Source organism: Liolophura sinensis, chromosome 9 (assembly GCF_032854445.1).
Source record: "Liolophura sinensis isolate JHLJ2023 chromosome 9, CUHK_Ljap_v2, whole genome shotgun sequence".
Lineage (NCBI taxonomy): Eukaryota > Metazoa > Mollusca > Polyplacophora > Chitonida > Chitonidae > Liolophura > Liolophura sinensis.
Genome location: NC_088303.1, coordinates 9,010,443 through 9,132,076, shown reverse-complemented (window position 1 = coordinate 9,132,076; position 121,634 = coordinate 9,010,443). Strand labels below are relative to the sequence as shown.

Here is a 121,634-nt window from a genome sequence, read left to right as displayed (position 1 = left end):
TAGCGTCTTGACTCCTTCATTGAATCCAGTCCCAGTAGCGATTGCCGTATTATTCACATACGCAGTTTCGGCCTATTTCTGTGCTGCTAATATTAACTTGTCATGGCGCATAAAGACTTCAGGTAAATGAAAATTCTCTTATTTTGAAAGGAATGAAAGCAATCGTTAAGTCAGGATTAAATCCGTTTTATTTTTCTTCTTCAGTAATTACACTATTTTAAGGACCCTGGCTTAGCGCTATATGTGGGAATAGGACCTAGAATTATACGGTCAGTATGTAGGTATTAACATTATACATAAGCTGTTTTTACTAGCCGCAACCATTACTATCTAAACAGATATTATTTAAGAACACGAGACTACACCCACTGTTATCTAATGGCCAGTTCCGTTTACATATATAGGACAATGCATCCAGCACCATATAAAGTAGGCTCAGTCAAATTATTTGCCCAAACTACAGGTGTACAAGAGAGCACGTGATGAACCAAGACTAACATCATTCTTAACCACATTTAACTGTCCATCGTCGCTACTTCTTCCATGAGCTACCTGTATTTTACAGCTTTCAAAATGCCGATAAGTTTCTATCCACCTTTACTTGATGGGTTTATGAAAAGTATGTTTTAGTAAAAAAAAAAAAAAAGTTTGTCTACAAAGAACCAAGCTATATAAGCAGAACGTCATCCTGTGACAGGACCTTGTTAGGCGACAAGGCAACGTTCATGAATGCCCATATTAACAGAGAGAACGACACATTAACTTCCCGTTTTTTTTTTCTTCTGGCACACTTGCACATTTTCCGATATTTTTTATCAACAGTCATAGAGAAAAAATAACTAAAAATATTGATCCAAACAGTTGACTAATTTAAATCAAGAGATATACACATCTGTACGTCACTTTGACCCAATTCCTTATCGACATACCGAAGATAAATATTTCTAGAACTCTTCCTAGGAAGGTCCAAGAGACTGAGTCAAACTCTTTTTCGAAATCGATAATTATCAATAAACCAGGAATGTCTTCTTTCGGGATAGACAGCTTTGGCTGTACAATTTATAGCTAGATTCTCTTTGGTTTTAACAAATAACGCGTTGACTTTTTCAGTGGCATTTAGAAGTTGTGTTGGAAAACATAGCAAATATATGAATCACAGCTACTATTTATTCAGTGAGCGACGATTCGGGATACATGTAGGTATTAATACCGTTATCAAGCATAATGATCAATTGGTGACAGAAATGGGTATTTAGAGAGAGTGCAAGATTATATTAGGAATTTTAAAATTTGTCGATCACATAGGCCTATACGGCCTTTTTCGGGGCTCTTTAGCATAGTGAAAAAATTTCGCCAGAGACGCTCATCTGTCACTAACCTAAAAGTGGAAGCCTCAGTGTTACATTTAGAACTGTAGAGGCCTTAATGTTACACTTAGAACCACGACCCTTAAACTCGGTGCACTGACCTCTAATCTTTTCAAGTTTTTGTCAAGTTTTCGGTTCCTTACTCTTTAGACCCCATGTACGTCTCGGGGGGACACATTAACTTTGAATGAGTGGAAACTGAATACGACAATCTAGTATCGCCCTTGGGCTGTCCCCTAATGTGCTTGGTCTGGATGGTACATCCACACAGGTAACATTGCATGGGCTACCGGGTGCAGCCAATCCAGCCCTTGGAGACTTAATGACGTCATATCTTTTAATGATGTCATGTTGTCTTGCTCGCCTGATGCAATTTGTGCAGACAGAGGATAATGATTTAAGTGACCCGTGTTGTTCCACCGAAAATTTGTCCTTCAACATTTTAGCACTTTTTTGTTGAATGCATTATTACTGGTCAACTAACACGGCATTTTTCTTGCCCTTCACACTGTGTGAGAGTTGGTATCGGCCGTGAACGTGCATTAGGTTTGTCTTGAATCAAAGCAGTATTATACATTAGCCTATACTTTTTTTAGACATTTTACTCTTATTTCAGTTTGTTTCTTCAACTTTAATATATCAGCTGTGCATTTGTGTACGTGTCTGTACGCCATCTCTGTAGGCAGACACGTTGTTTGGTACACATAAGTTGAGTGTGGTCATGCTAAACGCCATTGTGTCGTTTTTACTCTAAGGGTACTTCCAAATTACAAATTAATACCATGTACCCAGATATTACTAACAGACAGCAGGTCTAATTAATCCCATTGCTTCTAGGTACAGTAGCCAGTACAAAAGCGTACAATCCCTATTAGTGCTGATTACACACGGTGGTAGAAGATAGAATAGCGTAAGTTACACATGGTGGTAGAACAGACAAAAGCGTAAGTTACACACAATGGTGAACATAGAAAAGCGTAAGTTACACATGGTGGTAGAACAGACAAAAGCGTAAGTTACACATGACGGTAGAACAGAGAAAAGTACGTTACACAAGACGGTAGAACATAGAAATGCGTACGTTACACATTACGGTAGAACATGGAAAAGCACAAGTTAAACATGTTGGTAGAACATAGAAATGCGTACGTTATACATTACGGTAGAACATGGAAAAGCGTAAGTTAAACATGCTGGTAAAACATAGAAAATCATAAGTTAAACATGCTGGTAGAACATAAAAAAGCATCACTTACACAAGGTGGTAGAAAATAGAAAAGCATAAGTTTCACATGGTGGTAGAAAACAGAAAAGCATAAGTTAAACATGCTGATAGAACATAGAAAAGCATAAGTTACACATGGTGGTAGAACATAGAAAAGCATAAGTTTCACATGGTGGTAGAACACAGAAAAGTGTAAGCTACACATGGTGATAGAACGTAGAAAGCATAAGTTAAACATGATGGTAGAACACAGAAAGATGTAAATTACACATGGTGGTAGAATATAGAAAAGTACTAGTTACACATGGTAATAGAGCATGGAGAAGCTAAGTTAAACATTGCGGTAGAACACAGATAAACGTAACTTACTATTGTTGATAGAACATAGAAAATGTTAAGTTACACATGTTGGAAGAACATAGAAAAGGGTAAGTCACACATGTTGGTAGAACACAGAAAACAGTAAGTTACACATGGTGGTAGAACACAGAAAACTGTAAGTTATACATTGCGGTAGAACATAAAAAAGCGCAATTTACATATGGTGGTAGAACATTAAAAATAAGTTATACATGATGATAGATCATAGAAAAGGGTAAATTACACATGATCGTAGAAAATAGAAAAGTTACACATGGTGGTAGAGAATAGAAAAGTGCTGATTACACACGGTGGGAGAACATAGAAAAGCGTAAGTTACACATGATGGTAGAACAGAGAAAAGCGTAAGTTACGCATGGTGGTAGAAACTAGAAAAGTGCTAATTACAAATGGTAGTAGAATATGGAGAAGCGTAAGTTACACAAGGTGGTAGAACATAGACAATCGTAACTTAAACTTGTTTGTAGAACATAGAAAATGTTAAGTTACGCATGGTGGTAGAACATAGAAAACTGTAACTTAACGTGGTAGTAGAAACTGAAAAGCGTGCGGTAAACATGGTGGTAAAACATAGAAAAGCACAAGTTACACATGGTGGTAGAACATAGAAAACTGTACGTTACACATGGTAGTAGGACATGGAAAGTTACTGTAGGTTACACATTTTGATCCAATCTGTTCCAGTGTGTAAACTACACCACAACTGGTGACCATGCTTTATAGCTGAACGCACCTGGCTATTGTTTTCGGAAACAGTTTCCTCATGTATAAATAACCCCATTCAGATGAACACGTTTATCAAACTTATTTACATTACGCATGCCCATAAAAGCGATCCAAGCATGAAACGTATAGTTCATAGTGTTAAGCCCTGTAATAATTTTCCTTTTCATAATTATACGTTCACACTTACAGGGTGGTAATAGCGATAATAAAACATAGCCTTTAGCCTATAACCTATACTCTGAATAAAATTTTATACTTTTGATTCACAGTACTGGTTAAGGACTACAATCGAATTGACGAAGTGTGGGGGGGATACTGATCAGTTTTCTTTCTTAGCAGCCATACAAAACATTCCTTTTGAATCAGAAGTTTGGTTAACAGCCATGTCCGCTTCAGTCATGTCGTATTGCTTCCAAACTTTTATCGTGAACCCGATATCCGTCCAGATTTGCTTTAGATTTGATGACGTCATTGGAATAGCAGGATATCGACAATTACCGAAGCGGTAAAAGTTACAGCCCAATGAGCCAACCAGGACCACCCAACCCCCGGGACGGAGAAGTGACGTTACATTCTTCGCCGCTGCTTGGTAGCCGACCAAGGTACCAGAGGGAACAACGTCGAGGCAAAGACTCGAGCTGATGGCGTCAAATGGGGGAAACATCGATGGAAACAAAGGGTTTGGTTGCGTCATGTCGCAATGTAGAATACCTTTGATCCGGCTGCGTAAGTCGTCTTCCAAGCATGAGGAAGCAGTTCTGAGAACAGATGCACAAGCAGAAGTTACTTTATAACTGCCATCGCGGCAAGGAAAAATCACAACGAAAGTGTAATTAGAACAATTGTAAAATAACAATAGGTGCGAGATCCCTCAATATGTAGAGGCCCATTTCGTGCCGTCTTAATTGCACTCAGGCCCTCCATAAATGAATGATTGATGAAAAGTCATGATGTTAAAATTTGACTGGCCGACCGGCAGACAAAAAGATTGACTTACAGAGCTGCTTATATAGCCGCAGCTAAAGATTTATAGTCGTATATAAAATCGGATGTTGATTGTTACAATTATATCAAATGTCGACTAACAGACAATTACATCAACTGTTTACTGTAACAGACAATTACATCAAAGGTTGACTGTAACAGACAATCACATCAAATGTTTACGGTAACAGACAATTACATCAAATGTATACTATAACAGACAATTACATTAAATATATACCATACCAGACATTACATGAAATGTTTTACGGCAACACACAATTACATCAAATGTTTACTATAACAGACAATTACATCAAATGTTTACTGGAACTCTTGACAGAATGATGTTCTTTTATAGAATTTTCATCCGTTAAACGTCTGAACATTGAGCTCATGATTTGCTGCATGACGACGAAGCACACACCGGATAGTGCCCGGACAGCACAGTTGGTAGAGCGTCCGCTTCGAGACCGGTAGATCCAGGATCAATCCTTGATCGAGTCACACCTAAGACTTTAAAAGAGGAAGTTGTAACTTCCTCGCTTGGCGTTCAGCATAAAGGGGATAGTGCAACGACTGGTTGACCCGTATCAGTATAATGGCTCGGGCGGGGCGGCTTACTTGCCTTCGGTAAGTCGTCTCAGTGAAGCAGCACTAAATAAAAGAGCGGTGGAAATCCGTCCTGCAACAAGGAGGCACATGCACCATAATGATTCCTTCGTCGTCAAATGACTGAAAAATTGTTGAGTACGACGTTTTGGAAGAATGAAGAAGCTCTGCTTAGGTAACAACGAAGGCTCTACACCTGTAAAAATGAAGTTAGAACATTTTTTCTAATTCATAATGTTAAAATTCATAAGCCCCATTTCGATTGCAAAAACCCATTGCATCCAAAAGACGTTATAATTATTCAAAAACCAGTGCCATGCTGGATACTGGGCGGAGTTCAACATGTTTTGACGGAGGGCAACACCAGTTTCCTAAATTGCTATCGATCTTACTGTAAACCCTGTTTCTGCCTCTGCCATATTTGAAATTGTTTACACGTTTTGGTATAATATAACCTTAGTAAATGAATATAATTTTATCTGTTGTAGTATATTATCTCACAGAAGTATGGTTTTAAAGCTGGATGTTAGGACATTTTGTTATAAAAAAACAATGTAGTCTATTAACTGAGGGTGTCGTGTAGGATGTGTTACTGAGTACTGTTTGTTCTTACCGCATGTTGATGTACCTATTGTGAAACAAATTACTCTCCACGCCCATTCCCCAGCATGTCACTGTTTTTTAAATAATTATGACGTCACCCAAGGCAATGAGTTCTTGGTGACGAAACTAATCTTATGAAGTTCAATATTATGAATTAGAAAAAGTGTTTTATTTTGATGTCCATTGCAAGACTATGAACTTCCAACATATCAATGTGTAGAGCTTGCGATGTTTCGTGTCACTAACTAAAGGCAATTTTGGTAGCAAGTATGACTGATTTTACGGGCAGCTGAATATAGGCGATTCTCTAATATAAGAAATAGAATATAACAGATGCTACAAATGACAAGAGCGCCATATGACTTGCGAAACAGCAAACTAATGATGATAATACAGAGAGATGCTACATGTGTTACATGCCTCTCCTAGGCCAAGACTATCGATTTTACAATCTTTATCTATAGGCACTGGAAAAGTTATATACAACTTATATGCAGCTGACATGCAGCAGTTATTGGTCAGTGCAAGTTGTTTTCTGTGAATATTAACGCTCCTTACCCTTTTTTCTGACGACCGCTTACGTATTCAAAGAAGTGAGAAGAGTCATTGGCCTGTGGATCGTTTATCAGCCACCGCCAGACGGCGTTCCGATTGACTTCGCTAAAATCACTGAGGTAGATGTTAGAGAAGTGAGGAGCAGCGCTGGTTAAATTATACACAGTTGGTCCGGTGCCCACGTCCAGAAGCATTTCGCCGGATATTTCACCTAAGATGAAACACATATAACATATATGTAAGATTTATAAATGAGAAGGAATGCTTGGGGTTTTAGGTCGTACTTAACAACTTTTCTCTCAAATGACGAGTAAGTGCTTGGGCTTTAACGTCATATTTAACAATTTTTCAGTAGAGTGTTGTTATGCATTTTATGTACCTCCTTGTTGCAGGAGGGATTTCCACCGCTCTTTTATCTATTGCTGGGGCCTCCGTGGCTCAGTCGGTTAGCACGCTGGCGCGCGCTAGCGCAGCGTAGTGACGCAGGGGCCTCCCACCAATGCGGTCGCTGTGAGTTCAAGACCAGCTCATGCTGGCTTCCTCTCCGGCCGTACGTGGGAAGGTCTGTCAGGAACCTGCGGATGGTCGTTGGTTTCCCCGCGTCCTGTGCCAGGTTTCCACCCACCATAATTCTGGCCGCTGTCGTAGAACTGAAATATTCTTCAGTACGGCGTAAAACACCAGTCAAATAAATAAATTTATCTATTGCTGCTTCACTGAGACGACTTACCGAAGACAAGTGAGTTGCCCCACCCGAGCCATTTTACTGATACGGGCCAACCACTTGTTGCACTATCCCCTTAATGCTGAACGCCAAGCGCGAAAATTACAAATTCCTCTTAGGTGTGACCCTACCTAGGATTGACCCTTCATCTACCGCTCCCGAAGCGGACGCTTTACCAACTGTGCTATCGACCCGGTACCTCAAATGTCGCCGAATGAATGATAATATCGTCAGCTTATATAACAGAGGTCGCGTGTTCAAATCCAAAATCGGCTTTGGGATTATGTGACGAGTTTTATGAGTTACCTAACGAAGGACGGTGATTTTACTCCGGCTTCCTCCATTCTTAAACTTTCCTCATCCTGTTTACATCCCGAGCTACCAAACTTTTTCAGAGTGCCGCCATATGGTTGAAAAAGTCTAGGCTAATCAAATAAATAAATTTAGCTATTGTCCTCCATTGCAATGTATCTGACGTAATGGCTTGATTTCCAGACAAAACACAATATGGCTGGTAAGAGGTTAGTTACGGACACGTGCATGTAGGCTATTATTACTATAGATGACGGAGAGTATACGCAAAATTAAAGACTTACCAGAATTATAGATTTCCTGAAGAGAATCAAAAATGAAAAGTCTCATTTGCTTTTGACCCACCGGTCCTTCAATGGTTCTAAAATTAGTACTGCAGTAGGCCTCTGGGTCAAACTTGCTGTAGTCTGCAGTATACTTTGGGTTCTCCATGATTTACACCAACAAGAGCCTCATCTGAGCTTGCCACAATTCTGCTATAAGGTGTTATATATACATACGCATATATAGGAATGGTTGGGTTAGAAAATATCGGAGTAAGACAGCTCTACTGTTGACTGGACTTTGACCTCCTAAATTTTGGCAATGCTTAACGTGCCATGTATTAATTTGTACACGTGTAACAGAATTACTTGCGGTTCACGATTATGGAATTTTCCACAGCTGTTAAGGTGTCGATGACCAAATATGATATGATGCACTTAATATGACATGTTTCAGTCTGATACTTTATATATGCATATGTATGCACGTAACAGATCTGGGACATACGTGGTATGTCACGTACTATCCCCAATACACTGCTGGACTTTTGCTTAAGGCCGTGCTCATGAATGTGTCAATTGTAGGACGGCGGTTATGGTCACGAGAGCCTGTACTAAACCAGTGCTCCATGATTTATATATTTGATTGGTGTTTTACGCCGTACTCAAGAATATTTCACTTAGACGACGGCGGTCAGCATTATGGTGGGTGGAAACCGGGCACAGCCCGGGGGAAACCCACGACCATCCGCAGGCTGCTGGCAGATCTTCCCACGTACGGCCGGAGAGGAAGACAGCATGAGCTGGACTTGAACTCACAGCGACCGCATTGGTCGAGAAACTCCTGGGTCATTACGCTGCGCTAGCGCGCTAACCAACTGAGCCACGGAGGCCCGCAATGCTCCATGACATACCTCGTGACTTGAAAACCCGTGGCCGAAACAGCGTCGAATATTTCAATACTTGTAAAGGAATATATAACCGATCAGCCAAGAAAACGATTGTGAAAAATCTTACACTTTCATTATTCAGTTCTCGCACCACTGCAAATTTTAGCTATATTAAAACACATATTAGTATGTAGCCGTTTTTTTTTTTTTCGTATTTTTTTGTATTTTTATTTTTGTATTTTTTTTTTTTTTTTTTTTTTTTGACTACGACTATGGACAGAATATCGATCTGCACGAGAGGATTTCAGCTATGATGTTATCATTGGTTGTATCAGTGCATGCCTTTCAGCAAGGATTATATCACTTTTACAGTGATCGTATAAGAAAGACAAGGAACAAATATGTAACTATATAGTCAATTTCCTGAACTGAGACTCGAAAGCTGTAGAGTTCAGGGTAATGTGTAATTTAATTCTGAAACGGACATGACATGAAACCCAACTAAACACCTAGCTAACACCTACTTAGTGTTTAAAGTGTAAACAGTAGCACCTACGATACGAGTTCTAACATGCTTCACAACTCAGGTTTATTTAAGTAATATAGCTCGTTGTTTTGACGCACTTTCGGGAAGAGGTACATGAAGGTAGATTTCGAATTTTATTTTTCGATTTGTGCTCATTTTTTTGTTCATACAACGGTTGTTATTTTTATGGATGAAGGAGACGGAAAAGTAAACCACAGCCGTAAAGTCGCCGTGATGTTAATCTCCATGCATGCTATTTTATGTCGCATAGAAATTCACCAGCAAAGTGACCCTACGTGCGACATCAACCGATTATTTAAACCAAGGTGCCCGAACAGTTGAGGCGGGGATAGGATTTCACCACCATATATAATGCTGGGAGCTGTCGTATAAGTGAAATATTTTTCAGTGCACGGCGTAAAGCACCAATAAAATAAAATAAGTAAATAAATTAAGGACAACATACTTATTTCAAAGATGGCTCTCCCGTATCCCTATCTTTTCTAAATGGTAAGTCTAGAGGAATGTAGCCTGATGTATATTGCTTGTGTGCATGTTTAACATATTCTATTATAGAAAAACAGACAGTAACAATTTAACTCTACCAAAGCATGTTTTAGTAGGGCTTTTTGTATGATGTGAGCTAGAGACCTTGTCATGTATACTAAGCGACAGGGACTTATCTTGCTACGACTTGAATCACACGCTGAATCTCAGTCAAAAATAAGTGGTTTGGTGGTTTACCAGCAACACAGCGATGCTGGCATATTATACGATACAAAAGCCATTCTGGGAAATCGTGGACACTTAACTAGGCGGTTAAAGAGCATAGAACTAATATTGTCTAGTTCGTCTCTGTTTGGGTTAAATGAATGGGCTTAAATTCCTATATCTGAAATAGGGTGATGTCTTTAAATCACTATTGATGGTAGCTTAAAATGGTTCAACCCCTATGAATTTCGTGCAAATTCCAGTGAAACGTTGAACACTTTGACCACTTTGACAAAAATCACCGCAGTTAATTTTTAGAATTTTATACAATGTTATATATTCGACTAGTGACGACCTTCTAAAGTTTTAACAGATTTTCTTTTTCAAAGTGTAAAAGGTATCGCACTAAATGCATATCATATCATATTTTAGAAGGATCCGTTCCATTAGTTCCAATATGGCCGCCAAACTAAGTGACCAAGAGGAACAACCTGAGCAGGTCTTTAGGGCAGTGGACCCCGAACTACAAAACTGTTGCAACACTGCGCCAACAGAAACGTATCCCCTCACTGTATGTTACCGTGGAGTTACACCAGTCGCAGGTTGCGATTGCTTCGTAAAACAGGCCCCAGTTGAATTAGACTGTATGACTAAAACGGTGATTTTCAAAGATTGATGGTACATGTGTAGGGTTCCTATGGATTCGCAGTGCAGGATTTTTCTTATGTTTTTCAAAAGATTGAGATGAGAAAGTGATTCATGTATGTACCTTGTGTCAGCACTGATGGTGCCATACAAGAGGAGTAACTCACAGATCATCGTAGTTTCAGATTTATCCCCCTTGTTTTAAAGGACATTTGAAGTATCGACACTGGTGAAAACTGCGCGCAGAGCGGACGGGTGTATCTGCTGACATATTATATTGTAACGTTAAAGACATAAAGATGAGAAGCAAGAGAAAAGTGCATGCTATTTGCTCCCTGTACGTCACTGTCGCGTTATGTAGTTTAGAATCGTTGTAAACGCCTCCTACATATACATGTACTCCCTACAAAGTGGTTGGCAGCGATACTGAGTAGTCCGTCTATACCCGTCCAAGTAGACATCACTTCAGTATGGCTAACTGGGTATTGTTTTGCTGGCATGAACTCCTCTATAGACAGTTGGTTTCTATGGGTCTGGTTGTTCAAACCTGAATTAAAAGTTACGTCGGCTGTCAAATAGAAATTGTCAAAGCAATGTAAAATTTTTTTATATACTTTAAATTAAATTACATAAAAATATAAATTTTAATAGTAAACAGAGCTATTTTGTTAAAAAAAGAAGTACCAGTAAATAAAATTTGTTCCGATGGGATGAGAGATAAATAAAATACATGAAGATATGATAGATTGTTTGTCACTGTGGAGTCCGAATTACTGTTCGGATTCACAAGCGGCTGTATTTACGGGACTAAAACATTGGTCCCGGATATCTTGCGTAACCAAGGTCTTGTTTCGTTCAATATTATTCCCTGATGTTGGGATTGTTCTTCGTTCTATGACTACAAGTTTTAATAGTAAAACCTACTACTAAGTTGTATTCAAAGTTGACTGCAATCAGATGAACCTGATCAACTAAAAAAAAAGTCAAAACCAATGTGTTTTTAAAACGTATTTGTAATTTTTTTCGTAAAAACACATGCACACAGATACATCAACTTGAAGTTGTTTTTCGAATACGGCAAACATTCGTCACACATGTGTCACACATCCGTCCCATATCTGTCACAAAAAGTTAACGTCTCCAAAATGCGTTATAGGCGAAGCTTTAACCCAGTTTTATTAGACAGTGTTTCAGTTTTAAAATTTGAGCAAGAGGTGTAGAAATGACCAAACGTCATGTTATTTGCACAATCTTTTAACTGATGCTGGTCCTTTCCTGACGCTTGATCAGGGTCTACAGTTTTGTTTCAAACAACGCTGTGACACCATTGACACGTTCCCCTCCACATTTCATGGAAACTGGCAAACTTGGTACCGGTAACTTTTTAGTATAACTCGATAGATAACAATCAGACAGAGAGACAGGAATGTGACCTTATAGCTCCTCAGTTCGGGGACGAAATAAGCTGCAGAACAGACACGGAATGCATTTGATGCACAAACAAATACTGACACATCCAACAGCCTTATACAATCTTCCGTTAACTCTGCTCTCTGAGTCATGACAGATTGCATTTTCATCCATCTATATAACGGATTCATCCGTAATCAGTAATAGATCAATAGGTTACATCGACTTTTTACAAAGGTTTTCTCTGAAGAGGTCTGTTGAATGCCATAACTATAAACAGTGCTGATGGACGTTTGTTCAATGTATAGTCTCAAATAATTATCTGTGGTACTTCTCATGATTTTTCTCATACTTTTGTGGTATTTGTTCTTTGGGGACAGGAACTCACCACAAGTATTAATTAAGCCAGAACAAAAGGTATACGTGGTCATGCATGAACAGTCATGTTCGGTAATCTGATATTTCATACTTTATGGATTTCTTTCTCCAACAAATAGTTTTGTATTGAATTCTCACATTACCTTTTATCGTCACAATTACAGCGTCCTATCTATACAAAGATCAAGTAGAATGCTACCACTTAAAGTCAATTCGATGTACACGCAGGTAATTATAGTCATCTCGCATTTATGACTCGGCACATGTTTAATATTTCTACTAACATCACTTTTATTATTTAATTATTTTGTGTATCAAAATTAGTATATGATATTTAAAAATATTATTTTTCGCATATTTCCGATTAATTATCCAGCTGTCATTCACAGGTTTTTTCTTCCAAGCTAAAGTTAGTCCAGTATTAAATAGAAATTTTATGGGAAGAATATTTGAGAACAATACAAAAGGCGTTATTTTATGTCTTAGTGTGAACACTGATTGTACGATGAAAACCTTACTAAGTGTGCCCATGTACTAGAGTAAACCTGTAAAGTAAGGTTGACAGATATATTATATACATGAATGCATTTGGTATGAAAATGGGAAAAAATGGCACGCATAAGTTATTATTACAAGTGTACTCGTAGCATTAATGCTTTTATAGACATTTCCGTTGCGATCACCATTTGATATGTCTCAAACAATACTGCGGCAAACTGGATATCCATAACATTATATACATATATTAAGAGTTTGACGACTTCTTTGGTGGAAATTCTCCTAAGCGAAAAAGGTTGTTGAACATATAATTGAATATGTAGAAGCCAGCCTATTCCCCGCTGCACCATAACGAATCCCCAAATACTGAAATAATACAACTGTTCATTATAGTTGGCTACCAGCTATCTGCAGCCTGCTACTTTTTGTTGAAAGAAAATGGAACAGGTAGTCTAATATTTTGACCAAAGCTCCTATACGTGTACTGACTTCGTTTATTTCTCTGCCAGGTATACAGCTGGTTACTTGTCCAGGGTAGCCATTTGAAAACCGTACTGAACACCCCACCACGCAACAGGGCCTACCACTTCGTCAGTACGAGTACCACAATGTTTCGCTCATATCGCAGCAGCATCACTGCACCCATGCCCCCGGCGCCAACATCACACCACAGCCAATGTACAAACAAATGACCTGTTAGCAATGTTCCTTCTTTCAGAGAAGCTTAGCGGATGCTGTAGTTCAACTTCATGAGTCAGACCTTGCCCTCGTGCCACTACATCAACGGCCAGCAATGCGAAATAGAACGGATGTCAGCAGGAGGACCGGCAATGAATGGGTGTAGAGGATAGGAGCACTGGAAACTCGGCACTTGAGGTCGTCGTACCTGGAACAACAAGAGAATTAATAATGGACATGTAAACCACCGCTGAAACCATTTTCCCAACACCACAATGACAAGGAAATCCGCGTCAGCTTAAGAACACGCTTGGGTCGCCATGCCCTGATATATAGGCTTTGGGATGCAATATGTTCGCCAGTTACCAAGGCTGTTCTTTTCCGACCCTCGCGTGAAAAACCCGGGTCGGGTCATACTTGCTGCTGCCTCGCGTGGCGCTCGGCACTGAGAGGTCAAAGCATGACAAAAAATGTCTTCGGAAGGATACTTCAGTGACTGCAACACTTTGGCGGCACGGACTCCCCCTGCCACAAGAAGACACAATAAAAGTCCATACACCTAATGATTCCTCGTCGTCATATAACTGAAAAACTGCTAAGTGCGACGTTAAACCCCAAGCATACTGACAGGCATTCACGTGAAGTCTGTACTGTCACTGGTGTCTATAGCATTAGTATACATACTAATGAGATCAGAGAAATATCATGCACACCATGCACAGTTTCAAGTCGAAACTGCAAAACTTTTCTTGGGTTTTCTTATTTGTTGCCAGCATCAAACTGACACTGATCGGCTCCTTACCTGCTAAACAGCCCTTTCTGCTGCTTCTCATACTCGTTTTCAAGCAGCTGGCCCTCTATCCACATCTTCTTATCTCTGTGAGGGTACTCGAACCCCGGTGCGCAGTTACATCGATACCCTCCGCCGATAAACTTCAACCCTTTAATCTGGGCACACTGTAACAAAGGGCATATTGTATCAAAGGGTACACTGTAACAAATGACAATCTGTAGCAATCGGCAGTGCAACAAAGTGCTAAATGTAGCAAAGTACACATTGTATTAAGGGGAGCGCTAATACAAATAGGGCACTGTTGCAATAACTGTAATGAAGGACAGTGATTTGCAAAAAGCACGTATCGTAAAACACGCAAATTAGCAAACTCACACAGCTGAACAGTAACGTAAAACAGGCGAGAAAGACATATCTCAGAAGATACCGTAGTTGTATAACTCATTTACATCCAGTGACTTACCACAGTAGAGAGTCCGTCGCATCGGGCCGTATTTTTGAAAGCGTTGGCCACATAGAAGGGCTGAGGACACTGATATATGTCAAGGTCATCCAGCTTCACGTCCACAGAGATGACCCCTCTGAAAAGTTTAGATATGGAGATTATGCGTAAAGTTCGTTTTTTATCAGCCAGAGTCACAAGGATCCGCATAAGGAGCTCTGTCGGTTTGTCAGTGCGTCTGTCTGTCTGTTGCGTCTGTCTGACTATTGGTCAACCTCGTTTTGTTATTATGGCATATTCATATTAAAGGAAACCTGGGTTCATAAAGACATCTGTTCCTTGTGTTGTCTTGCAGCTATTGTGAATTCCCGCTTCTTCTTCTTTTTTCACGACAGTATAAAGAGTACAAGAGACAGCTCATAATCATAATTTGGCTACCAGGTGAATCAGTCATTAAAACGTTTTTCTCCGTAGCGTGTCAAGAGATTCTACTTTAGTTCCCATTTGTCATCTCAGAGGTCTCAAGAAGCGGAATGGCCGCTTCCTTCGTTGGTTGCTGAACTATTTCTCAGTTGTTCGTTGTGAAAACAATAATCTGCATTCAACTGAATCTGTCATGTGACAGCAAACTCAACAAATCCCCTTATCAATTTTGAACATATCCTTTTTTATATTCACGTTTTCCATGTAGGTTTCCATTTTTAAAAAGTAAATCATCAAAACAGATCTACGGTGGGTTATTAGTGCCATGCAACCAATGCGGTCGCTGTGAGTTCAAGTCCAACTCATCCTGACTTCCTTTCCGGCCGTAAGTGAGAAGGACTCTCAGCAACCTACGGATGGTCGTGGGATTCCCCTGGCTCTGCAAGTTTCCTCCCACCATATTGCTGGCCGCCGTCGGATAAGTGAAATATGCGTAATGAGTATGGCGTAAAACACCGGTCATACCAGTTTCATATAGGAATTGTTTTTCACGAGGAAAATTTTTTTTTCTTTGCGAGGAAATTTTTTTTTACATGAAAAATATTTCCACCGTATTGGAAATATTTTCACCACGGTGTAAATGATTTCTACCACGGTTGAAATATTTCCACCGAGGCATTTTTCATGTGAAAAAATAATTTCCTCGTAATAAACAATTTCCTCGTAAAAAATAATTTCATATGTAAAACATTTTCTTCGCTAAAATGTAAACCGATCAACTAAGATTACTGATAAAACAGCTTGATACGCCGCCTTACTAGCAAAAATTCAGAAAATGCAAAAGTAATTGTATCGCACTGATAAGCCACCTTACAGATCGGTACTGTTACCTGAACTGCAGCCTATCTCTTAACTGCGTTCTCCCGAAAAAAGGCACAGTGAAGGTCATGACCCAGTCATCAGTTATGCCGTCACACTTAAAATACGGCCGGCTCCATCGACCGTGTTTCAGCTCTGGTGCTTTGTACGACATCGGAAAGTACTCAAACCGCTTATGTCCCGTTCCATTCACGTCTGATCTTAAGTAGGGTCTCATTTTGTACTTAACCAAACCCTCAAAGTTTGTCTCCCATCTGTCCTTCATAGACACAAACCAATCCTGCGTTGTGTAAGGTGTCCTAAGCCCAGCCCAGTCGAAAGCGTCGTAAGTTGATTTTACTGTTCGAAAAGCGTAAGGCCCGAAATACTCGCGTGTCGACCCATCCGAATTTTCGAAGGAATTTCTTTCGAAGAAAATCCCACTGGACCACAGGCGGTAATTGGACATGACGTTAGCGATGACTTCTCCAAACATATGATCAACATGAAGATGTCCTCCGCTTCGGATATCGCCAAAGTTCTCGCCATAGTTCACATTTTGAAGATAGTTAGAGAGGAAGTGGGCAAGGCGCAAGGCGGTACGTGCCTCGGCCTCAAACTGCTCGTCGACGCCGTAAGAGACGTCGCCCGGAAGCTGTAACTCTGTTTCACTACGACCGCCACAGTTCGCAGCCGTGACGGATTTCTTCTTGCGAAAGATTCTGTCCATCCGATGGCGTTTAGTTTGATCGAACAGCGATCGTTTCCGTCTCACGCGTCTAGAAACTGACCAAGTCAGATTTCCGCGATCATTTTCTTCGCTGAAGCGATACATCAGCTGGTGGCTGTGGACGATCTCGTAATGAGACACCGCCGTTGTAGTTTCATGAGAGGGACCAACCCGAAAGTGACGTGGCATGTACCGGCGAGAAAACTTCAGCTGAGGTCCGAAAGCCTCTGCGGTCAAGTTGATCGATCTCAGTCCTCGGGTTTTCACGATATCTGTTAAATACGCTTGCTTGATTCTTGATACTCGTCCCATCAGCACATCTCTGTCGTATTCAATATTAGGAAGGACCTGGGCCCCTGTTCAAAACAGAAATGAAGATTTAAAGAAAAGACAAAAATAATATAATCTTACACAAGTTATTTGGGAAGAGAGATGAAATTCACCGACATTTTTCGGAACTGCTTGGTAACGCTGTACAAATCAACTTCTAATAAGGTATTTTTGCGAGACCATTGGATGTGCCATGTTAGAGCGACCGGAAACTCAACGCACATATAGTTAAAAGGATAAACAGGGCTTGGGTGACATATAACCGGAAACAGACGCCTTCTCGGGTTTTAGAAATAACTCCTGATTAGATAACCCTGACAACATGACGGAGCTTTCGATTGTCTCAATATACATGATTCTTATTAGTATGAACTGCGATATCTAGGTTATGCAACATCACAAAAGCAACGTTATGCTGTTTAAAATATGGGACATTTTATTGGTGTATATATACATTTGGCCTCGTGTTGTCTTTTGTTTAAGAGAATTTTTATTCACAGTAATATAAAATATAAAAACTTTACTGTACCATTAAAGGCATACAATTTAAATCGTGGATAATGGAGTTTCTGAAAGTGACACATTAGCTCACTGCATGACATCAACTATATAGTTTCCCTTTAATAATTAAGTGTGCGTTATATTCGTTAACGAAGACCACATTAATTTGTGGAAACCGAGAGGAAACCACCACACCTTGCAGTGTGATACACTGTATATGAAATGATGAGCCCAATTGGTGGTACCACGCGAAATCACGAGTAAACAATCGCATCTGACAAAACTTGGATGTGTATGGATACATGTATATTCCAATAAAACCCAGTGTCCTCAAACCGCAGCCAACTCAGCGGGAAGTGAATTGAAACATTCGGTCTGCATGATCGACCAAGTTCAAGTGTTGCTCTGTATATACCAGGCCGTTTCTTCCTGGATATGAATGGTGAAATAAATCTCAAAAATACACACAATTGTCAGAAGATAACTTTGGCCGTAACTTGACAGTGTATACTACACACATACAATGTGCGCGAGTGAAATACACAACACAAAAAGATAAAGGCTTTAGATATGTGATAAAAACTATCGTTTGCGAGATAACCACTACATGGTCTATAATAGATAGGCAATATTGTACAGGATATAACTATATAAGGCATATCGTTTAAGAGATAATCACTATAAGAGGTCAGCAATATCGTAAAAAAATAATCACTATAAGAGATCAGCAATATCGTAAAAGAAATAATCAGTATATGGTCTACAAAAGATAAGCAATATCACATAAGAGATAACTACTATAAGGAATAAGCAATATTGTATAGGAGATAACTACTATATTGTCTATTAAAGATAAGCAATTTTCTGTAGATGATCTCTAAGCAATATAGTATAAAATATAACCACTGTATGGTCACTAAAAGCAATATCGTATAATAATCTCGAGATGATGTATAAGAGATAACAACTATATGTTCTGTAAGAGATAAGCACAATATGAACTATACGAGAAAAGAAACATGGTGTAAGAAATAACCACATATTAACAGGTCCATAAGAAATATCGTATACGAGATAAGCACTATATGGTCTATAAGAGATAAGAACATCCTATAAGAGATAATCACTAAATGGTCTAGATAAGTAATATTCTATAGTAATATTCTATATCTAGAGATAATCTCTAGATGATCTATAAGAGAGAAGCAATATCGTATAATATATAGCCACTATATGGTCTATCAGATATTTATTTATTTATTTAATTGGTGTTTTACGCCGTACTCAAAAATATTTCACTTATGCCACGAAACCGGGCAAAACCTGGGGGAAACAAACGACCATCCGCAAGTTGCTGAGAGACCTTCCCACGTACGGCCTAAAAGGAAGCCAACATGAGCTGCACTTGAACTCACGGCGACCGCATTGGTGAGAGGCCCCTGGTTTATTACGCTGCGCTAGCGCGCTAACCAACTGAGCCACGGAGGGCCCTGGTCTATAAGAGATGAGCAATATCGTATGTAATATGCAATATGTCCGAAAATAACAGATGCAGTCACCTACATATTTATAGTTGTATTGAAGCGAACTCGACATTGTTCGTTTAATGTGAATTAAGACCGGCTGTACTATATGCAAACAAGCTAAAGTGAAGGGTTTCCTAAAACTGCAGTTTCATTTACCTACATGCACATATAAAGGGAAGACCAGAAATCAAATAAGACTTCATCTCACTCACAGTCGACAGAGTCGCACTGGTAACTGTTGTTGTATTCATACTCCGTGGCTCGTTCCAAATCCACGCCTTGAAACGGTGGGGTGACGTACATCGGGTACCTGTAGCCTGGGCGACATATACACACGTATCCACCCCTCTTAAAGCCGAAGCCCATCTTATGCTTGCACTGCCATCATAACATAGAATCACGAATAACCATCAATACCCGAACTAAAAGTTTAAAGTATGTAATTATATGAAAATTTTATCCTACCCAACATTCTCTTTAAAAGTTGCAATCATTGTAAACAGAATGTTGGGTGGAATAAAATTCTAGCGGCCTTGAGTTGACAAAACAAATTCCAGACATGGCAGAAGTTGATTTGAGAGGTCCGATTCCAAACTTTAAACGGCTGGATTACTGTTGAAAGACGGCTTTGACATACTAGTATTACATTTCGGCCGTTTTAGGGAATCGGTGGATAGCAAAAATTAGGTAGGGTTCGAGCCGGTGTTTTTAGTAAAATTGTCGGTGGAAGCCTATGTGACCGGAGCTGAGCGTTACGGTGGGAACGTTACGATGGGCTATCTGTCACGGTCTAAAAGGAATCATGCGTTTTTGCAGTACCCTTCAAGACCTTTGTCCGCGATAAACCATCGCTCTTTGGCAAGTTACTGACGAACTTTTTCACGTTCATGTGACGTTGAGATATCCACATCATTTTGGTGGAAGCCAAGTGATCTTCAACTAACGTTAGGCTGTGCAAGACCATCTCAAAAGCTGATACAGATTCTAGATACAGTTTCTCGTGTACCTCCTGACGTCCTTAATAAAGGTACTTCATTTTATGTTTTCTCCGCCTTTATTACTCACCATTGTCGTCTTCGTTTTACACCTGTCTATCCCAGACAGGTAACTCGGACCAGGATTACCAACAGCTACTGGGCATGCGTTGAAATCCAGTTTGTTAAAATCAGTGTCTATAACAACCAGAGCAGTGATCCTACAACCATAGAATATAATATACATACAGTAATTAAGTCTTTGATGAACTGGACGAAGCATGGTATAAACCCACATTTATCCTTCTCAGGGCGTCATTGTGTGATACACATACGGTACGTAATATTCAGTGAAACATGAACATTCAGCCAGTACTACGAAATGTTTCGAAATAAAATATATACAATATTTAATTTTGTTCTGAAAACAGCGAGATGCATAGCAACTTATTTGGATGAAATCCTCATTTTCATTATAGAATGGTAACCGTGGCCACAGACCTTTTATCTTGTCTCCATTCTGTTCCGCGGTTAATTTTGTGTATTAGGTTATTAATATTTTCATTATAAATAATAATCCAAATTCTACAGCATATATCTGCAACAGATCTGCTCTCAAGCGTTCAGGGGAAAGAACAGTGCAGTCATCATATTTAGTCGAGCAACCCCCCACAAAAGTTTAGGCTAATACGATCGCATAACATTTTGGACTCTTCCAGTTTCAATCATGTCGAATGAGCTTACTCAAATATACATTTTTGTCACGCCCTCAGAATCTGTTGACTGATATTTACAACAAGTAACTGTACCACTGGCATGATTCGCTCTGAAGGAAATGTAAAGAATCAAATAAAAAAATGTTTATGGCAACATTCTATACCTGTACTTTGTACAGTTTTAATTGCTATTTTTACTCTTTATTCTGCATGCCTTAATTCTGTAGATAGACTTTGATGTTTTCTAAAATAAATAAACTAATCTAAGCTAAGCTAAACAGTGAAATAGTGACAAAATGAGCATAGCTCATTAGCCGAAAATGTAATGTAACACATCTGCCTGAAGATGAGACTTCGCCTTGAAGTTAAAGTTTAAATGTTAAAGAAATGAATACTAAAGGACACAGCAAACAATGAATATCAATGGTTCATTCTATTGTTTCTGAAAATGATTTTTTATCACCATCCAAATGTTCTATATCCCCACATGTTCCTCCGCCAAGAGCATAGAGATCTTTATCACGACAGAGCGCGTTCTTCCATTATGAACATGATAACGACTATACATGATACCAAAGTCATACATGTAGTTGGTATACATTTACTCTGTATTTGCGTGTTGTCAGTGGAGAGATGTAGAAGATATACACAGACACATACAAGGGACTAAATGGGGTGAAATTCAGAGGGAAGAAAATCAGTAAAACGATACCAATAACCTATATATTTTCCTCTATTAGGTAAATAGTGTAAAATATACATTCCAAATCTCCAAAACTAACGACCGAAACCTCGCCCTTGAACAGTATCTTAGCGTGAACAGCACGATATGTAACACAGATTTAGCTGTATTCAAGGTGTCATGCGCTGACTTAGCTTAAAAAAGCCGGAGAGACAAGGAGGTTTTTCTCAGGCACGTCCTAAGGGGTATGTTACCCGCCTAAGGGGTAGTTCAGGGGTTCTACAGAGGTTATTTGTATTATTTTACCAACATATATTCCTTTCTGAAAGCTGTTTTCTTCGGATTTCATGACATTTTACCCCACATGTCTATCAGAGTTTCGACAGAATGGAAGTTTAATGTTGTATTTGTTAATAAAAACACACGCCAGTTCAGATCCATTTGTGTCGAATTTCAGCATGAGATATTGCCTTGACAAATAAATTACAGAACTTGTTCTGTCTAGTTGTGTAATAAAATACCCGTAGAGGATACGCGTCTTTTGTCCTAACAATGTCCTAGAAATAGTGCATCCCTCGTGAACATGACCCCTGGGTAAGGGGCACTTCTTACAGCGATATACTATGTCAGATGGTTACACGGCGGTTGACTCAACAACAGCCCGTGTAAAACTCCGTATGTCGGTTATGGCCACAACGGGGAATATTTTAAAGCGTATGTAAGCTTCCCAGTTTCGTGAAACATCCAAATTTTACGTGTACATCAGTTATATCGCTGTACAATATAATGTATGAATAGTCATTGCCACTAAATGATAACAAACAAATGTCTTGCGGAATAGTAGTCTCAGTTATTTAAGTACATATATATGCTTAAGCTTTTACTCCGTATTCAACAATTTTTCAGTTATATAACGACAAGAAATCATTAGGTGTCCGTACACTGTTTCTTTTTGTGGCAAGTCCATGCCGCTAAGGTGCTGTCGCCACTAAAGTATCATCCGGAAGACATCAGATATCAGATCACACTCAAACACATTTATGCTGACACTAGAAGCACCAGCCTTGTTTCCTTGCTTTATAACCCCAGAGTGCTGAGCGCCAAACGAAGCAGCAATAAGGACAAGTCATTTAAGTATATACATAATCCACAAAACGGTATTTGACAACTTGCAGCGATAAAGATCTACCTACCTACTTACTTATTTTAATAGCGTTTCACACCCAAAAAGTTAATTGTGACTATTTCGCTTATGCTACTGTGATCATCTATTAGGAGGAAACCGTCTCTACTACGGTCTCGCGACAAATTACCAACAAACTTTTAGCGCGCAACAAAGGTAACCCGCAACAAGAGTAACACCCAACAAGATAAACGCGCTACAAAGGTAACCCACAACAAGAGTAACGCGCAGCAAGATTTCATACAGCATGCCCTTCAAACAAAATGCTGGATTTCATCCAAAAAGTACAAATCCGCATTATTACTTTTCACCAAGCTACGTACAACATTTCCTAAATATTTTGAAGGTGTTACCAGTTAAGCGTTAACCTGACACTATAAACGTTTTCCCACCTCCATCCATGTACAACTGCCAGAATGTTGGCCTTAACATTACCAACGTTATTTATAACATTTCAGTATTATGAGAGTAATGAAGCTTTCAACATTGATTTGACAGAAAACATCCTTCTAAATGCAGTCAGTTGTTTCAGGATTGTCTGATGTAAAGAATATGAAACTTAACAAAAATACATTGGATGTATAGGCCAGCTGTTGTCTCGGTTGAATCTTGCGAAATTTCTACTAGTTGCAACTCGACAAAAGCACGTGTCAAGGCTTAGCGGATATGGTTCAAACGGCTATGCAAGATACACTGTTTTGCGTTTCCTGTACATGTAGTAAAAGTGAAAGACAGCACCGACTAATGTTTATGTCCACTGAAAGGCTACCTTTCAAAGTATCTTAAAATTTTTTTCAACTCAATAAAAGTTTGGTGAAACTTTGTGTTGACACAGCTTCAGTGCGCCTCCATTATCGACAGGAAGGTGACGTCAAGTTTACTCTAGCTCTCTAACTTCGAAGGTATTTCAGTATTATAATCAAAGCAGTAGTCTATGGCAGATAAATGTTGTGGACTTCGGCGATGAGGGTCCAATAAATAGCTTCCTCAGAAACTGGACACACTGGAAGGATATTTCTTCCACCGCTTGAACTGTTGATACAAGTAAGCCCGCTTGATGCATGGCCGGGATATTCCTGGTTCAGGTCGTACCGTCCAGAGAGGTTGTGCTGGTTATTTTGACCCATATTAAATGTATATAAATTACGACAGGATTGTCGTACAACTAGATTCATGATCAATTCTGAAACAAATGGAAATATATTTAAGCACCAGTGAGGCTGATCTAGGCAGTCGACTGTCGTTGAATTTTATGCTTCGGTTTTGTGGTGGTGGCGTCTAAGATGAGAGCTCTGTTGACCTGGCTATCGCGGACGTTAGAGAAAGCACCTCCGCTTGAACACGGCGTTTCAATAATTTTAGTATATTTTATAAAACAAAACGGGAAAAACCCATCACTTGTATGCGAGAAAAGACAAAGGAGCAAAATTTAAATTCTTCACTTCTAATAAACTTAGAGAAAAAAACAATATATCATAAGGAATAATTAATTTTAAGCACTGTTCGGTGAGATTCCGTTTTGTCAATCCCAATAACCTCCGGCATCCCTAATGAATTTTTCACTGACCCTGATACTTGTTATTTGGAAACTGCCGACTAAACGCTAAAAAGAACGACAAAAGATGTATTTGTATAATTTAAACAGCGCGTCTAAGTAGGCCTAGGATCTATGGGGACATAAATGCGGTTTTGTAGTCGAGACATTATGCTATGACATAACTTTTGTGATGCAATCGTTGAATATTAGACGGCTTGTAAATAAATTAATTAACGTCTGTGGTGGACCGTAACTGATACACACCTATCCCACAACCCTGTATGAAATGGCCCTTCGGCTACACGTAACTAAATCCTTGTAAACGATTTCAAAATGATATCACATACAGTGGTTCTGTGTTATAATCAAATAATATCATGGAGAGAATGGGTACAGACTATGTCACAGCTTAGGCCGCGCATTCTGATAGCAACGTATTTCATTGGATAAAACTCTCAGGATGTCTGCCTCGATTAACACCAGCGATTTGTGCAATATTGTCATATTGTTCTACATGTTATTCGGTGAAATTTCATTGAAATAATAAAGTATGATACTTTTTAGAAAACTTGAGAATACTGCTTTCGATAGAAATATGTTTTAGCCAGGTGCTGTCTTGTCCTTTAATCTACTTGCTATCAACCAAGATCACATACATTCTACTGATCGATGTGTCAGATCGCCATGATCTTAAAGAATGAACGGATTTCGGCATAATGTTAATAAGAACAGTTGCAATAAATTAGGGTTTATATTTCTTGGCTTTTCTTCCCTGGCAGCTTATAGGTACATGAATACCCGGCTCTTTCTATACCCTCTCATTTAGATAGACGACATGAATTCTACCCTTGATTTTACATTGTCCACACCCACATTTACATACATGCAGGATATATATTACCAAGAATGCTATCCTCCTGATTACCCACCTGAACATAAATTCTAACCTTCAAGTGGGTAAATGACCATCTTGGTTTCGTGACTAACTAAGCACTCCCATGCATGTCATCTCAAACTTATCGTTCACCTCCCGTACACCTTAAAGCCGTATTCCAAGTTAGTAGTCGTAAGATCCAAAACAAAATAAAGCATTCATTACCAAAGGAACGTGTTATATATAATATATTTATTTATTTATTTGATTTGTACTTTACGTCGTACTCAAGGATATTTCACTTCTACGACGGCGGCCAGTATTATAGTGGGAGGAAACCGGGCAGAGCCCGGGGAAAACCCACGACCATCCGCAAGTTGCTGTCAGACCTTCCCACTTACAGCCGGAGAGGAAGCCAGGATGAGCTGGACGAGCTCATAGCGACCGTATTGGTGAGAGGCTCCTGGGCCATTACGCTGCGCTAGCGCACTATCCAACTGAGCCACGGAGGCTCAACCATAATGTATAAATAGTAATTAATAAAGCTGGAAGAGTAGAATATAGAAGCAATAATCACTTTTCAATTACCCATGTTCGGGAGAGGTAGGTGCAGGGTCAATCCTGGGTCGAGTCACAGATAGATTTTAAAAGAGGAAGTTAGAACTTGCTCGCTTGGCGCCCACTATTAAGGGAAAAGTGCAACGACTGGATGACCTGTATCAGTATAATGACTCGGGCGGGGCGCCTTACTTGCCTTCAGTAAGACGTCTCAGTGAGGCAGCACTAGATAAAAGAGCGGTGGAAATCCGTCCTGCAACAAAGAGGCACATTACATGCACTGTAAGGATTCCTTCGTCGTCATATATCTGAAAAATTGTTAAATACGACGTCAAACCTCAAACACTCATTCACTCAATTACGCATGCATGCGGGAGGATTGCAGGCATGACTTCAGATTCAAATTTCAAACTGTTACTCTACGAATAATTCCAATGTCAAATACAAATATAGGTACGTGTATACATCTCTGTCGCGATTTGGTCGCAGCTGTCCTTGAAATCACCATGTTGATTCAATAGACATAAATACTGACAAGTCTCCTATAACACAGCGTATAGCGGAATTTTATATAATAACAACTAAACTTCTGAATGGTCTGTTCCAACAACAGTGCCAATCTCATTGGAGAACGGATTTGAAGAAATTTAAGGGTGTTTGGCGAGATGTTAGAAATGAAAGGTTTCAGAGAAGTCCAAATCACATGTATAACTGGCATAAATGCTAACGGTACAGAATTCGGACAGGGACAGAGCTCTAAATACATTATATTCGGTGAATCCATAGATATATATATATAATTTAGGATCTATTTTACGTTATACATAACGAATGTAACCTTGCTACACTCAAAATATTAATCTGTTATATTTAACACAAAGTTTGTTGTCTGAGTGATAGTAGAATGTCTTCTGTTCTTATAACACAATTTTGTGACATATTCAACACAATATCCTGTTGGTCTAACAGAGTGGTTACGTTGAATTAACAGAATATTTGTGTTATATTTAACAGATTAATCTGCCGCAATAAAAGAATATATTCTAGCATCACTCAGATAGCAGACTTTCTGTTAAATCTAACACATTATATTTGCAGCTGAAAGCAATTATGTACAAAAACTACGCAAGACCTGTTCCACGGACACACGTTAATTGTAAAAAGCTTTAATTGCACATGCAGGAACTTTAACGTGTACCTTGCATACATCATCTTTATGTGCCTACACTTTAAATGTGTGTCACAACGTGCACCTATGTGTATGTAGACTATGTGTGTATGTATGCTTAAGATTTTGTACGTATATGTGATATATACACACACTGTTTACATCGGGAGCCAGGTCGGGCCATATCAAAGACATTAAAAATGGTACTTGTTGCTACCTCGTTTGGTTCTCAGCACTCAGAGGTTAGAGCAAGGAGACAAGACTGGTTGGCCCAGTGTCAGTATAATGTGACTAGGTGGGGTGTCATGTCTGGTGTCTTCGTCATAATACTTTAATGGCGGCAGCACTTTGGAGGCATCGAATCGCCCTGCCACAAGAAGACACATTATATGTACACACACGTAATGGCGCCTCGTCGTCATATGACTGAAAAATTGTTACGTACGACGTTAAACCCCAAGCCTTCATTCATTCATTCTACGCAAACAAGTGTGTGTACAGAACCGTGCATATTTGTTTTACGAGAGTGTTAGCTATACCCGTTTTGAAAACAAACATTACAGTATAACGTAGATCAGATTTTCCAAGTTAGAAACAAGAGAATTGGTTGGATTGATACATTTATGACCACTAACAGTGAACACTCTGGCAACCAAAATAAATTAATTTGCTCAGTTCAAGAATTACTACCTGTGTCTCATTTGCTATTCCCAGTGTTTAAAATAGAAGAGTAAAGCAATCGACAGGATTTCTTGTGAATGAATCTCCTCATACAATTTGGATGGGATTTTCGTAAAACTTGATGACCAAGATGAGGATTATCTGCGGATATGTATGTGTTGTTGGGGTTACACTGCAGCAACTATTTACGGTTACCATCCTTTCAACGTACAATCTGCATGTACGGCGAGGATTTTTGCAAAAAATCCATGCTCGCTAATCAAATCACATTTTCTGCATTAATAAGAATAGTTCCCATTATTTCCTTTTAGCAAATATTAAGCCTCTGTGTGTATTTGTAGTGTTAAAATGATTCTAAAATTTGAAAATGTTATAATGTGACCCGTATTACGAATTTAGGAACTTCCTTACCCAGTTTGAATAGTAACGCGTGAACAGACGAGACGGACATTTTGTGATAGGTAATTTTTGGGGCTATTGGGCTGGATTTGCCCTGATGAAGAGAGTGAAGGTGTGGGGTATCTTCTGTTAATTCTTGTATAATTTGTTAAGAGCTCATTAAGTTTCATCTATATAGATGCTGAATCATACATGTACATATAATGTGTTTAATCATCTGGCTTCATCTTTAAGCCGATTGAGTCATATCATAATGGTGACATTCTCTATACTCGTGATAAATTTGGTGCGTCATAATTTTAAAATAAACTAAGCGAAACGGATACAAAAACATACGTTAAGCTGCTGGAAAAAATGTGTAAAGCTGTGGACCGATAATCTGTGGGCTGTAAATGAGACATATGATACAGAGATTAGGCTAAGTGGTAAATGTGGATGTATTTATACCGTGTCTGGATGTATACACGGTTTAATAAAAGCGCTATTCTCGTATATATTATTCGTGTCTGCTCTACTTTGGATACAAGAAAATGGAAAATGAATAGGAGCGATGTCTCTGTCTCAAAGAAATGTCACATTCAGGAGGTGTTCGTGGCACTGTTGATAGCTCACGACAGCATACCATAAAGTGGTCGTTACTATGTCAACGACACCGTCACGTGAACCAAACAAGCATGTCCATGTACATGTGAACTATATATACCGTATAGATACGAGTGTCAGGGCTCTGCACTATAAGGAAAGAACGGAACAACGGAGTACACGTCACATTTGAGTACAGGTCTCCTTATAGTAATAATATATCAGTATGCTTACGTGGCACGCCTAAGATGTGTCCAATTGCTGTAACGGGGCATGAAGTCAACTATTGGAGAATACGCACTGACGATCCATTTATTAGCCTGGCCACAGTCGTAATAGGGTCTCGTGAAAAGCACGGGCAAGGCTATGTCTTTGTCCAAAGCGCCAGGTGAGGCGGGTCCGAAGAATGCCGTACCTTCATACTCGTCTGCGACGAAAGTTCCTGTGACATCGGAGTATTTTATGCCCACGCTGTATGTAAACTTCGTGACAGTGTCCATTTTCGCATCTTTATCCGGAAGCCACCTAAACCCGGTGGAGGTACCCGTGTACCACGGGTTCATTTTAAACGCGTCATGAGTATAGTTGCTGCCTAGCCCGGCCCCAATGTCCCTGACCATGGCTACCCTTTTGGTCGGTTCTCTAAGCCAGTTATCTTGATCACCGTAGTCATCCCATCGCCAGGATTTAGGTGCAAATAGCTCGAGAGTTGTGTTGAAAGGCAGTGTGACAAACCAGTTGGGATAGGAAGAGTTGAATGCGAAAAACACGGCGCTTCCGTTAATCATGTTAGGGTTAGCGTTGACGTCAGCAGTGGCGCTCATGTAATAGTACTGCCAGTCAGGCTGGTAAGCAAACTGCTCGGTTTTGTTCAACTTTTGGAAAATAAAACTGTAGAAGAAGGCCCTGTTGAGTGCCATATTGTGCATATGGATAAGCGTCGTCCGATTCTGGTACCAAGGTTGGGTCGGCAGTTGGTTGAATTGCGGTTTTTGAGCCACGGTCGAGTCCGGAAACATCAAATCCTCTTTCATCTTCGTCATGCAGTTTTTGGAATTAACAGACGTAAACTTTGTGTCAATTTCGTCGTAACTGTCCCACCGCATCCATCGAAAAGGTCCGTTGGATCTGGTGTCTCTCAGAGAACTCAGCTGGTAAACTAACACAATCACCGTGAACAGCCAGAGTGCGAACCCATCCATTTTGAAACAAACTTTCACTCAATCGTCGACTTGAAAATTCCAATCCTTGTTTCAATTTACCTTCCCGATTGACACCGGCGACAAAGGTGTGTCGTTACATGAAAAGCTTCTGCGCCCAGTGCAGTTCCAGGGGCCCACCCGTCTCCGCTCACGACACATTGAAGCGATCGTGTTCGCTTTTCTCCGCTCTACAAACATAAATGTGATTATGCGAGGTTACAGGCGGTAACAGAGAGGCTGTGTGTATACAGGTATTATAGCACTGGCCTTCCTTCTGTCAATAGCCTAACCCCTTCAGACTTAACCCAGACGCACTGGTCAATTCCGACAGCCTTATACCCAGATGCCGATCGCTCTCCTCGAGCCGGTAGCGGCCACATTCTTCGTCTGCTGCCACGACAGATGGCATTTAAACTGTCGTCGCGGGCTTTTTTCTTTTCGAATTCAGGTACGCTTAGTAAAAATGCGTATCAGCATATGGGCCAAAGGGAAGGACAGCGTTAATACGGGCAGAAATCACCCCGGCGTGAAATTGGGACCGTCTGTACTGGGCTGCTAGTCACATATATATGTGAACTGTACCCGTCAGATAGTGACCGACGACGAATTCCACACTTTTACAGCAATGTATTGCCATAAAAAATTTTAGCGGTAAAGACTGTGTGGACGTGATGGGTTTATGCATACGCCTCTAGAGCTATTTGAAAGAACAATCTGAGCTTTTTATATTTGCTTAAAAAATCTGAAAAATTATCATGCTATGAATACATTATGTGCCGCGTATAATTTTTATAGAGTTGGCAATTCTGGATGCATGTGTTTGCATGCAGTTTTCCCTCGTCTCTCAAGGTCCGGGTTTGTACATATATACCTAGTTGGCTAGAATCCAGAAATGATACATAAGCGAGCTATCGTATGGTAAGCACGCTCATTCGAGAAAGGATGAGCTGCCTTGCATCTGACATGCTGTTCTGTTTACAAATAAGATCAACTATGACTTGATTAAAGAAACAGTTAATTCATGTTTGATAAATGACATATAGCACTTAAAGGTTATATTAATATAATAAAAGAGCATAAAGAGCAGTGACAACAGTGTTATAATTGGCAAATGGTCACACCTGACCAGTGAAATACGGTCTGTTGTCAATTAACCTCAGTTAAAGTTTTATTCTAACTGTTCATGGAAATGCTTAAGTATTAAATTACACGCCCCCGGTGTCCATTAAGGCTTAATGAGAATAAATCAAACAAAAATGCGGTGATGTTAATTGGAATTTATTAGACGTCACTGGTCTAGGATTATTCAAAAATGTGTGTTGTCATCATAGTTAAGATATAATAACATTAAAACAATGCAAATGCATATAGCCGTATGTATTATAAGATACACATATACTTGAATCAAAAGAAAATATTCTGACATGTTTGTTTTTTTTACTTCCAATTTCAAAATATAAATGGTAAAAAACGTGTTGTAAAGTAAATTACCAGTAAGTAATTCTCATAACATGCTAAGATGTTGGCTCCCGTGCATTACAGCTCTTAACCATGTTCATCGTTCTTACACATCCCAAATGTTGACATCTCAGCACCTGCGTTTTAAGAGTGTACATCTACGTGCATGTACATGTATATTCTATGACTGCATTTACCTTTGAATGTTTTGTCAAAGCTGTGACAGGAAGTGGACAGATTTCTGCAATGCACGCGCAGAAAATGTGAATGATTTGGCTGGGGGGTGGGGTGGGGGAGTATTAATGTGGTCACCGTATCTGTACGCATAGTGCACGTATACATGACCTCCCGCGCATTCATCCCTCGTTTTCTTTGCCTTGGCTTCTATTATACCTATTCAGCTCATGCGTATCAGGTATAGAGTTGTATTAACAGACAGTATGGACAAGCTGACAGGTGAACTATATATGAGTAGCATACATATAACAACACAGTAGACCTATAGCAGCCATATAGGGTCATATAGGCCTGCGCGTCCGTGTTCTATACTGCTTGCACCAATTATGGTCGAGACGTTAAAATTGACGATATGCTTCCTCGCATTGCAGTTATATAGAATAAGGGCATAGATAAAGTATATCTTCCATTGACCACACTGCCTTAGTTGTGACCGCACATAATCGTCTTGTTACCCTATATAAGGTGTCACGGTGAAAGATCGAGCCACGTCCCATGCTCACTCCTTTGCACTTTGAATCGCACTATCATATACCTGAATGGTCAAGCCAGAGACGTATGTACAGACAGTTTATCCAATGAAATTGACGCTCTGATTCTCTATCTCAGACGTTATCTCATATTTCTTTTATTCTACATCATGCCCAAACTAAATACTTGTGAATTTGTGGCGTACATCTCAAAATAAATCTCTCTGTATACTTGCAAGAGCTTAACTGAAAGCTCTTACCACCATAAGGTAAATAAAATATCACTAGCAAGAAGGCTAGTGAAACAGCACAGTCCTGGTACAAACTTGTTTAATAGTTCACTGTAACTTTTACCGAACTTTTTTACAGTAGGCTACACACTAATACTATCAATTTACTGGCGGCACAACAATATCACCGGTTAGCTTTATTCTTGGGTGTACATATTTTAAAACTTCTAATTTGTTAAGATTTTCGGTGGACGTCGTCTGGAAAGCTTTATTTATTTATTTTATTCGTGTTTTACGCCGTACTCAAGAATATTTACCGCGGCGACCAGCATTATATGCATCTGGAAAGGTGTATGAGAATGAGTAAGTGCTTGGGGTTTAACGTTGTACTTAACAATTATTCAGTCATATGACGACGAAATAGTAATTTGAGTGCATGTAATGTGCCTCCTTGGGACGGGACGGATTTCCACCCCTCTTTTATCTATTGCTGTTTCACTGACACAGCTTACCGAAAGCAAGTAACCATTAGGCTACCGAAGCGGTCTATTCAGTGTTGAAGAACAGCAGCTACTCCATGTTGTACCAACAGAATACTGTTGAGTGAATATACAATGGGTTGCATGCCTGGAACTTGCCTGAGGAGGCTATTTCAGTGTTATATTGGTAGAAGGTAGTAGTCTTAAATGAACTTGATGTAAGACCACCAAAGCCGCCATTCGAGTGTTGTCAGCCGCTGATTGTCGCCAAGACTTGAGAGCAGTCTGGATGAAGGAATATGAGGCGTTTCTTGTCCGGTACGTGACTGAGACAGAATCAACATATCAGGAGGTATTCGTTTGTGAATGATATGCAAACTTTCATTTGCCCGTGGTTAATTTTAATGGTAGGCATGCTGGATCAGGAGTTTAAACTTAACAATGGTTAAATATGAATTGTTATTGGTCTCATATAGCTAGTTTTTCGCATTTTTTACAACAAACTTCAGCGAAGTAAAAACGTCGATCGACTGAAGTAGACCTGTATATCATATGAAAACCATTTAAACACTGTCCAGAAAAGTGTTTGTTTTTAATATTTTTTTCCACTGGATAAAATACTTTTAAAACATCGAATTCTACGGTAATTGTTGAGAATCAATGACGTCATATCCATATTTTTGCTTGAAAATAGTTCGTTTCAAGGTCCATTCTGTGAATACTTTCATACATATGAATATGTACACGCATATGCATTAAGTCTGTGTATTACAAGGGGCAAAGACCTCATGTGATGTTACTGTTTTCAATATCACGCGAATATGATCAGAAAAGATCACCGTAGAATCCAAAGTTTCAAATGCAACTTACTTTGTGGGGAAAATTCTAAAAATAAAATCTGACTTCGAATCGACCCTGTTTAATGGCCTTCCATCTGACATATACTTGGTTGGGTTTTTTTAAGCTGTACTCAACAATATTTCATTTATTGCAGCCATGTAGCATTACATATAATGCGAGGAAACATTACATATAATGCGCGGAGAACCCGGGGAAAACCCATGACCCATGGTATGAAGGATGCTACCAGGCCTTTCAATGTACAACCGGAGAGGAAGCCTGCATGGGTTGGACTCAGTGAAGCTCCTGGGTTATTGTGCTGCGCTATCACGCTAACCACCAGGCCACCCTAGATATGAGTTCACACAATTTCGCATCCACGCTTATTGTCAAATGAGGAAAATAGAAGCACAAGCACTCATATTAACGCTAATGTGTGTACAAGCCACGGAAAATTCTTGTCATACGTAGATTTACACGCGAGTGGCAAACCATATATATTTGTCCTTGAGTTTATTTTATTCCGATTATAAAACATTTTAAGTTCATTTGACATGGTCACCCCTTATATATGTTTGTTTGCCTTAATGTAAGTCTGTTATAGACTATATTTCAGTGATCTTCATTCGCCACGATATGGCTGGGAAATTGCCCATGTGGCGTTAAGCCATAATCATTCATTCAGTGATCTTCATCATGTCATCATAACGATTAACTAGAACTGTATGCAGTTTCGCGGTTTCCAAGCACTCTACACGAACGGTTTTCAGCTTCTGTGTCATACAGTGCAGACATAGCGACATGACAATGTTTTCAAACGGTCATTCAGGAACAATGATTCTGGTATATTATGATCCACAGCCCGCCTTTTGAAATCATGGACAGTTCAGCCGAGTTCAAGGGCATCTAAATGTCTAGTTACCCTTATGAATGGGCTTAAATTTAAACCCTAAAATTAATTTCTTGACTGTATATCAAAAAGTTACAAACATAGACAAAAAAAGAAAGAGAAAGTAGTACATACATCATTGGAGCACCCGAAATACACTGTATATCAAGTCATATACCCGACCATTGGGGAGCTTCTAAAATTTTCACACACCGAGCAGGAACAACAGGCTTCAGCTAGGAAGAATAATAATTATTGCAGTTGTCCCAAAATGATGTAAGAAATAGCCAGATATCATATATGCAAAGTTAATTTTAAACCAAGCTCCCTACAGATGAGAAATTTAGCACAGGTTATTGTGACCTATAAGCACACGTGCGTGACGAAAACAAGCTAGGACATCGTAGCCACTTTCGTCAAAATGGGTTCTGACTACACGTCAGAACAAGGGCTCATTTCCACATTCGGAATGGCTTTTACTTCGACAAATCCTTAACAAATATATCCCGCCAAAGGGTGAATCCTCGTGACGGCGTCTGAAAAAGGTTCGAGCATATATTAAAGCCAGGATGCTCATCAACAACTGACGTCATAAATAGATACGTTTGTAAGTATAGAAAGCTCCGGTCATTTGTTGGGGCTAGTGTGTTTATAGTGCTTAATTACGAGCGGAGAAACGCGTTATCACTCTTACAGAATTAAGAACCCCAAAGTCGGCCAAAACACTTGAACTATACGTACAGTGTCTCCACTGAATCTGCGCAGAAGCTGGCCATACATGCTTGCTGGATTAAAGTGGAGTATATATGTTTTCTGATTGGACCAGATTTGCTGAGGGTTGTATTCTGGGCATTTCATCCTCGTGGTCGAGTGGATAAGACACTTTTCTTAAAAAAAACCGTTATGACTTACCAGGAGCAGATTCAAACCCGGTCTGGGGCGAGGAATTTGTAAAGAATGCGTGGATTCCTGTATGACAATGGACACTAAGCCTTGGTCAAAGGGATTTTATAGAATCATAACAGCATCATAACAAGTCATTTCAGAGTATCAGGCTGAACTGGCTGTATACAGGGGTGGTAATTTAAATATGAACCGGTTATGGAAAGGATAAGAAATATGTGAATAAAAACGCAAGTACCGGTACTGTAAGTAATGTAACTGTAGATCAACACGTGGCTCTAATTTTCCCGTATGACAAACCCAGTCAACACATGCTTTTAAATTTGATTTTTTTTTTAATTCTGTTAACTGAGAATATTCAGGTAAACTAAATTTCTTCACACTAAAAGTTTCTCTCTTTCACTTCTCACACAACCTGGAAAGAACGCTGCTGTTTCCAGATACAAGAATGGAAACAGTGCAGCTGTTGTATCCATGTATTCTTCAACATGGGCGAAGGGGAGGCAAGTCATTTACAGAGTTATAGACCTTGATGGAATCTGCACATGCGCGTTAGAACACTACCGCGAAAATGGCGACCACGTTACGAGCGGCATGATGTTGTGAAATTTAATAGATTCCGTCATGGAGTTTGGATCACAGGTATTGTCATAGAGTGAGAATACAAGAAATGGCTTTGATTCATCATTGATTAACCCCGTATCTTTAAATAAAGACGCATATTTGACTAGAATTTAAGATTTTCGTTACAACATGGAGGTCGCCGGGTCTTGCCTCATCGTTGCACGCAGATCACTGGGCGTGTTATCACCCACGTTTCTTTCATTCTTTAAAACTCCTTTCATTGAACAACTTATCTGCAGTTGTTGAACATGGATTATAGAATAGATGCAGTGTTTTATGTTGGAAACGGTCCTAATTCTAGTCGACGGCTTTCACATATAAATCGTGACACCACATAGCCTAAGCTAGTTGGTAATGTAGTTTGCTCATGCGAGTCATGGCAGTGATGAAGGTATGGGCGTACATAGGAAATCGGAAAATACAGATCTAAACAATCACATGGCAGACGTCTGTTTGTGTATGAATCGAAAGGGTCGGACAGACCTGGCCTCATTGCTGCATTCTTCCAAGAAGGGGAATGGTTAGCCTTATAATCCGTTATAAGGATGGCTTATATAAGCCAAGTCATCTTTTCAGGAGTCTAACAAGTTTATGCAGATATGGACGAAACAGGATGGGAACTTTCACATACTAACGCAGATAAAAGGCGAGATTTTACAGTACTTGTTAGACTGAATATACATCTCGCATAGCCAGGTCTGTCTGCCCATCGGCGCAGTTAGCAACTGCCATAAAACCCTACCTTTTAGCGGTATTCGTTCGCGAGAGACCCACCCTGTCTAGTCTCAACCTGTGTGAACTCACCAGATTCCTGAAATAGGCTTATTTACTGACATGCAGAGATCACTGCCATCCTTAGCCCAGATCATGCGTGCACGAAGTTATCACATTGTATCTATTTAGCTACCCAGTCGGCAAAGCTTGCTGCATATGTGATAATAGTTCAATTAAATATAGTTCAATTTTCAACAATTTCTGATGTTTACGTACCTCAGCGCTTAATCATTCAATTTTTAAAAATCCAGTTAGTGTATTCCGCAAGGCTAGGTCATGGTGACATTGTATGAACTTACAGCTAATATTGTGATAAGCCTTACAGGATGCAGCAGTTCTATTGTAGCTGTGACAGTATTCTGTTTAACTGTGACAGTATTCTGTGTAGTCTGAATATTCTGACTAAAACTAGCAGCAGATATTGTGGTAGGCGTGACGGCTGCTGCAGCGTCAGTTAGAATTCACTCCAAAAATTAAGTTTCCATTCTGTGTGGCATTATTCTGTGTAGATGTGCCAGTATTCTGTGTAGCACTCTTCGAAGAAAGCTTATGTATAATTGTTTTGCTCTTCACTGAGTACACACTACTGTGTGAAGAACAGAAGGATTTTTGAAGCCATTTTCTCTTTTGTTTGTTTTGGAAACTGCACTGTCTGTGTTTAAACAGCCTAACACATTAGGCCATTTTCTATGTTAAAATGGCCCAAGGATTTATTAGAAACATTACAAAAGATTATTATGAAGATTTTGTCAAAATGTTGCTTTCATTGGTAATTAATATTTGATTGTAGTTTTTATTACCATTGTGCCATGAGTCACTTGTATTTGTCGTAAGCTTTAACAGGCCATCCTAAAGATGGATAAGTGTGAAGACCAGGCCAGAGACTAAATGGGCTGCATATAAGTGAAAGTGGCCATTTGTTAGTTTGATTGGGGTTTAACGTTGCTCTTATCAACATTTTGGGCAGCAGGCTGTAACCAATGTCGACATATTTATAGTCCTTCCTGGCTTGAAGGTCATGGAAAACACCTAGTCAAGACTCTCATGACTTTCATACAATCATCCAGTCTGTCATTCCAGTCTTATTTCTGCAGACCAAGTTTCAGCACATACATGTACAGGTGCCTTGATATGTCGGGTGCTCCTTCTCCTTGTATGGTGATCTGACTTTTATTACCAGGCTTCTCAAAATTGAAGTAATTTTGAAAGGCCTGTGTGATTTGCCATCAGGTTCCTTATCCAATACATGTAATTCAGAAATTGTGTTGGAAAATGGTCATTAGGTTTTACTTATGCTCTTTTATATACAGAATTTATCCTTTGGGGACTTTAGCAACCTGAGTGATGAGGAGCATGATAAAGTGTTTGCAATCCTTCATCGCTCTCGAGGAGCTAGGGATAGAAAAGTTGAGGTAAGATTGAGTTTAGATGTATCAGAACAGTTTAGACCACTGCTATAATTTTATGTGCACATATACAGGTGTCTTGCTACATGTAACTCAAATGGTTAAAACTCTGGCTCGCTGCAGCCCGCACGCAATTTACCTGTGAAGTTGTGTGTTTAAATTCAACTGTCGCTCTGACATATACATTGGCATTTGCCACTTGAAGGCAGGAAGTTTATCCAGCACCTTGTGAAAGCTAGCAGGGTTTACAATGCGCACTTAGGATTCCTCCACCCATAAACATGATTGTCATGAAAAATTCTTGAGCACACCAATCAAATAAATAAACATAAAACCTAGTACTGTAATTCTTCTTTTTGCATGTTTGCAAGGTGTTTACTCTAGAATTTTCTGAAGGCATTATTCTGTAGACTGATTAAATTATACTTATTGTGAAGTCCTTAATTGGCCAACCCAACCAATTTAGATTTGTCTCCAAAGTTAAAGTTTAAATGAGCATAAATTGCACTGAAAGGTGCTCTTTCACATGCAAAACTGTTGAGGAATTAGAGTATTAACTTTATTGTAACACACTAATACAGGCTAATACATACATGTATGAGGCAGTGAAAATGGAAAAAGAAAGCAAACCAACCCGTTTGGAGGCGAGCATATAGATCTCCATAATCAAATTACAAGTATTAAGACTCATAAATTTCTCAGTTGCTCTAAATTACATGTGAAACAGTTTTGCCATATAAGATAGCACGCAACAGACAGGGTAGTGTGCTCAGACTGTTCATGTATAATGAAAAACTTTGTGACAAAGCTCAGCCATTCAATGTTATTCTATCAGAACTAGATACAAGCGTGATTTTGTGACTTTTTTTTTTCTTGCAGTATTCTTTCACTATTGGTTGTATGTGACGGATCTGTTCAAGGATGTTTCAGTTTAGGCAAATCCAAATATAAGAGATTTAACCAAAAGTAAACAAGCACCCAGAAGTACAGGCTTAAACGTAATGATATTAGAGGATTCCTGTGATGTAACAGTTAAATGATGATTGTAAATGTCCATTTTTTAAGCTAATATTTAATAATGCAAAAATGCACCAAAAAAAAAAAACGCAACCTTTTCTTGCTCCACATAGATTTTTTGACACCGTTCAGGATGTACACCACTGATCAGGGTGCTGCTGAAAACTGATAACTGATTTTTAGGGCAGTTTTACCGTATAATATGAGGACTGAAAAGCTTATTTTGTACTCAATAGAATATGTCACAAACTAAAAATGGAATAAGAAAGGCATTAATACATTTTATAAATTCAGTAAACCTTTTCAAAGACCCTTGTATAAACCTTTATGCATGCAGCCTATTCTTGATCACTGGTGTAAACATCTAATCATTTGGCCATATAAGGAATCAAAAAATAAATAAAACAGATTATTTTTCAGTTAATGACAACTTGCCTGCTAAGAAGATTGGTTTTAAAATGTTCAATAACACATGCTTTATTCTCTTCTTTTCAGTTCCCTTGGGATAATGTTGATGTGCAGATGAGAGAGCTGGTCAAACAGGCTGACCATGAGCATCTCAGTGGTCCAACACTCGCTGAAAGACACGAACAAAGCTTTACAGTCACAGGCTCTATACAGAACTCTGGCCCTGATACAGCCACTACTGTGGAGGGCTTCACTATACCCAGTCAGATTAATGAACAGGTGGTTCTTCAGGGTAAACCAGCGACCGATGTTCACCCAAACAGTGATACCCGCGTGGACTTGACAAGGTACGGTCCAGCAGTGTCCAACCAGGCGGGTGGTGTCACGAGGACCTTTCAACACAGTTCCTCCCCTTCAGGTTACAGTGTGGCCCATCATGACAGATCGGACGATTCCTCATCGGGGAGTGCTCGTGGTTCTACAGACCGCAGCCGGGAAGTTACGCCCACAGACGGTAACGAGCTCTACTCTGAGAACGGAGGCAGTTTTGATGGGAAACAGCGCGGGACTGGCAGGCTGTTAGCAAGTATGAAGACTTATGAGAGACGCAATAAAAAGAAACGTACTCCTGGATACTATGAAAAGATTGCCGCACAAGAGGAAGCATTCACTGGAAGCCCAGTCAGCTACAGGCCAGAAGAATTAAATTACATGCTACACAACAAAGACAATTCTGGCTACCATAAGGCACTGCCTCCAATGGTGGCGCCGCCTACATCACATCAACCACAAGTGCTTTCCTCCCCTGTGATGCTGCCAGCGGGTGGATTCACTGGACTCCGAGGGGGTATGGTACCAATGTTTTCTGTGCCTCCAGGTTATCCCATGTCACCATTTCAAGGGGGTGTATCTATGCCGATGCATCCTCCAGGTGTTCCCCTGCTGGCCAGCCATATGCAACAACAACATGGATTGTTGACAATGCCACCCCCACCAGCCCACATGACTTCGCCCGTCAACCAGCACCAACATGGCATTCCTATGGAAATGACCCCTACATACCAGAGGAACCCGGTGGACACCCGGCCTCCTCCCATAGTCAGTCAGGATGTGCGGCAACATCCTCCGGGGTTCGGAATGCCTGAGCGGTCTCCCCAGCGGCAGATCATGCCGCAGGTTGCGAAAACTGAAACGCATTACATGAGGCGGCCGTCCCCAACTGAAAAGATTCAGCCCAAACCTCAAGATTCAAGTCAGCATAGGCATGTAGAGTCCAGCCAACGGCGGCCACGTAACTCTCCTCCCATTCAGTTTGGAGAGGTTATATACGAGGACAGCTCTCTTACGGGATGTGCTAAAGACAATAATATTGTAAAAGTGAATAAAGATGTGAAATATGTGCATGTACTAGACGGTAAGACAGAACCTAGTGTGTCACAGGATTCAAGGATTACCTCCCCTTGTAGGACTTCAGAACCCTCTGGTCAAAATGAATTTATCAGTGGCAAACAAGTTACTGTGACAAACTCTTGTAGTACTGAACCAAATGATATCAGTGCTAATAAGAAAGTGGCCAAAGCTGCAGATTCTCCTTCAAAAAAAGACCCACAGGAAGCTGCATGTATATCAGAGCCAGGCGTGCATATATCTAAGCCAGAAGGCCATGTTAAGTCCGTAGAAGCTGAGGCTTCTGACAAGTCCAAACCTCTAGATAAAGTAGAGAATCTTACAATATCAGATGATATCAAAAAGCCTGACAATACAGAGACGATTGACAAATCAGTTGACTGTCGGTCTGATGAGGTTATAAATGATAAGAGAAAAGACTCTGATGCCAGTTCCGATGCCTTGACTGTTTCGTCTGCGGCTAGTGTCCCTGCACAAGCCCCTAAGCCACAGGTGTCCTGGGCAGGGCTGTTTAAGGGCACATCAAACCAAGCTGCTGCTGCAAGCCCTGCTGCTACTGGTGCTATCAACAATAGTCCTGTGGTGGTCAACCACACCCCCAGTCCCCAGGAGGATGTTAAAACTCCTGTTCCTGCCTCCGAGGACAGTGCTGCCAAACAGTTGGGGGGTAAGTCAAATTCCTAGATATAATATAGGGCCATTGAAGTTCATATTTTCTTGTGAGAAATAGTAAAGATTTTTGTTTATGTATCTCGGACATGTACACATCAGGGCTTCATAGAAGTCTTCGGGACAGACTGGTATTTAGTCTGTTGATTGAATGAAAAAGTCAGTAACTGGTTATATTTATTCAGTTTGAGGTTGCTTTTTGAAAGAAATATTTAAAATTTAAATATAAACTCCATTTAAACATATATCCAAAGTTTTGCGAAGAAACTTGTTCGCAAGAGTTATCACCCTTTTACAGAAATCTTCATAACCCTCTGCGTGGATTATATTTAAAGGATTAGTGTCCAGTGTCATTATTCATTCATAATTACATGTAGCTACTCGTGTATGTATTAAGTTGACTGGGAAAAAATAATGAAAAAGGGTACATTATTCTGAGTAATATGGCAATTAAAGATAATGAGGCTGGTTTTATGCATTTTTTCCACCAACACTGGGTAATCCCGGCTGATTTACATCATACAAATCCAACTTTCAGGAGCTGTCAGAGCTTCGCCATTTAGTCTAGTGTTGAAAAAGCTACAAGAGTGACAACAAGCATATCAAATTTCTCCACGAAACGGTTTGCTGTTGAGCGTACGTTTGTAAAAACAGGTCATCAGAGAACCATGGAGTTTGTTTTCAGATGACTTGGCCTTAAGGAAGGCATGGATTTACAGCACAAGAACGAAGGATTTTGTACCCACCGATATATGCATATTTTATATATGCTCTCGCCATTTTACACCTGAAAACTGTGATAGGAATACAGCGAAATTTCCACAATGACACCTGCACACAGTACTTTTAACTGAACCGAAAATACTATTACCTGAGCCAAAATCTGATAGATAGGAAATCTCTGTACACCGTGATGCCAATGTCCACATCCTACCTGTATTTATATTGTGAAGGTAAAGCTGTAGCTTACCAGCCCGTATATGTTGCCAATGTGGTTGGAAACACCTGGACAAAGATCATTCAAAGTGTGAAAACTCAGAATCTGGCCAGCGATGTCAGTGTCATAAATCAGAACTTCGGTGTCGTCCACTATGGGTTCAAATTGATGTGGCGGTATATTTGCTTCTGAGTAGCTAAAATTCATCTCAAAAATGACACCAGTTTGACATGAATCCCCAGGTTATTTAGGCCAGCTAGGCTTGAGTTGGCCATCTATGACGTCACCCACTGAGTAAATCTGGACACTAATCTTTTAAGGAGGCAATTTTTTGGAAGCTGAGAGGCGTATGGAATCAAACATGACAGATAATAAGCTTCTTTGATCTCTGCCAAACCAGACCTTACAAATAATTTGACCTACTTCCGCTTCAGATCGTTCTTTGTTTGACATAAGGGTGGCGTGAGTGACTCGTTTTCGGAAGTCTAAAGTTTGATAAATGGCTTATAGTAGCAACATTAAAACCTTCTTTGCCAGATCTGAACATTAACTATATTCGCTATAAAATTTTGTTTTTTCTTCAAAGGCATTTTCTCATTACCGATGGCTGATTTTCCCCATAAATTTCATGTGACTAGTACAATGGCAGTAAGTTAAATCAGACTTCGCTTTGAACTGCTTTTGTTGATTGAATCATTTTGATGAGTAAGGGTAATATTTCAACAGAGTGCAGATAATGCACAGAACATTCATCTGGGTGCACTATTCAGATTAGTTTCTAGTATACATGTACAATTGTTGCATGATTTTTGATTTTCTCAAATGTTTTTTTTTTTCTCTTCACATCATTTTTGAAATGTCCTTTTACAGACTAAGAGTCACAACCACATATTCCATAAGCCATTAATGCATGACCATTCTATCTTGATTCATGACTTGAATATGTTTTTGCAAGGGTTGCGAGTTTGAGTCAGTCTATACTGATGCTCTAGCTAGGTTGTAAGCTGTCTGGGCAGGTCTTCAAGCTTCACTGGACTATCCTGAAATACATGTAAAATACATACAGTGTGCGCTGATTATCATTTTACATTATCAACAAGGAGGCCAGTGTGTGTGTATATATATATATATATATATATATGCAGTGATAATTAATTTAATCAATGAAGGATCTCAAGTTCGCCCAGAAAATGATGGTTGGTGCATGGAAAAATGACTTCTGTTAATCCATGACGTGTACATGTTTGAATTGCTGTTGTGCTATAACCTGGGATGGCTGTCACTTTTTCATCTCTCCATGACTTGTCGACGTAGGGAACATGATACACTGAAATAAAATCAAGAAATTGCCATTAATCTTGAGTAATTCCTGGTGATAAATAAAGTTGATGGTTGGAATTGCGTTTTGTTAGTGTACATCATCCAAGATGGTTGATACATGTATGGCTCATCCAAATTTCCATTTATCATATCTCAAAATTGATCCTAGTCTGCTTTTCGGAGGCAAGTGGAATTTTATTTTTTTTATTTATTTTTTTCTGCATATAGATAAAAATAAATCTTAACAATTTCATGATGTTTTCCTTTGTTAGTCTTCTACCTATGCCTGTGATGAATTGGTTTTCAGGGTTTGAAATCAATTTGCAGGGTTTGAAATTAGTTTTGAGGGTTTGAAATGAGCAAGTGCTTTCAAGAGCCTTTACATGTGTTGCCAGTTTGTATATCTGGGTTCATGAGCGCACCCACATTTTTTCTGCTTTGATGTAAATAACAAGAATTATTGACGAACAGTTCAGTAACACATTCCAATGCTGTAAATGTAAATGTCAAATTGCATATACATGTAATAATATGCCTGGTCACTTGGTGTCATGTTCTGACATTTTCATATCATAGACGTATGTCATAGATGTATGTCGGGATGTACATGTAATGTATCATAGATGTATGTCAGGGGGTGTACATGTAATATCATATCATAGATGTATGTCAGGGGGTGTACATGTAATATCATATCATAGATGTATGTCGGGGTGTACATGTAATATCATATCATAGATGTATATCGGGGGTGTACATGTAATATCATATCATAGATGTATGTCAGGGGGTGTACATGTAATATCATATCATATATGTATGTCAGGGGGTGTACATGTAATATCATATCATAGATGTATATTGGGGGTGTACATGTAATATCATATCATAGATGTATGTCAGGGGGTGTACATGTAATGTATCATAGATGTATGTCCGGGTGTACATGTAAAATCATATCATAGATGTATGTCGGGGTGTACATGTAATATATCATAGATGTACGTCGGGGGTGTACATGTAATATCATATCATAGATGTATGTCAGGGGGTGTACATGTAATGTATCATAGATGTATGTCGGGGTGTACATGTAATATCATATCATAGATGTATGTCAGGGGATGTACATGTAATGTATCAGATGTATGTCGGGGTGTACATGTAATATCATATCATAGATGTATATTGGGGGTGTACATGTAATATCATATCATAGATGTATGTCAGGACGGGTACATGTAAAGTTTCATTTTGCAGAACTCCTGGATAAGTATCAGACATCGTTTGAAGCAAGTCCTCTCCAGCCCCGTGGCTTGACAAATCGGGGCAACTGGTGCTATGTCAATGCTGTATCCTTTGTCATAAAATAGAGGTGAACAAGTGGTATTAGCAAGGGCTGTTGCTTTTATAGGGTGTGAAGAATGTGATATAATGATGATTGGGTTCAGATTTCTCTGGCCAAGTGGCAGTTGCTGCTGGTTTGGTGGCCAAGGTGGTTAGCGTCCCAGTACAGAACAGGAGCCACTCACCAATATGGTCCCTGTGGGTTGAAGTCCAGTTCAATCTGATTTCCTGTCTGGCTGTTGGGATACGTGTGGGTTTCCCAAGCCTGGTTTTCTTCCACCATGCCCACTGCAATGCTGGCTGCCATCATATATAAAGTGGACTATTCTTGAATATAGCATAAAACACCAATCAAATAAATAAATAAGTTGCTGGTTTGAATCTGTTGTCTCTAACTTCTCCTGACTGAAGTGCACCTTTGTCAGAATATTGCCAGGTACATGTACCACAGTGTAGCTTACAACTTGTGTATTGTTATGCGCATACTGTGTCACGGCTGTCACTGTAGTGTCACTTCCAGGTTACTTCAGGGTTACTCAGTTAGGGATTGTCTCAATTTATGGAGAAGGTACAATATGAAAATTATTGAAAACAGCATGAAACATATTTTCTTGTAATAAAAACTCAACGACTTAGTCTCATTGAGTTCATGTATCTCATGTTATAGAATTATTTATCAATAATTCTGATGAGACGATGAGTTGTGTAAGAGTAATGTCATAGTGTCCAGCAGGGTTGTTCCAACCGCAGGGAGGATAGGTTGGTGCGGCATACAGTATAAACGTATGAAAACAAACTATATCATGTCATGGACATGAAGCTGTGCAATCTATATGTAGGTCAACTTGAGGGCAGATTACTTACTCTTCACTCGGTGACAGATCTATGTACACAAAAATCAACAGCAATTCAGCATACACATGTTGATTAATTTAATTTAATTTTCCATCAAAAATTTGATGTGCAGCTGGCCGAGAGTCCTTAGCTGAACTATGGTTAACATCCTGCGTACCTGTAGACAGTTGACCAAGTGCATTCACTGCTACTGAATGCCATAGTTTCATGTGTAGCACTTGTTACCTTGTTAGCTTAATATCCGGTTCATCATTGCCGTCTGTCAATCGTTTCTTAGTTTTATTTCCACATCTCAACACTCCTGACTGAAATATTCGTGAGGACGCACTTTAGGGAATGTCTGAAGCTCATCCAGCAACCAGCGAGGACATATCACGTGCGATCTGCTGTGTTTTCTACCGTATAAACACGTCCACAAAGTAGATTTTCTCAGGTCTAAAGGAAAATGTTGATCTAGATTCTAATGCATCTATTACCTTAACTGATGTTGAGATTCTTCAAGCCCTGCTGGCCTGCCCTGCTTTAAACCATTTGCTTCAGAAGCTGCCAAACTTCCCTGCCCTGACGCGTGGACCCAGCTCTACCCCCATCTTGGATAGCCTGTGAGTAGAGTCTGAAGACTTCACCAGCTGGCTGGACTTTGTAGATATATAAAATGTATTGATAGTTATGCTTCTGATATGTTATCAGGTGAGGTACATTCAGCTGGGCTTTTACAACTGTATTCTCCCATGTATGTCTGATAGCTTTCAGATCATTGAAATATTGTGGGAAATGGCTATTTGGAAAAAAAATAAAGGAATGAAAAGTTACTCAGGTTAATATTTCAATTTAAGATGGGTAGAGCATGACAGTGATAATATTCCTTCGAATGTGCTTTCAGCGTGTAAATGTGTGCACGGCTATAGTGTATCCAAATGTGGTAATACATGAGATACATGTACTGAATTGTTAATGATCCATTTCAGTGTCGAGTTTGTGAATGAGTTCTACCCAATGCAGTTAAAGCCAGTGGAGAAAATTGAGAAAGGTGGGTGATTGTGTTACAAACACAGTAAATAAATAAATAAATTTCAGTTTAACTGCAGACAGTTAACCTGGTGCTCAGGAATCGCTTACATGGTTAAAGACGGCAGCAGTCTGGCAGTTAGACGCATATGTATTCACTTTTACCTGAGCAAAACATTTCCATGACGACAACCTACAGAGAAGGAAGGCAATTGTAACAAAAAGTGATCATGTGCTGATTACGTGGCGAAATGAAACGGAGAAATCTGTGTATTTGAGTCAATCAGGATCCAAATTTGTGCAGTGTGTTTTTTTTAATTTCCTGTGATCAAGATTCAAAACCATGCAGTGTAGTGTATGAAGTGTATATGGATGTGTTAATATGAACAAGATCTTCACGGTGCACTGAGTTTTTTTTTTTATGTGCAGTACCTATGAAACATAATATGATATAACATTCAATGTTGCAGGTAAAAAGAAGGTTATTGTACAAGAGCTTATTCCTGGCCCAGCATTTGAACCAGCCAATGTGTACAAGATGCTGCAAGTTATGGAGTCCAGCTCCTCATTCAAGGTCAGTTGTGTCCCTTGAACAATATTGCTCCAAACTAGCAGAAAAGTGAAAGTCTTGCGAGGCTTGACTGCACCGTCCTGAAAATAATTTTTAAGGTGGCGCAGGAAATCTTCCAGTTATTCACATTATTAGAAAAGTTCCTTTGTTACTTATCTGGCTGTTTTGTCCTGTGCCTCTGAGTTGGTCCTGACAAAATACTATTTGGTGTGGGACAATGTCCTGCCACTTGTTTGCAGCTTTGTACACGGTACTGTACAGTTCTGAACTGTAAAAACTGCAAATATGTATGAATTTCCCAGAAGACTGTAATATTGAATTGTGTGTTGTCCTTCATTCGCTCAGCGTCTGCTTTTAATGAAGTTTTTGTCCTCAGACTTCAGGATAACTTTACACTGCATGTGCGTACATTTTTTAGGTGAATGTCAAACACATTTTGTACAAGAGCAAGCCAACTATCTTTGGTGCAGTGTCTGAAATTTCAGTTTTGCCAATTATTGTCATTTCAGAAGCTTGTTGTTGGGGCTTTTTTTATGAAAGAAGTCATCTTACATACTTTTCCATTAGTATTCAGGATTTTAACTGTGTTTTTTGTTTTGTGTATATCAGGGAGGTAAACAAGAAGATGCCGAGGAATTCCTCAGCTTTGTCCTAAATGGACTTCATGAAGAGATGGCTGCTGCCATCAAACAGGTGGCTCAAGTCAACAGTGTCAATGATCTTCATCAAGGTATGGCAGAACTTGTACATGTATATCCAGGGTACAACAGAAAGCTCATTCAAGCTGTTAACATCACTTCATTTAGAGGTCTGTATGTAGAAACGTCACTTAGATAATGATCACAAAAGTTTCACCTGTAAGTGAACAGTGTCTAAAACAAGTACACTGCCATTTGCAGTATGTTCCATAAAGGCCACCATAGAATTCAAACATTAAAATGCATTTAATTCGTTTCCAAAGGTTTAAAGATATAAGTAAAAGTATTTGGAATAGTTTTTAGAAGTCTGTCTGACAAGTGCAATATCATGTTATTTTTGCCTGACAACAGAGGCAGAGCCTGAGGTTGCTAATGGTTACCTGGAGACTGATGGTCAGAGCGCTGATGGTGAGGAGGAAGATCAGTGGGAACAAGTCGGCCCACGGAATAAAAGCGTTTTTACTCGTAAGGTGTGTTGTGCGTAAACATTCAATTGTATGCATTGCGCTTTCTGATGACTGTCCTGAAGCAGAGCTGTCTAACATGCTCTTTACAACTTCTCCTTTGTTCCATCCATCACAGTTATATACATGTAGATCAGCCAGGTGTTTTGTTTTAGCATGGAGATTTTTGCCTGTGCTTTGTCCAGCTGTAAACCTGATTGCTGTGGTATAAATGAAATATTCTTAGTGTGGCATACACATACGTTTAAACACCATCAATCAATTATATCAGTATAATGGTTTACGTACAAGCCAAATTGCATTAAAGTGAAAGACGGCACCTGACTAATAGTGATGTCCACTGAAAGACTACCATTCAAAGCATCTTAAACCAGTATCGAATATTTCTTTAGATTTTTTTAGTCAAGTAAAAGCGTAGTGAAACTTCATCTTGTCATGGCTTCATTGCGTCTCCATTATTGACAGCAAGGTGACATCATGTTTACTCTCACTGTCCAATAGTCTGAGCAGTAACCTATGGCAGATTAAAGTTGTGGACTTGGGCAATGAAGAACCAAGTGATAAATAGCTTTTTCAGAAATTTGACATGCTGGAAGGATATTTCTCCCACTGCTTGAACTCTTCATACAGTAGGCCTTCTATATCATTTATGTTCTTTACGAGCCGCCTGCAGAAGCATGCCCTGCGTATTCCTGGTTCTGGTGGTAGCCTCCTTAGGGGTTGTGCTGGTAATTTTGACCCCTGTTCAATGTTTACAAAATTACAGTAGGATTGTTGTTCAGCTATATTCATGCTCGATTAGGACACAAATGGAAATGAATCTCAGCACCATTGGGCTGATCAAAATGGTGAAAATGAAGAATGTGGAAGTCCTCAGATGGCGGGTATGGCATTTGACCTTGACTCCAGTGCTACAGATAAGGGGCGTGCAGGCGTAAATGCACTTAAAAATTAGATGATACGCTTCTAAAATTAAAAGAGAGTGAACTGAATTTCCATGACAATTTGTGTATACGCCTAAATTCCTGAAAACTACAGCGTACACGCGAGATTTAAAGCAAACAGTCCTGTAGTAGTCCCAGAGTAGTTTGTGTGTGCGATGCTCTCCACCTGTTAGTTTTCAGAAACTGAAGGTGACAGCAAAGGCTCATGTACCACTACCAGCAGCCGCGGAGAGTAACTACTGTGATATTTCCATTGTGACATTCTCTGGTGTTTGCCATGAGGAAGATGTAGCAAGGGCTAAAAATAAAAAATTGTCATTTGGGTTACTATACAGCAAGTTCTGCTATTGTACTGCATTAAATAAATGACTTAGTTGCCAAAAAAAAGTTAAGGGAAAATGTCTACAATCTGACAGTATGTCTTAATTCGACGTTCTGGTACAATGTATTCTGTTTAAAGTCATGTCATGATAAGGTGGGGCCGGGTCCTACATTACAGACAGAATAACTGATAGGCATTTTGTGGGCGGAGAAGACCCTATCATTTGTAGTAGAAGCCAATTGGTCATTAGCTACAAGAAAAATTAAAATAGAAGAAAACAACAGACCCATTTCACATCCCTTGGGCTCCGGTTTTTACCCACTTATATGTCGTTTCTTGCTTTATCAGGCTAACTTTGCCAAGACTCCCGTTTCTGACATTTTTGCCGGCCAGATCCGCTCGGCCGTCTTCCAGGCAGGATCGCGGGAGTCAGCCATGTTGGAACCCTTCTTCACTCTTCAGCTGGATATCCAGGTAATACAGTCTTAATTTGAAGTAATTGTAATGTGAGATTTCATAATTCAAATTCATTTAGTGTTTGTCCACAAATAGCAGGAGTCCTGTCGTAGAATTTCGTGTCATGCAATATGCACACCTGTTATCTGAGAGATTGAGCGTGGCAATTCCCTGGTCAAACTCAGAGCTTTCGCATAGGAAAGTTTCAAATTCAAATTACTTCTTGGTTAAAGGTAGTAATAGTCCTACTGTGCTATGTGACCCGTCGAAAATGATAGGCAGCTATTTTTGATTGCCATTACTATAACATGAACCTGACATAACCTGAAAAGTTGCACAAAAACTTTAGATTAGAGCTGAGAGGAGCTCTGAACATTTGTGAACCTATGAAGAAATTCCTGAAGGAGAGAGGGGTCGTTCGTACCTCCAGTAAAGACTCGTGAGTATTTCCAGGTAGTATTCATTGAAATTCAAGGAGATACTGGCTTGCTGCAGTGTAATGTAGGATTGTGCCTTTGGAAATGACTTTCACTTTTGCACGTGAACAGTTTACAATGGCTTTGTGTTTCAGTCGGAGAAAGTGTACACAGTGAAGGAGGCTCTTGAGGGTTTGGTCAGTAAGGAGTCTGTACAGGGATTTACCTGCTCCAAAACAAAGACACAGGTGAGATATCCACTTCACTGTCATGAACTCATGACTGTTGTCTGCTGGGGAAATTTTATGGTATTTAATGAGAGTTTGTTAAAAAGTTGATTTATAGTGAGAATTTCAAGTTGTCTTATAAAAACAATGTGTCAGTCTTTTTGTCTCAAATAACATGAGTGCCATTAAACGACAATCAGAGGAGGAATTTTTTGTCTAAAATTGATTTTAAGGATTTTCTTTTGGGTGTGTATTAAAAGTTTAATTTATTCTATCAACATATTAATGGTCTAATGGTTCACATGATCACAAATGAAATCAGTTGTACGTTGTCATTCTTGCATATATCGGTTTAAACATTAATATATGAAGTAAATACCTGTGTGTTGACAGGTGGAAGTGACTCGCAGAACTACCCTTGAGGAACTACCCCCTGTTCTTATTCTACATCTCAAGTTCTTTATTTACGACAAAAGCGGAGGCTGTCAGAAACTTCTGAAGAAGATAGACTATGCAACTGACCTTGAAATCAACAGAGGTCAGTGTACACAGTTCTCAAAGCCAAATAAACTTGGAGGGAAGGCTACCGTTTTGTGTGAGAATGATGGGGGGGGAGGGGGGGGAGGAGGAGGAGAACAAACCACTGAACACATCCCCAAATGACCAAAATGTGATCTGCAGCTCTCATTCTTGTGACACTCAAAATGTTCCCTTAAAATGCTAAAATGGTCTAGTTTAAACGTTAGCTTACCTCGTCTACCATGATCTAGTCTTCAGAAAGTACAGTATTTAGGATCTTTCAAGCCACATTTTGTTTGATGCTGATCATGCTCAGCCACTTTTATGATATAGAGCCATGTGACAGCAACCTGCGGATGGTCGTGGGTTTCCCTCGAGTTTTGCTCGGTTTCCCTCCACCATAATGCTGGCCCTCGTCGTATAAGTGAAATATTCTTGAGTACGGCGTAAAACACCAATCAAGTAAATAAATAAATAGAGCCATGTGTTTGGTGTGAAATTTAATTATTTGCTTATCAGAAACTTAAGTGTTGGTATCATATCAAAATTATGTGTAGTTTTATATACCAAGCTTATATGTTACACTGTGCTCTACGAAATGCTCAGTGCATGTTTAAAGACATTTGCATATAATGTAAAATTCATTTCAACTCCCTATTCAATTGCCAATAACTCATTTATCAGCGTACTGTATTGTCATTTGGCTATTGCAATTTACTACACATCTACCTGCAAATGCTCTACGGATTTTAGCAGTCATTGAGTGAGGAGCATGTATGTCTCTGACCTGTGGAAAATAGTAGTTTTGGTATTCAGACATAGCTGTCCAATAATCCTGCAAAGTTATCAAACCTGCCAGCCTTTCAGTTGGTAGCTTGCACAAAGTGCAGGAAATTTGCAGACTCCCCTGCTCTCACTTGGTAACAGTAATCGGTCAACAGCACTCATGTGGCCATTTCCGCAGCCGTTTAAGTCCACTTGTCTTCCACCAAAATGATGTGCAAGTCAATGGAACCTGAGAAAGTTTGTCAGTAATACCAAAGGTTGGTTGATTACCCCTGCCTCTTCGCTTCCCCCAACTTCGGGTTCCATGACATCAGTGAAAAATTCTGCAGTATGACTATAAAGAATTGAATACAGACAGCAATATATATGAATGTGAAATAAGGTCTGGGTTAAAGGCTAGTGTGGTCTGCAGTGTAATAACACATTGCTGTAGGAAATATTTCAACATTTGTCCAAAGGCAATACTGATGTTTCAGCTCAAGATTAAAAATAAACTTCCCCTGTATGAACTCAATATGTTTTCTATGCCAGTGAAGACATCCTGTTAGGCTATAGCCCAAACATATCCCTTATAAAACTTAATGAGTCATGTTACTGTGGTGGCTTTAAATTCATTGTCAGATGAAGTAACTAGAACAAAGACAGAATTTCTGAAAGCGAAGGTGAGAGCTGATTGTTATTGCGAAAGTAAACGTTGACATCTGTGGGTTATAGATGTGTGTACAAAGAGTCATTTTGTTAATATCAGAATGTTAATATGTCTGTTTTTTACATTATTCAGATTTACTGTCCCCCAACGTGCGTTCAAAGCTGCCGGCAAGTCAAAGAAATTACAAACTGTTTGCAGGTAAATTACTTGTACATGAATAATCATGCTTTGGCAATAAATTAACTGCACAAAAATAAAATTCTGATTCACATTGCAAGGTCAAGGTAGTAAGACCTGTTGTCATGATATGGGTGAAATACTGCCAGAGCGGTGTTCAGTCGTCCAGTCATTCAATACACCTTGGCACAAGGTGAAAGATAACATGGCAAATGATGAATAATAGTGATAATCTGACAAGTATGGTTGACAATAAAGGAAAAAAAATTATATTGTAAACAACAGAATAATCTGCACAGCACATGTGATTTGTGAATGTCAACAGAGCTTGGTTTTGGATTCATGTCACCATAAAGTGGAGTTTTGTATGACATCCCATGTTATCCAGACAATATTTGTACCACTTCATGTAGTAAAAACGGCCAGTGGCCATGTGTGGATGGTTAGAGGGTTTGTGTGGAAGTCGGGAAACCTGGGATCAGTACGGGTCAGGTCTTACCAAAGACTTTAAAATGGTACCTAATGCTGCCTCGCGTGGTGCTCAGCACTGATAGGCTAGAACAAGGAAACCGGACTGGTTGTCCCAGTGTCAGGGTAATGTGACTGGATGGGGTGTTATGCCTGGTGTCTTTAGCATGATATTTCAGTGGTGTCAGGGCTTTGACAGCATGGACTTGATCTGCCACAAGAAGACACCATGTTTGTACACATATCTAGTGACTCCTCATCTTATGACTGAAAAATTGAAAGCTATATGTATTTATTTATTTGATTGGTGTTTTAGGCCATACTGATGAATATGTCAGTTATTATTATTATTATCATTATGGTGAGAGGAAAACCGGGCACAGCCCGACAGAAACCCTTGACAGTTGTACATGTACATTTTTAGGCCGTAAATAAGGTCAAATTCTGTTTGGCCATGCCTCAGACTCTTTCTTCTTGAGTTTTCAGTGTAAGCAGATTGTCAAAATTAGAAGTATAACAGTTGTACTGTAGAAACTATGACTTAATGAAAAAAGTTGCCTTAAATGACAGCCATAGAGTTATTCCTTTTCTGTTTGCCCACAGTTGTTTATCATCATGGGAAGAACGTTACAGGTGGCCATTACACAACAGATGTCTACCATACTGGGATCAACAGCTGGATTCACATGGATGATAGTAATGTTAAACAAGTCAATCTACAACAAGTGCTCAAGTTTGTTTCTCCTCGCGTTCCTTATCTGTTGTACTATCGGCGTATGGATCTTGTGTAAGGCTACCTTGCCTACCCTGCTTTCAAAGGGGAATAACCCTAATGACAAGAGCAGACAACTCTAAGACTTTGTGATTGGGCATAGAGTGTGGCTGTGTGATATGCAAAATTGACATCGTAGTGAAAGAGTTAGTTTTTTTTTTTTCACTATATTTATATGTATGTACATAGTGTTGTACATGTAAAAATATTATTTGGTGACGAGTTGTGCTTAAAGAAACCTGTGTAAATAATTGCCCAAAATCAAGCCATGCAAATTAAAGGTTTTGGGTGATCGAATTTAGAAAATTGTTTCTACCAAACAGTTTTCATTTGACGTTAAATCATTCAGCGTGAAAACACGCCAAATGTGAAAGAAAAACTCGTGAAAGAAAAAAACTGGGCAGTGTTCATAACAAACAGCTGTTTTTCTTGACAATGTGTGTAAACCAAAATGTACATATTTGGTTTTCATGTACAAATTGCCTCTGAGTGAATCTGCCATGTACCATTGCAAGATGTTGTATAAACACGGTGTGTTTTTCCATTTTTGATGTTATGTAGCCTCGTCACATCTTCATTTGAAATTGATAGCCATTTTATACTTTTACATCTCATCCTTTGGCATATGAGGTGACTGGTGACTGGTTCAAATCTATTTCCCCCCACATTGTTAAGAAACCTTAAACATAGAACCCATAAACCTGACTGTTGTTAAGTAAATGAAAGATTCTTGAGTATGGCGTTTGAAACAAATCCGACAAATATTATTGGATGTAATAATATTCCCATTGGACGTTGAATCGTATTCATCAGATTGTTGTCAAACAATACAGCTGATGATTTGATTATACAACATAGCTGCTTTCATACATGTACAAATGCCATCTCATTCATTGCTTAGCGATTAGTGAAATATGTGGACTAATATATGAACTTGGAGCAGAGGTATGTAATGTGCATTGTATTAACAGCATTACCCAACCAAGAAGACCCAATTCTAAAGGCATTCAAAAGGAGCAGGGTGCTATTGTATGTATGTATGTGTGTATGTGTGTATATATATAATATATATATATATAGATAGATATATATATATAGATATATATATATATATATAGGTGTAAAAGTAAGATTTTTCTGATGTGGAGAAATGATAGAATAAAAAAACGAATAAACCTTGTCAACATCTGTATTCCGACTGCAGGATTCGAACGTCAAGTTCTTATCAAGAAATGAAGTATAACCGTTCTACATACAGGCTTTGTACACGGGCATGTGTCCAGGGAGTAAATGGTCACTAGGACAACCAATATTCAAGTGCGGACATGCAAAAGCATTGTGAACAGCTATACACAGAGAGAGATCAAAAAGGGTAATAATACTAATCTTTAGAAATTAGGGTAAAATCAAACAAAACAGTTCATTATATACATTAAACATGGCATTCTTAAATAATGTACAACAATGCATGCTTAATTAAGTGTGATCAAGTATGGCTTCCATTCAGGACGGGTTGATAGTTATTAATAAACAAAGTTTCTTTAACACACTCACATATATATATATACACACACACATTTATATATGTATGTGTGTGGCCTATCTTTTTATGGCTAGGAGTTATTTCCAAGCAAAGACTTTTGGTCAGATCTATTTGTATATACATGTATAAACACCAGATGTGCTTAAACAAAGAACATGTACAAGCCACATACCCTCTGCACATGCTACATGGCTCCTACACATGCTACATGGCTCCTACACATGCTACATGCCCCCAACACCTGCCTCATACCTCTGTACATGCTACATGCCCCCTGCACATACCACATACCTCTGCACTTGTTAAATTCTACTTACCCCGCTACATAATACATGCTCCCTATATATGCTACATAACCCCTACACATGTTACATAACCCCTACACATGCTACATATAATGGTTGATTTTACTGTTATACATAATCAGTGTACTATGAATGACTAACTCCAGAATTGCTAATCTGATCAAACAGAGTCTAATTGCATTATGAGGTCTTGATGGGTGTGAGCTATGCCCTTCATGGGATTTCAAGTGTAGCAGGCTTTATTAGAACATTGGGATGCTGTAGGTAAGTCAAACATGCTAGGGCCACAAAATCACAAGATGTCACTCAACAATCAGTCAGCAGTGTTTCTTGTTCTCTTATCAGCTAATAGTTGTCTTTGAATATTGACAATGTGGTAAACATCTTACTGAGACAGTATGTAGAACTGCAATTGCTTTGAAGGTAATCACTGGCCATACTGTACATGTGGGCAGTTTCGCTCTTGTGTCACCTTGAAAAATGAAATCTCTCAACACATTTTATTATTTAGGTATTGCCACCAGACAGTGACCATTAAGTTACAGGCTTACTTCAGGGCCCACAATGTAGGCTAATTTCATAGTAATTACACATGTATTACCATTGTGGTTACAATGATCTTAGCCTATGATCATTGTGGAATGGTTTATAGAAATCTGGATTTGACTAGACCATTATATAGGCTTTTATTTTGGGAATGCCTCGTTCACACATTTGGATTTGTATTACCGACTCTTGGTACGCGCTTTTTGTTATACCAGTTCTGTCAGCAGCCTGCAGATGGTTGTGGGTTGCCCCCAGGGCCCTGCCGGGTTCCCTCCCACCATAGTGCTGGCCACGGCTGCATAGGTGAAATATTATTTAGTACGATGCAAAACATCAATCAAACAAATGAACTTGTTATGCCAGACTTGATGTATACGCATCAGGAAAATCTAAAATTAGCGTTTCTTCGTTGTAGTAAGTAGCCATTTTGTTTCTTTATTTAATGACTCTCACAAGAATATGTGGTTCCAGTAAATTATTTGATTTTATTGATACAAGAAGTTGAATTTGAGAAGTTGATAGTACAAGTCAGACCGTGTGAACGTGGCTGAAAGTAAAACCATAAAGACAGCCAGATAGCTTGCCAATGGAGTGGAATATGTTTAGATGCTGTAGTTTAAGCAGAGCCATCTGTTGTGGTACACAATCCCTGAATGAGCCTCTACAAAGGCCTTTCATTACGCAGTATTACATTGTAAAGAAGTACATGTACCCCAAGTCTACAACAAATTCAACCAGAAAGGATGACTTAAGATGTTGTTTAAAACAAAATTTCATATAAACTCTGTCCAATGGCAAGACGCTTTATGTACTGGTGAATGTTCAAGGCTTTTTCGAAAGCAGGTAAGGAATAGCTTCAGGTCTTGTCATTTTATATTAAGGTGCATTTCTTGAACAGAGTTTGGAAGTTTGCATTTTGTGGATGCATGTAGATTAATAAAATGCTCGAGATCGATATGTGCATGTACACGTCATTAGTCTGGCTAAATTTCACAAATTCATCAGAATGTACAAAGTATGATAGTGTGCCAAATGAACATACAGTCATTTATGTTGACAAATTGGCTATTGATACATTACTGGAAATATGTACATGAAGTGACCTGTATTTTGTGTATCAGAGACTGTTATTGACTTTGTTTATCCCAAACTTGTTACCAATGTACCGTTTTGGTACATGTGACAGCACGAAGTCAAGCTGTGAAGTATATTACGATAAAACTCGTGTAAAAGATCAAGGGCAAACCTGTATGAAGTACAAATCTGGGAATTGAAATAACCAAATAATGGCATAATGTAACTGAGAACACTACCAGTATCTGTGAGGGAGATGAAGTCTTATGTGGCCAGTAGTATGTGGCAGCTGTTAGCTTTCCAGGTGAATCTGCCTTTGATACAGTTTTGTCATACCTGTATGTGTAATTGCACAAAGAGAACTTCCATTATTTTGTATGCTCCTACCACGTAGATGTGGTATTGTTGATTATTGTTAAAAAACAAAAAAAAAAAAAAAAAAACATAATAATTCACGGCTTACTCCATTCTGATGTGTTTTAGCTTACGTGTATGTAATATATAGTCTGCAATTCGGTTAGGCCTGCTGTTTAATTTAAATTATTTGGCAATCCATTACTTCACAATTAAAGAGCGAAAAATTAGTTAACCATGGAAGTACCTCTGACCAGGTCTGATTGAAATGTACTAGTATGTGCATTTATATAGACAGATGTGAGTAGTGGAATTTTATTTCCATGTCATCCAACTAATTTTTTTTTTCTTTTCTTTTTTGTGGTCGATACATTGTATGTTTTTGGGGATGTTTTTTCCTTAAGAGTTTTGTAATTAATAATATGACAGACGATTTTGTGTACACATTTTTGTTGGTTCTATTTTTTTTTCTATATATTTTATGCATTTAATTAGCTTGTTGATCAATAATTAAGAAACAGATCCTGAGATTATTCTGCGATGAGAATGAAAAAAACAAAAGATATCAAGCAAATGTGTTTTTCTGTTACGGGATCTTGTCAGTACCCTGATGGCATTGATTGTTGAGTGCATTTAGATTGGGATCTTTGGCCGCTAGTGTACATAGCAGGTAACATTTCCAGCTGTCACTAAGTCAGAAGTACTCCTGCTTGCATAGTGATATATTAAAAGATGCTTTTGGCATGTACAATCAAGGCCATGTTTTTAACGCCCTGGCTATTTGTACAATTGTTGCAAGAATAAAGGCCCTTGAGGCCTTGCATTTCATGACTTCTTGTCATATATATACCTCAAAGTAATTAACCTGTGGATGGTCCCCAGGCTCTGCCCGGTTTCCACCCACCATAATGCTGGTTGCCGTCATATAAGTAAAATATTCTTGAGTACGGCAGAAAACACTAATCAAATAAAAAAATAAATCAAAACAATTATTTTGATTTGCTTGTTTTAACGCCATGGTGAAGAATTTTTCACTTATACAATGGTCAGTCTTATGGGCAGAGAAAACTGGATTGCCCAGGATAAACCACCAACCATTGGCAATTTACTAACTTCTGGAGTTCACCAGATTGGTGGAAGATAAGTGATCTTCCATGACTGCTCAACTGTTTGTCATCAAAGCCCCACAGACAGTGACAAAATAAATTCACTGTGAAATAATCTTGTCTTGAGTAAAGGTTATCCCTACATTTATAGATGTCATTCAATTCCCAATAACACAAGAGCTAGAACACTACCCATACATCCATGCATAATGTTTAGTATCTCGACTAACGGTTGAGAAAGGGGTTTTTGAACAGCCAGTTAATTCAGTTTCTGGCTTGGAACTGTGTTAGCCCTGCACTATTCTCAGAGCGGTGGTGACTCAAAAAGTGTTTGATAGTGGTCCTCTTTCTAAGGTGATCTTACAAAAAGTTCTGGGGACATCTGCATTGTGGAGTTCTGGGGACAACTGTGTTGTGAAATTCTGGGGACATCTGCGTTGTGGAGTTCTGGGGACATCTGCGTTGTGGAGTTCTGGGGACATCTGCGTTGTGGAGTTCTGGGGACATCTGCATTGTGGAGTTCTAGGGACATCTGCGTTGTGGAGTTCTAGGGACATCTACATTGTGAAGTTCTGGGGACATCTGCGTTACGGTTAATGTTCTGGTGCAACACAATGATCCACAAGCCTCTAGCATCGCTGTAATCTCCGTCCAGCTCGTGCTGGCCTTCCCTTCGTGGGAAGATCTGTCAGCAATTCCCATACAGACGGTCATGAGTTTCCGAGGGCTCTGCTCGGTTTCCTCACACCATAATACTGGCCATAAATTCTGCAGTACAGTAGTAAAACTCCAATCAAAAAAATAAATCAACTACAATTTTTTTTTTTTTTTTTGTAATTAATTGCCTTTCACCAATAAGGTATACACATTAAGCCCTCTGGACAGGGGAAACAATGTCAAATGATGGTGATTTAATTTGGGCACTCCTGTTCATTTTTCACCAACAAAAATGACCGTAATTTATGGCATCAAAATATGCATCAGCTGAATTGAGGGAGCAGGCCAAGGTAATTAAGGTTTTTGCCTATCAATGGCTAGAACAGATGAGGTCAAGGTTCAAACCTGGCCATGGACTAGGAATTCATGGCTATTCAGTCTTTAGTATTCAGTGAAGCCCACTTATCTACTGTGTATGTCTACATCTGACATGGGGAGTTTGATAGTTACTTGCCAAAGGTTGGTGGTTTACCCTAGGTACGCTGGTTACCACCAACTATAAAACTAGCCTCTATTGCCTAAGCCAAAAATTCTTGAACATGACATTAAGCAACAACCACATCAACTGTAACATATTGATAATAAAATCTAAACTAAAGCAAATCCAAAACAAGCTGGTTTGATTTTTTTTTTTTTTTTTTTGATTGGTGTTTTACGCCGTACTCAAGAATATTTCACTTATACGACGGCGGCCAGCATTATGGTGGGTGGAAACCGGGCACAGCCCGGGGGAAACCCACGACCATCCGCAGGTTGCTGACAGACCTTCCCACTTACGGCCGGAGAGGAAGCCAGCATGAGCTGGACTTGAACTCACAGCGACCGCATTGGTGAGAGGCTCCTGGGTCATCACGCTGCGCTAGCGCGCTAACCGACTGAGCCACGGAGGCCCCCAAGCTGGTTTGAGCTTTTGACAACATAGGTGTAGGGCCTAATATTCAAATGTGTGTACGGTATCTAAAAACATCATTCAAATACATTGGCAACAATTTAGTACTTCAAAAAGAAATTAAACGTAGTGTACAATGATGAACAAATTTTTGAGTGTATCGTGGTTCTTACTTGGATTACAATAGGGCATACACATGTTTATACAGTAGACTCTCAGTAAACCGACCGTACTCGGGACCGAACAAAAATCTAGGTTGAGACAAGATGTCGGTGTATTAAATATGGGCAAGTAGCCTACAACAACAACAACAGCAACATGTGAAGGCCTATTGTACATACATATACGTTTAATTAAATTGTTAAAGAGCACAGTGATTCATAGCCACAAACTATGGAAAGAAGCTGATCTGTACTTTACTTTAGTACCTACGCATAATTACATTTCAAAAAATAGAATTTATCACAAGTTTATTTCCACACGGCGACGCTTTAAAATGGCAGGGAAAATTGTGACGGCAACTGTTGTTTGAGGCATTCGTATTCAGTCACTGAGCTACTAAGTGTAAGACTCATCTTTCACTCACAGAGTGACTAAACTCTGATCTCCGCGGGAGGTATGGTACAGTATCGAGACCGGTTGAAGTTGGCAAGAGTTCACATAAGCATATGATCTCCCTTCCCACTGATCTTCCGTCACCTGGAGAGCAGGCAAGTTGAAGCCAAACTCGGATTCCGTCGGACGTCGTGCAACACGCTGCGTCCGATTTGACATGACAGATTAACACTCACTGCAAATGTTTGTACTACAAACCACAGTAGGTATTGAGAATAGACAAGAATCGGTTTACTGAAGGCAATTAACATTAGTCAAATGGAGCAGAAAACGGACCATGAAATGTTGTCGGTTTTGACAAGACGTCGGGTATATAAGGTGTCGGTGTTGAGAAAGTCCACTGTATATATATATATTTGTAAATAAGTACATAAACCTGTATCAAAGTTACAATCTGCAGTGTAAAAAGGCTTAATGTGCAGACATACACTGCAGATATTCATGTACGTGCAACTTAAAATTCAACTCAGCTAAACAAAGGTCACAGTTACTGATTTTCCCACCCAGACATAAATATCACCTGTACAAGTATCAAACTGCATCCCTGTTGTCAGGTGAGATATTCCTCATGAAGCCTCACATCTTTTGACAAGGATGCTATTTCTGACAATTGTTTTTATTCTCCTTGAACATGATGAATAATTTTTATTTATTACCCAAAAATAGTAAAAAAAAAAATCCTCTATAGCAAAACATTCTGTTAATGGTCGTATTTAATAAAACAGTTAACAAGCATGTAATATCTTGTTAACTCATGTACATACATATAACTATCACAGTCTACATCACAAGATTTTGTGGGTTAGCATTTACGGGCGAGTCTTGAGGTCGTTATTTCAAACCTGTACAATGGTCTCGCCCAATTTCCAGCACTAAATAGAGAGTTATACTCACAAAGTGTAATCCCAAATAACCATCATAGTTTAACTACCGGTATCACAGTTATGAAAACATGTTAAGCAAAATACAATAACGTCTATAATAACATTAAATTAAACTCTCTTTAACACACAGATGAATGTAGTGTAAATCATTAATATTTCAACCATATCACTGTACAGTGGGAATGAGCTTAACTCACTCCTGTAAATGTGAAATATCCAAACTTCATTCACAACTACAAGTGACATATCACATGACCACATCTGTTATTATACTTCTCTTATGACAGATCTGGCAACAAGGACGCTATACGTCGCATTATTTACACAAATGTGTTGACAAACTACTACTACTAATAATGACATAAATAATAATAAAATAAACAACTGTGAGAACAGTAAGTTATAAACGACTTAACAATTTACTTCTCATAGGTTATCACGACTCCAACCTCTATAGCCCCTGGGATTAAGATAGATGGAGGGATATGAAGCTCCGCAGTTAGAGCCCACGGTCTTGTACTCGCAATTGCTTTACCCCTGTCTTTGGCTTCACAAAGTCTATCTTCATCCCAGATAGCCCTAACAAGATTTGTGGTACCGGTATTCAGTCTTCATGGTGTGAAATCCTCTACGTCTACCGGGTCTCATTAGACAACTGAAGGTACAGGGCTCAGTTGTTCAAAGTCCATCAAGATGAACTTAATGGGCTATTTTAATATCCTGACATTCCTCGTAACACTGATTCCATCGCCACCTCTTAAACAAACCACCACACAGCTGCGCACTTCAACTCCATGGGGCCGATTTCAATGAAGTCTGGGCTAACAGCACCCAAACTGACCAGCTCTAAAATGCATGTTCTTTTTTTATGCTTTTTTGGTTTGGATTATGACAATTGAAGTTGTTCTTGCAAACAGCAATGGAAATGTAATAGTTTTCTTGAGCATTTCAGTGCTGAAACTCAGTTAAATTTTAAACCCAAAAGTAGGTCTCGCGACACTTCAAAATGGTTGTCTACGGCAAGGTACTCGGTACCCCCAAAGTTCTAGCAGTCAGTGTGACCACAAGGCAGTGAGTGAATTAGTTCCAGTGGTGTGGATAGTAAATTATGAGATTTCACCGGAAAATTACATATAAATCCATGGAGGAAGTGATTTGGACTGCCATGGGTTGGAAGGAGATGGGTGTTTAATATCCGCATCATGTTTTTGAGAGGCGTTGATGGACTCAGTGTTACGATGAATGTCAGAACTTAAAATAGAACACTTAGTCCATCTAGAGGGACTAGGTTGTTCAAAACTGTTTTGAAGGCAAAGAACACACTAAAATGAAGCATAAGTAAGATAACAAACCATAAAAAAAACCATCCTGCAAAATAGTTTGACTAATTTTTTAAACTTCTTCCAACTGAGTAAAATGGTTTTAAAACATCAGATTCTACAGTGGGCCATAGTGAGCCAGAGGGTATCAGTGACATCACATCCACATTTTTGACTTGAAATAGCTCATTTCAAAGTCCATTCGGTGAAGGTTATTGAAGGTTGCTGGAAGACCTTCCCACGTAAGGCCGGAGAGGAAGGCAGAATGAGTTTGATGCAATCAAGGTAGAGGCATACAGAAAAATTCATATATAAAATAACCTGTCTGGACGAGACACTATTCATCCAATACGCCAAAACATATGTACTATGGTGGAATTTGTTGAAAATCTTACCAAATATACACAATAACAAACATACAGTTTACTGAAGAAGTTTTCTATGTTAACTTGGAGCTGTTACAAGACCATATAACTCTTCATTAAGAGTGCACAGCTGAAGGAGAAAACCATCGTTTGGAAATATGGCTCGTTTGCTGCGAATCTGCATAATGCTGTCGGTCACAGTCATCTGCTTCTTCATCATGAGGTAGGCTATAATGAGGGTCGCTGAACGGCTCACTCCCATCATGCAGTGCACAAACACTTTCCCTGAAACACACAACACACACACAGGTATCGGCTGCCTGTCGGTCATCTTCACATCCAGCCTTTGACAAATAAAGTCACAATCCAACAAAAGCTTGTTACTCCAGCAAAACTCTAGTGCTCAGCTAAGTTACTGTATTTTATTTAATTTTTGTTTAACACCATAATTAACAATTTTTCACTTATAAGATGGTGGTAAATTTTATATTATTGTGGCGGAAATGAAATGAATCAATGCTTAGGGTTTAACGCAGAACTTTTTTTCAGTCATACGATTTATTTATTTGATTGGTGTTTTACGACATGCTCAAGAATATTTCACTTACATGACCATGACCAGCATTATGCATGGTGGGAGGAAACCGGGCAGAGCCCAGTGGAAACCCACAACCATCTGCAGGTAGCTGACAGACTTTCCCACCTACGGCCGGAGAGGAAGCCGGCATGAGTTCAGTCATATGACAAGGAATTATGTGTGTGTACATAAATGGTGTCTTCCTGTCGCAGGGCGAGTGCTGTCGCCACTGATGTATCATGCCAAACACACCAGACATGACACCCCAACCTGTCACATTATACTGACTCCGGGCCTACCAGTCATGTTTCCTCTCTCTGACATCTCAGTGCTGAGCACCAAGCAAGACAGCAGCAAGTATCGTTTTTAAAGTCTTTGGTATAATCTGACCTGGGTTTGATTCTGGGGTCTCCTGACTTCAACTGGGACTCTCTCACCATTAGGTCTCCAAACCAGCCTGGAGGAAACCGAAGTGCCCGGGGTAAACCACAGACATTTGGCAAATTACTGACAAAGTTTCCCAAATGTGCACACTTGGTGGGAAACGGGGGCTGTTAAGCGAATGTTGAGATTACACGAATCACCACATGGGCACTGTCAACTGTCTGTGTCACCAAGGTTCCATAAACATGCAGTGAGACAGCAATCTACATAGTCCCCACCCTAGGCCAGATTTGAACCCAGTTTTTCTCAAGTGATGCAAGCAACTTTAACTGCTCCGCCACATACCCAGTAAATTACTGTAGGGTACTCCAGAAAACAAGCCACTACTAAAGTCAGTTTCTTACTTACCCCCTGATGATAATGCCTTGTCTATAAATTCAGCTGCCTCTTCAAAATGTTTGGACATCTTATAAGTGGAGATGTCCATGGCTGGAATGCCCAGGTACTGAATACTGACATCCTCATAGAAGTCCTGGGAGGTTGGGATCTGGTTAAACTTGACACCTTGGGCAGCATTCAGCACGTGGGTCACCTCCAGTTGTTGGAGGAGGGCCTTATCTTTGGCAACATGCCTGCCAAACCAATGGAGCAAACTCAGCTTTACATGGAGAGATATAAAACACAGTATAACATGATAAGTTAACGATTAGGAGTTTAAACTACATGTTCTTAAACTAGTTTTTCTTATGCTCTTCCCAATTTAACTTCAGAAACCTGCCCATTGGTTTGTTAGAATCCAAAGCCACACTGCGAAACCATCACTCAATGTGGAATGAGGTATGCAGGTGACTTTCTTAGTCGAAAGCTATGTTTCAAGTATGTGGTACATGTAATATAGCCAACCCAGGGAGCTGAAATTCAACAAATTCTATAAGCAGTTGCCAAATCCAGTCACACATTGGTAATTTGACCTTGATTCCCCTGCCCTTCTTAAGCAAAGACTAATCACAAAAGCCTATTTATGAGGCCTTGGAAAGAGAGTAACATTCAAGAAATTTTATTGTCATTCAAACATCCTGAAAACAAAAATCATATCCTACCTGTTTCCAAGTAAAATATTTGGGTAGACCTCATTGTAGTTGTCCTTTGGGACCTCTGGCACGGTAAACATCCAAAATGTGGGCTGTGCACCAGAGGGTGTCTTACCCTGAGATTTGCCTGATTTCTTGGAGAGCAAATCCTTGAGGACTTTCACACAATCACCGTTTGTCTGTGCCATAATGAATGCTACCTCTCACAGGATTTCTCTGCAAAATGTTCAGCAACATGTATGTAAACAATTCCATGGTACACAAACATGATTTTGTGGCGTTAAGATCTTAACATTTACTTTGGTCATTTGGTATCACAAATTTGCCTGCTTCTCACAAGTCCCACTGCAAACTATTTATTTACTTGATTGGTGTTTTATGCCATACTCAAGAACACTGTAAAGACTAGGTTTCTGTAACATGGATAATATTCATCAATTCATTGACAAATTTTCTTGTGATGATGAACATCCGAGAGGTGGGGCGCCAGTGACCAACAAAGACATCAATTAATCTTGTCTTTGTGCAACTCCCACATTTTGTAAGCATGGTTTTGACCAATGAGAGACTTTATTTCATCACCTAAAAAGGGTATGTTCAAATGAGGAAACTAAACAAGGAGGAAACTGTATAAATGAATATGTATAATGATAAACTATTTTATGCAGATTTACACTTCATTACATGTATTTATTTGATTGCTACCTAACTCAATAATTTTTTAATTCAGTCTCAGGATGGCTCATATTTACTGAGACGGCTGCCATGAGTTCGACCTTAACCTGCGACTATTATAGACTATGTATATAGTAGTCCCAGCCTTAACCAAAATTGAAAGTTCACAGCTGATTTTTAGGGCTAGCCTCCACTATTTAGACAGTTATTGTTGGGTACTATGGCTGGTTTGGCAATATCGTGTTATAGCACCCCACATATTTTCCCTCCATTAGTCAAGCCTGTGCCTGGCGTCTGCCTCCAGTGAATTTGACTGGATGTCATTTAAGCCCCCTTTTTGCAGGAAGCCATGCCAGGCAGGGTGTTCTTTCCTGCAGTATAGACTAGGATATATACAAAAGAAATGTGCAGTCTATATCCCAACTTATGCTAGGTGATTCTGTCCAACGACGTGGAAACATTCATCACTAGGGACGTTTTGGGGGATAATGGGGAGACAAAAACGGGCATGGATACTTTTTCGGGGGTATATGTAAAAGAAATCTGCAGTCTGTGGAGGGCTATATCACGACTAATATATAGTAGGTGATTAAGTCTTCACGACGTGTAAGCATTCTGGAAAAGAGATTTCTTTTGGGGGCTATTGTGGATCAAAAAAGGGCATGGTAAATTTTTTGGGGGTACATACAAAATACGTAGTCTGTAGAGGGCTATATCACAACAGATATACATGTATAGTAGGTCTCAACGACATGCAAACATTCATCAGAAGTGAATTTTTAAGGGGTTATTGTGGATTGAAAAAGGGCCAGAGTAACTTTTTTGAGGGTAAATATAAAAGAAATGTGTAGGCTGTGTGTGTATGTCACGACTAATATAAAGTAGGTGATTCCGTCTCAATGACATGCAAACATTCATCTAAATGGAAATTTTTGGGGGCTACTGTGGATCGAAAAAGGGGCAGGGTTACTTTTTCAGGAGGGGATGTGCAGCAGAAATGCGCAGTTTGTAGGGGGCAATATCACGACTAATACATAGTAGGTGATTCCATCTCAACAACGTGCAAACATTCTTCAAAAGAGGTTGGGTGTGGGGGAGCTATTGTGGATCGAAAAAGGGGGCATGGTTACTTTTTCGAAAGCATATACAAAAGAAATGCGCATTCTGTGGGAAGCTATATTTCCTAAATGGCATTTGTATAATGATTGGCATCTGTTAAAACATCTGCAAATTTTTCAACCTTTTCTCCAAAATAGCCTTCTGACATGTCTGATAGCAGGTAGCCACTATTTGGCTTCACCAATGCAGTCCTGAATGGTTGTCCACATTTTGAAAATATGTTTGCTTTGCATAGACATACATGTGTAGCTTCCACCGACTTTCACAGATTTCTGTATAATTGCTGAGTGTGCCCTACATTTGCATACCATATTGTTTTTGTGTTTAGGGGTATATACCTGCATATCCACATGCGTTTTGCCTGAGGCTAACTTTGAGCATGCAACAAAAGGCTGTTTATGCAATTTTGTGTTTGTTTCTTCTGTTGCCCAATGCATTAAACCCAATTCCACGCCCTTTCTTGAATATCGGTGTGCAACCAGCCCTCCCCGTGACAAGATTTATTGGCTGGCATATATTGTGAGTTAGCGACGGGGTGCTATTTGGCGAGTAATACTAGTTCAACGCTCTTATATCAGTGGTGTTACAGCGCTCCAGAGCGGGTTTTAACCCGCATAAATTGTATCTCGAGATGGATTTGGGGTGATATTTCACTAACGGGAAGGTTGCGCAGTCGTCACCATACACACGAGGTGGCCATTCATGCACCTACACCACGCCTTTCCTCCTGTTCCTTAGGACACAAGATATCAGACAGAACCAGGCGACAAAAAAAAATCGGTGGATTGCTATAACACGATATGACGGATGGTTTCCTATTTCAACTTTAGCTATCAGAATAAAACAGCGCTATATGCTTACCGTCTGAAGTCTATCTCAACGTAAATGGCCAAATTACCTTTTAGCATAACGAGAATAAATGTTATGCCGTAAATTCGAAAATATCGACGACGAAAATAAAGCCAAATGTCCTTCTTGTTGCTATCACGTTGCTTTATTTATCCATGTGTCAGCCACCGAGTCAGTAGCCAAAAAGCTAAACCACCCTTAGAGTTGGCAGACACTATTCCATATTAAGCTCAGAGTGTCATAGAAAGGAAATCTATACAAGACACCAAGGGGACATATTTCATTTCATGTATTTTACCTTGTATATTTACCTTTCCTACTTTGAACTTGTCTACATATTTTGTTTTCATTTTTACTTGTTTGATTTTCCGCCTAACGACTTAGTCCGCGATTTTCTAAACACCTATCGTGCAGTTGAGGAGATGGCTGCACCAGTTGTTGTTTGTTTTTTATTTGGAATTTTGTTGCGTCTTTGGTTTTTCCGAACAAGATTGCCGACGTGGATATCTACATGTGTTGAAATTACAACTCCTGTGAATGCATGGAATCGTGGTTAGTCTGAAAATAGACGTAGTTAATATAAAAAAACCTACTGTTGGAAACTGGTCTCCTAATAACGGTCCCAGTTATGCTGACTTTATGCTGGTGCGATTATTGCCCGCTTAACATCAGAAAGTGTAGTCCGAAATTGCTGCAGTTGTAAAGACAAGATTCACTGATCCTTTTGTTAGTCAGTGAGCCCCTTTTCAGACGTCCATTGTGAAAAACTGCATAGTTCATAAATGAAGTGACTCTACCACGTGACAGCAGCCTTGATTTAAAATTTCCCCCGATTGCTCTCCAGTTAGATTTGACAAAATTTTGTTCGGCCAAGGATGGCCCCAAACCAACGTCAAAGTGCGCTCCTTTTCAAAACCTGAAGAAGATGCAATAGCATTTTGACATGCCATTTGCGACAAAAGTTACATGTCAAATACATTTCCTCCAAGTTCAAGTTTGCAGTCACACGTTTCTTAACTTTTCGCCTGTTGGTTTGTCACAAGCACAACGTCGATCAGTTATTTTCAAGGCAGCATCATCCAGAGATTCTTTCGTAATGCTCAAAACAACCTGTTGTTTTGCCAGCCTTGACATATTTGACAAGGGCAGGTAACTGCATCAGGTTTTTTGAAAAGACCATCAGATGTTGATGTGCAGCCCTACAAAATTTTGCCACACCTAACATCAGAGCAATCTTGAACTACAGAAAGAGTTAACGGGGCATTATGTCTGCTTTCAGCATGGATTTTGGCTAATTTAAATTTTTACCACATCTCTTATTTAATACAAATCACAAGCCTCAGGTTGAGGTTAATAATAGGTTAAAAGGTGTTGGAAAGTGTGGCAAAAAGTACAAATTTTATTGTGCTACAAATTTCTTGTGAGCCTAAAGTAACTGTCACTATCACTTTAAATTACATACACAGCATTTGAAACACACTCTAGTCTGAAAGGCCAAAACATCAAAGAGAGGCTACTCAAATCTGGGCACTTCACATAAAAGTTGACACAGCATGTGTACATTGTGAACGTCAACAAAGCCAAGTTTTGGCCTTTTGTTGTGATGAAGCAGTTTCATACGTGATTTAACTTCCATAACTGACATGATGAGAAGTGTTCCCTACTTCGTTGCTCCTAATTAAACACAGTCCACACCATGCATGATGATCATTGATGCTGAGTCACTATGTCCAAATTGCAGCAAACAACAGGAGTGGTAAAGTGTTCAGTGTAGTTTACCTCCTGTGGTACAGGATGTGTACATTGGCTTGACATCATTGATGTATTCTCGTATTAACTCCACTTATACTATGAATAAATAAATAAATAATCTCCATCCTGTTTTATTTCTGTTGCTTTGACAGTTGTGGAGGGGTTGTCACTGCAAAGAGGCTCTGTCTCTCCATATGATGGAGATTTGTTTCATGAGGTAGGATATATTTAGTTGTTCTGTCATCTGCTATGAGTTTTAACAGTACATGTACATACCCTAAATGGCCATTAATTTCGTCCGTGACTAAGTTGCGCTTTTTTCCTGATTCTGAGAATGCTGGTAATTTTAGTAAGGTGATTTGAGGTTTGCTTTGAAGATGAGATGATTGTCCACGGATTTCTGGCAGACCTTCACACATAAGACCGGAGAGGTGTGGGAATGTACATCAGTTATTGCGAAAGGTTGATGGTTTATGCCATTCACTCCAGTCTCCTCCACCCATAAAACTGACTGCCATCATCATATATACATGTGCCTGTAAGTGAAACATTCCTGAGTTAACAGCAATCAAATAAATGACAAGTTCATGTAAATCAAATCAAAATGACAAGTTTCACTTCAAACCCACGTGTAGTATTATTGCACATTGTGCAATATTGTGCATCCCTAAACTTTCAGAGTATCCTTAACCTTTTAGGACATTTAATCCCATTTAATTGTATTAAACAACCAAATAAACAAAACAAATAAATAATGTACATGCACACTCAAAGCTAGATACCGGCCCCGACAGCACAGTTGATAGAGTGTCCAGGTTCAATCCTAGGGCAAGTCACATGTAAGACCTTAAAAGAGGAATTTGTAACTTCCTCGCTTGGCGTTCAGCATGAAGGGGATAGTGCAACGACTGGTTGACCCGTATCAGTATGATGGCTCGGGCGGGGCAGCTCACTTGCCTGTGGTAAGGCTTTTCAGTGAAGCAGCACTAGATAAAAGAGCGGTGGAAATCTGTCCTGCAACAAAGAGGCACATTATATGCACTCTAAGGATTCCTTCGTCATCATATGACTGAAAAATTTTTAAGTACGACATTAAACCCCAAGCACTCACTCACTCAAAGCTGGATCATCGTCATATGACTGAACAATTGTTAATAACGACGTTAAAGCCCAGGCTTTTGTACTTTCGCTTTTGTACGTATATATATATATATATATATATATATATATATATATATATATATATATATATAAAGCTGAATTACTGAATTATTCAATGGAATTAAAGCACTGCTGGCATATTATTGAAAAGAAAGTGCTCTTCTGAGTGCCTTGTTCATAGCATCCATTGATATTCCTCAATAAATTTGTTTTTGTCTGATTTATATGATTTATACAAAATAATTTGTGCTTACTGCCTTCCTATTTATGTCGAGCTGTCAATTTCTGTCTGATACATTGGTTTAAACCTTATAGATTATTCAGAAAATTGGATCTCATATTCATTTATCAGTATTCCGCAGTCATATAAGTGAAATATTCTTGAGCATGGCGCAAAATACCAATCAAATAAATTAATATCAAATCTATATCTTGCACAATATGCATTCTTTTTTTTCCTCAGACACCTCTCTTGTTAAAGTTTTTGGACCTTTACACCAAGAGATGGCCAAACTCTGTGCACCTGTTGTTTATTGTAAGTATTTTTCTGTGCGGGATAAGTCTTCAAGCTGCAAATTTGTTGCAAGTTCAGTCTGTTAATAAGTGTCGGAGTGTTTTCAAAGAAACATTGGACAGTGTTTAATTCTTCTAAACTCTTTAACAACTTGCAGTTATAGTTATTTGGCATGTTTGGCTCACTGAAAAGGAAACACTTTAACTTCGTGTTTTGAAAATGGAGTTTGCTGAAGATGAAGTCACTTGACTGTTGAAAGAGCAATATTATCTGATATGGGGTATACCATGTTTACTGTATTTCACCTTAACTTTAGCATTTTTCATGTAAGGCATTGGCTTTATTCTGATTGATTCCCTTAACATGTTAAACAGGCAGCAGACTTTCTCATTGGAATTTTGCTTGTGAGGATAGCGAATCTCTTTGCTCGATATCTGGTGAGTGTACAGTTGTTCACATAAACAGTTTGTTTGCTTGATATCTGGTGAGTGTACAGTTGTTCACATAAACCGTTTGTTTTCTTGATATCTGCTGAGTGTTCTATTGTTCTCATAAATGGTTTCTTTACTCGATAGCTGGTGAGTTTACAATTGTTCACATAAACAGTTACTTTGCTTGATACCTGGTGAGTTTACAGTTGTTCACATAAACAGTTTCTGTGCCTGATATCTGGTGAGTATACAATTGTTCACATAAACAGTTTCTGTGCTCGGTATCTGGTGAGTTTACAATTGTTCACACAAACAATTTTTTTCCGTGATATCAGGCGTGTATACAATTGTTCACATAAGCAGTTTCTTTGCTTCGTATCGGAGGAGTATACAGTTGTTCACATAATCTGTTTATTAGTGTCTGGTGGTTCTAGAATTCTAGATAGGTAATTTCTGTGCTTGATATCTGGTGATTATACAATTGTTCAGATAGCCAATCTCTGCTCAATGTATCTGTTTGCTAGGTAACTGTGGCATTAGAAACTGTCAGAGTACCTCATCTGTTTGCGTGGTATCAGTGGCATTAGAAACTGTCAGAGTACCCCATCTGTTTGCTTGGTATCAGTGGCATTAGAAACTGTCAGAGTACCCCATCTGTTTGCGTGGTATCAGTGGCATTAGAAACTGTCAGAGTACCCCATCTGTTTGCGTGGTATCAGTGGCATTAGAAACTGTCAGAGTACCCCATCTGTTTGCGTGGTATCAGCGGTATTAGAAACTGTCAGAGTACCTTATCTGTTTGCTTGGTATCAGTGGCATTAGAAACTGTCAGAGTACCCCATCTGTTTGCTTGGTATCAGTGGCATTAGAAACTGTCAGAGTACCCCATCTGTTTGCGTGGTATCAGTGGCATTAGAAACTGTCAGAGTACCTCATCTGTTTGCTTGGTATCAGTGACATTAGAAACTGTCAGAGTACCCCATCTGTTTGCTTGGTATCAGTGGCATTAGAAACTGTCAGAGTACCTTATCTGTTTGCTTGGTATCAGTGACATTAGAAACTGTCAGAGTACCCCATCTGTTTGTTTGGTATCAGTGGCATTAGAAACTGTCAGAGTACCCCATCTGTTTGCTTGGTATCAGTGACATTAGAAACTGTCAGAGTACCCCATCTGTTTGCTTGGTATCAGTGACATTAGAAACTGTTAAGACTTAAGGGGTGTGTAGAAGTTTTACTCCTTTGTTTTAGCTGCAGTACATGTACAAATTAGTTACTGTAACAACTAATGATGGTGTTCTTGTGGTTTAAACACACTGGAAACTGTAACTTGAACTGAGTGTAAAATAGTACCAGTTAAAAACACAGTTAAGACTGTTAAGTAATAGGTTGATTTTAACCAAAATATCTGATTTGTGTCTCTCTTTTTTTTTTGTCTGTGTAGTTGGAAAAACAGAGCAGAGATGTAAAGTCTTACTCCTTAGACAGCCAGCCGTTACTTCTTAAGTCTAAGGACTTGGTTTGGCTACAAGTTTCAGTCCTTGTTGTGTAAGTGTTTAAAGTAATTTAAAGGATTAGTGTCCAGATTAACTACTTGTCCTAAGTATAAAGATTATAACCTGTTTAACATTATGTTACCAGGAGGACCTCCGAGGAAGGTAATTATGACTTTAAATCCACCAAAAACCATAGATTTACTACCCTGGCCAATCTCCAGCCGGCCGGCCGGTAAAGCTCAACCAGTGACGTCATAGATTGCCAACACAAGTCTAGCTGGCATACATAACCTGGGAATTCGTATCAAAACGATGTCATTTTCGAGATGAATTCTAGCTACACAGAAGCAAATATACCGCCATATCAATTTGAACCCACAGTGTATGACGTTGAAGTTCCGATTTATGACACTGACATTTCTGGTCAGACTTCAGATTCCGAGTTAAAGCTATAACTTTATCATGTGTTACCCAGTAGATCTATTTTTCATGTGTATATCAGATTTAATATTTACTATTCTTTCCTTCTGTCCCCTTCACAATAAATATCATTTTATTCCCCGAGTGGATTTACTTCAAAAATGGTTTCACGGAAATTAATTTTTATGCACTTAATCAAGGCAATACTGAAAAAAAAAAAAATTCTTTCAACTGTTTAATTTTCTTAGTTACATTATGGCCGGAATTATTCACGCACATCAAACAGGTACATGTATTATGAAAGGTGACTTCAATCCTCTTTTGTTTCCTGCGGTGTCACTAATCCTAGTAACGTGGATCAGACAGAGACAAAATTATCACTATGTAAGATTGCTTTCGCACCTACTCTGAGCAGTATTCAAAGAGATGTCACTTGTTTTCGCACATTTGATTAGTAATTTTAATCAACAACCAGTATTTCAACCCCAGTCATTAATTCTTGAATTACGCAGTCAAGTAAAAGAATAAGTTTTGGACTTTTTTGGGTTTTAATCATCCACTGTGGCCGGCCAGAAACTGCTAGCATTGCCGTACCTGTCGGACAGCCATCGAGTTGTTGTACATGTTCACAATTTGTTAGAAGCTCACTCGTTGGTTCACAGGAGAGACACAACCATTGGGATAGTGTGCATCAAAGCAACATTCCTTGGAAGCCATCACCTGGTTGAATCTACCCTTCTTTCACTGTACCAGCATATCAAAGATAGATCAAACTAATGGCAAATGAACTTCCGCTTTGTTTTACACCCACCAAGCCCTATCCCCAGAGTTTATATACATATATTTAAAGCCTAATTTTTACTCCCTGCTGTTAAAATTTAGCTGCAGCCTGGATTTCTTATCCCAACTCCTGTCAGCCCGGCAAAGATTTGGCTGTGTTTGGTGGGCATAAAACCCTTCCGTCTTGTGCCATGAATTCATGCTTTTCTGAAGGACAAATCGTCTGGAAAGTTAAAAAACTTTCAGGCTTCTTTGATGACCTTTTTTTACAACCGTATGCAGAACAGCAAACCCTTTCGTGGATAAATTTGATATGCTTGTTGTCACTTGTGTGGCTTTTTAACACTGAACTAAATGGCGAAGCCCATACAGCTGGTGAAGGTTGAACTTGTATGATGTCATTCGGGGGAGACTACTGAGTGTTGGCAGAAAAAATACAGAAACCCACCCTCATTATCTAATGATTTTAATGCCATATTACTCAGACTATTGTACTTTTTTCCAGTATTTTTTTGCACACAATTTAACAATATACACAGGGGTTGCTAATTGTGAATAAATAACCAGTCTGGACACTAATCCTTTAACATATGTTGTGTCATTCTTTTTTATCATCGTAATGCAATGATATACAGTTTAGCCTAAGATATAATATAGTACCAGTATATGATATTCCTGGTTTAAATTCCTTTTCATTTTACACAGCTACAAGTATTGTTTTTACATTTCTAATATTATTTACTATTTAATATTTCAGTGGTAGTGTGAGGCAAGATATGACCGCTGATCAGAAGGTTTTGTCAGATGTGTGGTGAACAGCAGTTATTCACACAGTCTCTTGGGTGAAAAACCGGAACACTGCCATGAGAAGGAAAAAATTATACATAGAATAATCTTGAGTGACTATCTTGTCAAGAGAAAGAAATAGCTTACTGGTACTGTCTACATGTAAACCCAGTTTGTTTGACCTTGATCACTAATATTCAGTTGAGTATGTTTTGTTTCTGTTTCAGCCATTTTTTCAACCCTTACAGTCTGTCTGCTTGCCTGGGAAAGTCCACCACTGTGTTCAACAGTCTGGCCGTTCTCCTCACATTCTGGGCTGTTCTTAAAGGTAGAAACAATAACAGCACGTTGTTTACCTTTATGATGCCTTTAAATTTCTGCCAAAGCCCCACTCATGTGGCTTGATTTGTCGTATTAGCTCATCAGTTTTACACAGTGCAATGTGTCAAAATGTACAAATTGTCTGAAATATTGTATCCTGTTCAGCACACACCTACGAGTCGTATTTTCAAGTTCACGGCATGTGAATCCTGTTCCTGCGACCTCACGACTCTTAAATACCACTCATGAACTCGAAAGTTATCTGCAGGATCGAGTTTGTGACCTTCGCCTTGGGAAGTTTATCAAAGATGGCAGACAAGATATCAGCTAACAATTTATAAACCTTCTCATCCTCTGTCCATGCATATTCGCAATATCACTGTGGTAAAACAACGACAGCAACAAGTTACTCACTGCCAGCAGGACAGAAGCACGAACTGCCTACTCAGTCGCCATCTTGTTTTGTAGGCACTACTAGCAAAACTGTCCAAATAATTCCACCATGAATGATGTTTAAGAGGGTGACCAAACACAGCATTACTCTCCATTTAAGCGACATTACCATTTCGGGATACGCACCACTACACTCGCCACAGCAAAGCAGAAGTGATCAAATAAGCACCCATTTGCGGACAGTGACCTTTGAAATTTCTGCGTTCACAGCCAAACAAATAGCTTTCAAAGTAACACTTTTTACTTGGTGTTTTCAGTTTCTCCATTGTTTATACTATAGGTTATTGTGGATGGGGACACAATTTCCAGTGCAGAATTTCAAGGAAAAATGTAGCAAACATGTTCCCACTAGGTTAAAACACAGCCTGTCAAGTGAAAATTAGCACCCAGCCCCTGTGTAATGTGAAATCATACGACATTTCTGTTTAGAAAAGGGCGGCCTTCTGAAATGCGAAAGCGACTTATTGTAGGCAGGCTGTTGTTGTCCTCCCTATGTATAGCTGTAGCAGGGTGCCAGTCACTGTACCCCATCATGCAGAGCCCTAAGCTCACAATCTTACTCTCCATATTGTATGCTCCCTGTTGTTGTACTCCCTGTGTATAACTGTAGCAGTGTACCAGTCACTGTACCCCATCATGCAGAGTCCTAAGCTCACAATCTTACTCTCCATATTGTATGCTCACTGTTGTTGTACTCCCTGTGTATAGCTGTAGCAGTGCGCCAGTCACTGTACCCCATCGTGTGGAGTCCTAAGCTCACAATCTTATTCTCCATATTGTATGCTCCCTGTTGTTGTTCTCCCTGTGTATAGCTGTAGCAGTGTATCAGTCACTGTACCCCATCGTGTGGAGTCCTAAGCTCACAATCTTACTCTCCATATTGTATACTCCCTGTTGTTGTACTCCCTGTGTATAGCTGTAGCAGTGTACCAGTCACTGTACCCCATCATGCGGAGTCCTAAGCTCACAGTCTTACTCTCCATATTGTATGCTCACTGTTGTTGTACTCCCTGTGTATAGCTGTAGCAGTGTACCAGTCACTGTACCCCATCGTGTGGAGTCCTAAGCTCACAATCTTACTCTCCATATTGTATGCTCACTGCTGTTGTACTCCCTGTGTATAGCTGTAGCAGTGTACCAGTCACTGTACCCCATCATGCGGAGTCCTAGGCTCACAATCTTACTCTCCATATTGTATGCTCCCTGTTGTTGTACTCCCTGTGTATAGCTGTAGCAGTGTACCAGTCACTGTACCCCATCATGTGAAGTCCTAAGCTCACAATCTTACTCTCCATATTGTATGCTCCCTGTTGTTGTCCTCCCTGTGTATAGCTGTAGCAGTGTACCAGTCACTGTACCCCATCATGCAGAGCCCTAAGCTCACAATCTTACTCTCCATATTGTATGCTCCCTGTTGTTGTACTCCCTGTGTATAGCTGTAGCAGTGTACCAGTCACTGTACCCCATCATGCGGAGTCCTAAGCTCACAGTCTTACTCTCCATATTGTATGCTCCCTGTTGTTGTACTCCCTGTGTATAGCTGTAGCAGTGTACCAGTCACTGTACCCCATCGTGTGGAGTCCTAAGCTCACAATCTTACTCTCCATATTGTATGCTCACTGCTGTTGTACTCCCTGTGTATAGCTGTAGCAGTGTACCAGTCGCTGTACCCCATCATGCGGAGTCCTAGGCTCACAATCTTACTCTCCATATTGTATGCTCCCTGTTGTTGTACTCCCTGTGTATAGCTGTAGCAGTGTACCAGTCACTGTACCCCATCATGTGGAGTCCTAAGCTCACAATCTTACTCTCCATATTGTATGCTCCCTGTTGTTGTCCTCCCTGTGTATAGCTGTAGCAGTGTACCAGTCACTGTACCCCATCATGTGGAGTCCTAAGCTCACAATCTTACTCTCCATATTGTATGCTCACTGCTGTTGTACTCCCAGTGTATAACTATAGCAGTGTACCAGTCACTGTACCCCATCATGCGGAGTCCTAAGCTCACAATCTTACTCTCCATATTGTATGCTCACTGCTGTTGTACTCCCTGTGTATAGCTGTAGCAGTGTGCCAGTCACTGTACCCCATCATGCGGAGTTCTAAGCTCACAATCTTACTCTCCATATTGTATGCTCCCTGTTGTTGTTCTCCCTGTGTATAGCGGTAGCAGTGTATCAGTCACTGTACCCCATCGTGTGGAATCCTGAGCTGACAGTCTTACTCTCCATATTGTAGGCAGTCTTCTGTTGTCCTCCCTGTGTATAGCTGTAGCAGTGTACCAGTCACTGTACCCCATCATGTTGGTGGTGCCAGCAGCCTTACATTTGGCACAGGTGAGTTCATTGTTTTCTTTTTGCTTTTTCATTGTTATGTTTTCTTCTTGGAATTGTGTGTGTGTGTGGGGGGGGGGGTGCGGTTGTGGTTGTTGTGGAAGTAAGAGAATCATGTACTAAAGCTACAAAAAAGAGAAGAAAATAGGGAGGAAAACTAGACCCCTAGGGTTGTGAAATTGGTCTATTGCTGTTCTTCTTTTTTTATATTTCTTGTAACTGATTGAAGACCAATTGTCTTCTGGAACAATTCATTGGTCTTCTCCACCCACAAAGGGCCTATCAGTTATTCTGTCTGTAATGGAGGACCTGGCCCTACCTCATTATGGCATGACTTTAAAGATAATGCATTGCACCAAAATGTCTTATTATGACATATTGTAAAACTGGACATTTTCCCGAATTTTGTTTCGCAACTAAGTCATTACCTTTTTTATTTGTTCCGTTCATGTAAGCATGAAAATTATCATCCTTTGTATCGCTGCTGTATCTGGCAACAGATCAAGGCTACATATCCCAGTACACTACATGTTTTGGCCCTTACATTGTATCGTTTTATCTCAAGAGTACAAATATGGCAAAGACACATAAAATACATGTACAAACTGTCAACTTTTTTTTGGATCTTTGAGGATTATATTCAGTTGTTCATCACAAAATGTAATTAACAGTTCATTCCACAATTTAACAGATAACTTCTTCGATGGACCATGAAAAACTTTGTATAATAAGTTTATTGGCATTCACGCAATTAGGAAGATCAACTCTTGGGCAGTAACTCAAGGGCTCAAGCAGTGCTCAAGATAATTTTAAGAGGTAGTGGGTTACTTCCTACGTTTCCAAGAAAGGGAGTACTGAGTAAGCCTACCACAGTACACATTTTCTGAAAATACTCAACACTTCACTATTTTGGGTCCGCAGCATTACACCTGGAAAGTGTGAAGTTGATTGAGTGAAGGGTGTTGAGAAAATGGAAAGACATACTTGTGCATACAGTACAGGTATAGGCCTACATAGACCTATTGGAGATTCTTGTAGTTACATATAGCACTACAGGTATATGTATGTGCATGTCGATTGCCCAGAATTACGATTTGTCGTAACATTCTGGAATAAATTAATTAATTCAGCTCATCCTGACAAGGAATGAATCTGAATGGCGCTGATAGGCCTACATTTATTCATTACACCTCAAACTGTAGACCTACAGGGATTATTCCAATAACTCACTCACTAACAGCTTTACCATTTCATTTTGTTTTGGGTTGCAGTATTATTTCATTCTATGGTAACTTGCCTAATGTGACCACTAATTTTTTTTAAGTATTTCTGAATGCTAGCTGTTTTCGTGATTGTTGTATTTCATTGCCTTAGCTTCTCTCCTCCGAAATCACTGATACATGTACTAAACTGGACCCGCGATGACACATTAACATAGCACAGATAACTGACGATCGGTCTAGAATTATAACCATACATTGAGAGCGATATTAGGATGATTTGATTCAGGGCAGTAGCAGAACTTGCTGTATAGTAAACCCAAATGACCATGTTTTTTGCCCTTGCTACATTTTCTTCGTGGCAAACACTAGAGAATGTCACAAATACAAATATCACAAATAAGTGCAGATGTAAGCAGACAGGCCAGGTGCAGACAGGAAAGGAGAAAGTCTGGAAAGATCCAGCCATATACTAGCACATCTATGTGTTTATAGCAGAAAGATGCTACACAATGTAAACATTCAGGCATGTAAGCAAAAAAGCTCAGCTGCATATATGTGTACATGTATATATGTATGACTCTGTGGCCAAGGGGAATAGCATGTCAGTGCAGTGTAATGACTTAGGAGCCTCTTACCAATATGGTTGTTGTGAGTTCAAGTCCAGCTCATGCTGGCTTCATTTCCGGCCATAGGTTTGAAGGTTTGCCACCAACCTGCAGATGATCCTGGGTTTCCTCCAGGCCCTGCCTGGTTTCCTCCCACCACCATAATGCTGGCCGCCGTCATATAAGTGAAATATTCTTGAGTATGATGTAAAACACCAATCAAATAAAGAAGTAAATAAAGCCCATTGAACTGATGCCATCTGATATATATATTTGAGTTGTGTATAGATCATTAGGAGCATCTAAATAAAGAGGAAATGCATATAGCTTGTGAAAAAGAAAAATACCTTCTCCTTTCATGTAATAGATTTTTCCATATTGGACAACTGAAAGACTTCTGTAGTTACTTGTCATTTCTCTTATTTTTCAGAAATCTTCAGCACTTTCATTATGGGACAGAAAAGCCAAGTTAATTTACTTTCAGTTTTTCCTGCTGACAGCTGGTTGGCTGACAGGTTTATTCTACTTGTCCTTTTGGCTAGAGGGGTCATGGCAGTTCATCCAATCAGTCTATGGCTTCATGTAAGACTTGCATGAAATACTCAGTATTTCCTTCTTTTTCTTGTTAAAAGTCAGGAAATTCGTCCCTCTCACTGGCTGAAGCAACACATATCTGTTTATATTTTTACAGCATTGCGACCTTTATGAACTTTATGGATTTTACCCCTAGGCCAGTATTGGCCAAGGAGCCTGTTTTTCAAGGTCATAGGGGTCATTCAAGTTAAATTTACAAACCAGTGTTAAGGTGGATTTGCTAGTTACATCCTACATGCTCAAGGCATAGGGGTTGTAAGTCCATTGCACAGTATTTTTTTTTTTTGTTTGTTTGTTTTTTTTTTTTGTTTTTTGTTTTTTTTGGGGATTTTTTGTGGTTTCTTAAATATACAGTAGGTAAAGGTTCTTCATTTCCAGTGTAACTGGCCTGAGTGCTTTTTCTCTTCAGTACAATTATACTGGGACTTTTTGTGTAAGTTGTATTTTAGAGAAAGAATTATTTTGTCTGCCATTTCAAGAGTTATAGTCCTTTTTAGAGGGTATCTGTTATTCTTCAGAGCATATGTTTTTCTGTTTACAGACTCACTGTGCCTGATCTGTCACCAAACATCGGTATTTTCTGGTATTTCTTCACGGAAATGTTCGAGCACTTTCGTGTCTTTTTCATCTGTGTATTCCAGATCAATGCCTTTATTTATACAGTCCCTTTGGCCATCAGATTAAGGTTTGCACAACATACTGCGCACTGATAGGTTAACATGAATTTCAACACTTCAGGGATTAAACTAATTAAATAAATATAATATTTTTACCATATTATAAGTCGTTAGCATAACACTAGTATATTTTCTCTGCCAAATTTGACTTGGTACCTCATGTGGGTCTGTGTGAATGGACAATGTACCAGTCAGTGACTTGTTCTTACCTTTATTTTTATAAGAGTTCTACATCATACTGACTCAGCAACTAACAACAACAACATGTGAAAACATTCTTGTAACATCTTTTTCAGACAATTAAATGTGCAAACCGAGTTGAAAATTACTAACAGTCTACTTTAAGTATTTTTTAAGTTTGGGGAGGGGCTGTTGTAAATATTTACAACAGTGTTGACCCAGTTATAATCTTTAATTGTAAGTTTCAACTATCATATCTTACCATCCCTTTATTTTAGAGGAAGTCATAATCTTAGTGGTTTACAATCAACTTAGGCTTACAATCCCCTTTTGCAAGCAGTCCCAGATCATTTGATGTTGAAATGAGAGGAATTGGTACTTTTCAAGCCATATTTGAAAGCGAAAGTTTATTGCTCTTATTGTATATTAATGATGGTGCCCACTTTGCTTCCCTATGCATGTGCACTGTACACGAATTTAGTAGTTTTAGTTACATTATTATAGTCTTGTGGAAGGTTGTCTGTTTCAGCAGATGAAAGTGATGATCAACATGTAACTGGATTCTGATTGGTTCCCAGAGATGATTCTTTGCCAGCCATGTTGTGGACAGCCAATCAAAATCCACTAATATGTGTGTTGTATCTTTTTGTCATGTCCATTGTTGTTGGCACTTTCACAAGTCAGTTTTCCATAACCTGTCGCGTAAAACAGTTGCTTTGTGGTGTTATAACTTAGACAATATCATTTACAAAAAAACTTTGAGAAATGTGAAGAAAGTTTTGTGAAAGTGGTACTAGGACTCTGAACTGTCAGTGGGATGGTAGATAACATGAGCCAGAGCAGTATTTTCTGGGACAATTTATCATAGTTATGACATCTTTTTTTTTTCAGGGACCATCCAATATTTCTGATGTATGTGTTGGTTTTTCTCATTGCTATTTTCAAGTCCTACCCCAGCTATCCTGACGTAGCCTTATATCTCTGCCTCTTACCATTGTGGCAGCATATCTTTTCATGTAAGTTATTCTACACGCATTTAGTTCACATAAAGAAGTTTAAATAGCAACCCATTTTGGGGATAAAAAGTAATCTCAAGTAATCTCAGACTCAGTTTGTGGAAATTAATGTTGATTGCATGCCACAAATTGAGTTTTGTCAGCAAATCAGGGTGGAGCATGTTGTTATTTTCAGTAGTATTCTTCCCTTGTGGCGCTATTTCAGCAGATTTGCACTTGTTTTCTATAGGTTACTATTGCAACTACAGGAAGTACATGTATATCAATATGTGTGTCTGTAATGTTATCACTTGACCAAATACATTAATGCATTAGAACGTCTTATCAAAGATTTTTAGTTCTTTTTTTGTTTTTGTATTACCTTGCAATTCTGAGTAGTTATGTGTTCAAACATATAAGCCACATTTGGTCAAGTGAGCCATGGTGCACTGGCTTTTGTCCACTTTATACTGTGAAATAATGATACGAGAAATCACAAGCACTGATTCGACATTGGCAAAATTATCCCAGGTTAACTGTAAAAATGATCCCAGTTTAACTGTAAACATGACCTGATATTTAGCAAGCAGCTACATTGTAATGGCACCTGAACTACATGGTTTTGGTTGTTCCCAGCAGGCTCTTCATGTGAACAGGTTTGTCGGCCCTGGTCAGCAAGAAGCAAGGTGTCTAAGATTTGTGTAGGTTCAAACTTAAGAGGGGTTTTATCAGTGTGAATAGCATTTGTTATTTGTTGTACCATCTGATCAGTATTCATGTTTGACCACTTTTACTTTGGCAGTCATGAGGAACACGTTTGTCGTGGCCTGTATGTACGTTAGCTGTACTGTCTTTGCCCCTATTCTCTGGCATCTCTGGATATATGCGGGCAGTGCCAATGCTAACTTCTACTTCGCCATCACTCTAGTCTACACAACAGCCGAGGTAAGCTAATATAACGGTGGTTAAAAACCTACCCAAGATTTGGGAGTAAAAAAAAAACTGGAATGCTCAAGTGTAAGTAATGTCCCCTGATGGCTTGTTCCTTATACTGTAAACTTTCATCCACCAATAAAAGCGTTTTTCAGTGGAATTTATGCATACAAATTATTATGAAAATGCTGAATGACTTATTTGTGTCCTTAAAGATGCAGGCTTCATAAAACTGTGCAAGTTATTTCTCCCAGAATGTTGCAGAATACTGGTTGCAGAGGCAGTTGAAAAGGTTGAAGAATTAGGGTGTATGTCAGTTTATTGCTGCACCTCATGATTTGATGAAGCTGTTATATTAGTTACACATGAAACCATTTTCAAATGCGATATTAACAGGTTTTCAGATTACTGTAATTATCTTGTGCTTGATTTAAAGAAAGATATAAACATCGGTTTATCTGAGCAATATAAAGTTACCATAATCATGTCTTTTCTCCACAGATTTTCCTGGTAACAGATCTCTTGTTTGCATTCCTTCGAAGAGAATTCAGTTTGCTTCATGGACCAAATCCTAAACTGGAAAACGGACTGCCAGCTCAGGTTTCATTGAACTGATGTACGAGAGATAGGTTTGATTTTACGTGTAGCAGCAGCAGACCTTTTTGCTTCATATGAACAAATGCAATGAAAGAGATGCATGCACATGTATATCTGGAGTGCTCATTCTTCATGCATCAGCATAAAGACACATTTTTGAATGTTATTTGTTAATGATGACCGTTATCAAATAACACCAGTTGATTTTAATATGTAACAAATACGGTATTCATCGTCTGTTAAATGACAAATGCACGTAATTATTTGGTACTGTGATGATTTTGTGAAATACTTGAGTTTTCAATGTTAAATATTGTATTATGATTGAAATGGACCGTTAAAGAAGGTACCAAAAGCGTTTGCATTTATGTCCATATGAAGATTTTTACTTAAACTTAAAGACAATACAAATAATGCAACTGTAGTTATTTCGGAAAAAGAGTGGGTAAAGACCTAAATTGCTACAGCCATGACATCCTTGGTACCTGGATAAATCATGTTTTAATCTGGAATTCAGGTGAGGTTATGGGATAAGCCATGTTGGAGAAACACTGACCATGGTATAGTGTCACTTGAATATGCCCCATGCTCATACAGATAATAGGTTAAACAGGGTTCAGGTGGCAGCATAAACAGCTGTGTTTCAGGCTATACAAATGACTCGCACTCGATAGGTTTAATAATATTAATAACATAGCAGAGCTTTTGATTGTCTCAGTATGCTGATTTTACATACTTTGCAATATTTTAGTTATGCAACATTACCAAAATGAAAAGGTCTGCTTTTGAAAGTATATGAGTGATACTTTAGTGATGGTTCTTATAAGTGCTGGCTGACCCTGGAATATTTCGCACTGGAAAGTCCTGGAAAAAAGTCCTTTTGTTAACAGATAGACCCCTGTTTACAACATTGTTGTGTATGAATAAATGAAAATGTCTGAATCGTACCTGTATGTTTGTAGGAGGTGTGCTGAGTTTGAAGCAGTACGACAGGTGAATTTGAGGTGTCTGTGTACGAGTACTAAAGCATTTTATCAGTTCTGAGGATGAAGGAAATGAGAGTAACATTGTTTACAATTGTCACCTTATGCACTAGCTGACTAACAAATCATTAGAAGGAATCTCTTTAAATATATTGCTTTTTTTTCATACTGTGATGCAATTGACTTTCATCATTTAGCAAACGATTGTTGTACTACCAACTAGAATACAACTCATTCCAGTCATAACATGCCTCTCTTTCATTGCTTTCCTTGGAGAAGTCTCCTCGTATTTAACGGCAACAAGCAGCTTAGAAGTTGCTGTCAGATGGTCCACGTCCTGTCTTTTAACATGGGGGAGAGTGCAAGACGTCGCAGATACTGCAAATTTGCTTGTTAGCTGTGACAAGCTTCATTATTTTGAGAATGATCGGTCATTCAGTTCATCCATCAAATTTTTTATATCCTGCCTTTTAACATGGACTGGTAAATCAAACTTTTGGCAAATCACAGAAATTAAAACAAAATTATGTATAATAGATTTACACTGGTGTTTGTCTTTTTAACTCAATGTACCTTATTCAAATAAGCCATGCAACGCCATGGCAATGTGACCCCATTTTTATTTATTATTGTGTGCCTTAATGCTATACTTAAGAAATTTTAACCCGCCTGTACAAAGTAAGGAGAAGTATTGTGAGAGGGGGATCAGGTGCTGGCGTTGGCAGTGGCCACTCATAGTACACTGATAGCCAATCATCAGTAGCCATTTGCATATCAAAGACCAAGGAAGTTTCTTACCTCACCATTCACAGGGTTGCAATTGCCACCTGTCCTACATCGTTTCCAAGTATGGTTTGCAGTTTACATATGAAAAACCTCAGCAGTAAATTTGTACAGGAACTCCCCATACTGTGTTTTACCACTGCAATGATTTACAACTCCAGAACATCAAGTCACTGCTCTTACGATGTATAATAATTTTAGCCTTTCTTTTTGATTTAATGGCAGGGTCTTAGCCCTATCTAATTTGAGTATAATATCTGTGTTTGACTATACTATAGTTTGGTTTAGAGGTCCATATTTGAACATATCACATAACGTGAACATTGTCTAATTTTGCAAACTGCTCAATCTGGCGAGCTAGCAGTGTTCTTTGAATGTCTTGTCTATTTATATAATGGTGGTCAGTCTCCTGATGGGTGGAGGGCACCAGGGTGCAGTTGTAAACCATTGACCCACCAAATCTTGACAAACATGCAAAACAACAAAACTCCTGACAGAAACCCTGCAGTGGGCCAGGAAATGTTGACCAGACCAGATGTGTAATCATATTCAAATCTGCCTGCCCTCCAGTAATATTGGATGAAAAAGGTTTTTTTGTGTATATTTCTTTATTTGATTGGTGTTTTGACACTGTAAAATTTCTGCCAGGTAGGTCGAGGACAACAGAGTAAATTGTCCTTCATCAATTACAAGGTACCAGAACACATCTTAAAGCTGTAGTCCAAAAATGTCAAGTCAAACTACCTGCAGCAATTCAGAGCTGGATTCAGTTCAGTTAATTTTTTTCAATTGCTGCTTAATACTGTGGCGATTTTGCTAGAGACAGTATATTATTTCATATAATTGCATGGGAGGTTAGGGGTTAATTTTCTGCCTTGTCCATAACGTAGACACAGGTTTTACCAGTAGAATGTAAATTTTTATGGGTTAGACATATCCTCAAATTAAATTAGAATTTTTGTGGAATATTTTGAAATATATATATGTTTTTTTTTTTGTAACATATAGAGACAGGATATTTTGTGGACTCATGAGAGCAAGTTGTTTTTGGCGCCTTAATATAACTTTTGAAGGACACAGTTTCCGTGCACCCCTGTCCCTTCCAACGTAAGAATTTTAACACTTGATGACTTAATTAGAACACCATATTTCACGTATAATACACTGACATGTTGAAGGAGTTTCTCTCCAAGCTTGGTGATCGGATATTGTTTGGCTAGGTTGCTAACAACATTTTTTTTTAGCGACCTTAAGTTTGGCGAAACATCCGCCATTGTTAATATTTTGAAGTGACAAATTCGAGTAGCGTTTCCATTACTTTTGGACATATTCTTGCTGTAACAAACCACGTACAGCATCTTTCCAGATAAAAACAACATTAGTACTCACTGACTGTGGCATGATTTTGGCATAAAACATCCTTTATACCAAGTTTAAGACACTAAATCATTTTTGTGGTTGTTGTTGTTGTTTCGCCGCGCACGATCGTCGTTCACGGTGAACTGCCGCTAGACGAGGTTGTCTACTTTACGACATCCTTTAGTGTTAACTCATATTGAAGAGTTTCAAAAGGGGCATTAACTTGTATTTGCGAAAGTAAATAGTTTCACTCCACAGGCTCATCTCCTTTCTACCTACAAGTTATTGTTCATCTTTCCATTATTAAGAAAAAGAAAGAAAAATGTGCCATGACATTAGATACGCATGTACATGTATAGTATTTCTATACACAGATGTTGTTACTTTGGTATTAGCCAATCAGTGCTCTGAGTACCATCCTTGGTACTCATGAATATTTATGAGCGTAGACTATAAATACCGGGCAAATTCCCACTTTTAGTCCCAGATGATCTCGGACCACCGTCGTGTTAACATCTAAATTTCCACCTAGTTAGCTTTCTAAGGCAGGTATTTTACATGTATATAAGCAGTGTAAAGTGGTAGCTAGATAAGTTGTCAGCACTGAAGTGGGATTTCAGCTTTAGAGCATACCTAGAGACAGTGGGACTGCTAGTTCCAAATTGTGACACAAGTGTTCCCAGGCTGTGGGACTGACTTTCCCAGGCTGTGAGACTGATATTCCCAACCATGATTGAGACAGTATATCTCAATAGTTTGTCACTGGGATTTTCTGGACCAAAATTTTATAATTCCCAAGTATGAGCTGAAACATTTATACTGGGAGAATTTGTGCATAAGTGCCCCTGAGCAATCGTGGGACTGGGATTCCCAGTTTCAGCACAGTGAGACACCGAGTCCCAGAATTTGAAACTCGTTTTCCCAAGTTATTACTGGACCAATTCTGGAACTGTTACTCCCAGAGAAGACCTGAAAGTATTATTTACGGATAATGTCCCCACACATGGCTGACATATTGTCTATATGACACCAGTAGGACATACCACTATCACAGCAGTACTAGGTTAATACCTCCCTGAGATATCCCTAACACAGTTATCTGAACCATCTGAAGTACAGATGTTGTGCTTGTACACAGTACTGGCACTTTTACCTATATATATATCAACATACTCCTGTCACTCTATTTTAATAAAACTGTTGCTGCTGTTTGTTGAACTTTAAAAATCGGACTTTTCTTGGTTATTCGAAGTTCAGAGCTAACTAGTGGTTTTCCCAAACATACTACTGAATGACACGGACTGACCGAGCTGACATTCAAAAGAATCCATAGTAGCGAACGTCTCCAGCAGTATACAGATATTGTTCCAGAGTTCGACACTGGGTGATTCACGCTACCAATATTGTGCTTTCCCCTGTAGTAAATGGTGTGATTTGGAACTGGGATATCTGTATCGTTAAGAAGATATATACATAAAAACAAAATCGCTACAACTTGGTGGCAGCGGTGGGATTCATTTGAAGTTCAGTTGTCAGGGACCTGCAACTTATTCACAATGGAGGAAGACAGGACAGTTGAAACAGACGGGAGCGATGAAGAAGTTTCGTTTCGAGTACCACAGAGAGAGGACACCAGAGACCATGATGAGGCTCCGAGATCATCTCCACATGAGTATGCATCTGGCGACGCTGCTTATGTGCCTAGAAATACAAGTCGTCGTCAACTAAGACCAGAAATTTACAACGGGGAAACGTCTTGGGAAGAGTACCTGAAAATATTTAATACCATTTCCCGAGTCAACTGTTGGACGAAGAGAGAACAAGCAGATTATCTCTTCACACATTTAAAAGGGTCTGCTCGACAACTGGCCTGCACACTTACTGATGATGAACAAATGAACTTTGATTATCTTGTACAAGTTCTGGGAAACCGTTTTGGTCGACGAGATCAAGCTGAACTGTATCTGGCTGAACTGAGGGGTAGACGTCGCAGAGACAAAGAGGGCCTTCGAGAATTAGGTCAAGCCATTTTGAAGCTGTCAACATTAGCTTACCCAGGGATGTCGTCTTGTCACCAGGAAAGGCTTGCCAAGATCCACTTTATTGATGCCATTGAAGATTACGAAATGAGGATGCTAGTACAGCAAGGAAAGCCCAGTACCTTACAGCAAGCGATTACTTTGGCTCTGGAGATTGAAGGATACTGGAAGATAGAAGCTCAGCGCAGAGACGAGATTCCACGTAGACGACATGTGAGAGAAATTACAGCGGTACCAAGTGCAGATAATACCAATTTGGGAAAGAGAATTTCAGCCTTGGAGAAATTAATCAAGGAGATGTCATGTAAACAGAAGTCTGTCAATAATGACCGGTCTTGGGTAAAACCGTCATCGCCAAAGAGAGATGTTGAATGCTTCCAGTGTCACCGTTATGGACATTACCGACGTGAATGTCCTCTGAACAAAGGGAAACGTCAACACTTCTCGGGAAAAGGGGGACAACCGACCCAGAGGGGCGAGGACCAGTTGTAAATTCCAGGCCCCAACAACAGATATCAACTTCACAGAAGTTAAACAATACAAATTTTAGTACTTGCAGAGAGAAGTCATCAGGGTTGAACATCACTATGAAATCTGCGGATTATCCGAAGTCTTCAAGTTCAGAACTGGTACTTGAGATAGGGATGGAGAATCTAGGTAGTGGGATGTTTGTTACTGGATCTATAGGGAGTAACATGGTTTCATTTCTTGTGGACACCGGTTCTTGTGTCACAATAATTTCGAGTCAAGTCTATAGCAGTATTCCGGAGATAGAACGACCGAAATTGGTACCCACTGACCTGAGATTACAAGGTGCAGATCATAAGCCACTGAAGGTGCTCGGGATGTGTCAACTAGATATTAGGATTTTATCCAGTCCCACATACATAGATGTTATCATTGCTGATGTCATGTGTGAGGGAATAATAGGGATGAACTTCTTGACTAAATTTGATTGTGAAATTCACCCGAGAAGGAGGTGCATTACCTGTGAAGGACAGCAGCTTTTATGCTCTAGGTTGTCAGATGTAACTAGTTGTTGTCGGCTGGTTATTGATAAAACTGTTACTGTTTCTCCTGGTCAACAGATTGTCATTTCCACAAAACCATTCAAGGATCAGAAGTTAGTGGGAAAATGGGCAATATGTGAACCGCTACAGAAAATTTCCAAGAAAACAAATTTATTAGTTGGGAGGACATTAGTGGACACTGAGACAGAGAAAATTCCAGTGTCAATTATAAATTTGGGCGTGGAAATGGAAACTATATACAAAGGTACAACAATAGCCGAACTGAGTCCAGTGATAAACATTAACCAGGTATTAACTCAAGAGAACTTGAGTGATGAAGAAATACCTACTGTACACACCATACATGTAAACGATAATAGCACTGAAGACATTCCTGAACATGTGACAAACTTGTTCGAGGAAAGTACAAAACATATGAAGCTTGAAGACAAGATGAAAGTGAAGTCACTACTCCTGGCCTATGCAGACATCTTTGCTAAGTCTGATGCAGATTTGGGTAGAGCAAAGGGAATCAAACACAGTATTAATACAGGAGAGGCATTACCTTTACGTCAACCAGCTCGTAGACTGCCAATGCAGAAACAAGATGAAGCAGATAAACAGATACAGGACATGCTGGAAAGAGGAATAATTGAAAGATCCTCCAGTCCTTGGGCATCACCAATTGTCCTTGTCACCAAGAAAGATGGGACTTTGCGTTTCTGTATTGACTTTCGACGCCTCAACCAAGTAACAGTGAAGGATGCTTATCCTTTACCCAGAATTGATGATTCATTAGATTCATTACACGGAGCCACATGTTTCTCTACGCTTGATCTTGCAAGTGGATACTGGCAGGTTGAGTTAGACGATGAGGCTAAACTGAAAACAGCATTTATAACTAGAAGTGGGTTATGGCAGTTTAAAGTTATGCCGTTTGGTTTATGCAATGGACCATCCACGTTCGAACGTCTGATGGAACTGGTACTGGCAGGGTATCAATGGGAAATATGTCTGATCTATATTGATGACATCATTGTATTTGGTAAAACTTTTGATGAAGCTATCACCAATCTACGGAAGGTGTTCCAACGTCTCAAAGAGGCGGGACTCAAACTTAAACCAAAGAAGTGTCACCTGTTTCAAGATGAAGTAAATTATTTGGGTCATATCATTTCTGCTAAGGGTGTTTCCACAGAACCACAGAAAGTTCAAGCAATAAAGGATTGGCCCACACCAACTACAGTTACTGAAGTCAGGAGTTTCTTGGGTCTAGCCTCCTACTACAGACGTTTCATCCAAAATTTTGCGACCATTTCCAAACCACTCCACAAATTAACAGAAAATAATAAAGAATTTATTTGGTCTGAAGGCTGTGAAACTTCATTTCGGGTTTTACAACAAAAGTTGTGCAGTGCACCCATACTCGCATTTCCCAGTTCTCACGGAGACTTTATACTTGATACAGACGCTAGTAATTTTGGGATAGGTGCAGTGATATCCCAAATACAAGATGACCAAGAAAAAGTTATTGCATATGCCAGCAGAGCGCTAAGCAAGTCAGAGAGGAATTATTGTGTCACCCGTCGAGAATTATTAGCTGTTGTTACTTTTGTGAAATATTTCCAACACTACTTGTATGGTCGTCATTTTACAGTCAGAACAGATCACAGTGCATTACGTTGGATGATGAATTTCAAGGAACCAGGAGGACAGTTGGCTAGATGGTTGGGGTTACTCAGCACCTATGACTTTGAAATCGTTCATCGTCCTGGTAACCGTCATGGTAATGCTGATGCTTTATCCAGAATTCCATGTAACTGGTGTGATAAGCATGGATACCCAGTTGCATCTGTGAATGTTGTTGAACAAGTTTCAGGGTCAGCAGCTACTCCAGTAGATGTTGAAGTTCAAACAGAGCATTCCGGGGCAGTTGGAACTGTGGTAACAAAGATTAAATGGATTCCAAAGAATTGGACGTACAAGCAGCAGAAACAAAGGCGGTATAAGGCCCGTCCAAAGCGCACCCATGTAACAGCAGTAATAACACGAAAACAAAGTAAACTGAAATCCAACAGAGAACCCAACGAGGTAGAATTACCCACATCTTTGCAGACAACGAATCGGACATCTGCAGAGAACAGGTGGTCAAATGAAAGTCTTGCTACTCTGCAGCGAAGCGACAGTAATCTGAAATGGATAATAAAAGCGAAAGAAGAAAATCAAGAACAACCTAATTGGACAACAGTCTCTGATCAAAGTAGAACAACCAAGTATTATTGGGCACAATGGGACAGGCTAGTACTAATCAGTGGAGTTCTACATCGCAGGTGGGAAACAGAAGATGGACTAAACTGGCACTACCAGATAGTTCTTCCAGCAGAACTGAGAAAAGAAGTTTTCCATGAATTACATGCTTCTAAAACAGCAGGTCATTTAGGCTGTGGAAAAACTATCCCTAAAGTAAGACAACGATATCACTGGTATGGCTGGAGTAAAGATATTCGACTGTGGTGCAAACAATGCGACAAATGTAATTCGAGGAAATCTTCAGGAGGGAAATCAAAGACAAACTTGAGACAGTATATAGTTGGAGTTCCAATGGAGCGAGTAGCAATGGATGTACTGGGTCCATTACCAAAGACCAAGAAGGGAAATCAGTATATACTAGTCATACAGGATTACTTCACCAAATGGGTAGAGGCCTATGCAATTAGAAACCAGGAAGCTGAAACTATTGCAGATAAACTAGTGAAGGAATTTATTTGTAGATTTGGTGTACCTGAACAAATACATACAGACTTAGGGACAAATTTTCAATCCAGTATAATTCAAGAGGTATGTCATCTACTTGGAATACAGAAGACCAGTACTACACCATACCATCCTCAATCCAACGGAATGGTTGAACGTTTTAATCGAACCTTAGAAGATCGACTGGCTATGATGATAGACAAGGACCAACGTAACTGGGACGAGCAACTGCCTTTTGCACTGATGTCTTACAGATCATCACTTCATGATGTAACACAACAATCTCCAACTATGATGATGTTAGGACGAGAAATAAACTTACCTCTAGATTTGATCACAGGCAGACCAACACAGATGCCAGCAATAGAGGGAACAAACTATGCTGTTGAACTGCGTGAGCGCATGGAAATCGCACATGAAAGGGCTCGACAGGTTCAACGGAGAAGTGTTGAGCGTCAGAAGCGGAATTATAACATCGGCAATAAAGGGAAGACATTTAAAATAGGCGATGCTGTTTGGCTGTACGATAGTGCACGTCACAAAAAGCTATCTCCAAAGTTGGCATGTCGTTGGACTGGACCATATCAGGTTATTGGTAAACTTGATGATACAGTATACCGGGTCCAACAACATCCCAAAGCTAAGAAGAAACTAGTCCACTATGATCGACTGAAACTGTATGAGGGAACCACTTATAAACCGTGGACTGTTGAGACAGATTAAGTGTGACCTCACAAATGAGCCCGCAGGAACACCAATATCAACGATCACCACCCCAAGGGAGGGGGGAGAACCGCATTACGCGCATGTACACCATCTGAAAACCACCACCTATGAGGGAGGTAAGGTGACCACGGTCAAGGAGGAGATTATCAAGTCGCCGGTGGCATTCTGCTGCGTGCTGTGTGGGAACAGAAGAATCCTTGAAGAGTGAACATTTTCGGACACAAAATCGAAATTTCATTATTAGTTCTTACCCTATTCATATTAAAGTTTAGAATTGTAGTTACATAATCCATACCCATGGTTGTATATAGAGACAAGGGTCTAGTCAGGACAGATACATGAACTATGAACATTATTTGAACATTTCAGGTTACCAAGGACTGTTGAGATACAGTTTATCTAGAACTGATAATTGTGAGTTTCAGTACTAATGTATCTTGTTCCACAATTATATACATATGGTTTATGATTATGATACTGATACAGTATTTTTGACAGGTGATAATAACTCACCTGTTACCATGTGCGATGTCCTTTCCATGATGTATTTTGTCTCTAGTACTGCAGTGCTCGGGACGAGCATTATTTGTAGGAGGGGGTGATGTGGCGATTTTGCTAGAGACAGTATATTATTTCATATAATTGCATGGGAGGTTAGGGGTTAATTTTCTGCCTTGTCCATAACGTAGACACAGGTTTTACCAGTAGAATGTAAATTTTTATGGGTTAGACATATCCTCAAATTAAATTAGAATTTTTGTGGAATATTTTGAAATATATATATGTTTTTTTTTTGTAACATATAGAGACAGGATATTTTGTGGACTCATGAGAGCAAGTTGTTTTTGGCGCCTTAATATAACTTTTGAAGGACACAGTTTCCGTGCACCCCTGTCCCTTCCAACGTAAGAATTTTAACACTTGATGACTTAATTAGAACACCATATTTCACGTATAATACACTGACATGTTGAAGGAGTTTCTCTCCAAGCTTGGTGATCGGATATTGTTTGGCTAGGTTGCTAACAACATTTTTTTTTAGCGACCTTAAGTTTGGCGAAACATCCGCCATTGTTAATATTTTGAAGTGACAAATTCGAGTAGCGTTTCCATTACTTTTGGACATATTCTTGCTGTAACAAACCACGTACAGCATCTTTCCAGATAAAAACAACATTAGTACTCACTGACTGTGGCATGATTTTGGCATAAAACATCCTTTATACCAAGTTTAAGACACTAAATCATTTTTGTGGTTGTTGTTGTTGTTTCGCCGCGCACGATCGTCGTTCACGGTGAACTGCCGCTAGACGAGGTTGTCTACTTTACGACATCCTTTAGTGTTAACTCATATTGAAGAGTTTCAAAAGGGGCATTAACTTGTATTTGCGAAAGTAAATAGTTTCACTCCACAGGCTCATCTCCTTTCTACCTACAAGTTATTGTTCATCTTTCCATTATTAAGAAAAAGAAAGAAAAATGTGCCATGACATTAGATACGCATGTACATGTATAGTATTTCTATACACAGATGTTGTTACTTTGGTATTAGCCAATCAGTGCTCTGAGTACCATCCTTGGTACTCATGAATATTTATGAGCGTAGACTATAAATACCGGGCAAATTCCCACTTTTAGTCCCAGATGATCTCGGACCACCGTCGTGTTAACATCTAAATTTCCACCTAGTTAGCTTTCTAAGGCAGGTATTTTACATGTATATAAGCAGTGTAAAGTGGTAGCTAGATAAGTTGTCAGCACTGAAGTGGGATTTCAGCTTTAGAGCATACCTAGAGACAGTGGGACTGCTAGTTCCAAATTGTGACACAAGTGTTCCCAGGCTGTGGGACTGACTTTCCCAGGCTGTGAGACTGATATTCCCAACCATGATTGAGACAGTATATCTCAATAGTTTGTCACTGGGATTTTCTGGACCAAAATTTTATAATTCCCAAGTATGAGCTGAAACATTTATACTGGGAGAATTTGTGCATAAGTGCCCCTGAGCAATCGTGGGACTGGGATTCCCAGTTTCAGCACAGTGAGACACCGAGTCCCAGAATTTGAAACTCGTTTTCCCAAGTTATTACTGGACCAATTCTGGAACTGTTACTCCCAGAGAAGACCTGAAAGTATTATTTACGGATAATGTCCCCACACATGGCTGACATATTGTCTATATGACACCAGTAGGACATACCACTATCACAGCAGTACTAGGTTAATACCTCCCTGAGATATCCCTAACACAGTTATCTGAACCATCTGAAGTACAGATGTTGTGCTTGTACACAGTACTGGCACTTTTACCTATATATATATCAACATACTCCTGTCACTCTATTTTAATAAAACTGTTGCTGCTGTTTGTTGAACTTTAAAAATCGGACTTTTCTTGGTTATTCGAAGTTCAGAGCTAACTAGTGGTTTTCCCAAACATACTACTGAATGACACGGACTGACCGAGCTGACATTCAAAAGAATCCATAGTAGCGAACGTCTCCAGCAGTATACAGATATTGTTCCAGAGTTCGACACTGGGTGATTCACGCTACCAATATTGTGCTTTCCCCTGTAGTAAATGGTGTGATTTGGAACTGGGATATCTGTATCGTTAAGAAGATATATACATAAAAACAAAATCGCTACAATACCATATAGCAGAATTTTTCCCTTACACGTCCCCGAGGACAGTGAAGCTTATGGATGGAGGTAACCAGTGTACCTGGGGTAAACCACTCACCTTTAGCAAGTCAGTGGCTTTCCCACCTGTGACATACAAATATGCACACCATGTAGGTGAAAGGTGGTTTGTTAAATCCAATTATTTATTGGAATGGTGTTTTATGTCCTACTCAAGAATATTTCACTTATACGATGGCGACCACCATTATGGTGGGAGGAAACCCACAACTATCCACAGGTTGCTGGCAAACCTTCCCACTTATGACCGAACAGGAAGCCAGCATGAGGTGCATTTAAACTCACAGGGACTCCATTGGTGAGAGGCTTCTGGGTCATTGTGCCCGCCGGCGCGCTAACCCCTGCAATGGATGTCTCAAGTTCTGTTAAATGAAGGAGAGGGAGAAGAATAGACAAATGGCCATACAGGTGACTTTGACCACTTATCGATACCAAAGTGACAGCAGTTGAATCTGGTGAGAAAGTTCAACATATTTTGATTGGTTTTGTTTCTCTTCATTAAAAGGTCACGGGCATTTATCCTGTACACTGTGACTTGATAAAACCTGAGCAGCTAAGCAAAAAAATGAAAATTGAAACAATACTGTAACAAATAATGGATGATAACAGAAAATATATTACATAAATGCAGGGCAATGACAAACTTGGTGACTACCACTTACATGTACATACACTCGTTGAGAAAAACAGATGAATACATGTATACAGTTGTTACTCCTTTACATAGGTCATGTAAAACTGTTGTTTACCAGATGTGTGTAAACAGCCAAGCAGAATACATCTACATTCTGTGATTATCGGGTCTTGGCTCATTTTAGCTTCAGCTGATAAACTTAAAGACTTAACACATGAAGCACTTCCCTGCACTTAACAACCTAAGCAGTTCACACCCATGTAGAAGCTAAGTAAATAAAAATGAGTACTTATTTTTTTTTTTTCCTGAAATTTCAACTTATGTCACTGTTTGGAACAAAAATGCTTATAGTACTGCCTCTTTAAAAGTGACAGCACAAGAACAATTTTTGCCCACGTCAAATTATTTTGAGACATCTTTTCCACAAAAATATTTAATGCCAGGAAGATTTTGTTGTAACAAGACCAACAGTAAAATTTATTTTTTACTTTTGTGGTGAATGCCAAATTACGAATCCTGAATTTTCACGTACAACAATGGTCGGCTTTGTGCGTGTGGAGGAGTGCACTGAATAAAACACCATCCTTCTTCTGACTAAAAAGGAATTAAAAAGCAAACAAGGAAAACTTGTCTCTTTGCATCTCAGCAAAGGTACAATACCAATCAGTTTGCATTAATTTGGACATAAAATCACAAAAGCACAAGTTGTTATCCAGTGCTTGTACGGATTCCCCCAGGTGCTACAACAGATCACTAGATTCTCTGCCTCGCTTTAATTTTTAGTCTGGATTATGTAGAAGCACATGTAGCCTTAGGTGTCCAATGCTGATATCAAAGTGAAGAGCATAACATGATTCTGCCAAGATGGACTCTTCAACGGATTAAAACACAGTGTACAGTGCTTTGTCTACAACATGGTGTAGGACAGAATTTTGAACTCGAATTCAATTCCAAGTGCGAGTTTAGATGGCTTAACTTGGAAACCAGAAATACATTTAAAATTAAAATCAGTAAACAAAAGTATCTGTTTTACAGATATAACGTAACAGTTGAGCATACAGGTATGAATGTCATGCACCCGCCTCCCCTTCCCCACTGTAATAGAAATGGCCCTCCCCCGAGTCCCATCTACACTCACACTGTAGTAGAAATGGCCCTCCCCGAGTCCCATCTACACTCACACTGTAGTAGAAATGGCCCTCCCCGAGTCCCATCTACACTCACACTGTAGTAGAAATGGCCCTCCCTGAGTCCCATCTACACTCACACTGTAGTAGAAATGGCCCTCCCTGAGTCCCATCTACACTCACACTGTGGTAGAAATGGCCTCCCGAGTCTCATCTGCTCTTATGCTGTAGTAGAAATGGCCCCAGTCCCATCTATGCTCACACTGTGGTAGAAATGGCCCTCCCCCGAGTCCCATCTACACTCACACTGTGGTAGAAATAGCCTCCCGAGTCTCATCTGCTCTTATGCTGTAGTAGAAATGGCCCCAGTCCCATCTATGCTCACACTGTGGTAGAAATGGCCCTCCCAAGTCTCATCTGCTCTTATACTGCAGTAGAAATGGCTCCCAGAGTCCCATCTATGCTTATGCTGTAGTAGAAAAGGCCCCTCTGAGTTCCATCTATGCTCACACTGTAGGAGAAATGCCCCCCCCCCCCGAGTCCCATCTATGCTCACACTGCAGAAATGCTCCCCACCCCCGAGTCCCATCTATCCTCACACTGTAGTAGAAATGCCCCCCCCCCCACAAGTCGTATCTATGCTCGCGCTATAGTAGAAATGGCCCCCCGAGTCCCATCTATGCTCACAATGTAGTAGATATGGCCCCTCTAGTCCCATCTAAACTCACACTGTGGTAGAAATGGCCCCCCGTCTCCCATCTATGCTCACACAATACTAGAAACGCCCCCCCCCCCTCCCCTCGAGTCCCATATATGCTCATCCTGTGGTAGAAATGGCCCAGAGTCCCATCTACACTCAAACTGTAGTAGAAATGCCCCGCCCAATCCACCACCACCCCACCAATCCCCGCCCCACCCCCCCTCCCACCCAAGTCCCATCTACGCTCACATTGTAGTAGAAATGGCCCCAAGTCCCATCTACGTTCATGTTGTAGAAATCGCCCCCCAAGTTCCAGCATGTTTTTCACACACATAAACCACTAATTCTCTTTTATCCATTTAAATGACTGCTTCTCCTTTAAGCATGTAAACCACTGATTCTCATTCAAACGTGTAAACCACTGATTCTCTTTTACCCATGTAAACCACCAATTTCTTTGCACATGAAAACCACTGCTTCCTTTACACATGAAAACCACGGATTCCTTTACACATGTAGCGGTATGTAAAAGGCTGATTCCTTTTCACATATAAACCACTGATTTGTCTACACATGTAAACCACTGGTTTTCTTTAACAATGTAAACTACAGGTTCTTTTTTACATGTGTAAACCATTGATTCTCTTTTACACCTGCCAACCAGCGATTCCTTTACACATGTAAACCACTGATTCTTTACACATGTAAACCACTGATTCTCCCTTACACCTGCCAACCAATGATTCATTTACACATTTAAACCACTGATTCTTAAACATGTAAACCACATGTAACTAACCGATTGCTTTACACATGTACACCTGCAAACCACTGGAAGTCTTTGACAAAGTAAATTACTGATTCTTTTTTACACATGTAAACCGGATTGTTTTTTATGCATGTAAAATATGGATGCCTTTACACATGTAAACCACCAATTCTCTTTCTACACGTCAACCACTGATTCCTTAACACATGCAAACCACTGACTTTTCTACACCTGTAAACTACTGGTTGTCTTTAACAATGTAAACTACGAACTCAGATTCTCTTTTATGCATGTAAACCCCTGATTCATTTACACATGTAAACCATTCACTCTCTATTATACATGTCAACTACTGATTCCTTTTTACACGTCAACCACTAATTCCTTTACCCATGTCAACCACAGATTCTTTTTTAAACATTTCAACCACTCATTCCTTTACACATGTAAACCAGATTCTCTTTTACACATGTATGTGAACCCACAGATTATCTTTTACACATGTAAACTATCACATAAAATATAATAAAAACAAACCCCAACCATACATGTACATGAACAGCAGACTGACACCACCGCTCATCATATGCACAAGTCTCATGCGTATGACTATCTTCACACTAAACAAATATTTATTACAATGTAATAACATACAGGCTAAATTTGATTACATATGGTTAATTAGTCTAAGCCAAATATGAACTCTGACCATAGAAACGTCAAATGTGAGCAAACTGTACCACTCTCCAAAATGTTTTGGACAAGACACCACTAAATCCATATATGAAGTTTCACTGAATTTTACTCAGCACATTATGATATCATCTTGATTAGCCCAAACCAAACTCAAATCTCAGAAAGTTAGTTTAGCCACAAGTACCACAGTCTCATCTATCCTAAGTGACCAGCCTGTGAATTTTTGTAAGAGTTGGCTACTATTATATTCACTGACCACAATGTAATCAGGTATCAATGAATGTTTTCAACCAAAATCTCACATCTGCCCTCAAAAACTACTCTTATTGACCATCAAAAGTTTGTCAACTTTTTTCAACATCATTAAAAATCCCACTGTGAATACATATTTATCCAGTTTATATGATTATCTTCAAAACTATGTGCTTCACTTCTGTTTGCTTAAGATCTCCACAAACACTTGACTATGATACTACGATGCATCTAAGATAACACATCTACTCAGACAGGCTCTATAACACCCTCATAAGACAATATGCTGACAAGCTCCATAACACCTTCATGAGACTATATGCTAACAGGCTCACAACATCCTCATGGGACAACATGCTAACAGGCTCCATAACACCCTCATGGGACAATATGCTGACAGGCTCCATAACACCCTCATGGGACAATATGCTGACAGGCTCCATAACACTCATGGGACAATATTCTGACAGGCTCCATAACACCCTCCTGGGATAATATGCTAACAGGCTCCATAACACCCTCCTGGGACTATATGTTGACAGGCTCCATAACACCCTCATGGGATAATATGCTGACAGGCTCCATAACACCCTCATGGGACAATATGCTGACGGGCTCCATAACACTCTCATAGGACGATATGCTGACGGGCTCCATAACACCCTAATGGGACAATATGCTGACAGGCTCCATAACACTCTCATGGGACAATATGCTGACAGGCTCCATAACACTCTCATGGGACAATATGCTGACAGGCTCCATAACACTCTCATGGGACAATATGCTGACAGGCTCCATAACACCCTAATGGGACAATATGCTGACGGGCTCCATAACACCCTAATGGGACAATATGCTGACAGGCTACATAACACCTCCATACACATAGGACAAATTTTTTGCATAAAACACCGTGAGCCAATGCCTACCATTTCAAAGAAAAGCAATTCTTGTGTGCAAGAAAACAATAAGTGCCAATTGCATTGATGTGTAGCACAAATCTGCAGAATGAAGTAAAGAAAAACAAAACCTAAAACGAAGTATTCAAATTATGAACACTGTTGCAATTCTGAAACAAATACATCAACTTAGCAGCTTAAAAGTGTAACAACAGCAAAAACAAAATCATTAATATGCACTAGTCTAGGCTCAAACAAATGGAAGTCTTTAAAAAACATGCTGACAAAATCACAAGGAAAGGTTGTACAACTGACTTAAAAGCCTTTTAGTTAAGACTAAAATTTCAGGAGTCTCATTAATTCTGTACCATTCTACCCATCATGATAATACATGTATACCCATCATGATAATACATGTATACCCATCATGATAATACATGTATACCCATCACGATAATACATATATACCCATGATAATACATATATACCCATGATAATACATATATACCCATGATAATACATATATACCTATCATGATAATAAATGTATACCCATCATGATAATACATGTATACCCTTTAATCTGTCTGTCTGTTCTTCCTTGGCCTTCCCACCTTCCTTTTCACCACAGGAGCTGACAAGTTCGTCTCCTTCCCAGATTCCTTTACCGCATCTGTGGTGATGAATGGTTGAGTAAGTTCCTTTCTGAAGCCCTTCCCATGTGACACTGCCGTATTCACCATCTGTGCCCTGTCCAATCTGACCCCAATGTTCCCTGTAGCAAGACTGTAAAATGGCCTGTCACTTGCTGGGAACTTGGTGGCAAACATGCTTTCTTCAGAAGCATTGGCATTTTCCCCAGGCCAGATATTTGCATCCCCATTGGCTAGCTGCCCATTTCCTGGTTTATAAAGCTTTGCTTGTTTCCTCTTTCTGGCAGTGGGCTTAGGTTTGTCCGCTTGCCAGGGAGGAGACTGAGAATTTCTGACATCAGTGTTCTCTGCTACCACATTGAAGGATGGCTCTGCACTCTCAAGACATCTTGTTACATGAATTGTTTTATCACAAAATTTTACTCTCGCCACCTTTTCCACAGAAATGGTATTCATTTCACCACTGGTGTAACACATATTAACTTTCCTGGCTGTTTTTGGTAGGCTTAGGTATTTTCTCTTTTTAGCCGTGGACTTCGCTTTGTCTCCTTGCTCAGAAAGCGACTTTACAACTCCTGTCATATCCACGAAAGGCGTTTTGGACAGAGCATTTGTTTTCTGATAGTTACAGTTCTGTGCATACGATAACGGTACGGAGTGTGACATAACGTGTTTAGCATGCTTGTCACCTACAGTATTTGGCTTGCCTCCACAGAAATCTCTGCAGGTATTCTTTCCAGGAAGACTGAGTGGTCTTGAGAATGGCTTTTTGCCACAAGCAAATTTCTGGCCTTTCTTTACTCTTCTGCTTCTTGTGTTGTCATCATAAATAGGAGGTTCACAAGTATTTCTTGACACCCTGAACTGCACTTCACTGTCACTACAGGCTTCCTGATAATCCCAGGAGCATTCAGGCTTGGTCTCGGATCTATCTGAAGAAATCAGATGAGAGAGAAGCTCATTATACACGTAGCTATCACTTGGGGGAAGTAGCACACTAGATGCATTATTTTTTAACATTTCTTGGATTAATTTGTTTCCACCCAAATAGACCTGCACACTTTTAGGGCAAAGCTGAGTTTGTTGTTCCCTCAAAGATACAAGCTCTTGACCTGCTGCTGTTACATGTGTAAGGCCTTCTGAAGTCTTTTTAGCAGCACCTGCTTTCTTGTGACGCTCCCTCACATCATTGTTAGACGACACTAGACAGCTCTGTGTCGACTTTCTTCTCCGTTTTAACCTACTTGTACCATTTCCTGACGATGCAGGTTCTACATAGTTGATGTGTCCAGACTTGACCTCACGAGCTATCATATGGGCAAATACGTAACACAGGCACTTCAGCTTATTCTTACTCTCCAACAGTGACCCTGAAAAGACATTGGTTAGTTTCATAGGTGGTGTAAACCGAACTGCGCAGAAGAAACTGAGTGCATGAGTGAGTGACTGATTGGGGTTTAACGTCATACTTAACAATTTTTCAGTCATATGACAACGAAGGAATCCTTAGAATGCATGTAATGTGCCTCATTGTTGCAGGACGGATTTCCACCGCTCTTTTATCTAGTGCTGCTTCACTGAGACGCCTTGCCAAAGGCAAGTAAGCCGCCCCACCTGAACCATTATTCTGATACGGTTCAACCAGTCGTTGCACAATCACCTTCATGCTGAATGACAAGTGAGGAAATTACAACTTCCTCTTTTAAGGTCTTACGTGTGACTCAACCCAGGATTGAGCCTGGACCTACCGTTCCCGCAGAAGAAGCCGATGACCTATGACAAATAACAGACAACCTTCCCAGAAGTGACATGTTGAACACTTTAATAATGTCAAAAAGCCTCTGAGTAAAACCGAGACAGAGGATTATCAGATGTCTTAGGCGGATTGAACCAATTCCTCATTGTGATTAGTGGCCTCCACATTATAGAGCAACAACCTTGTCTTTTAGTTCACTGAAACTTTAGAAAAGGGGTGGCAGCCCCTTCATTCATTCTTTCATTCATTCATTTTACTGGTGATTAATATAGTTATCAAGAATTCCTCATATATATGAAAGTGCTCATGTTTCTAGGTGGAGAAAACCAGAATGCCTGGGCCACACTCTGCAATTTACCAGACAAACCTCCTGACATAAAGCTGCAGCCAATGTAGCAAGCTCTGGATTTGAACCCACAGGCTCACTGGTCAATGGCCTGATTATTCCCCACCAAGCAGTCTGAAAAAGGGCCTTCCCTATAAACAACTCAGACAGCTAGGGTATTCATTCTCTATACCGCGAATACAAGTATATCTTACACAAGCTTCACAATATTTGTCATACTTACTGTTTTGGGGAGTTTTCAATCAGTACCATATTTAGCCTAATGGAACCATTCCCTCCCACTATAACCTTGGGTAAATATGGCCTCCACATCTTCTCTATGGCAGCAGTGGGCCGTCGTGCTGAATCAGGTAGACTTTTCAACACAGCACTCGGGCATTTATCTTCATTCTCTGTAGAGTACATAGCTTCTGCAGCGTCTGCTAAAAAATTCAAGGCAGAGCCTGAACCCTCCGGCGTCTGCATAGCCACAATTTTCTCCACTAGTCTAGTAAGCCTATCACTTCTATCAATTGAGGTTTCTCTTTTCTCCGCTGACTTCTGCCATGTGCGAACCTCAGAAGATGGACAAAGGGCATCGCTGCAACTTTCAGAAGATATACTAGGGACATCATTGCAAATGTTATCAAATGGACTAGGGGCATCACTGCAAACCTTGCCAGATGTACTAGGGGCATCATTGCAAATCTTAGCAGATGGACTAAGGGCCTCATTCAAAATCTTAGCAGATGGACTAGGGGCATCATTTTCAGATCGACCATTCAAATGTCCATGTTGATCGGCCAATTCCTGAAGCTTGATCTCGGCTACAACAGGCTCACCTGCTGGGACATTTGCCTCAAGAGACACAGGAGTTTCCACACAAACTCCAGTTGTTTGGCACTTACTTCCTTGCATGTTATCACTGACTTCTACTTCTTCTATGGCAGGACTAGACTCAACGAGAACCTTTACTGGTGAAACAGAAACTGCTAGGCATAGCTTAGCGGTTTCTTCACAGACAACTTTTGTTTCTGGACCGTTTTGTCCGTCTGGGGAGAAGCCGATTAGTTCTGCATGCTCTGCTCCATGTTCTACATCATCACCAACACTTGGAGTTTTCCCAGAACCTTCTGCTAAGATCATCTTTGTTGGGATATGGCGTAAGTCTTCAACTGTAGTATTAACACTGGATGGAATATGAACTGATGATGGACTGCTTGTAGAAATAGCTGTCATCTCTGGAAAGAAGGTGTCGGATTGCCCCAGCGAAACACCACTATCAGGTGAAGCTTCATTGGCAGCTGACTGTTTTGCAGCAGTGATCAAGGCATCCTCCAACATGGAAAAGGAGTTGTCTGCAAATGAGCCAAGTGACCTTGAGGCAGTGTCACATGGAATTTCAAGGCCATTTCGCTGTTTACAGCCTGACCTCCACTCCAAGCATGCATTCTCATTGGTATTCAATGAATGCTTTGTCTTTCCCCCATCAACCAAGCTGCCTTCAGTAAGGCGAGTTTGACAGCTCTGTGAAGTACCAGAATTTTGATCTTCCACAGGTAGAGGGCTTGTCGTACTGATGGCCTGCAAATTGTGTTCCTTTAAGGAGACTTGTTCTTTTCCACAGGTTGGAGGGTAAATAGTTTCATCAACATCAATCGCTTGGATTAAGCCCTCAGCTACAGGCAGCTGTGGAGTAAATATTACTTTCGCTTTGGGTTTCGCTAGAGAACCCGGATTCTCAACAGGTTCTTTTTCAAATGCCAAGTCACCAGATGACATACATGTATTAGTTCTGACAGGTGCTTCCCTTGCTTGAACTACAGGAGGTATGAGCAGATCAGGTGCCCCAGAACCACTATGTTTACCTGTCTTTTTACTCTGTACATTTCTGCAAGGGACACCTGGTTGTTTACAAGGTTTATTCAGTTTTGCCTTCTTAAATGTCTGCATTGATGGGCAATGTTTCTGATTCTGTGCAGTAACACGAGAGTCTTTTCCTACAGTTTGGGGACAGGAAACTTTCTGAATCGGAATACGTGTAGAGCTGCTACATGTAGATCCATCGGAAAAGTTTGGAGAAGACAAACCAATGGTATGTCCAGTTGCCACAGGGTGAGATGGAAAAACCGAGATCTTCTGAGAAGAATTGTCAGCACTGACAACAATAGAGTAGGGGGGGCTTGTAGACGGGACATCGCTGCATTCTGTTGTGACAGCCTTATCTGGAGACGTCAGTCCAGAGTTATCCTTTCCAAAGACAGCATCTACTGTGTACTGAAGCAGATCAGGCTGAGGGTTGGGTTGAGGCTTAGGTTGAGGATTTGGCTCTATATTCCATGACGTACTGTCTGGTGAAGTTCTTTGCACATTCACACCACCACTTTTGCCATCCTTCACACCTCCAGTGCCTGGCCCAGCCCCTGTCGGGGCAGTAGGGAAAACTGACAAGAGCAGTCACATTAGTTCTGGTGTCAATCCCCAACTTGTTGAGGAAATCATGCATGACTCCTGAGTCTGACAAGGTAAACTGCCCTCTAGGAAGTGGACCAGTTGCGTAAAGAACTGGCTTTGTTACTGTGGGGGTGGGTGCAGGGGTGGGTGCGGGTGTGCTGCTGGGGTGGTGACAGCAGCAGAGGTGGGGACTGGGTCACTGTGATGCATACAACAGTTGCAGTGAACAAACTTACTTATCACTTTTGGAGCAGATTTGGGTATTGATACATCCACATCAACTCCAACACCAACTTTCCTGCCCATTCTATCTGGCAGCTTCAGTGTTTCCCCAACCGAAGGCAATGTCAATTTGTTTGATTCTGTGATGACTTCAGCCTGTTCAGAGCTGTCTCCTTCTGAGGTCAGAGAGCTACTGGTACTGGATTCCCAAGGATTGACAATCTGAAGAGAGCACTTAAATATGCTTAACAATTCCCTTCCTCCCATACCAAGTCCAGTGTGAATGTACTTTGCCAGGCGCCTTAAACTCGTACAGGGAATTAACTCGTTATTTCTTGTCTGCCAGGCAACAGCGTGTAATATCTTGAGGGTATTAAGTTCCTCCTCTGTAGCCGGAAGGGTAACAATATTCAACCTGACGGCAATCCTATGGAGTTGTCGTGCTGGCATCCGGATTATTTTCCTCTGCAGCAGTTCTGCAGTGCTCACATAATTCTTGTTTCTTCGCATGAATGCGTTCAAAGCCACTGTGCCATAAATCACTTTCCTGTGGTTTGGGGAAACTTCATAATTACACAATTCCACAGCATTCTGTTGAAATGGGCTTATTAGTGTCTGAACTTTATGACACTTACACTTTTTGCTGGGCACTTTATACTTTGGTACTGACCATGTATCGTCATCAGTATTTTGTTGAAAGTTTTGGGCAATGGTGTCATGTTTAAGTGCCTTTTTCATCGCAGGAAACTCTTTTTGCTTCCTTGCTGGTTTAGGTGGTTTTGTACCACGTTTAGTCTTTGTAACACTTTTTTTTACACTTTTAGTTTTTGGCACTTGTGACCTGTCGGCATTTTTATGTTTCCTCCTGGCTTGTTTGTCAGGTTGCTTCATAATAGGACTGGTTACAAAACCTGATCGATTCAGCCCTGGGCTAACTGGACAACTGTCTACTACTGCCCCCGCCACAGAATACATTGGCTGCTTAATAGGTGATGTCACAAGCCCGACCTGCTTCAAATTGGAGTACAAATCATCCACCTCAAGAGACTTGTCTGGGATGAAATCTGACAGATTGCTCTCCACCCCGCAAATACTGTCCATATAAACCGAGTCTTCAGATATCAGTGGTGCACATGTAGGGTCTGCAGTGATAACCTGTTTTTCAGAGGGGCCAGACTTTCCCTGTGACAAATATCCCAAAAGAACCTCGAGAGGCACTTCCGCAGGATCATCACTGATCTTTCTGTCACTCTGCGGAGTATTGTCTGTCTGAAATGCTGGCAGGGGAGTGTTGCGGACTCCCTGTTCAACCGGCAACGAGTTAATTGTATCCAGTACACAGGAGGGTGCTACTGCAGCAATAGTCTCTTTCGCACATGAGTTCTTGGAATCGTCTAGTTCCAGGCAGGACAGGGAATTCGTCACGTAGTACTCCTCATTGCTAGGATCCTTGAAGAAGTAGTAGACCTCTTGATCACTGAGGGACATAGCCCCATCGCGCAGGGGCGGCTGAGGTACAGATTTTTGCTGGAGAGAGGCCAGCAGGCTCTCCAAGTCATTGCCCCCATCCATCCTTCACCCTCAATCACCAATTAGTCCATCAGCATACCTGTAAGATAAAGTCAGAACAATATTAAAAGTGCTGCACAAAGTAACAGCACACAAAGTAACAGCACACAAAGTAACAGCACACAAAGTAACAGCACACAAAGTAACAGCACACAAAGTAAAACGTTCATCTACTCACTCAACAAAGGTAATTGTATATGATTTGAAAGGAGCATTAACAATAAAGGTTAATACTGTTTGTCAGATCTGCCCAGTTACACAAATGTATTTTTTTTTGTTTAATTATTTATTTATTCATTTCAGGTTATTTTTTCCCTTATTTTCTGACAAGCTTTGGGTATTCTCTTTTGTTACCAGCCTTTAAGAAAGCCTTGGCACTGTCCCCCTGAATTGTTGTCACCAATATGAAAACAATGTATCCGTACCAACTTGTATGGAAATAAAACAAAAAATCAGCTGAATTTCCTTTACTGTTATATATTTAGTTTGCAGAACATGGCATGTATACTGGAACACTCTGAAAACTCATAACTCACAACCAAACAGTGGTAATGAAAGGTGTTTTTTATTATTAAGGAAAACATGTTGATCAGTCAACAAACCACAGGAGAATGTTAACGTGACCAGAATAGGTCTTTACAACTCACAAATGTCATGTTCATCTGTATGTATACTTTTTTTTACCTGAATTACAGGTACATATGTATATTGTATTCACCAACTTTCATGTTGTGCATTTTCAGGACATGTCAATATATTTGAGGGCATTTTTCTCACTTGGGACTCGACAGGTTTGAAGTTTAAAATCATCCTAACCGATATATAGTACCATATTTCTCCTCATCAATTCTATGGCTTTCTGGAGAGGAGATGGACACTGGGGTGATAAGACAAAACTACCTTGAACATTTAATAATTTCATCATTTTTATCACTATCAAATTAAACCTTCTCGAAAAAAGTGCCTCACCTAATTCCTCCACCTTTTCGCATATGAAAGAGCAACTTTCGGTGTAATTTACGCACGTTTATAATTAGAATTTGGAGACATTGGTTGGATTGGCCAATTTCAGGGCTTCATGAAAAATGTAAATTTATCAGCCTACACACAATAACGCCTTCACAATTTCTTTGAATAAACCCTGTGCAAACATGCGAAAAGGTTGAAGAATTACAGTAAGTGTCACAAAGTCTAACCTTCATGACTCCGGGGACTGGTATCCTATCCATTAAGTCCAGGGAGATGGCCATGATAGTGGGAGGAAGCCGGGGAAACCCACAAGCCACAACCATCCATACAATGCTGGAAGATCAAGACTGGGGACGAAGCGAGCATGAGCTGGACTTGAACTCTCTTGAACTTTGTAAGATGGTGATTGGGAATGTTCAGGGAAAGGAACAAAATTGTGTTGGTACATATACCTGCAGTTTATGTCAAGAGGTGAGTTTAATACAGATATCTCGAGTCATATTCACCACATTACAAATGGTATAATAATACTGGAATAGGTTTGTCTTTCCAACATTTAGTAACTGTGGTTGTAACTATAAAGACAAGCACATGAAAATTTCAATTTCAAACCCCGAAAGTTATCATACATAAATCATGTCTTGTGAATTGGTGAATCACGTAAAATGCAAGTAAATCTTTGTAAGTAACTTTAAATTGCGTGCAATGCGGTCTCCTCAAGCTTTAAAGCTTTATCTTTAATGTAGGGAAAGTTCTTCTAGTAAATGATAACAAGTAGTACCATTATTACAAGTAGTACCATTATTACAAGTAGTGCCATTATTACAAGAGAAGCATTATTGATGTTTGTGGGCGAGGGAAGGAGGGACATAATCTTTAATTCAATCAAATAAGTTTTCCTTTACAGGCACAAAAAGCCCCCACTTCAAATTTTCAGGGAAGGTACATGTCAACTATGCTTTTTTCATCAAATTTACCCACTGACAATAAATGTCCATTAACCTGTTTTTCATTTATTGCTTGAATCATTGAGATCTAGAGCCCTAATCAAGAATATCTCACTTACTTGTACAATTTGGATGTCATTTTCATGGACATAGAAAACAGGCTACTGGCATGTCACTCATTAATGTCACCCGCAGATTTTTACTTATGGTGTAAGCTCAATATGTATACCCCCCAAGTGGGTGCCACGCATGGCCATGAGAAAGTACCTGGTAAGCAGTTTTCCAATCTCAATCTTGAGGTTCTGGGGCCAGCAGTATTGGCAAGAAAATGAAATGTATGAATATACTGGTATACAAATACCCTTAATGTGTGGCATGTAGCATAGCTTAAACACCAGATTAGATTTCTCATCAGGCAAGAACAAGGTTAGAGTGTGACCATTCCAAAATTCACCTAAGATCCCTTAAGCCATGTATTCTGCCCTGTAGGCACAATCAACTGCTGACTGGTACTATATCCCACAAAACGTCGAATCTTCAAATATTGTGATCCAAGGGGGTGGTTTACTTAAGTCAGTGTTGTGAAAGAATCGCACAGGATGATTTTACTGCCAAACACTCTGCCTGTACAATCACGGTTTAATCTAGGTGGGTTCATGTGAGCCTGACAGCCCATGCGTATGTATCATCAGGCCAAACACACAGCCACCAAACAAACTTTACCCTCCACATAATGTCCACATACACTTGCTCTAACAGTGCTTTGGATTATGCCTTTTCCAGGACTGTAAAGGGTGTACCAAAAACACAGAGCACTCAAAGTAAATGTCTCAATACTTCCCATTCCAATGAACATAAAAAACAAAAATATTCATTCAACTCCCAATACTGGAGAGTTAATAACGTGATCAATTCAGATGTGGTGGGTTTCCTCCGGGCTCTGCCCGGTTTCCTCCCACCATAATGCTGGCCACCGTTGTACAAGTGAAATATTATTCAGTATGGTGTAAAAACACGAATCAAATAAATAAATAAACTCAGAACATCCAGGAAGAGACTGAAATGAGTAAAAATTTGCCTTTAAGTCTAGCATGTGCCCAAACTACATGAATCAAAGGTGCATATATCACAACACAGGGTGACCAGCCCTGATGGCTCAGTTGGTGGACCAGGTAGATCCAGGGTCAATTCTGGGTCGGGGGTCACACCTAAGACCTCAGTGAAGCAGCACTAGATAAAAGAGTGGTGGAAATCCGTCCTGCAGCAAGGAGGTACCTTACATGCACTCAAAGGACTCCTTGGTCATCATATGACTGAAAAATTGTTAAGTACGACGTTAAATTCTAAGCACTCACTCACAATACACAGTGTGACCAAAGTACAAAAATTAAAGCCACACATCACAACACTTGGTTGTGCCCAAATTACACAAATTAAAACCGCATATCACAATACACAGTGTGCCCAAATTACAAAAATTAAAGCCACATATCACAATACATGGTGTGCCCAAATTTCATAAATTAAAACCGCATATCACAATACACAGTGTGCCCAAATTACAAAAATTAAAGCCGCATATCACAATACACGGTGTGCCCAAATTAACGTAATCCAAACCCCTAACAAACCTGAGAACAGAAATACTATAGCATGTTTTAGTGTCTTAAAGGAAAGTTATCTCATCTGGTGAATACAGGTAATTTATACCCTAAATCCTCAACGAATTCGACCAGACATAGTGCACGTTTTGGCATGTTAGATAAATGTTCTCCTAACTGAACCACCAATGTGGTCGCTGTGAGTTCAAGTCCAGCTCATGCTGGCTTCCTCTCCAGCTGTAAGTGGGAAGATCTGCCACAACCTGCAGATGGTCATTATTTTCCCCCAGGCTTTGCCTGGTTTCCCCACACCTGGCTACCTCGTATAAGTGAAATATTCTTGAGTACGGCTTAAAACACCAATCAAATCAAAAAAATCAAATCCTAACTGAACAGCCTATTTTAGAACTATTGTAAATTTCATGTGTCCTACCTGAACAATACATTTTACTCTTCAAAATCTTATGAATTTTGTTTTAAAAGTGGATCCAAAGTTATACTAGATTTAGTAGATCAAGTCGAATTCATTGAGGATTTAGGCTGTGAAGTTCAAATGTACCATACCTGAACAACACAATTTAGTATCATTACTCAAGTCCAAACTTTCACAGAATTTTCCAAAAAAAGACAGCCTTGCAGAGCTTTAATTTTCGGCAGGAATTCATAAATCCAAATCTCATAAGGACTCACGTCATCTAAAGTTTTGGGAATGCATACATTTACAATAATCACAATTTCTTTTTTGTTCTCAGAAGATCTTATCAAGCTTGACAAATGAATGTCCTACATACGCTCCTTGATGGAATGGCCGTAAACAGGAGTATATATAGGATATTAATCAATTTACAGAGATGGAGATCATCAATAAATAACCTTACACCCATTTTTGTTTTTTTATTTGTTGTGAAAGAATCGCACAGAAAGCATTAGCTCCAAAACTTGCTGTCGGCACAATCACGATTTTCTCTAGGTGGATCTAATGAGGCTGCCTGATAGGGATATTCTTTCATCAGCAGCTATCTCATAACCACCACACTGCAGTACAACATACATGTACACTTAGCCACAGAGTTAATGCTCCAAGAATTAGGAAGCTACTACAGTCTGTTTCTTTTAACCAGTCGCCTACATTCAGCTCTATGTAAAATAGATCATACCTGCACTGCAATTGCCTATGGTCAGTCAAACATAACTACTCAAGTTCTACACGTGGATATGTTGGAAGCTGATACTGTTGCAAAGAAATGGAAGTTTGATTTATTTATTTATTTGATTGTTGTTTTACGCCGTACTCAAGAATATTTCACTTATGTGACGGCGGCCAGCATTATGGTGGGAAGAAACCGGGGAGAGCCCGGAGAAAGCCAACAACCATCCCTAGGTTGCTGACAGACCTTCCCACTTACGGCCAGAGAGGAAGTCGGCATGAGCTGGACAGCACTGGTGAGAGACTCCGGGTCATCACGCTGCGCTAGTGCGCTAACCAAGTGAGCCACGTAGGCCACGAAATGAAGTTTGAACACTTTTTCTAATTCATAATATTAGGCCACATAATCCTGATTTTGACAGCAAGAAAAAAATTGCAAGAGAGTCTGAGAAGTAAATTGATGCGTTGATAACCAGCTGGGCATAAAGAGCTAAATGCTCCAAATTCCTCTTGGTTCTCAGATGGCTGGATACTGATTCTAAGTAATTGTGTGTTCCTTATTTGTCGCATAATTACTACCTTTATTTTGCTAACCAAGGACATGCTACATCAGTATTGTTTTTAACTTAGGCCTATATTAATCTTTAAATGCATAAATTATATCAATTCCGTTTTATAGGTGAAAAGGTTCAATCTGAGTAATGTACTGATATACATGGTACTTGTAATGTAATAAACAACACTCAGTGAATATAGTGTATGATGCTAAACATATACAACTGGTGGATGGAATCTGGGTGAGGAATTTAGGGCCTAAGGGAAATCCGATCCTCAAAAATTTATTACCACACACCAAATATAGCTCGTGGGATTCCTGTAACAAACAGTTCCAAATGTGGTAAAGTTTAAAACTGAACGAGAATGAAGATTGAAGTTTCGCTAAAACCACCCGGCCCATATCCAGAAAAACATTAAAACTTCTGATCCAAAACTTTAACGGTGACATTGTGACTGTGCATAAAGAATTTTAAACATGCAACTCAAAACTGGTACTTTCTAAGAGCTTTTAAGTCTGTGAATAAAAGAAATTTACATGAAAACTCAACTTTTTATTCGTAAACCATTATATTTTGTTTAATTTACTTGTTAGTTTTGATACATTTTGTTTAGTTTAGGCAGCCAACAGCTTGGAAGCCCAAATGTTTTCCAGAACCAAAGGCAGCCCTGTCCCTTGCATAAATCAGTGGGGCACAGCATCCTGCCCCTGCTGCCTCTCTCAAAATGTGCTCTGCCTCTCTCAAAATGTGCTCTGCCCCTTTAGAGGGCCATCGATATCCACCCTGCCCCTGAGGGGAACGGCTGATGAACTCTATTAACCAGCTGCTAGCAGTAGTCCTATCTGCATGTTGTCAACCGTATGCGGTACTGAAAATCCGCCATCATAATATCCATTTGTAATCAAGCACCGGCTCAGTTTACTGGTTGCATACGTGTTTCAAGCTCATTGAGGTATCTAGTTCACGGATACCTACTGTAAGCCATCACAGCTAATTTTCTGTCTTCTCCCAGACCACCATAAATTTATTTTCAAATCTATTCACACTTGGTGGATAAGTGTCAAAGTATCCACCATTTTTGTTTGATAGATATAACTGGAAAGGCGATGCTCATTAGACAATTGCCTCAATTGCACCAATGGATAAAACCACTAGAAATGCACATCCCTCACTGCCTCAGTTTTCATTACTTTCATTTTTTCCTGTGGTCAGCATAGTCATAAGTCAGATAATAAAACACTCGCATGCTCATTGTTTGTTTAAATGTAAAACTAGAACAGGCTGCAGATTTCTACAATCCATTAAGATTAGGAAAGTCAGGGTATTTTTGATTTGTTGAATTATTTAAGCTCAGATCTTTTACAACTGAAAGACCCATTGCACCCAGTGTCAGTTTTGTTTGCTCTGATTCACATTTTTGTTGCGAAAACACTCAAACTTATACATTATTGTTGTTTTCACATCAGATCTGATACAAACATAATACTGGAATATGCAGCTTATGATACAGGAAATATTACTCCTATGGATCGGGCAAAAAGGTAAACGTCCCCTCCTGAATAATAACAGAGTTATCTTTATTTTTATAACAAATTTTCAAGTTTGTGTGGAGTATGCATACACAGACATACATGTAATAGTAAGCAAGCGTAATATTTTATCAACAATTTCAAGCCAAAGTTATCTTATTTAGTCACAAACTACAACTAGCATTTGTAATGCTTTTAATTTAAATTCCCACGAAAAGCTGTTTTTATCAGTTATTTTTCCAAGGCTCTAAATAAGGCCCCTGTAATGATCGGTAGTTTTATAAATTATTTTTTTGTTCATTTAGGCTAGTCCCCGAAAGCAGGAAACATTTGCTATGAATGCAGACTTTGATATATTGCAATTCTTCTATTTTTTTTTCAGACAACTTGTCTGCTCTTTTTAACCAATATACACTATAACTGTAACAGAGATAAACATTTTTCCCCACAAGATTAGTTCATCCATGAACAACATATATAGGTCTTTATTTTTCCCCAAAACTGAGCAGTGCAATTCTCTGCTTTAAGCACTACCAATTAGTATGTCCTAAAAATTAGAAGGATTACAGTATACAAATGCATAGCTGAGTGCTGAATAGGCTTTCTTTCACTGCTATCTATCCTTACAAAATTTTTTAAATCACATTTATTATTATGACGCTAGCAGAAAATAGTGCCTTTTAAAGCTGTTATTCATGCTAAAAAGTACCCCTTTTGGAAAAATGCCACCCTGCCCCTTTTTGTTTTAAGCTAGGGGTCTGAAAGTGACTCTAAATATGGCCCTGGTTGCTAAGATCATGTGCAAAGTGGACACTATCAGCCACCTTAGACCCTGAAAGATATGTACAGTGACCACAAATGCCTTGACAAATCATCCATACACGTCCATCCTAAATGCTTATCAACAATGTACAGAAAACTGAACACTTATTCCAGTAAGACTGGTCGAACGACATGTAAATGATGCTAATGATCACAATGACACAGCAGCCTCTCGCCAATGCAGTTGCTGTGAGTTCACGGTCCTCTCCAGATGTACATGGGAAGGTCTGCCAGCAACCTGCGGAGGGTCATCAGTTTCCCCTGCGCTCTGCCCACGTTCCTTTCACCATAACGCTGGCTGCTGTCTTATAAGTAAAATATTCTTGAGTACGACATAAAACACCAATCAAATACATAGTGTATAAATAGTAGTATGTAACAGAAGTAGATCTTCGGTCTCACCTGAAAAAGTCCACAAAACAATGCTAATAATCCACGATGATGTTAAGAGTTGACCTTGATCAAGCTGCTGTCCACATTCAGAACGCTTTCCACGATGGTGTTAAGAGTTGACCTTGATCAAGCTGCTGTCTACATTCTGAACGCTTTCCACGATGGTGTCTTTGCTTGGGTCAAGACGGTTGTGAACTACAAGAAAATTTAGAATTAAGTTGTTAGAGCACCTATGAGTGGTGTTTTGTATTCGATTCAATCCAAATGAGAGATTGAAGCATATGAAAGTTTCAGTATGGTATTTAAATGGCACAGTGGAACAGTCCCTGGAAGGTCAACTACGGCCAAAATTAAGATCTTTGTTTGGGGTACAAAGGTCAATTTCAATCCAAATGTGGGGATGTCCCGATGAAAGTATAAGCAACAATATGGTTAGCCAAAGTTTATATTTCTTAATAAAAATACCATGACAAACTGACACAACAAGGCATCATGGAGCATGCTCAGATCCTGTTTTGAGCCACCCGTCGCTCAGCGAAGTTTTCCCCAAACCTAGCCTTCTCGCAATTTCAGACTATATCCTCTATACCAGCCTCAGTCTGGGTTGGAATTAATAAATTATAAAAATGGGTTACCACCCGTTCATTCAATATATGTTATTGTCTAGTTAGATCTAATGGAATATTGTTCTGCAAAAGTCCTTTCCTTGCCTTTCCAGTAAAAAATGTTTTTCTTGTTTTATGTCTTCATATAACTTAGCAATAGGTTACAATGGCCAGTTCTTGAAAAAAATGTACACTCTTTCCTAATATCTAGACATACCCAAAATCGTAAAGACATGCTGTCAAAGACCGCTCTTCGAACTTCAAACAACACTGACAACAACAACAAAAAGAATTGGAACATTGTTACTTTCGGCCATCCTCTATTACAGTTTCGTATTTTCCAAAATAGAGGATGTTGTTGTAGTTGCCAATCTCTCTCGTTGCGCACCTGAACAGAATTTTCATGCAAAGACCTGGACTTGACATGTCGTCACATTGGATTTGTGGACATAAGGCACACCGTTCACATAGTTTATGAGGGAGAGCAGTGGCTGTCCACTGATGCCTCAAAATATTTGCCTCGCTGCGAACGTTGGAAATATGTTCCGAACATGCTTTGCACTGGAGTCTAGTCAATCATTTGTCCTCACTCATTTTATATGTAACATCGCCATGAAAGTCCCATGAAAAAAATTTTTTTTCTGTGACAGACTGTGACACTGTCCCCTTACTTTTCGACATTATCACAGGTGATCAACTGACCATTTTAGCTGACTTTCAGCGTGCGTGGTTACGTGTAAGTCTTTAGTGTGGAAGCACGTTTCATACCCGAAATGCTACATAAATTGCTATGAGTACGGGCAGCTCGTCGTACAAAATGCTGACCGTAATTAAGTACCAGGTAAATCTGCTTAAACACGTCTTGCAGTTCACATTTTAAAGGCTTTTTCCCTGTGAACTTAAAATATTTGAGTCTCAGCCTTAGCTCATGGCAAACGGGTGACTGTTCCTCATGATTAGATGGATGGCGACCCATGCGTACCTAGAACGAGCGTTTGCCGCTTAATCCCATCCCCACCAGTCCAATATAGCAAGTCGTTATAGATCTATGCAGAGTATTTACACCAGTTACTAGGCCTGGTGCGAGGAAAACCAGGTGCTGCCTGGATGCTTGAAGTACCAAATATTTACTTATGCTTACATTCTACCAGCTGTTATATTTTTACTGCAAAGCTACAGGGGGAAATGTAAGGGTTAGAGGTCGATGGTAAATTTTCTAGATCAGGCAACAATCACGTTGAAAGGTACTCCCGTCATTTTTGGTCCGATTACAATGAGCCTCCTGTCAGCCCTGTAAAGACTTCTACATCCAGAAACAGATTGCCTGAAATCAAGTTACAACCAACGCACACATGGACCCAGCCTTCCACCATGGTTGTTGTTGTTGCTATCAGAATCATATGTTATCTCATCATTTAAAACATTCGCGATTTCCCTCCATTAAACCTTAGTCGCCAAAGTGCATGCAGCCATCGTGTAATAAATACAATACGCAGACCATCCTCACCTATAAAATGCACTGTTTGTAACTTGTTTTTTCACTGTACCAACATAAATATCTACAGAAATCTTTCCATAACTATCCGCTACACTCGTCACGCTCTCGACATCTCCCGCTACAAAGTATAGCCACTTCCGGTCAGCATGTATTATCCCCCCCTTGATGCAGATATTGTCTTCCACGCACGCTCTTTTGACACTTGATCAACCATTTTACGCATTTGCGAGGAATGTAGGCAAATAGTTATAACTATGGCAATTTCAGTCAGTTTGTGGAGTAGATTTGTGCCATTTCTTTAAATCTTCACTTCTTCTGATAATTAATCCCGATGTAGGCCTATCGGTATCACATTTTTACCATCGGCACATGTACTTCACGCTATCGTATGCAGTATAGAGGCCAAACCTGAAATTCATACTCTTATAGCTCTTCCATCAACTACATTGCCCCACACCCAGAGGGTAACAAATATGGGCCAAATAGAAAGATGTGATCTGTATGATTTGTACCAGAGAAGAGAACGGATCGAACAATGTCGATTTCAATTAGCCTGCCTACAGGCCTATGCCAATTAAGGCCTAGTTAATCCTACCTGTATATATTAAAAGAAAAAACAAGGAAAATATAGCGGCATATCGTTAGATATCTTGAAAGACTGATGGATACAGACAGAAAAGGCTACACCCATTTTGTTCGGACATGCTTGGTGACATAGGCCTGTTAATTCTTAGTCTATAGAACTCTTATGAGGCCAGGGAATAGGCCCATGCGCCATGTTAGGACACCATATGTATGTCGTACACGAATGTCGCGTCACTTGTACCCCATACTGACATGGCAAAAGGCAGTAATGTAGTGGCTGGCGGAAGTCAGTTGAAATAGTGGCGTCTTCAGGCTATAGAAGTAGGCCCCCAATTGATAACATAGCTTTCCTCAATGTGCGCTGTAGTTTGCTTACTTTAAACTGTGACATCATGCAACACCACAAAATTAATACAGCAAGCATTTTAGACTTTTTGTTGGACACTTTATCGATATATTTTTACATACATTTGGCGTAGTGTGAATCGGTTTAAAGGAATAAATTTCGTGTAAATTGAATGCAAAACTTCGTTATCTTCGCAGGAATTAAATTTGAGCGTTTTAAGATAATGAGTCATTTTCTTCTGACCCATAAACCTGAAAGTTGGAATACAAATGCACTATTGTTGACATGGGCTCAAACCAGATACTCTCCTATGCTATAACATTGGGGGACGGGCAATTTTTTCTTCGCACAAGGCGTTACTAAGGAGACGTTGCTCTAGCTTCCCCGCGGCCATATTACGGAATTCATGTGTCAGGAGAGATGTTCGTATAGGCTTACCAGCCCTCTTGCAATCAAAATGGGTGTAATTTCGGATCAATAATAGCATCGCCATTTCCAAAACAATGTTTAACACAAACAAGCAAATATAACTACAGACTTCGGTAACCTGCAGATGAGAGAGTAAAATCAAAGCAGCGACAGGCGTGTGATTACTGGCAAATAGTCAGGCGTAATCGGTGAAAGTTAGGGTGTAAATTTAACTTTTCATGTAAACGTTCGAATAGTAGCAAAGCACACGCCCTCCAGGATGGCTTAAGAATTAGCTTTGAAAAAATGCACTGATGTTGAATGCAATCAATTAGATATCACTGGCCTATAACAAGAAATTTAGAACTGCATAAGAAAGTTTCGGTATATCAAGTACAAAAACAGGACGGAATCCCGATGATGGAAAGAATCATGGAATGTTCTAGGCGAATGAATGAAATTCTCATTCAAATCGTGTACTATACATGTTAGTATATAAGTTGTCGATGATGAAAACATGTAGGCCTAGGCCTATCTGAGTTGCGCTTTGATTTCAACTGTCCATAGGCCTATATACGACCCCTAGCCCCGAGTTCAGCGAGATTAGACTCGTCCAAGCACATTTACTTACATGAGAATTATAGTCATTGTAAACTTTACACACCAGTTTTTTTTGTTTTTTTTTTGTAGTAATAAGGTTTTGTGACGTTGTTTGGAATCTTTACACAACTGCACATATGATCTAATACTACACGACG

The 121,634-nt window shown here is 39.6% G+C and overlaps 6 protein-coding genes across 8 annotated transcripts; 2 read left to right on the top strand and 4 right to left on the bottom strand.

The window, feature by feature from the left end:
* Nucleotides 1–4,018: 4,018 nt before the first annotated feature.
* LOC135475107 (phenylethanolamine N-methyltransferase-like) lies at nt 4,019–7,921 on the bottom strand. The gene is made up of 3 exons (XM_064754849.1): nt 7,774–7,921; nt 6,457–6,664; nt 4,019–4,457 (listed from the first exon to the last, which is right to left on the bottom strand). Exons 1-3 carry the CDS (start codon nt 7,919–7,921, stop codon nt 4,019–4,021), a joined length of 795 nt encoding a protein of 264 aa, XP_064610919.1.
* A 3,692-nt stretch (nt 7,922–11,613) lies between these two features.
* On the bottom strand, nt 11,614–30,076 carry LOC135475343 (uncharacterized). The gene is made up of 7 exons (XM_064755201.1): nt 28,680–30,076; nt 20,157–20,286; nt 19,304–19,469; nt 16,037–17,090; nt 14,745–14,862; nt 14,291–14,445; nt 11,614–13,696 (listed from the first exon to the last, which is right to left on the bottom strand). The coding sequence occupies exons 1-7, from the start codon at nt 29,645–29,647 to the stop codon at nt 13,591–13,593; spliced, it is 2,697 nt and encodes an 898-aa protein (XP_064611271.1). The 5' UTR covers nt 29,648–30,076; the 3' UTR covers nt 11,614–13,590.
* Nucleotides 30,077–35,707: 5,631 nt separating this feature from the next.
* LOC135475070 (uncharacterized) lies at nt 35,708–55,424 on the top strand. The gene is made up of 14 exons (XM_064754814.1): nt 35,708–35,795; nt 37,862–37,963; nt 39,470–41,456; nt 44,976–45,067; nt 46,410–46,519; nt 46,886–46,947; nt 47,396–47,499; nt 48,106–48,226; nt 48,546–48,664; nt 50,273–50,398; nt 50,952–51,044; nt 51,417–51,561; nt 53,110–53,175; nt 54,226–55,424. The coding sequence occupies exons 1-14, from the start codon at nt 35,778–35,780 to the stop codon at nt 54,411–54,413; spliced, it is 3,333 nt and encodes a 1,110-aa protein (XP_064610884.1). The 5' UTR covers nt 35,708–35,777; the 3' UTR covers nt 54,414–55,424.
* Nucleotides 55,425–64,011: 8,587 nt separating this feature from the next.
* LOC135475941 (dual specificity protein phosphatase 3-like) lies at nt 64,012–68,957 on the bottom strand. Its single transcript, XM_064755908.1, has 4 exons — nt 68,856–68,957; nt 66,173–66,379; nt 65,481–65,704; nt 64,012–64,396 (listed from the first exon to the last, which is right to left on the bottom strand). The coding sequence occupies exons 2-4, from the start codon at nt 66,349–66,351 to the stop codon at nt 64,191–64,193; spliced, it is 609 nt and encodes a 202-aa protein (XP_064611978.1). The 5' UTR covers nt 66,352–66,379; nt 68,856–68,957; the 3' UTR covers nt 64,012–64,190.
* A 268-nt stretch (nt 68,958–69,225) lies between these two features.
* Nucleotides 69,226–85,976, top strand: LOC135474873 (phosphatidylinositol glycan anchor biosynthesis class U protein-like). The gene is made up of 12 exons (XM_064754512.1): nt 69,226–69,358; nt 70,711–70,775; nt 72,183–72,254; nt 72,608–72,670; nt 74,106–74,209; nt 76,371–76,471; nt 79,156–79,253; nt 81,509–81,660; nt 82,214–82,357; nt 83,421–83,545; nt 84,327–84,469; nt 84,959–85,976. The coding sequence occupies exons 1-12, from the start codon at nt 69,229–69,231 to the stop codon at nt 85,070–85,072; spliced, it is 1,311 nt and encodes a 436-aa protein (XP_064610582.1). The 5' UTR covers nt 69,226–69,228; the 3' UTR covers nt 85,073–85,976.
* A 17,033-nt stretch (nt 85,977–103,009) lies between these two features.
* LOC135474976 (uncharacterized) lies at nt 103,010–119,650 on the bottom strand. Of its 3 annotated transcripts, XR_010445016.1 has the most exons (5): nt 119,547–119,650; nt 117,444–117,629; nt 105,469–109,509; nt 104,304–104,513; nt 103,010–104,075 (listed from the first exon to the last, which is right to left on the bottom strand). XR_010445016.1 is itself a non-coding variant. In XM_064754683.1 (4 exons), exons 3-4 carry the CDS (start codon nt 107,175–107,177, stop codon nt 104,495–104,497), a joined length of 1,728 nt encoding a protein of 575 aa, XP_064610753.1. In that variant the 5' UTR covers nt 107,178–109,509; nt 117,444–117,629; nt 119,547–119,650; the 3' UTR covers nt 103,010–104,494. The 3 variants fall into 3 exon arrangements, 2 of the variants coding, with proteins under 2 accessions (XP_064610753.1, XP_064610754.1); XM_064754683.1 differs by having other exon boundaries at nt 103,010–104,513; XM_064754684.1 differs by lacking the exon at nt 104,304–104,513.
* Between the last annotated feature and the right edge of the window lie 1,984 nt (nt 119,651–121,634).

Coding starts and splice junctions, on each gene's coding strand:
- LOC135475107 (XM_064754849.1), bottom strand. CDS start 7,921: ATGGAGAACCCAAAGTATACTGCAGACTACAGCAAGTTTGACCCAGAG. Junction 6,665..7,773: donor TCAGGAAATCTATAATTCTG/GTAAGTCTTTAA, acceptor GTTTCATCTTAG/GTGAAATATCCGGCGAAATG. Junction 4,458..6,456: donor AGCGGTCGTCAGAAAAAAGG/GTAAGGAGCGTT, acceptor ATCTGTTCTCAG/AACTGCTTCCTCATGCTTGG.
- LOC135475343 (XM_064755201.1), bottom strand. CDS start 29,647: ATGGATGGGTTCGCACTCTGGCTGTTCACGGTGATTGTGTTAGTTTAC. Junction 17,091..19,303: donor CCAGTGCGACTCTGTCGACT/GTGAGTGAGATG, acceptor TGTTTTGAACAG/GGGCCCAGGTCCTTCCTAAT. Junction 14,446..14,744: donor GCGACGGACTCTCTACTGTG/GTAAGTCACTGG, acceptor CCTTTGTTACAG/TGTGCCCAGATTAAAGGGTT.
- LOC135475070 (XM_064754814.1), top strand. Junction 46,948..47,395: donor AGTGGAGAAAATTGAGAAAG/GTGGGTGATTGT, acceptor TCAATGTTGCAG/GTAAAAAGAAGGTTATTGTA. Junction 50,399..50,951: donor CTCTTCAGCTGGATATCCAG/GTAATACAGTCT, acceptor TTTGTGTTTCAG/TCGGAGAAAGTGTACACAGT.
- LOC135475941 (XM_064755908.1), bottom strand. CDS start 66,351: ATGGCACAGACAAACGGTGATTGTGTGAAAGTCCTCAAGGATTTGCTC. Junction 65,705..66,172: donor AATATTTTACTTGGAAACAG/GTAGGATATGAT, acceptor TTGGTTTGGCAG/GCATGTTGCCAAAGATAAGG. Junction 64,397..65,480: donor CAAGGCATTATCATCAGGGG/GTAAGTAAGAAA, acceptor TGTGTGTTTCAG/GGAAAGTGTTTGTGCACTGC.
- LOC135474873 (XM_064754512.1), top strand. CDS start 69,229: ATGGCTGCACCAGTTGTTGTTTGTTTTTTATTTGGAATTTTGTTGCGT. Junction 70,776..72,182: donor ATGGAGATTTGTTTCATGAG/GTAGGATATATT, acceptor TTTTTTCCTCAG/ACACCTCTCTTGTTAAAGTT. Junction 74,210..76,370: donor CAAGTTTCAGTCCTTGTTGT/GTAAGTGTTTAA, acceptor TTTCTGTTTCAG/CCATTTTTTCAACCCTTACA.
- LOC135474976 (XM_064754683.1), bottom strand. CDS start 107,177: ATGCAGACATTTAAGAAGGCAAAACTGAATAAACCTTGTAAACAACCA.